General features: G+C 39.9%; 2 protein-coding genes across 5 annotated transcripts in view; one reads left to right on the top strand and one right to left on the bottom strand.

Moving 5' to 3' along the window:
• Positions 1–38625: 38625 nt before the first annotated feature.
• On the bottom strand, positions 38626–104082 carry igdcc3 (immunoglobulin superfamily, DCC subclass, member 3). The gene is made up of 14 exons (XM_023263194.3): positions 103734–104082; positions 98165–98470; positions 70437–70581; positions 70217–70347; positions 69812–69949; positions 67150–67308; positions 61618–61783; positions 52712–52959; positions 50762–50926; positions 50317–50505; positions 49908–50012; positions 48885–49020; positions 48542–48752; positions 38626–47277 (listed from the first exon to the last, which is right to left on the bottom strand). The coding sequence occupies exons 1-14, from the start codon at positions 103798–103800 to the stop codon at positions 47152–47154; spliced, it is 2292 nt and encodes a 763-aa protein (XP_023118962.2). The 5' UTR covers positions 103801–104082; the 3' UTR covers positions 38626–47151.
• Positions 104083–116516: 12434 nt separating this feature from the next.
• The window catches only part of ano5b (anoctamin 5b), a 29832-nt gene continuing 2169 nt past the window's right edge, over positions 116517–144179 (top strand). Inside the window, exons 1-22 of one of the 4 annotated variants that reach the window (XM_023263188.3) lie at positions 116517–116869; positions 122557–122601; positions 129244–129296; positions 132253–132360; positions 134570–134638; positions 134848–135132; positions 135295–135414; positions 135812–135871; positions 136000–136115; positions 136220–136354; positions 137462–137567; positions 137801–137861; positions 138339–138490; positions 138605–138679; positions 138788–139013; positions 139115–139293; positions 139426–139523; positions 141234–141364; positions 142277–142482; positions 142670–142851; positions 143917–144022; positions 144124–144179. The exon at positions 144124–144179 is cut by the window's right edge and continues 2169 nt beyond it. In XM_023263188.3, the coding sequence (XP_023118956.1) occupies positions 116794–116869; positions 122557–122601; positions 129244–129296; positions 132253–132360; positions 134570–134638; positions 134848–135132; positions 135295–135414; positions 135812–135871; positions 136000–136115; positions 136220–136354; positions 137462–137567; positions 137801–137861; positions 138339–138490; positions 138605–138679; positions 138788–139013; positions 139115–139293; positions 139426–139523; positions 141234–141364; positions 142277–142482; positions 142670–142851; positions 143917–144022; positions 144124–144179 (2645 nt within the window). In that variant the 5' untranslated portion in view covers positions 116517–116793. Of the gene's footprint in view, positions 116870–119206; positions 119257–122556; positions 122602–129243; positions 129297–132252; positions 132361–134569; positions 134639–134847; positions 135133–135294; positions 135415–135811; positions 135872–135999; positions 136116–136219; positions 136355–137461; positions 137568–137800; positions 137862–138338; positions 138491–138604; positions 138680–138787; positions 139014–139114; positions 139294–139425; positions 139524–141233; positions 141365–142276; positions 142483–142669; positions 142852–143916; positions 144023–144123 lie in introns of all 4 variants that reach the window. The other 3 variants (XM_055012418.1, XM_023263189.3, XM_023263191.3) reach the window with 3 other exon arrangements.

Below are 144179 nucleotides of genomic sequence, written 5' to 3'. Positions count from 1 at the left end.
GGGACTCAGAAACAGCCCACAGTTTAATCATTTGTTCCTTGTATGATTTCCAACTGATAAATCAGTCAGTTTGTATTAGTATCACAATCATGTGATCATCAGCAGGTAACTGACACAGTGTTCATGTCATGGTTACAGCGACCCGTGCCGGCAGCTATATCTCAATGGGAAATCCTTAACAAAGCCGTGGATCCAGACTATAAGCCGCATCACTGTGAAAATTTAATGAGGTGGTCCTTGTGTCATTTCTGACCTCCCCTGAAAATTTCATTCAAATCCCTTAGTCTCTTTTTGAGTAAGGTTTCACACAGACAGACAGACAGATTCGCAGCCAAACATACGCCGATTGTCACACAACTCCGCCGTTCCTTGGCGGAGTAAAAATGTCTTTGTATTGGTTTAAGGAATGTCATGGAAATTTGTTCTATCATTTAACTCAGAAAGCACAAGACATTTTTCTGGGTCGTTGGCAGATTTAATACCGTATACCAGGGGTGGGCAATTAATTTTCATATGGGGCCACATGAGAAACTTTGACGGCTGTTAAGGGCCGGACCAGTACACTTACAAGCTCTGCTCAATATATATCTCAATAAAAACAGTAAATGAAACAATACAGTGATACAATGAAAATGTGGAGCACAGAACACAACTATTTAATGAAAGACTTTGTTTTTTCATTTAAACTATGATTGCTGCCTATTGAGTTGTAGATATTTATTATCATAAAGACATACTTGAAATGTGAAACTGATTTCCCAAGCGCTTTAATTACTTTTCAGCAGTCACTGTTTCTACAAACGAAGTAAGTAAGCCATCGCTCAGAATTTATTTCACAACAATATGACCATCAGCTGGCAGAGATTTGAAACTTGCCTTATCATGTCAGTTTTCGTTCATCATGAACGCTATGAGGTAACTGCTACAACTTGTCTGGACTAACAGCTGCTGGATGTACAGTGACATTGCAAACATATTGTACCATTATAGTGTTGTCACTTTTTGCTAAATTTACATTAAGATGACTGTAGCATAGTGAAGCATAAAGAAAGACAACAGCTACCCACTACACTTACAGCAATGTTCAATATATCCCAATAAAAACAATAAATTACACAATACAGTGATGTACAATAATGTACAATAATTCTACAATAATAAGTTCACTGAAGTCAGGTTGAATATCTGTGCTGGATATGCGAAGAACAGCACCCAAATGATCATCACTTAGAGAGGATCCGTATCTAGACTTGCTGAACTTCATCACTGAGAATGTTTGTTCGCATATGTAAGTGGATCCAAAGAGAACCAACATCTTCTGAGCATGCCTCCTCAAGTTGGGAAAGCGCTCCTCTTTGAGAGAACAATAAAAAGTCAGCAGTGATGCTGGCTTAAAGTGCTCTGAGAATAGTTTATCAGACTGCAGATCAGTGAGTTCAAGTTGGACATCACTGGGTGCAGCATTCACACTGCAGCTGAAGGGAGAGGAAACCATGTGCATTTCACTCTCAGCTGTTTTGAAGTCTTCAAATCGTCTTGAAAATTCAGCATGCAGCACCCCCAACATGGATGAGTACCTGCGGAGGTGATCAGCTGACGGTGTGACTTCCTTCAGGGTGGGCATGTGGGTGAGAATGTTGCCCTCCAACTGGCATGAGAGAAACCTCAGTTTTCTCATAAAAGCGGTCATAAGGCTGTACATTTCATGTGTAAAGAGGCCCTTGTCTTGCAGCTTGGTATTTAGTTCATTCATTAGTACAGTCACATCAACAGCAAAAGCAAGGTCTGCCATCCAGTCTGCATCTGAGAGCTCAGTGATGTCCTGCCTTTCTTCTCACTAAACTCTTGAATCTCTGCTCTCAGATCCCAAACTCGTTTCAGCACCTTGTCCAGGCTGAGCCATCTGACAGCTGTCTGGCAAGCAAGGTCACCATGTTCACTATCATCTCCTCCAAAAAGACAACAAACTGTCTGTAATTCAATGCTCTTGCCCTGATGAAGTTAACTACTTTAGCGACATCAGTCACGTGGTTGATTTTTAGCACTGACTTACACAGCACCTCCTGATGTATAATACAATGCAAAAATATCAGTTTCTGTTCTGGGTTTATTTCAGTCACTTTATCTTGCATCCGTTTCAAAAGTCCAACATTTTCCCCTGTCAAATGTGGACAGCCATCAGTGGTAACACCAACCAAATTCTCCCATTTTAGTCCCAGCTTGTTCATGCATGTATTTACCTCAGTGAACAAATCACTCACCGTCGTGGTTCCCTTCATTGGCTGCACAGCTGACAGCTCCTCCGTCATCTCAAAGGTTTTTGTTAGTCCACGTACAAAGATGAGTAACTGGGCTGTGTCACGGGCATCGCAGCTCTCGTCCAGAGCGAAGGAGAAAACGTCAAAATCGTCCACTATGCTGTGCAGCTGAAGCTCCAGATTCTCGGCGCTGCTCTCCACCCGCCTCGTTACGGTTCGCCTCCAAAGGGCCACATTAACGAACGCTCCTTTCTTCTCCGGGCATATAAACGCCGCAGAGTCCACCAGACATTCTTTTATAACTCTCCATCAGAGAATGGCTTACTGTTTTTGGCGATTTTGTAGGATATAACAAAACTCGTCTTGACTGCTGCATCCCTTTATGTGTGAGCTTTGGTAAAAAATCCTTGCTGCTTTTGCAGTTTAGCTAGCAAACCTTCAGACATCCTCCCCGCTCTGCTTCAGTCAAATGTTTGTACTTCTCCTTCTCCACATTTAGTCTCGTAATGTCGATTCAGATTATAATCCATGAGCACCGCGATCTGTTCTCCACAAACCAGCCGACAGCTTTACCTCTGACTTCAGTGAAGAAATACCTGGAAGTCCATGCCTTGTTAAAAAAAAACTGCATTCGGAATCAAGCTTTCTTTTTTTGCCGTTAGCTGACCAACAACCCAATCAGTGCATAAACCTTATGCTAAGTATGGAAAGCACGCGCGAAAAACGTAAGGTCACACGCGAAAAAACGGTAATTTAGCAAAACTTTCAAAATAAAATCAGTGCAGGCGTATTGCTTGCATGTATTGTGATGATATATATTTGCATTGACTTTTAATATTTTTCCAGTGACCTGATACGGGCCAGTCAGGGTCATCCGGCGGGCCGGATGTGGCCCGTGGGCCGTATGATGCACAGGTCTGCCGTATACGGTATGAAGAATACAGAGTTTGTCTAGATTCTCTAAGGAGAAGTACAACTGCAACAGCTTTTATAACGAAGTCAGAAATTCCTTTTCATCGGTTAGTATACATAGATGTAAATGTAACTCTGTTTGTTCCATACCGTATAAGAACCGGAGTCCTCCTTCCCAAACCCTTTTTGGGAGTGTAACAATATCATCTTTTGCGAACCTCAGACCTTTTGACCGTCAGGCAACTCTTCCAACGACAGTGCTGACCTACCAGAAAAATACTAACAAAAACAGTTCCACAGTGTAACGTGTGGTAGTATGAGCTGAAGAGTAGTCAGCCATGAACTTGTGCTTGTGGATAGCAAAAAGAGCGAAGACTTGGAGATTTCCACAGGTTTCCATTTATTTTAGAAATAAAAATATAAAAGTCAGCGCTACCACATATTACTTTAGTGAGCACAGAGGTCCGCGTACACACGGCCGAGTCCATGACACAAGCGACAGGAAACTAGGAACCATGAAGAAGAAAAGGGAAGAAGAGTGAGCTATTAACCATACCAAATTAGCAAGGCGCCACCGTGTGGCGAGATAGCGGAATACCATAGTAATGACAATAGCAATGACTGTTACAACAGCAAGAACACGTGTACATAAATGGACACATCGAGAATAAATGAAAATCTAATAGATCATGATTGATTTTATTTTACAGAGACCTCTGTTGTTATGGTTACAAAGATAAAGATATGGCTAAGGGTTAGAAAATGATCATAGTAAACAGGTAGCTGTCTTCTGCGCCAAAGTGATAATGATGGCCACTAGAGAGCTTTGTCACTTGAATGTCAAAACATTGTATGCTGGTTTCGGTCACTTGCTGAACATACGCTGCTGTTCTGCTTTGGAGTACAGTCTCATTCACCATAACAACATTCTGGTCATACAGCTCTGGTCCTATATGTACACATCAATCAGCCACAACATGAAAACCACTGACAGGTGAAATGTAGAACATTGATCCTTTTACATTGCAATGTTCTTCTGGGAAACCTTGGTGCTGGTGCTCATGTAGATTTTACTTTGACACATACCACCCATCTAAACACTGTTGCAGATCAGGCACAACCGTCAAAAGGCAAATGTAGCTTCCAACACCAGTAGCCTCCACTAGCAGGAAAATGTGCCAAATCACACTGAAAAAACTGCTCAGGAATGGCTTGAGGAACACGACAAAGAGCCCAAAACCAGTGAACCAGCCTCTAAACTCCACAGATCCCAAGTGATTGAGGCTATTGAGAATCCACGAGATGGACTCAGACAAGTTTGATCCACAGTGGTCCTATCCCACTACCGACATCCCCCAAAGGATCTGCTGTCGATGTCACTGTACCAGACTACAGGATACCCCCAGAAGTTCTGTGTCCATGGCCTGGTAAGTCAGATCAGTTTTGGTGGCACTATGCAACATTATACATGTGGTGTTAATGTGTGTCTGTAAATAAATCAAGTAAAGAGAAGTAGGCCAAGGACAGAACCATGTGGAATCCCTGTTTTGATTTATAATTGTTAATAATTACACTAGTAAAGATTGCAGTATTAGGTGTAAAGTGTGAAACCTCAGTGTGAAATCAGAGTTATTTCCACTGAAATGTGGAAAGTCAGCATGAGACAGATGCGTGCTACTGAATGAAGACCGAAAAAGCAAAGCATGACTGAAAGAGCAAATGGAAAAAACACATATCTGTTTGGTGAAATAGGAAGCATATCCACATGGTGAAGCTTGACTGGTAGAGGTGACGACAGAGTCCGAGGGACTGAGGAGATCCCATATGTTGTTGGAAGCTTGTTACAGGCTGCGTATTGAAGTGTGGTGCCTGTCTGTCAGTGATAATAGATGAGAGAGGATGTGGAGGGCAGGAGCTGGCTTGTGGGAGGGCCAAGGTGTTCGGGGGTGAGATAGACTGGACGGGTGCACCGGTGGAGTTCAGAGGAGTGGGAGGAGAGGAGCAGGTGGCAGGCAATGGTTCACGGTCAGTCGGTCAGGGGCAGTAATGATGAAGCTCCCTGTGTCTGTCTGATCATTTCAGGCCTGACGAGATCTGGGTGGCCTCCTTTCACAAGACAGTGCAGACAACTCTGCAGTAGATGAAAGAGCTGCGGGTGTTAATCTGTACATTAAGAAGAGAGGCTAATTAAAGGAAACTCCAGCATAAAGTGTTGCAGTAAACCAGAACAGCTCCCGTGCCCCCAAGCGTGAGACTCCATTTCTGACTTATGAAACCATTCATTCATCAAACCCTCAAGCCCTGTATGAAAGCATGGGCATTCACTATGTGTCTCTATTTAGTTATTCAAGAGTTGTCTTCAATTTTTCACCCATCCATAAATGTTGTAACATTTGGAGGTTTTAAAGATGATTTTTTTTACGGTCGCATAATTCACTTTGGTTGGTTTTCCCCTCATTTTTACTGAGTAATTTAATCCTTTCAGAAATGTATCCAACAAGGCATAAACACTGAGTCTCTGATTGGTCTTTTTGTAACAAACTGGCATAATTTTTCAGACCTTTGAATTTACTCATTTGACTTGACACACCTGGAAAAGAAAATGTTTTTAGGATAGTGTTTGGCCAGATTAGACAGTTACATAGTGGCTGCATTTTTTCTCTCTTTTTTGTTTTTGTTTTCCAGAATAAAAGTACAACTGCAGTCTTTAACCTTTTTGCTGTTTTTGCATTTTATTGACAATAACTGACTATTTTTCATTTTTGACATGGCCGATTTTTGCATTACCAAGTGCAGCAAAGATAGAGAAAGAAAAGATTGGAAACAATAGAGGATTTGAAACTGAACATGAAAGACGATAGATATGAGACTAAAACTGTTGCAGTTGCATAGAAAAAAACTGAACATATTCCATAGATGCAACACAACTTTGAACTGAGTCAAAGTCTGGATAAGTTTTCACTATCGTTTACAGTAAAGTACATCTAGATAGGTAATTATTATTGATCAGTGCTCATTTGCATGGGTCCAACAGGTTTCTAAAGCTGTACTAGCGGAATGAACATACTCCTTCTTGGTGTCCAAAATTTCCCTTCTGTGTTCGGTTAAGCTCTGGTGAGTCAAGTTCTGGTAGTCAACAATGACTACAGCATTTGATTCACTTTACACCCTGACCATTCACTTGTGCCATATATGAAAATTATTTTTTTACGTATTCAGGTTTTCTGTAACTCATCCGTAAACGTGTCAGTTTCTGTTTTGTTGGTTTGAAACACCTCTCGCCTGTCTTTCTATCCTCCCTGTGGGCCGTTAGCTATGCTGCACGTCTGTCACCGTCCCAGCAGTGTGTTGCAGACACAGAGGGGAAAGAGAAGAGGCCATCTGGACTGGGTCACACTGTAGCAGCGACCACACGGGACGCAGCCACAACTCCTCTTCAAACCATAATAACCGTCCGGGTGGGAAGAATAACGACGGCGGCTATGGAAACGTTTCCTCTCTCTTTACTTACAGTTGCGCTCTTTCTTCCCGTACACCCCCCCTCCGACCTCTCTCTCTGGATCTCACTCTTTCTTCACACCTCTTGAGATAGTTCTGCTTACATGAGTTGATAAATCCTTTTTTGTGTCCCCCCGTTTATCCACGCTTTGTCTCTGCACTGCTGGCTTTGCTTCATTCAAGAGGAAAGCAGTGTATCTGCAGAGAGTGAACATTTGGGAAAGAGGCTTTTGTTGCCGATTTGAAAGAGCAGCTTCCAGTTTGACAATTGGTGGCATACCGATAGGGGACAAACAGCGGCCTGTACACATTCACTAGCACACAACTTCCTTGCAGATAAGCTGGCTGCAACACTCATCACACACACACACACACACACACACACACACACACACACACACACACTCGCTGGGAGAGATCAGCTTCACTCTGCTTAGTTTAAGTGAATGTCAGCGAGGACTACAAACCGACACAAAACCAACAATTCACCTTTTTAAAACATGCATTTCCATAACACTGGAACAGTTGCTGTTACAATAAAGTACACTTCTCTTTCCTCTCCGGCATTGTGAAGGTGTCTACCAGCAATGAATACCGTGTTGTGTTTCTTGTCTGACACTCTTGACCTGCATTTTTTGGGACCAGCATCCCTTCTGCCCCTCTTTAGAGCTCGGAGAAATTCCCCCACTGTGGCAGGGATCCCCAGTGAACACCTCTCTTGTGTCTCTTCCTCCCTCACTGTGTAAGATAATGAACTCTCATAAGGGAGTGGGTGACCCTCTTTCATAGTCTTTCCATCTATCTTTGCTGTGCGCTGGAGAGCGACAGCGTGGAGTAGAGGGAAGGATGAAGTACAGAGTGGCAGTAATATCACAGAGACAGAGATTGAAGCTCTTGGACTGCTCTGGCCTGCGCTAGTCTAGATAATGGATGAGGTTAAGTTGCAAGTGGCCCCATCTCTAGCAGATGAAGAAGGAAAATGTCTCTCTTCTGGTCCGCCTGGTGCAGCGCAGCATTGATTCACGTCTGGACAGAGCAGAAGTCTATTATCTTGGAGATTACTTTCAAAGCTTTTCATTTTGTCCTTGTGCCTGTGGATCAGCCAGCCACTATAAGGACTGATCGAGTGCCCTGCAGCCATGCAGTCACAGGTCTGACCTGAATGCAGCGTGGACATCAGCCTCAAACAGCCGCAGCCCCCAATTCTCACTTACTGTCACCCCTCTGACCCCCATTCTATCCACGTTTCATCTCCTCCAAAGAAGCCCCTTCTTCCCGCATGTTCACCTTCTGACACTGCCACCATCCTTTGGCCTCCTGCGTTTGCTGTTTTGTCTGTCCGAACTCTCTTTTCAATGAAACAGATCCTTGTTTTCTGAGATAAGTTTGTCTTTATGGTCAAACGACGTTCAGTAGAAGCCAAAGGTTCTCACATCTCTGCTTGACGCGAGGAAAAAAGCTGTTTGTAAAAAGAAAGATACCAGCAAACATCTCATTAATGCTTCATTGGGTCAATTAACTGCACGTTGTTTAGAATTTTGTCTGTACTGCTTGAAGGCAAAACATTTGGGTTGTTCAGTGCTTATGTTATCACAGTTGTACACAGGTTATTTTCATTTTTTTCTGGTAGAGTGACTTGATTGACAAGTAGAAATAAGTGAAAAATAGCTCTAGGATTTCTACGTCAGGCAGATTCTGAGTGGCTGGTTCATGCATTCATGGTTGTATTGTGTCTCTCTTTTCTGAAAAAACACAAAAAGGAGCTCCAGCTCTGTTACTCTACTACTACTGATTTCAGTGACTCATAACATTGGTAGTCTTTGTACAATTTGTTTGGCTTCATAATATATTTCTGCTCATAATCTAGTCAGACCAGTTATGTTGTGATTGTGGTTTTATAACTGTACTTTGAATTAAGTGCAGCTGATCCTGCAGAAGTTAGTCCTAATTCAATCTTAACTAATATACTATTATATTTATTATTTTAAGTAGCCATACTCTGATATAGGAGTTTAATGATTTATGAGTTGAATAAATTTTTAATGTTCTATGTCTGAAAATATTTTCATTACCACCGACTGATTTGACTAACATTAAGCTTTTCTTTTTATTATCCGCTAAGTACTTAATAGGGGACAGTCTGGCTTAATGGCGAAATGAAAATTACCATTTTTTTTGCATGAAATTGTTCAAATTAATATAAAGGATTTGTAGTTAGTGACTCTGTTAGTCATTCAGTCCATTTCTAAGCTTAGCAGGCACATTAATGCTCCCATGTTCAGCTCAGTGGTGGTTCAAACTGCTACTATCAGTTCAGTTCAGACCTTGGCCTTTATAACCCCCGTTAATAAAGTTCTAAAGCTCAGCTGCTAACTCTTTGCAAACACCATGACTGTGTCTGTGAGCATTTTCAAAGGCATCTATGTTACTAAATCCGAGTGCTCTCAATCACCAGAGATTAACATGGCTGCTTCAAGTTCACGATTCCTTCATCAGCAACAGTAACTGTGACATTTTTCTGTATTTGTCCTGAAGCATGAAGCAATTAGCACCGTTTGATACTGATATTTTAGGTGTTTTCATGTGATGTGGATCATCTGGTCAACTTTTCATGTGCCAGGAGACCAGGAACTATTTTGATGATTTACTAACAAAAGCAAAACAAAACTTTCAGGTAGGACGGCTGGTTGGCAGATGACTGTTGGGAATAACAGAAGACAAAACAGGAACCTAGACAGCATGAGAAACAATGGCAGGTCTGAGTAGGTGATTGGAGGACTGGGGACAGGTGAGGTGGGTGTGGCAGGAAGTTAACTGGAATTCAAATCAGACTCTGAGGACATCTGGTGGCTGGATGTGGTGTGACAAAAACAGGGAACGTAAAACAGGGCTCAGATTGAAACTGTGACTTTTTTTCTGTTTGCAGTCTTACAATTTATTCATCTGAATGTCTGATCCGGTGCATAACATGTTACTGTCTGCATATCTTATGTAAATAAATACATTAAGTTTCCAGTAATGAAATGTGCTGTACAGATAAAATTGCATTGCATAAATTAACCGTCTGCTCTTATTATTTTCCACCTCAACCTCACCTTGTTCCGAGGAAGGTCTTTTGACTGTCAAACATCGGCGTCAACACACACAATTTTTCCTTATTAAACTGGTTGTCAGCTGCAAGTACAACAGCGGTGATTCTGTTGACTTTGTCTCTTTGCTGTAATATCTTTTCATTGTCGCGCATTTACAACTCAAATGATTTGGAACACTTGTTTTTAGTGGCAATTTAAATGTGTGCATACCAGCAAATTAATTCCATTTTTCTTTTCTTTTGTCCTTTCTTTCTATTCCTTTCTTCTTGTTTCTTTTTCTTTCTTTCTTCATCTTTTGTTTCTCCATCTTTTCCTGTCTTTTCAGTCTTTTTGCCCCAGTTATTCAGGCCGTCTGTCCATCCATCAGCAGGACACCTCAGATAGATCTACCTCTCAGGAGGAACATAGAAGCGTATTCCTACCAGCTGTGTGGATGGATAAATCCTTCCATCATTGCAGGTGCGTCAGGCAGTCAAGTGCCACAGTCACTCAAAGACCATCCTGACCGACCTGCCGTTAGAGACGGTTATGGGAATTGAGAACATAATTAATCTTTACCTTTGTTTTTGGTGGCATTTAATTTTTCTAATTGATTTTGAGTGGGTTTTGCAACTCAGCAGATGAGGGGCCAAAATTAGTTGGTCAATTCCTGTCCTTCTCTGGTCTGGGCCAATTGATTTTATGACAAGGTTATATTCCCTGGACTGTACTGATCAATTAATCATGATGGATTTCCAATTGTCAGAGGGCACAGTTTCTCAGATCTTCCTTTATTACCTTAGGGACTGATAGAGTAACCTTTGCTGGCCTTGAAAAAACCATGTGGAATAAAGTTTTTTTTTAAATTGTCCACACACAGCCAAGACTATTTAATATGAGCGACTAAAAGTTTTATCAATTTTTAAAGATCAGAAAATTTTATTTGGAAAAGAATGAGACTGTCATTGACACTGATGGCCGTTTATATCGAGGCCCTGTGAGAGTAAGAGCAAATTTGATGTGACTGAAAAAATGATGAGTGAATGATGGGCTGTGACAGTGACAGTGTAATTGATCCCAGGCGCACTATTACAGCAGCATACATTGAAGAATATCCCTGACACCTCATTAAAAGAGCAATATTTGTGTTTCATATTCTGAGAAGTCAAATTAAATTCTCCGATGGTTTTTAGTTGATGAATGGCATTCGGGGCCTGAGCGCCTCATAAAATACACCAGATTCTGTACAGTGCTTGATGATGGGGCTCCTCCTCTTCTTTGATTAGCGTCCCAGGGGTTCGGATGAAGGGCAGGAGGTGAATTGATCCGAGCGGTGTCCTGTTCATACGCAGCAGCCTGGCGATTTGATGGAAGTCAGGAGGGGACAGTGAGTCCGTCGGCGGGGACACAGGAGGCTGAAAGACATTACTCTGAGGTGGGGGAAGGGAGAAGGAGACGGAGAGCAGATCTGTTGCTCAGCCACGTTATGACCTTCAGCAGACCTTAGACAGACAATAATAACCTGACTGCAACGCCTCCCTCTGCTCTTCAAACATTGTGTGTCTCCTTCACAGCTCCAGCTCTCACAAGCACTTAATTTCAATTACAGTTGTGACCATGGGAGAGTGTGCAAATAAATCCCAATTTCTCCCTTTGGAGACCTCAAATGGCAACCTTGTTTGCTATAAATTACATTAATTTGTAACAGCAACAATAAATGTAATGATATCTGAATTACATTAATAAAAAAAATGCAAAATGTGTTAGGAAATGTAAAAGAATAAATAAATATAAAGCAAATTTAGCCACCAGTTAGACAAACTTAGCATATAGACTCAAAACAATCTGTAAAAATGTAACAAAATCCACCTACAAGCACCTGTAGTCATGTTTTAATGCTGTGCCACAACTGCTAGAGCTGCCAGAATCACTTTCCTTTGCACAAAAAGGTAGAAAAACAATTCAGTGTCAGCCTGGCAGCATTTAAGTTTCGCTCAGAATGCATCAGCCAAAACACATGAGCTGTGCGTAAACATAATTTCAAGGATACATTGTCACTCATATTCCTCGCTGCCAGAAATGATGGAAGTGTTCAGGATGCAGGAATGGAACAATGGAGATCACAGCAACCTGAAAGAAGACAGAGAAGCGCTCGCACACACACACACACACATACTTGTTTAATTCCTCAGGCATATTCAAGTCAATGTTCAACCCAACCGTGAAGCATTAGCGCGTAATTGAAGACTTTGTAATTATGAATACTCATACATACTGAGCAGCAGCAGACAATTCCTGGATGTGTCTCCAGCTGTAGAGTCTACTCTGGTGGTTAAGTGTCTCTATTCACATCCTGAGTGAAATTCCAGAAGCCTCCCTCGTTCACTATTATTGCCATGTGCTTGACAGGCATTATCTCTCCTGAAACTACATGTGGCTCCTCGGCTATTGAAATGCAAATTTGAAAAAGACTACAGGGGTGGTAAACATCAGCATATTTCTCATATTAAAGCCGTGAGGCTGGAAGACTGTGTGATATTGTAGGTGTCTGACGAACAGTGACGTGATCTAACTCAGTGGACAACAAACCCACCTCCATAGTGCATGTGAATGCTACATGCAACTGTATTCTCTCTTTTTTTCTCACTAAAACCGTTTACACATTTCTTTAACTGCAACTGAGAGAGAAACAAGAAGCAGCACAAGAAGGAAGAACAAACACTGAAATGATGAGATCGAAGAAAACACTGTGAAATGCAGCCTTCCAGAGATAAATGAATGTTTAATTTCTGTGATTGCAAAATGCTAACTCTATAATTACCTGCACAGTTTGCTGTTACATGATTTCTGCAGAAATTACTTAAATAATTAACCATTTTTAGGGGAAAAAAAACAAGATTACTTCAGGCATTTGAATGTGGATGCAGGACCTACTGCTCTTTGTTCTTTGCTGCAGAAGCATCTGCAATTATGCACGCCGAGAATTAACAAGTAGAGCCGGCAAGCTTTGAATTCCTATTTTCTTTCTTTTCCATCTCCATATGAACACTGGTGCCAGTATTATGCATGATGAATTATTCAAGATCCTTCTGTGTGTGCATGTGTGTGTGTATGTAAATTATAGGAGATAGTTACGATAATTGAATAAAGGTGGAGGACCTTCAACGTGATTGTAACTGATGTGAGGGGAGGGACGACTGCTTTTCCTAACGCAACTCAACATATTCATATTTTCATTATTGAAATTCACTTCACTCTTTTGAATGTCCATATCAACCCTCCCAACCATGCACAAACAGGCAGTGTACGCTTAATTGCGTTTGTGCATAAATGTTTGTATATGCCGTTATTTAATTACTCACGGCAGCTGACTTCCTCAGTGCCAACAGAGGAACTGAGAAGATATCTTGTGTGACAGTGTTGCTAAACAAATCTGTGTGACAGAGAGAGGAGAGGTGAATATGTACATGAGGAAAGAAAGGCTTCTTGTTTCTGTGACATACTGATTTTAATGTTTCCAATGAGAAAACCAGGGGGGCTGTAAGAGGACGCAGTCTATTAGGAAAAGGGGAAAGGCAGGAGATCATCCAAAACTGGACAGACTGAAAGCATTGACAACCATCAGTCCAGAAAAAATGAGATATAACCATTTATATTGCCTACTTCTTTTCCTCCAAATTGTATTACTTATTTGCTTCATCCTTTATTTAAACTGTTAGTCTCATTGAGTTCAACTCCCTCTTAAAAGAAGCCCAAGATCAAGATCTTATATAGGATCAGTATGAACACACATACAAAATTCACATGTACAGAGGTTATGTTAGCAAAACTTTAGGCTGATGAGAAGGATTCTGCTTTACATATTGATAAATACAAACAAGTAAACTGACCATATTTTATTTATTTCAGTTCAGCTTTATTTATATTGCACCAATCTGAAGGAACTTCACAAACTAAGATGAAGACTTTACAAAAGATAGAGACAAACCTAAGGAAGCCAGACGATTCCCTCTCAGCACTCCCTTTGGTGACAGTCAGAAGAAAAACCTCCTCCTTAACAGGAACAAACTTCCAGCAGAACCAGGTTCAGGGAAGGCAGTCATCTGCCTCAACCAGTTGGGGTAAAGGTGGAAGAAGAAGAGAAGAGCTCCCAGATACTACTATGAAAAATGACATAATTAATGAACTCTTCTTGCTCCTTCTCCTCGTGAGCCTGCACTCTGTGCAACTTTTTTCTACTCAAGACTCAATGGGAAAGAGTGCTTATTGATTTTATAACTTTATGAAAATCTTTCTATTCAATGTGTAATTCCAGTGAGAATGAAACAAAAAACAAACAAACATGTTGATATGTACGTGGGCCATATTCGTGCATTAACTTATTGTTGTAGTTACATGTCTTGCTTGTAGTCGTTTTCCTTGATTTCAAGTGCTTTTGAGAGAGAACAAAGTAGCAGATAGGAAACAGGCAAACAATGAATAATGATTTTGCAATGCATGCAAAAATATGAGAACTGTGAACTCTGGAGAGTTTGTTGAGGCCAAAAACCGCAGATCCAAAGCATGTAGCTCAGCAGCCAAAGGTACTCGCAGAGAGAGATTTATGTGAAATATGTGTAAATAACTGAACTATTTTCACGTTTGCAACAGATTCTTGCCCAAAGGAACTATTTTGGGTTTCTAGTGATGTGCAAGGCCTATAAAATTATAAAAGACTAAGAACGTTATGTTTCATATGTAACAGTGAACATGTCATTAAAGAGTGAATTGACCTTAAGTTTAAAAAAAATTAAAACATATAGTTTTTACTTCACATTAAACAACACTGTATAGTAATATATATATATACTATATATAGTATATAATAAAGATTTTTTTCTTCACTATAACCAATTGCTGCAAGTGCCAAAACATTAAACAGTTTATAAAAATGCTTACTTGTTATGAACAAATACTATACTGCAATATCAGATTTATTTTTTTTTAGAAAACTAATTAAAGGCATTGTCAGTAAACATCTTACTGTTATGTTGAACATCATCACTTCTGAGCTGAGCTACATACATAGCTAATGAATATCATAAATCACTGATCTCCCATGCCAAAGTCATGGTGTTAGTCACTGAGCTATCCAGCTTCTATGGTTGTTATTTAACTATATTTCCTCATTATGGTTAAATAACCAGGTTATGTTTCCTTCAAAATGTATTTACTCTTGCTCATTAGTTGTATATAAACATAATTTCTAGAAGACATGGTTGCATGCTGTGAAGCTCAAATACAGAGAATTTAATTTAAAAATCATCAAGTTTCAATAAAGAGCTTGAATAAGCTGACAAAAAAAATGTGTGACTCAGCTGCTGTAGTGGGAATTAAGATGTTTTTAAAACTGCAGTCAGAGAACAAACAAGAAAACTGAACTGGAATGGATGAATACCATTAATTAGACATGTTTTCAAGGCAGAAATTACTTATTAGTGGTAATTCATAAAGAAAACAAGAAAAAGAAAAAAAGGTAATTTTCTGTCACATAGCTCATCTTCCCCTAAAGAGCAGACAGACGTCAAGATAAGTACATTCACTGATATGAACATACACATTTTCTCCTCAAATTGCACTTCTTTACATGATGCTGAATGAAAAAGTTCACCAGCTGCTCCATTCAGATCCACTTCAATTAATGAGATCACAAGGCAGTGCATCCCAAATCTAAACTGAAATTTTATCCACTGCTCAATGAGAAACCAGTGTTATGGCACACCAAAACAAACAGTACGGCATTGTTCCAAACCACATTTGGACCAAATCGATAACAACACACAATCGATTCATGGTGCAGCTCTGAAGAAAGCGTCTACAGGTTACAGGTAGAGGGGTTAAGTCAGCGGATGCAGGATGGGGGTAGGGGGATGCCAGGCAGCTTCTCGGGGGAGTGTTGACAAATCTCCAGATATTGATTGGATACAGGAGCTTCTGGACACATACATCCAAACCAATGTTCCCTCTAATTTTTCATGAGTGTGAGCAAACACACAAACTCCCTGAGCGTCCCTTGGATCACTGTGAGCAACATCAGACGTGTGCACTGTGGTCACACCAGCATCACATCCATTCAAGTTACATGGTTCATTAAAAGAATCAAATTACAGCATTTACATTTCTGTTAAAACACTTTGTCAACAGGAGCCAGTTGAAGGCTGCAGTGATTTTAGTGACACTACAATGTATAAGAGTGAAGTTATTGAATATTTGTCTCTCTTTACTGTTACAGCGGTTTTGCAAATTGCAGACGGACCCTGTTCACTCCATAGACACCAATGTTATTCCTGTAGCTTGAAAGACAGCTACTTTTGATAAAACTGGGCTTGTAGCACATTGTCTGCCTTGCAACAATGGGAAAGAGGCACCGTTTATGTTTTGACAACCTATATCTAATGAGTTATTGATGCTGGAAGTCCCAATCTGTGAATATCTTTCCAACTTTACTGAACTTGGGGCCACTACCACCTAAGGAGTGATATATTTAATTCTGAAAAAAGCATTTAGCCATACTTACAGCTTTAAGTGCTTTATTAACACAGAACTAAAAATTTTGTATTGTTTTATTATCACAGGTTCTGTCTGAAAAGAGGTGGCATCATTTTAAACAGTGAAATCAAACTAACAAAATGTAATGACCAACCAGTGAGCAATACTGGATTCTGCAAAAACATAAACAACTTTTTAAAAAATCTAAATCTTATCTTAACACAGTTAATGTATTAACTTATTTTTGTGTGTATGCATGTATTTATTGATTTATTTAGTACTGTTAACATATCAGAGTTCTGAGTGAATTTTTCTTAAGATAGGCAAAGGCCATTTATTGATCACATATAGGCTGTTAAATGTTTATGAAAAACTAGAAAGCATTTAAAAAAAACAACTTAGGCATTTATTGAATCACTAAAATACTGTAGAGTACAGACCACATCAGCATGATTATAAGCATCCTCTGGTAAATTAACAACCAGATACTGATGTCTCTCACCATATGGACTTCAGGAGATGACTGGGGGATGATAAACTGTGACCTACTGGTTGGGTTCTCTCTGTTCTCATGTTTCTTACATGTTTGTCCCCTGACAGCTGGGTCCTAATGTTTTTTGAGCAACACACCATACTATGACGTTTTTACAATGATGGTTCTACTATGAAGCCAGTTTGACATGTTCAGGTGTTCTTTGTGTGAAAACTCAGAGATTTCAGGTATCAGAAGGTGGTTTTCAACTTTCTTTATTAACTTTCTGCTTCAACTTTAAATTAAATTTCCTTCACTAAGCCAGCCCTCTGGACTCCCAGTAAGCTGTGTTCCTATTGGCTGTCCAGGTGGCTGCTTGGTGCTATCAGGAACACCTGAGCAGCTTGGTGATATCAGGAACACCTGAGCAGCTCAGTGTCTTCCTGCTTTATTTAGCTGCATTCAAACATGTCCTCTGCTTCTCTTCACCACTGAACCGGGTTTGGCTTCATTGCTTTAGTTTGTTCTTTAGGCGTTGGCTTGCAGCGTCCAGCAGTAAAATAGGCTTTAATGTGTTTCTTGGTGTATTTTAGGGCTTTGTACTGGATAGTTGTCTTGGTAAATGTGGTTCTTTAGCCACAGTTAGCACATGGTGCTAATGTGTGCAGTGATTAGTGGATTTGGTGCAGCTGAGTTGTGTCTTTATCTTGGCTGTAGTGAGTCTTCAGAGGTTTTTGGTCAGACACATTCTGTATTCTTGTTTGAGAACCAATGTTGGTTGTCCAGAAGGTAAGAGTTCCTGTCCTGATTCTCTGTTCTCAGAGGTTCTCTGGTAGGCTGCAGGAGACTTTAGCATTTGGGTTGTACTAGTTTGGTTTTTGTATGGTTTCATTTGGACGACTATCTTGAGGCCCCTCCATGTGGTTTAGTGAGGTTTTCTGCAACAGTTCTACAAAGCAACCTGCAGCAGAAGAGACTCAGAGTTTTTAGGAAGTTCTGGAGACCAGACTTTAGAGCAGCAGAAACATTTGTCAGTAGTTTGAGCAGGAGAAGGTGAGCTTCAGAGTAGAAATGAGATGGAAACCTTCTTGACCCGTGTGGTGAGGTCCTGTACCAAGAGTTTGAGCAGGTTGTGAAGAGTCTGTAGTTCTTTGGTCTGAAAGCACAAGAAGAGTCGACTCATTAAAGGAGAAAACAGGAGATATTGTTGGTTCTTCTGCAGTTTCCTTAGACTGAATATCAAGTTTATATTTTAAATGATTTCCCATGTGAGCCCAAGCAGACTTCAATAAACTCCCTCCATCCCCTGGACACAACATATTTTATTACTATGTTAAATCTTTTTTTTTTTTTTTTTTTAATGTTTTTGAGTTTTAATCATAGTTTTAGCATAGTTTTTCTCTTTGCTTGTTTAGTTTTGTCATCTGTGTGAAAGGTGCTAAACAAATAAAGTTGAATTGATAAACCGAATAATTGACTAACTCATGATTGTGACAACAGAAGTATTTTCATTGTGATTTAAGGGTTTATTTCATTTTTAAGGTTGGGGTCAAAAATCTTGATAGAAAAAGAAGATTAAAAAATAAACAACATAACAAAAAGCAATTAAATCAAAGGGAAAAATTTAATACAATAAAACTTTTAAAAAGGTTTATTATTAAAAAGTATTTTTTGAATGTTTAATTATCGAGAATATTTTATCTGTAATTTTTAATATTTGTATTTGAAAAATTTTGTTTAATTTCATAATTACATGTATTGTATCTAGTTTAATTATCTAATTCAATATTTTGTCTGTTTAATAGAATTTAATTGTATTTAATGTTTAATATAGTTAAACATTAAATACAATAAATTCTATTAAACAGACAAAATATTGAATTAGATAATTAAACTAGATACAATACATGTAATTATGAAATTAAATAAAATTGATTTTTTTTTCTTTCCCAATATTTAATTTTTCGATTAAATCTTGGTTTTTCTTTTTAAATGTTTTACCACCTTTTAATGTTTAATTTTCTTTTTAGATGCTTCATTGTATTTTCTGTTTAATTCCTATTTGAAGTTTTATTGTCTTTAAGATGTAATTTTCTAATTAAACATTTAATTTTGTAATTAAATGTTTTGTCTTTTTAAAGGTTTAAGAATCTAATTAAATGTTTTGTATTTTTTTAAATGTTTTATATTCTTCTTGTTTAATTGTATTTTTTGAATGTTTAATTATCGAAAATATTTTATCTGTAATTTGTAATATTTGTATTTGAAAAATTTTGTTTAATTTCATAGTTGCATGTATTGTATCTTGTTTAATTATTGAATTCAATATTTTGTCTGTTTAATAGAATTTAATTGTATTTAAAGTTTAACTACATTTGAAAAGACACCAGTTTAGAAGATCAAATTAAACAGAAGAGACAATAAAATGATCAAAAAGAGCAAAAACAAATAAAGATCTTAAAGCGTTTTCTAGTCTGAAACAAAAACATCAAGTTGTTTCTTCAAACATTTCCTCTTTCTATGTTCTTGGTTTGATTGTGGACAGATTTACTAAGAACTCATTTCAGAAAACTGCTTTCCAGATAAAGTCTACTAGAGGTTGAAGGCATTGATCAAACTAATGTTACCTTCTGATCTCCACAAACTTTACTGTTCAGTGAAGAGAATCAAAGTTTGTTGAGGATTCCTAAAAAACCCACAGGTGAAGGTTTGAGAAGAACTCAGATGGATGATCTAAATGTGAAATCAAGACTCATGGTCACAAGTTTTAAGGCTTCTGTTAACCAGAAAGTTCAAACTAACAGAGACGTACTGAGAAACTTTTAAAATTTCAGTCCTCAGACTGTCTGAAGGTTCAAACTAACAGAGAACTACTCAAGAACTTGTAAGATTTCAGTCCTCAGACTGTCTGAAGGTTCAAACAAACAGAGAACTACTCAGGAACTTAGAAGATATCAGTCCTTGGACTGTCTGAAAATTCAATCTAACAGAGAACTACTGTGGGACTTAGAAAATTTCAGCCCTCAGACTGTGTGAAAGCTCAGGTCCTGAGGACTCGGGAGGTCTGGAGGCTTTGGAAAGTCTTGGAACTGAGGGTTCCACCCTCCAGCACAAAGGCTGAAGTCCAACCTCCTGAGAAAAACGGTCGAGACGAGACTCGAGTTAAAAAAAAAAACTCGAAAATGACAAAAAATAGATGATAAATGCGCAAAAAAAAGAAGAATTAGTATCTGAGCAAGTAGCTCAGGGGGTTAGAAGAGAGACTACCAAGTGGAAGGTCGCAGGTTCAAGACCCGCCACTGGCAGTTTTCTTTCTTTGTCTTTGTCAGGATTTTGATAAAATTTAAGAAGTGTCTGGTCTTGAACCAGCGACCTGCAGCTCCACAGGTAAACCCTTAACTCACTGAGCTACAGATCAGATGAAAAGAAATAATTTCGTCGTCCCTTTGTCCTCGTAGTTTCCAAGTGACAACATGGGCAGAGCCAAGGCGGAGTCTGGGTGGAGTCAGGGCGGAGAGTAGGCGGGGAGTTGGGTGGCGGCCTCCACCCTCTACTCCCCCACCTCCCACCACACCTTCCCCCGCCCGACGAGTTCTTCGAGTCTCCACGAGTTCTTCAAGTCTCGACAGGTTTTCCCGAGTTTCTGGAGTTTCCACCAGGTCGGAGGCAGAACAAGCTGTCATGAAGAGGTGTTGAAGTCGGCCAGGTAGAGTGACTTTTTACAGCAACTAGAAGGAAGACGACTAGAAGAGCAGGTCTTTAACCACCATCCATAAAATCCATGGAGTCGACTCCAGAGAAATGAAAGAAGGTCAACTTTTATCAACCTCCATCCAGATGTTCAACTTGATATCTTTGAGATTTTTATCACCACAAACCTTTAGTATCACACTTTATTATCCTTTATTAGGACTTTCATGGAATCCACCAGCAGATTTAGTTTTTGTTGACAAACTTTATTCTTGTCGTCGTGGGACTGCAGTATTTAAAACTGTTCCTTCTATTTGACCTCATGTTTATTAGTTTTAGTGGAGAAAGTTTGAATTGTCAATTAGTCTCTTAAAAACTAAATAATAAATTGGATTAGCCAAGAGGTTTAAATTTCTTACTTTGTCATTTTAAATATGACAAAAAAATATAAAAATAAAGCATCTTGAGACAATTTGACCTGTAATTGGCATTATATAAATAAAATTGAATTAAAATTGTATGTATCTTGTAATATTGGAGTAATTGAGCCATACATGTTAGAAAACACATTTTCTTTGTCCATTAATCTGTCGTTTTCTCCAGTAATTCATTTCTTGTTTTGGTTTATAAAATGTCAAGCCCAAATATATTCAGTTTACGGTCATAAAAACCAAAAACATTTACATTCATGATGCAGGAATCAGGCAGTTTTTCACTTTTTATCTTAGTTTAGTCAGAAAGATAGTTGATAATGTGTGAATTGTTGCAGCTTGTGAGCCGCAGAATGTTTTAATCTTTGGGGCAGAGTGTCAAAAAACATTCAGAAACAAACATCAACAAAGCACTCAGCAAAGATTTGAACATCATTCAAGGGAAATCCAACTTTTACATGACAATGTCTAATTAAAGGACATTTATTTCCAACGTAAATGTGTGATATTCATCCTCTGGAGCTTTCTCTTCACATCGTCTTCCACCTGGACTGGTTTGGTCGGGAACATGTGCAACAAACATTTGAAAAACTGCACTTTAACATCAATGAATGACACTGAAGTTTAATGTCTACGTAAATGAGACTGAGTCTGGATGTGCTGCTCTTTCATTAACTCTTAAGTTTAGGGAAAGTTCACACAAAAGAGGACAGTTTAGATAAGACTTGAGAATGAGCTTATTTTGAACAAACATCTCAGACTTTCTGAGTTTCAGCACCTGTAGCAAGATAATTTAACAAGTAACTCAAGAGATCCAGAAGTTGGCGAGAGTTAGCTTTAGCTGAGCCAAAGAACATGTGGGATGCTAACCTAGCAAACATTTCAGACTTTTCTCTGTGAATTCTGAGAAATAATTTACTATTTAATGACAGAGCTACACATCTTAACTCAGTCTCATTAAAACAGATTCTAATTCAGTGTCATCCATCCATATTAAAGTGCAGTTACCCAAAATGTTTGTTGCATGAGCTCCAACAAAACCTGTCCAGGTAGAAGGCCACTTTGACAAACAGGAAGTGGATGATTCCAAGCAGATTTATAGAAGGGGGAACCGGACTGTACTAAGGTGGTCGAGTATAGAGGGGTGTTTTGTGGGTTTTTAAGGCTGATAATGATTATTAGTGAGACATTTGGAGTAGATATTCATTTGCAGTAAATGAAAGTATTTAAAATCTTGAGTTAAACTTAGAAGAACACAAACTCTAACAGAAAACTTTGTTGATACATTTTTGTTTTGTTTACAGATGTTAAGTTAACGGAGTTTTATTCGTGATGCATAACCAATCAAATCACTCCAGAAGACAGAGCGACCACAGTTAGATAAAGGTTCAGAGCCAAAGTAGCACCATTTTTAAATGTATTTATTACCGTAAATCAGTAAAAAATAAAATACTGATAATCAGTAAATCAGTCAGCCCACAATTACTACAATTCTACAATATATGTCTCTTTCCTTTGACTTATTATTTGTACAATATAAGATGTATATGATGGCGTTTTTTCTATACTATGATGTTTTCTAAGAGACATAAGATGCAGTGGTCCTGGACCACTGCACTCCTCCTCTGTTGTTTTCTGGATTGTACTCAGCTGCATGCCTTCGTCCACCTGGCCTCCGTTGACTCGTCCCGCCTGCCGTCTCTGGAGCTGAAGCTGGATTGGAACAGACCAAAGTACAGTCCAATCACAATGCCAGCTGCCTCTCAAAAGGCTCCTTCATCTGGCAGGTGGCACCACTTCTTCTGAAGGGAAGCTGAGCTGGCCCGGCAGAACTTTGGAGATGTGTTCCAGTGGTTGGTGGATGTGTGGGGAGATAGAGAGGGACCTTTGAATTGTTCAGAAAAGAAAACAGGAAACCCATTGGTAGTTTTAGTTTAGGATGCTACTGCGGTGTGTTTTTGGGTTTTAAGAGGTGAACAGGAAGAGTTTTTTTTTTTCGTATTGATTATCTTTTACTTTGTTCCTGGTTGGAATGCCCATCAATGTCAACATGAAGTTCACTTTTAGTTCTGTTGATTTATTTTTATTTTACTAACACCCATTTGCTTTTAACCCCCTCACATGTTGTGTTGTTGTAAACTTACTCTTTCAAATAAATTCTCATCTAACCCTCTGGAAACCAGCGTTTGGACTGTTTTTGTGTTGCTCCTCACCTACTGACAGCTGTGGACTAAAGGCTATACTGTGACGTTTTTAGAGCGACATGCTATACTATGATGTTTGTTGGGTGACACGCTATACTATAGGCTTTTTTAATTGACATATTACTGTGACTTTTTTTGTTTTAGTTTTTTTTTTTAGCAACATATAAGAATTCGAACAGTTTTAAAAGTTACTATACTTTTACTTGTGCAATGAAATTACTATTCTATGGCATTTTTTAGATGACATATTATACTCTGATGTTTTCTTGAATTACATACTATTATGACAATATACTGCACTATGAGGTTTTTTGAACCACATATCATACATGACAATTTTAGGCAACATCCTACCATTTTGCACTTTTTGAACCACATAATAATCTATGGTTTTTTTTTCTTGCCAACATGCTGTACTATGAACTACAGGCCATACTATGTTATTCTTAGTAAAGCATACTATACTTTGACATTTTCTGAACTACATCCTATACTATGGCGTTATACACAGAGTGCTTTGGTTACATGTTGATTTATAATCTAGATTTTTTTCTGTTTTGTTTTTTGACGGGATTACCACAGACCTGACTGCGAACACCGTCAACACCCACCTGAGGGAGATGCTGCCTAAGATCTCAAGGCTGCTTGGTCGTGGTCTTTCTGGCACGTACTCTTCCAAGATGAGCCGGGAAGGTTAACACTGATGGAATGACACCAGGTCTAAGCCGACAAACTTCCACCTCCGCCTCAACCCATAGTCTCTGGGAAACCTACATGGAGTAAGAAAAGTAGACAGAGAAGTAATTAAGTCTGTACACAACATATTAAAAAGAAATCATGCTAATAAATTAAGTACAAAGAACCGAATTTGCCAATATACTGGAGACCAGAGGTATTTAATTTGATAAGTATAACCTTGTTTAGTAACATTTCAATTATTTGAGAGCAGTCCTAAAGAACTGCCTGTAATCCCAATCATAAAATGGGTTTGGAGGAAGAACATAGATGGTAATCTGGATATACATGAGTTAGGCTTTATAACTACTATTGGTAGTATTGGTGGTAGTAATAGCAATATAACTTCTACTAGTAGTAGTGATAGTACACTACTGCTGCTGATACTGGCACTGCTACTACAACTTATAATACTATTACAAATGCTGATACTACTTCTACGACTCTAACAGCTGTTTATACTACTACTGCTGCTTGTACTTTTAGTATTACTACTACTGCTTGTACAACTATACTACAGCTACTATTAATCGTCTGGTATTTGGTTGTCAAGCTGCTAGCTCGCCTTAGCGTTTTGCTAGTGGCTAACTAGTTAGCTCTCATAGACTGGAAGCTCTCAACAAGATTTCATAATGAAAAAAGAGCCAAAAACTATTCTTACCTATGAAAAGTCATTCCAAGTTTCCTTGTCTCAATCGTACGACGCAGTGTGTAACTGTATGCAGCACAGTGAGACGGCATACTTGTTTCCGTTTTCACGCCGTCTACATCAACGGAATGCACTGAAACTTTGCCCCCACTAGCTTAGCCTCGCAGTAGCACGCAGCTCAAAGGGGCGTGTCCTATCTACTCATTCATATCTATGAGAACAGCGGTGGCTGTACATAAGGACGCCTGACGTTGATTAGCTGCGTAAATACCATTATATACAGTCTATGGTAAATACGTATGTGAATCGCATCATTGGCTGCAGCAGCCAGTCACCGGTCACTCTCTGACTCACATTGAAAAATAGCACAGAATGATTTGTTACGTGTTTATTTTATTTACAGTTTAGGTTGGATTTTTTTTTGTGTGTGTGTGTGCGCAGCGCAAATTTTCTGTGCGCGGAGACCGTGGCAGCAGTGCGCAATTGCGCACGCGCGCAGCTTAGAGGGAACAGTGGTCCAAACTGATCCCCTCAAAGCCCTGGTGAGACACCACAAACTACAAGCAGAAGAGGGAGCTGGAGGGGTATTAAATGCTGTGACAAAGACGTATGCACTGCGAAGAGAAAGCGTGTGTCTCTCTGACAGCCTTATTGCTACTTGGTTTACAGTACACAACAATATGCAGCACCAGATGACTGATTGCCCTGCGAAGGTTTATGGTCGTTGCCACCGGAGCATGCGTGTGTGCATGTGTGTGTGCATGTGCGCTGTCCATCTAGTCAGTGAGATACAGGTCTGTTTGTATTGACTTAGTAAAGAAACTGCACCCTCGTCAGCAATACTCAGCAAGACAGTCAATCACTGCCCTGACGACCTGGATGCTCCCTTCCTCTGGGGTTCAATACATACCAACACACACACACACACACACACACACACGCGCACACACGCGAACACATGCATGCACGCATGCATGCACATACCCCATCTGAAGGATCATATGTCTTGACTGTGTGCAAAGCTTATTTCTTGGCACACCACTGCAAAGTTTATTTAGACTTGGACTTGATGTGCTATGTTGAGAATGCCATTACTTCCTTAAGACTATATTGCTTAATCTATGAAAAATAACAATAATTATTGTAGAATTAATGCTTCCCCACCATTACATAAAGTCATATTTTACTGTTATTTTTTTTTCTTGAACATCCTTCAGCTTTATGTGAGTTTATAGTGAGTTTCAGGTCACTGTGCATGTGTCCAGTCCATATCTTTACCGTTCTGGTTTCACTTTCTCTGCTCACTCTGTGTTGATTTTAGCCAAAGGAGACAGCCATCAACACAAAAGTTCTAAAATGCACACATTTTTTAATTTAGTCTTTTTGACAGACATACTTTGAGACTCTCTAGTGGATCACACAATTCCCTCAGGAGTTGGTAGAGACTGAAAAAGAAGCTAAAATAGAGTTGATACTCTCATTCACCAGGTGGAATCCACTCTATTTTAAAATGCCTGTGGTGTCTGAGACAATAAACAAAAGTGTCAATAAAAGTAGCTTCTGAAACACGTCATGAGCTGAAAATGACATTTGTCAGCAAGTCTCTAACAATTAGATTTAGAATAAAAAATAATGTTAGGTTTGTTTTTGAGCAATTTGAAAAGGGAGCGCCTGTAGGCTTAACATTTTTTAAAGGAATATTTCATTTACTTTGCATAGTTATTGTGAAACAATTCATGACTGTGTATTGCTGGACTGGACTGTGTAAAATTGCCATAAGACCCAGCAGATATTGCATGGTTATAACTAACATGAGAAAATAGTAGACCTCGCCTATTTCAAGGTTAGGATCCCTTTATTGATTATATCAGAAAACAAAGAGACTCCGTTATACCCTCTGGAATACGGCTTGCTGCCACAACATGGATTTGGACCTGAAGGTGTTTCCTGTTTTGTCTGACACCAGAATGTTGGCAACAAATATTTTGGGTCCTGTTGGTTCTATACACTCAACTTTTGTCTTATTTCTTTGAATATACTTGTTCTTAAAGTACAACATTGCATTAGAAAGTGTACTTGGTAGGATTTGAGGTGCAGTGGCTGCCTCTGACCATTAGGTGGCAATGCTTTTCTTTCTTGTGCATTAAGAGGAATTTGTGTGTGTATGTGTGTGTGTGTGTGTTTCGTCACCCATACATTAGCAGGCATGCAGCCCAATAGCATTGTGCCTATAGGCTGAGACAACAAAGGAAAGCCTCTGTAATGGCTGCTATAATAGGACAAAGGCCAGTCAGGTGCAATGATTCTCATTAAGATGGAGCCAGAGGAATGGCCTCTTCACAAAAATGCAATTTTAAACTCTACCGGCGTCGTAAAAAAGTGATCATAAAGTACATCTGAATGTTAGCCATTAATGCGGTGTTGTTGCTGCTGTAATCTTACTCTGCCCTCTTAATATCATTATATACTGAGATTCAGTTAGTGTTGCACTCTTTATACTAATAGATCCCTCTGGTGAGCTCACTGGTATTTTATGGTCACCCATTGATCGTGCGATTAGTGGTCCAGCGGGTTCCACCCACTTCATGTCCAGTTTAGAGTAATGGTTATTGAGTGAGCTGCCAATGGTAAAGAAAGGTATTGACCAGAGGAGCACAGTGGTGATGTTGGTGGATTGGGGGTTGGGGTAGCAGCAGCCACCCTGACCTTCACCTTGCATCCACACCAGCGCACTGATTTGATAAGACAAACCAGCAGCCACAGTGACCTCCACCTGTGATCACCCATCCACTCATTTCTGCCCCTTAACCTGACTTTTGATCACATGGAGCTTGGAAATGGGCCCTCTGTTTCAGCACAGGAGCAGGTCCATCCATTAGGACGACTATCCTTCATCCTGCGGGTGATGATGCAATATGAGAGCAATGCAATCATTCCACATGATCCGATCTTGGTGAACCACAGGATTAAAGTGAACCCTCAGGCCAGGTTTTATGTTTACGCGGTTCCGTCATGAGCAAAAAGGAAGCTCAGAGTCATACTGTTATGCTTTTGGTCATAAAGCTTCAATCAAAGATCTTGTAAACATGAAACATTATCGTAGGCTAACTGTTTCTTTCGGGGCTTAACCATGACAAAAGTAGATTATAAAGAGCTCTCAGGTCACATGCTGTACCTGGCTGTGTCAATAGTAGGTACTAAACAAACAGAAGTAAAAAGAGAATTTAAAGTTGTTTGCTGTTTGCGCAATTGCCTTTAACCTATAGACCAAATTTCGGGTCAAAACACAACGTAAAGTCCAACAAAGCCAATAAATGCAGTAGCATTTGTGTAAAAGATTAAGGATCTGTATGTTGCATGCTTGCTTCACAGGATTTGCTGGAGCAGATGAAGCAGTAGAAATGAAAGCTCATGGGACTTCCTACAGGGAGAGAGGGCAGGTGAATAATGGAGGTCAGGTTTGACAGGATAATAGTGACTGCAGATGTTTGGGAAGAGAGGAAGATCAGAGCAGTGGACTCAGCAAGCCACATATTAAACCAAAAGACAAGCAATAAGATATAACGGACTTCTTTGGATTTTTTGCTTACAAGTAGCTGTGAAGAAAACAAGACAAGAAAACACCAATAAATTGTTGGAAACAAATCAGACAATTAATCTGAGTACCATGTTTAGGATGTGCCAGAGATTATAGAATTGAAATGAGACACATTAATGAACAGATTTCATCTTAAATCTGCATTAATTGACTTAGAGCCACTTGGGGGCATAACATGGCATATTATCAACTTACAGCATTTTAATGTTGGTTGAGCTGAAGATAATTTTAACCATAAATGAGAACATAATCTAAACTCAAAGGTCTTGTCAGCTTTTATTCACAGTCTCCACTCAGAGCAATCTAAAGTTAGTGTATGAACCTCACTTGAGTTTAGATTATTGTATTTCCTGGACTGTAAATGTGGAACACTAACTTTACTGAAAAAAATGTTCCCCTTTGCTCATCTGTTAACTACTTTACATCTAAGGGTAGTTTAAACCATTACCATATACCTTTTTTCATGAACAGATCTTTGCTTTTAAATGTAACATCTGCAAACTTAATTTGCAGCTATAGCTGTAAGATAAATATAGTAGAAAATATATCATATTTGACTGGAGAATTTATTGGTGTACAAAGAAATACATCTTGCAGATATGGAGCAATATTAGCATTCATTCAAAGGCATGCTTCAGGCCATGTGTAATGAATGTAAGGCCAATGATAACTCTCTTTAGCTCTGTTTTTGGTCTCCACCACCTTCTGAGAAATATATCTGGCTCTTAAGCTGCCAAATGCTCCACTGTGTGACTTGCACTGAACACACTAAGGGTTGCAGGTCCCCTATATGAGGATGTTTTAGTATCTTTTAGCTCAGTTTTGGTTTTGCAGTTGTGATTCATGGTCTCCGCTCTGTTGAGAACCATCTCCAGACAAAGCAAGGGGTGGTTTTCAACAGCAACAACAACAACAACAAAAAGCTAAAATCTGTCTGCATCCTGTCTGTCCAATAGCCCAAAGTCAAGGTCACTGTCAGATAGTTTTTATAGGAGCTGCTCAGGAAATAGCCAATGGTCACCATGTGGCCAGAAACACGACTCCAAATGAATGCTAATATCGATCTGTATCTGCTGAATGTGTAAATAAGAAACTGTTTGCTAACAAGATTGGCAAGAAGATCAGCTTTCAAAGTAATATGTCCATGTTGTGTTTACGGCATTACCAGAAATCAGTTGCTGTAGCTTTAAGAACAACAAGGCAACAATACCCAGGGTTTAAACCACCCCTGGCTGTGATTATCCATCTCTGGCAACAATAAAACTGAATTAAAAATAAAACTCGTGAATAACACATTGCATCCATGGTCACCAACCAGACCATCTCTATCTTCTTTTTCAAATGCCCAGGGGACAGCTGGGCAAACACTGACCCGTATCTACCCCTTTTCCCCACGACCCTTTAAGCCGACCTCACCCCCACCGGCTCCCCATTAGGCCCCCCTGATCCCTCGGCCGGCCCCTTGGTTCCAGCGGGCCCACCTCGCCAGCCAAGCCACTGGCCTTGATGCCCACCCAGGTCTGGGGTCCCTCAGCAGGAGCGATGTGTGAGACTCAGGAATTCAAAACAGTTAAGAGCTCAGGCAAATACAGAAGGTCACTCCACACAAGGAGCAGGGTCAGCTTCTTTAGACAGGACCAGCTAACCAGACACCACCGCTGCCATCTTTCTTTCTTTCTTTCTTTCTTTCTTTCTTTCTTTTCTCCTCTGGTTAGTGCTGTTACATGCTATCGGCCCAATGAGGGATGAATGAAACTGAACTGAACTGAGCCTTTCTCTTCACTGTCTCTTTCTCCGTCTTTTTCCTCTCGTTCTCTGACTCACAGATGCACATACATCCAACAACCCACGGCTTATTTATTCCCTGTTGAGTTCACTCTTTAACCCCTCCAAGGCTCAGGCAGCTTATATAATCTTGCAGAGAGCAGACCGACCGCTCCTATTTACGAACAGATAAAGAAATAAACGTATACATTTCAGGAGCAGACAGAGATGTCTGAGCAGTTAACGGTAAAGTGCCTCATATACTTGGCAGCAGATCAGGTAAATATATGGCTGAAAACTAAGAGCTGTGATGTTCTGGCTTTAACTTCATGGATTTATTTACATTATCTGGTGTTGTCTCTTATTATGGTGGTTAATGATATAAAAGGATTCCTCTAGTAAAAATAGAGTTACATTTTAGTATTTAACAACATGCCACCACATAGTTAACAAGGCCAATCAGTATTTTCTCACTCCAGGTTTCTGGAAAGACTTGTATATGCCATTTTGTACTCACTGTAAGGAGTTTTACAGCATATGTAATGAGTACTTTCTCATATATTAAAGTTTACAAAAACATCAGTGCAGAGTCTAAAAGTGGGAAGTATTTACCCACAGAATAACTGAAATTGTAATGACTGGAAACAATATAATTGTATGTATGCTTGCTTTTCCTTTTATGGTGAATAAATTTGACCACCATACATCAACTAAAAGATAAGACAAAAAGACAAGAAAAGACAAGACAAGATAAGATAAGATAAGGTAAGATAAGATAAGATATGTTGCGATATGATACGTTAAGATACAATATGATATGATATACGATATGATACGATACGATATGATAAGTTGCGATATGATACGATGAGATAAGATTGGGGTAATTTGCAGTGTTACACCAGCAAAGTGGATAGCGCAAATATTAAGGAATGGAATACAAAAATAAGTACTAGTTACTTGTTTTGCAGATATTGCACATATCAGTGGTATTGCAAAGACAAAAGACATAAAAGACAGTTACTCTGGGTAAAGCAAGGATGCACTGCCACTTATTTGGAATTAACAGAAAGTGTCTCAGTTGAGCTCAAATTCACTATTATTATTATTATTATTATTATTATTATTATTATTATTATTATTATTATTATTATAAATGACATTATGCTTGCCAGGAAGCTTTTCGAGCTTTGTTATTAAATTATATTACAAGGCGTCTTGGGACTAGTAAAATAAATTACCACCGAATATTAATTCATGCAACGGAAATTTGTCAGCACTTTGTAGTTTTGACTAAAGGCCAATCAGATGAAACCTGTTCTCATTATTTTAAGTTTCAGTCTCAAACCTAGAAGACCAGTGCATGTTGTAATAGCGTTATATTATTATTTGACTGCATTATTATTAGCTAAGAATGAGCATACATCCACCTGTAGAGTAAAAACAAATGGATGTGGATTCATTTTGTCAGCCTAATTTAAGTTTAAGATCCATTTACATTTCACCTTATTTACCAGTCCATGTTCTGATGCTGTTGTTCATTGTGAGTCCAGATCTGATAAAGTCTAAATAAAAAGCACCTCTATGTCACCAGCACTACCACCAGGAAAATATGTTGCTGCTTTTGCCCCACCCTCGACACACCTACCACATCTTATCCATCCTCCCAGTTTAGGCAGGTATGTCGATTTCTGCTCCCAGCATAGCAACTGGAGTCACTCCCGCCGGTCCCTGGTGTGTGGCCACGCCCTGGGGTCTAATTAATACAACACATTGTGCATCCATATGGCTCTGTGTGATTAAACAGATAGGGAGAGGAGAGAGGAGAAAGGGGGAGAGAAATGCAAGATAAATTGGGGTGCAGGCGGGGTCTACGCTTACATGTTTCCCCTCATTGATGGATAAGAACATACTGCTGCATTTGCTGTTTCCTCTTTCCTCCAACAACCACAGTTTGTTCAGGGCAATGAAACAGGAAGCCGACCTTGGCACGAAGCCGCGCGATTAGACCCTGAGAAATCAATACGTAAAATGTTTGAGTCAATCAAAGAGACAAAAAAAGAATTTTTTTTTTTTTCCATTTCATTTGCAGCAAAACAAGAGTTCCTTGAGGCCAGATGTAAGTGTTGGAACAAAGCCCTGTTAACAGACCGCAGTCCTTGAGTCGGTTTCTTCCTGAGTATGGATTAGATAGGTGAGGGCTGCAGTAATGAATGTACAAAATAATGCTGTTATAATATATTTGCTGACTTATATCCAGTGTTATCTAGACATATATGTAATTATGCATTTATCGGAGCAGGTTTCAGGTATATGTTGCTTTAGGTATTCTGCCTAAACATCTAAACAAGTCTGAAAGCCTCTCTGTAAAGCTGAATTTTATGCACAGTTGTGATCTGAGCTAAATGCTAACATGCTCATGAAGCAGATATTAAGCAGGTGTAGTCTTTACCAGTTTGACATCTTAATTATTTTAGAAAGTAAACATTTTCTAATTAGCAGCATTAAACAGAAACAACTGTAAAAAAGTATCATTTTTTTTGGCCAAATTTCATGGCAATCCATGCAATAGTTTTCAGGCTTTTACTGAAAACTACAAATGTCAACCTCATGATGACAGTAGGATAAAATGAGAACACTGAAGTCAGTAGGAGTTATCATCTCGGGACCATGCTATACCCTTTGTCAAGCCGTTTCTCTGAATCCATCTAACCACCAGCTCAACACTGCAACCCTTAGAGCCGTTCAACAGCAGTGTGTTGCTCCAGAAACAATGTTGTTGTTGCTTGAACAAACCGCAAACCTCAGTGTGAAAAGTTTATGTGGGAAACACTTTCTTCACAGAAAACCGCTCAGGCCTGTCGTGCTGTGGGATCAGCGATTGCTGCAGGGCTCACTCATGCCTCTTGGAGCTACTGCTGCACTCTTTCCTGAAGCGTTCAATTTAGTAGATTTTCTTGAGGGAATATCCCAGAATTCACTGTGTTTTAATGTTTAAAAAAATGATGGCAGGGGAAATATGCATTATGTTTCCAAGCCTGTGAGCAACTCAAAAGAAATTCCATTCGCTGCTGCAATAATATCAGCTTAAATATCTCAAAGTCATGTATGTATCTACATAGCTAGAAGCCACTAGAGATGGAAAAATATGTATCTTATAATTGGAACTTAAAGGCAGCATGTCTTTCCCTCCCTCTTTGGTTTTTACACCCTCTCACCTATTGCCACACGTTACCACTTCCCCCATCCTTCCATCTTCCTTCCTACAGTGGAGCCGCATCACACCTCCATCCTTTGCTCCCTTTGTCCCACCCTCCATCCTTTCTTTGTCCTGCTCCACACATCACTGCCGCTGTGCACACAGGGGATGCGATATCTCTGCCGCTCCCCCTCCCCCACACTTTACCCGCCTCCCCCCCATTTCTTCTTTCTTTAGGGCGCTCGGGTACATTGTACATGTTAACCAGTGAGTAGTGGTTCAAGCACTGCGTATGTGCAAGCATGCGTGTTTGAATGATAAATGAGGAGAAACTTGTCATAGATGATGACTACATAACTCTGCATGTGAGCCCTACACTTACTGCCAAAAGAAAAGGCCACCCAATTTATCTCTCAAATACATATAAATGTATTATAAGGTCAGCGATACAGCCTGCGTGGTCAGCTGCTGCAGAACGATTCCCCTGGCACACATTGCAATCACATCAGCCCTCCTTTTCTCAGAAACAGTCACTCCATTAATGCTTTCAGTGCCACGTCTCCTGTGGCCTCAGCATGTTAATGCCCACATTCTCCATCAGTCACCCTCCACCACATGACACTCCATCTTAAACCGGAGCCACAGGCAACAGCGCAGGGAAGGGAGAAGTGGCAGATATGATATTGTCTCTTTCACAGGCCTTTGCTCAAATACACCCACAACAACACAGCCTCGGTGCGTGCATATTACACCACAGGGAATTCATCTGCAGAATTTCTATACAAGACATCGTATAAAATATGGACTGCATTACTGTAAAGCTTTTATCCAAAGCACTGAACATTTTGCCTCTCATTTGCACTGTTGTTGACAAGCCACCGTGTTGTATGAGGTACCAGTGCGTCGCTGGGGGCTGAGCCTCAGTTTCTTGTTCAAAGGACACTTGAACATAACAAGAGGCAGAAAAAGTAAAGAATCAAACCACCAACCCTGAGGTCAGCATTTGACCTGTAACTATTAATGTGTTGTTAGAGATTTTACTATTCAATCTTACATAAATTCAAATTTAGTTTAAAAGTCAATTTTTTAAATTTTAAACACTAAAATGGACCATTCTATGCAGAAAAGTTTCTCTAATTACTATCTCACTATAAATATTAATGAATCAAATGACTGTGTGAAATATTTTGCTCTTCTTGATGAAGAGAAATAGCACCTGACTGTAGTTTCCCTCAGCTTGAAGTACTTCTAAGACTTTCAGCTGATCGTTTTGTTTGTATTTGCAGTTACTTCACCGCTCTATTCCACTCCCACTGCTGTTATCAGCATCGTTTTCAGTCACAGCAGGCAGCTGTTCACGAAAAATCCAATAAAGTCACTGTGCAGTACCTGCTCAGCACCCAACGGCAGACAAAGTCAGCAAGTAGCTGGTGAACTAGTGAAGCGTTGAACAAACTACAGTTGTGGAGGAAGTATTCAGATCCTTGCTCAGGTGAAAGTACCAATACGGTGATGTGGAAATACTCAAACATCCATCCATCCATTATCTATGAAGCTAGGCTGGATCCTATCCCAGCAGACTTAGAGTGAAGGCAGGGGACAACCTGGACAGGTCGCCAGTCTTGTCACAGAGTTATACATAGAGACAAACATGCACACTCACATGCACACCCACGGGCAATTTAGAATTATCAATTAACCTCAGCATGCTTTGGACTGTGGGAGGAAGCCGGAGTACCCAGGGAAAACCCACACATGCACAGGGAGAACATGCAAACTCCATGCAGAAAGATCCCAGGTCCATCCTAGCCCTTGTGTTGTCTTCAGATCCTGAGCACTTCCCTTGTCCTCAGGGTCAAAAATGACCTGAAGACCATCTCTGTACACTGTTGATGTGCACCTGTGATGAAAATATAAACAAAAACAATGTTTCACTTCTTCTAATGTTGGGGTCACTTTAGGAAAACTCATCAAATTTCAAGTTGAAAAAAGGTCATTTAGAGGGTTTTCTATGCTATTAAACATGTTTCCGGGTCAAAAATAACCCGAAGACAACACAAGGGTTAGGGATCTTTTAGCTCCAAAGCAATGGTGCTAACCACCAAATTAAACACCCAAATAAAAACATATAACTATTAGCAGCAAACTGTAGTTACAGTATTAAAGTAAAAGTCCTGGTTTGGACCCTGTGACTGACATTTTATTATTTATGACATTTTTAGATAGTCAATAATGAAGGACCAGTGTGTCAGCAGCTGCTGCTGCAGGTGAAGCTGGTTTAAACTACTGTATATGCAGTTTTGTTTCTAAGAAAAAAATCTGATAAATCTGAAGGGTTGTGAAATGATATGTCAGACAGTATAGATGAAAAAACAAAATTCTGATACACAAATCTGCTTTCACTTTTTGTAAACGTTCTCTAATCTTTGATTTTTGATGAGATATTGGATCATTCAGACATTTATAAAAGTTTTTCTATCTTAAAGATAGCAGTTTAGAGGGAAAAATCAGTATTTACTGTGTTTGGTGGAGCTGTTACTCCTTGACTATACACTGCTTTTTCTAAGATGTTAGAAGCCAGTAATTTCATCTTTAAGAATAGATCACATTTACAAAGCTTGTCAAATTATTCATTATGTGTATTATTTATAAAGGAATTAAAGCTGTCAGACAAATGTAGTGAACTAGAAACTACAGTATTTCCTTCTGACATCTAGTGGAATGGAGATAAAGTAGCATAAAATGGAAAGACTCAAGTAAAGTATCCCAAAAGTGTGCAGTACAGAAGTTGAGTATATGAACTTAGTTACTTTCCTTCTCTGAAAAGAGCCAGATGTTTCTCTCAGAAGCTGTTTGAGAAAAAGGATGAATTTTGGTCTCACTGTACGATTTCTAGTTGTGTGAATGAGAAACTGGTTGCTTAGAAGTTTGTTTTATCAAATTAAAAAGTGATAACAGGTCGGTTTTGGGTTAAGCTTCACTCAAGTGGCCAAAAATTAGGTAATGCATGTTTAAAATTAGAATCTTAAGTAGAAACAAAACAAATTCTCTTGTACACCTGAAGGCCTAAAGAGGACAATAAGAGTCTGATGATGTCACATCAAATGATCAAACATCATCTCACACTGTTGTTAAATATAAAAATACAGACCATTAAATAAAACATATAATTCAATGATTATAATTTCAAACTCATTGTGATGATAGTACTTTTGTAGGAAATGCAGACATACATAAGAATGTCTTAGCTTCACACACACGCACACACACGCACACACACACACACACACACGCACACACACACGCACACACACACACACACGTGTGCAGGTGACAGCATTTAAAAAAGAAACAGGAGCTGACAAGATGGTTTTGATTATTTGCGACGTGAGAGGAGGGATGTCACCTGGGAAGTGTGTTACGGCTGGGAAATCTGGAAACAGTAAAAAAAAAAGACGAGGGAAAAACAGGAGAAAAAAAACTGGGAACATCAGAAGTAGGCGGGTATGAAAGTTGGCTGGTGTGACCTCTGGCCTCCCTTTCTCTCGGCTGCTCCCTTTGAGCCGCTAAAAGGCGTGCGGTGTGAGGAGCCAGGAGACAGCTGCACCCCCTCATCCTCCTCTGGGCTCTCTCTGGGAAACCGAGGTCCCCTTTCTCAGCTTGCTTTAAATGCTGTGGGGTCAGGAGGAGCCGGGGCCCAGTTGAGGTGGTCCAGCCGGGGATAAAGTTTCACTACTCTATGCGGCCAGTCTGGACTGTTGTGTGTGTGTGTGTGTGTGTGTGTGTGTGTGTGTGTGTGTGTGTGTGTGTGTGTGTGTGTGTGTGTATGTGTGTCCATGAGAGCGAGAGAAAAGGAGGCCGGTTGTGGAAAAACTACTCCACTGCTGTTGTCTCTCTATTAAAGCAAACAAGAAACTCGCTGTGGTGATTGCACCCTTCGTCTTCCGCACACCTCCTCATCCCACGCAAAAACACATATTTACACAGACACACACACGCACACAAACACACACATAGGGCCACACATGCACAGCAGCTACAAGGCGAGGAGAGAAAACTTTCATGTGCAGCATTGAAGTCTGTCATGAATAACACAGTGAACACAGTAATAGGAAGCTCACGTTTTGATCTAACATTAACAGGAACCTTTACAGAAGAACTGCCTGAAGAGATTTACAGTAATTGAGCAGCAAACAGTTCATTAAAACATAGAAAAATCTACTCTGCTGTATATCCACAGGTTAGTATTTGAAATGTGGATGTCTGGTGAAGGAAAAAGAAATCCCTCTTCTGGTTTTTCTCATCGGAATAGAGGATCTAAGGGTAGAGGATGGACTGTAGCGGTTGTAAAACCCCTTGAAGCAAATTTGTGATTTATGACTTCTGGCTGTGTAAATAAAGTTGATGTGATTTAGTTGGAGAAATTTGATGCTGATATCCATCATAACAGCCACGTCTCCAAGGAAGTTATGGGTAAAAATAAGCATTTACAGGTTGTAAACAGGTCATTATGTAATGGTTCACATAATAGTCAGATTATGTAAGGCGGTTAAGTGGGAGGTAAAACTGAAAGTGAGCACACCTGAATGCTTTTTCTTGTGCAGGAAAAAAAACAACAACAAATATAATAGGTCAAAGCGGAACCAGAAACTGAGTAAACTGTGGAAATCTGAGAAAACTTTCAGTCTCAGGATTAGAAACATGAATGAAAAGTCCTTCAAATTCTCAGAATTTGAGATTTTGAGAAAACGATGTCCATCGTTCAATAAAAATTGGTCACACTCCATCTGCTAAAGAATATCGCAATGTAATGTGACTGCTCCTGTTTCTGTGGAGTGTGGAGTTTACATGTTCTGCTTGTGCAGCGTGGGTTTACTCCGGCTTCCTCCCACAGTCCAGCAGATTGCTAAGGTTAATTGGTGATTCTAAACTGTCCTTAGGTGTGAATGTGTTTGTCTCTACATGTGATAGACTGGCAACATGCCCCATGCCTTTGTCCCAGGTCGGCTGGGATAGGCTCCAGCCCCTCCATGATCCTACAGAGGATTAAGTGGTGTGTAGATAATGGATGGATGCTCCTGTATCTTGCTCCACTGGACTTCTTTATGGTGCTGTTGCTGCATTTATCAGGACAATAGTATCACTTGCAACAGGAGCTGTGGCCAAAGCATAGGAAACAAACAATCAAAAAATAACTGGAATTGTCCTTATTGGTGTCTAACCCAATAGAGATACACAGAGAGAAAACCAAAAAAAAGAGAGAGACACTGAAAGTGGAGGTTGATTCATATTGAACTCTCCCTTTGTCTCGAAGTGCAGTCATGCATTGGGATTTACAGTGATTAGAAGTCCGGCACCAACCTTCATCGACCAGGAGCTCTGGGCCTTGTGCTCAATACTCTTTGTCTGGCAAGGAGGCCACGAGTTAATGTGCTGAACAGGAGAACAGGATGGTAAAGTGGGGAGGGAGAGCAGAAGCCTCCATCAGATTGATCCGCTGCATCTCAGCGGACTGCAGGAAGCAAGCAAGCGAACACATATCCATGCTGTAAAGTATACACACATACACACACACACACACACACGCGCACAAAGAATAAAGACCAACTCTAGATGTATTCTTACTAGAGCTAGTTTATTATCACTGTTATTGTTTTTTTTCTTCAATCAGTGTTGCACAATGAACCCTAAAACAATACAAACCACTAAAAATGGTCTATTTTGCCTTTTTACACATATACATACAGTACATACAGTACATACAGTATATGTGGATATGTGTACAGATTTATAATTTATACTTGCGACACCTTGGTCTGGAGAGAGTGTAGGAACAACTTTGTGAAAACAAACATTAGTGATCCCTGACGATGCTCCGAGAACACTTATTAAATCATCTCGTGTTAACCTGAATTAAACTGTGGGAGGAAAGCAGATATCGGCAGTGACCTCAGCAGACGGACAAAGAACGACAAGACCGACAGACAGGAAAACAGACAGACAGGCAGACAGATAGAGACAGACAAGTGCGATTATGCATGATCATGGGCTAAAAATAAAGATTTGTGCTCCCTGTATGGTTTTTGGCTTCAGGTTGACACCACATTTGAACCCTGCAAGACTTAGAAAAAATAAAACTGCATAGATAAAAGATAAATTATCCTCATTTTTTATGACCTGTAGTACCAGTATAATCAACTCAGTTGAAGCAAGAACAAACTGGCAGACAGCTTTGCCTTTCTATTGAACCTTTTTGTGGTCTGCTGAAATTTCGACACAAGAAGACACCAATTTACTCACTACAAGAGTAAATAAACGGATTGTTCTATGGAAACCAACAGTAAGTAGAACATAAACAGCATTAAGATATTTATTTTCTATCTAATTTGATGCTAATCTTGAATTTTCGACAGCTGCATCAGGAGCCAACTGCTCCTGTGAATATCAGGATTACTGCTGCCCATCACCAGTTGTTACAGCCAGTTTCTATAATGTTTTTAAATATATTGTTAATATATCAACATGTAACAAAGACAACATTCTGGATTTTGCAAAACCTGAAGTACATCCAAATGTAGTAAGGGTTGCTAGATTATTTGATGAAGCTATCTTGATAAAGCAGATTAAATGAGTTTTTGACTGGTAACGTCTTAACAACCAGAGAAATTTGCTCTACACTTTATTTTTGACTGTTTCTTATTTAATCCTCAAGATTTAATGTTAAAGAGAAATACTCTTCAGGGGCTTAAATCCCAGGAGTGAAGACTTAACTTCAGCACTGGATGAGTTTCCTGTTTCTAATCAATTCTAACCACCTTCAGTGGTGACAAGTTGCGAGAAGTTTAAATCCTATAATCAATAAAGCAAAGTTCAGTTTGCAACTCTAACGATTACAACTAATCTTATCAGTTGTTCAATTTTATGCATACGGGTAAAATTCTTGCGAACCAGCAACACCGGGCGAGGTCAGGTCAAATATTCTTACGCCTACGTGTTCTATATGTCAACAATATATTGACAGAAATTCCTCTATAAGACTAAAAACTGTTTTGCCAGCAGTGCTGTGAGACTGAAGTTACTGTGTGGCGATCTATACTTGTTTTTTCCTTTTTTTTTTTTTTTTAACAATGTATGGCTCTGTTAGCAGACTTGAACAATGGAGTTTTCACCGGGAGGCTGTTATTGACTTTCATCTTTGATGCTAAATTTACAGGACAGGTGTGGGGGGTCGCTCACACCTGCAGAGCGGATTCTACCCAGGAGCTCTTACTTCAGATAAAGGATGACTGAGTGGCTTTAGCTCGTGTTGACAACGTCGATACAAAGCAGACATTCTCCTCAAGCAACGATGGTTTGTGAAGGAAAACGAAGACGACTTGTCACTTTAAAGGTAACACGACTGACAGGACCTCACCTCGAGTCACTCGTGTGAGGATGACTGGTGGCAACAGGATGAGGATGAGGTGATCATCAGGCATCAGCGAGGGCGAAGCAGACGGAGATTTGTCAATGGAAAAGGTCACTCAACCTATTTGCATCAATACACACCATCAAAACAGATTGACTGACAATGTTAGACAGGACCATCAATAGTACCATACTGAGATCACAACATTATTTTTGCCATTATTTGGCTAAATATCACAGTGTTACCATCACAAGTCCAATAAGGATTAACTAACACTTTTCAGTTGAGCTAAAATAACACGTCAGCTTTTCGTTTCTCATGCAGATCTACTGTGGGCATTTCTCTGCCTAATAGCTTTAAATACACTGGATTCAATCTGCTTTCTTTACATAAGTATGTAAAATATAATACTGATCTCAAACATTAAAGTACAGTTACATTAAATCACCATTTGACAAGAGTATAAAATCTCAAAACTCAGCATTATTTGACATCTACAGTCATCGGGGTCTCAGAGCAGAACACCGTGAAGATAAATGCATTGGAAATGTCTTCAATCCACAATCACATTAGATGGTCATTTGGTGCCACAACTATCAGTACTGCGTAATGTAAAGGACGTTTTAAGAAGGAACTAGTTGCATCAGCTGTGGGTCTCTAGAAAAACCAGAACCTCAGTACTTCAGGTCTCCTAGACGTCCTCACTACTGAGATCATCCACAGACATAATACAGCAACACAACCTTAATCCAGCCAGATGAAGCCTATCGTGACCTTCTGACTCAATCTGGCTACCTGTGATTAGTAAATGCATAATAAGAGACAGAACTACAGAGACAGATATGTAATCTGTTAGAGCCATATCCTGGCACCATATTCAATATGAATCAAACCCTGCACATGACCAGTCCAGGATACTTTCTATGTAAAACCTGAGGATACTGGAAGGAGTATGAATGAAGAACAGATGAATCTTCCTACTATGTTCTTGATTAACTGAATGATTGCTCTATAAAATGTCAGAAAATTGTGAAAAATCTACATTTTTCTCTCAAGCCAACAACTTTAAAATGCTTATTCTGTCCGACTCAAAGTCCATCCCCCAAAACCTTCATTTTGATGTACTGTAAGACAAATAAAAGCAGCTACTTTTCAATTTAGAATCTTTATATCTGAAGTGCTGTTGTGAATGTTTTTGTTGTCACAATATTATATAGACATGGTAACTCAGCGTTAATATGTGTCTCTACATGGTTATTTTCATCCAGCTTGGCTGCACTAAGGATACAGAGGAACTATTTTCTAAAGGGACAAATGACACAGTTAAATGCGTATTATCCTGCCAACATTCTGTCTTATTTACCTAAATATCCAACAAAGATGGCATCTCTTACAGCATAACTGTCTGAGCTGAGCACAAAGCAGAATTCTAGGAGGGGAATCAAGTCCAGAAGGCTAAATTTGAGGCCTGTTCAGATACATATAACACAAGGATCAGCGAGTCCCTGAGCACACACTCTCCTTGACCAGAGGTCAGGATTCTTGAACGAGGAACAAAGGAGGCCGACTAACTGACAGGAGCAGTGTTTGGTGATGGAGCACTTCCCAAGACTGTCAAATATGTACGACAAAGGCCCTTTTTTCCACAAACCATGTCAGCGAAGGAAACATCTGGCCTCCTTTGCTGATGGAGCTACAGCACCAGTCAGTCAGTGATAACAGCTTCAAGCACTCCAACAAATCGCACAAGCTCTAATATTTTACAGCAATATGACAACCTGACCTATCGAAGTCTAATCACGTAAACATGATCGTCACTGCACCACCTTCCCGGTGAATCAGGTTAAACAGCGTGGCACCGAAACCTGTCACATCCACGGGGGCGGGCAATTTCCTGCAGGAGGAGATTAACCTTAAATTACACCGAGGGACAGAGGAAGGAAGGAAGGAAGGAAAAAAAAACACATCACTCGTATCCCAAGTGAAATTACTCTCAACAGAGGTTAAAAAAAAAAAAAAAAAAACAGAGATAAAGGCTGCTGCAAGCCCAGAGAGAAAATATCACAGGAGGTTCAGAGGTTAATAAATATACAGAGGAGACATTTAGGGCGGCATTTGTTCTGCTATTTTAACAATTACATTTTTTTTCACCCACCCCAACACTTGCGACACGATATTAACACCAAAAGTGTAAGGTAAAATACAAGAAATAGATGCAAGGAGAACATCTGCACATAACAAATAAATTTAAAAGGCATTAAATTATAGATGATATATGAAATGGAAACTGTGTATGATGCTGGTTTGCATAAGAAATTAAGATGACAGCTGTGGGGACACATACAACTCTCAAGAGGATGTTGTGAACACATTTTAAAAAGCAGAGTGCATTATCTTCCAATTATCTGACTCAACTGTAATCAAATTGTCTGTTCTTTTGGATTCGTCACATGCTCTGTCACCTGTCAGTGAAGACGCAGTTGTTACGTTTGCTACAGCTTGTGTGCCGAACAGATCACACAAAACCATCTGAGGAATAATGCCGGGAAGCATTCTGGATTCAGCACCACAGACGTAAAGAAAAAGCCTGAATAAAGGTAAAGGTTAGCTTGTCACTCAAGACAGCAGGGATGTGACAAATGAACAGAGTGAATGAAGGTCAGCTCAACAGCGATTTAAACAAATTGCGTAGGACTGTAAATTTTTTGAAAAAGCGTCTGTCCGTAGCTTGTTGACGCTCCTTTTGGCAACGTGGAAAATATTATGGCTCTCAGAAATTCACATCATCACTGATTTGAAATTACAACTAGGCAGTTGTTTCCAGCCCTCTCTTGGCCAACTCATAGAAACCATCTGAACTCAGGACAGCAGAGGTACTAAGTCAGCTTCAGTCACAAAGGAAAGTCAATAAACCAATTGTGTATGTGTTGGAGTTGTAAGTGCCACCCACATTTTTTTTCTCAGTTTGCTTTATTCATGGGGGGGGAAGAAATCCACATAAAACACAAAACAAAACACAGGTGAGAAAAATTAAGTTAAAAGCTGGTAATATGGAAGAAAAAAAATCTGATAAAACCAAAGTTATACATTCACATCCACTACAAATTAAGCATGAAACTGAACAGTTTAAATAGTTAGTGCATGACATAAAGGTCCTAAAAAGTTCTCCCTCCTTTTGTGAGTGTTGTTTGTGTTTCCGTCTACTTTGTCTGTCTGTCCAGCATGTTTCGATAATTGCAACATCTACGCATTTATACTCTATTATATATATATATATGTATGTGTGTGTGTGTGTGTTTTCCTGTCCTTCATTGTTCGTACTCTGTATGTTTCCTTCATTAAGACCTGAGAGAAAGGCCAAAAACACAGTTGAGGTAGGTAACGATAATGCATCAAAGCGATTCCTGTACAGTATGTGACGACACTGAGCAGAGAGCCGGCGAGAGAAGCCCCTGTGATTGTTGTCACCCAACAACCGTCTATCCCCCCTCGACCGGCTCTCCGTCTGTAGCCGTCAGCATCCAGCGATATTGAAAGTCGGCGTTCCTGAAGCACTTGAACTAGTCAGCATTGACAGGAGGGAGAAGGCTGAGCAGCAGGGGTGGTTTTGGGAAGAGTAACAGTACACAAGCATGATCAAAAACCGTCACATCTACTGGCCATCCGGAGTGTAAAAAGGCTACTGCTTCATTTAAAAAAAGGATTCAGGTACAGTGATGTAAAACAAAAGGACTAAAAGTACTGCAGCAACATATATTCAGAGAAAGTTTAGAGATACACTGCTGTCATTTTTTTAAAAATGGAATAATTCAACATTTTGGGAAATAGTTTTACTGCTTTTTCCCCTGGAGATCTGCACCACTCTCATGTTGTGTTGTTAAAGGAAGAATTCAACATTTTGGGAAATATCTGTATTCATTTTCTGGAATTCGAGCAGTATTGTTAAAGTCACTGTCAAAGGAATTCAGAGATTTGTTCCTAAACACATTACATCTGTTAAAAACTACACTATGTTAAAACTGGAGCTCATAAACATTAGTGGGAGTTGCTACACTTACTACACTGGTGGTTTGCTAGCTAGGCATTCCTTTTACAAAGGAATTTACGAAACAGCTTGACTTCCCAATTTAAATTTCCAAAGAAGGATGACATGGATTGATTTTGTGACGAGTTACACTGGGTAGTTTTACAAACTGTCATTGGAGACAACAGGGATTGATAATTGACTACATAAAAACAGGCATGGTGAGGTTAATGATGTATAAACTTTCAGCCTTAATATAATTTAAACGGGTGAGTTACATATAAATTCACCTCCCACACTGCTATCATAAACAGAAATATTAGCTATAGAGATCAAAATAGTTTTTAGTGCCAGGCTGTAAACATGTTTACTTTAGCTGTAAAGTTGAGCATTTTAACATGAGAGCCGATGGGGATTGACTTGCTTTTAGTTGCAGCCTCAAGTGGCCATTTGAGGAATTGCAGTTTTTTTACACTTTCTGATGATCTGCTACTAGTGAATGGAGCTTGTTGTCCCACCAACATCTGTTGCTATTGTCAGCAGTACATTCTCACCAATGTGTGTAAACTGCCTTGTGTGCATAGTTTATTATAGTAGGTAACTTAGTCCAGGCTGTGGCTTCATATTTAATTTACATGCACTACCGTTCAAAAATTTGGGGTCACCCAGACAATTTCATGTATTTCATGAAAACTCACACTTTTATTCATGTGCTAACATAAGTGCATAAGTGTTTTTTAATCATCAATTAGCCTTTCAACACCATTAGCTAACATAATGTAGCATTAGAACACAGGAGTGATGGTTGCTGAAAATGAGCCTCTGTACCTCTATGGAGATATTCCATTAATAATCAGCTGTTTCCAGCTAGAATAGTCATTTACCACATTAACAATGTCTAGACTGGATTTCTGACTAATTTAATGTTATCTTCATTGATTTAAAAAAAAAAAGCTATTCTTTCAAAATTAAGGACATTTCTAAGTGACCCCAAACTTTTGAATGGTAGCGTATATGACACAACTATCAATCATCTTATTTTTCACCAGGAACAAAATAAGAAACTTTTCCAAAATGTTGTACTGAAAATGCAGGGTAGCTAATTCATAATGTCTTGAAGTCCAATCTGTTTACAGGCATTAATTTAATATATTTGTGGTTTTAGGTACAGTTGGACTGATTACCCTCCGGCTATAAGTTCATAGTTGAGACAAATCGCTCTTTTCAGATCAATGCCAGCAAGAAACGAACATTTCCCATAATGCCAAATTATTCCTTTCATCACATCAAGAATAGTAGAACAATGTTTTGGGAAATTTTGTTAACATTTGTGCTTAATTTTCTTTTATCATATATGTCATATATGCATGAAAACATTTATTCAATCACACAAACAAACACACAGGCACACACAATTCATGCCAATTTTAGATACATCTCTGGCGCCCGCAGATTATAGGGTTTTCTTCTTGTCCAGTTGAACGTTAAATATCTAATGTCATTATGACTAAACAATCCTAAAGATATCCTCAGCAATGCAGTGTATCTCTAACAGTCTTTTCATTCAACTGAAGCAACTACATGTGAAAAAAGAACAATATGATCTTTTAAAAGAAGTAAAATCTAGGGGGGAAAAAAGCTTACATTGGAGCATCATAACTTCATTCATATTCCCAACATACTGTAAATCATACAACATGTCATCAGTCTGTCAGCTTGCATGAGGTACTGACAAAGTATCTACAAACATCATATTCATCGACAGAGGGAAACCAGGACTTCACAAAGGGGAGGGAAGAGGGTTTCTCATTATGCAATAAACAGACAAACAACATCAACAACAGCGACAACATTAACATTGTTATCTTGAGGTAGAACATTAATTTCAGCATTTGGAAGTGCTTTATGTTGGATACTCATTTTTTAAGTTTTACTTCGACAAGCAGGAGAAGAGAGACGATTCTTGACATCTGAGGTAGAGCGGCACCTGATCTTGTAAATTTTCAAACCAATCAGTTCCTCCACGTGTAAAGTAATTGTGAGCACAGGGGAAGGTAAAGTCCCTAAAAGCTTCCCGCGACACATTCATTCCGGCTGAGGTAGGTTTTTGTTAAATCGTAAGGTTCACACAGCCAAGTCTAGTGCCTGTATGAAGGTCGAGAACTCATAAAAATTGTTGAGATCACTGAAACAAAGTCCTGAGACAGAATATATCGAATCCCTGGAAGAAGGCTGAAGTCTTCTGTGAACGAGAAGGTGGAATCATTGGTAGATGAGAGCAGGCAGCAGGAGTCTTTGACATCCACAGAAAAGTAGAGATAAAACCAATAACTTATAACCGCTTTGACATATAGGTGATAAAGATATATATGTATATATATATATTTATAAACTTAAAAATAAAGTCATTGTATAACAAGGACATTCTGGGGCCTCTATTCTCTGTGCTGCCCAACACCAGAAAATTAACAGAAGACCGAAAAACATTTAAGTGGCCTGCCTCACTAGAAATAGCCGGGACCAAAAAACACTCTAATATACAGTCCTAGATCCTCCAGAACTTCTTAACTTACTAATAAAAAAAAAAAAATCTTTGCACAAAAGGGAAAAAAAAAAAAACTACTTTGAAAAGAAATGCTTGTAAACCTGAGTGAGAGAAGAGTCTAAGTGGACACGGGAGTGTGTCATGTGACTTGGCCTTCATACATGATTAGCCTTGGTCCTGTCGAGCTGCTCCTGCTGCAGGAGGCTCCTGGAACTGCGTCTCTCTCTCCACCGCGAACTCGTCCAGTGGTATCGTAGACAGCTGAGTGTCGTTCAGCACGTAGGAGTCGGACTGAAAACACACGCGAACAACAGCCATTAAACATTCTGGGGATATAGCAGAGACAGACACGGAACACGGCATGACGCAGGATGACATACAACGAAAGCCTTTGGCCAGAAATCTGCAGCCACATGGCAAGTTTCACAACTTCACTTAATGGTAATGTTTGACAATTTAATCACGGTAAGGCCTTTAGTTGAGTCAGAAGCTATAACATATCTCTATAAAAAAAAAAAACATTCAAGCTTCAACCCAACTCTTACAAGGATTTTTGGAACTACTCATAGGTGTGTATTTATGACCTCAATCTCTATCGCCGAGCAAACATCAAATTCTGTGTCAGTCAGCATCCCAGGATGAGCTAACCTTCATGTCGACGATCATTACTAGTGATGAGTGGTGGATTTGTGGCTCAGATCTGGAGACCATGCAACAGTTTTCAAAGCAAATAAGCCTCCAAGTCTCCAAGACCAAAGACCAGGTCAGGAGTACACCGAGAGTGTGGTCTTGTTTTCTTGACATTCACGGGATTGTGCACCGTGAATTCGTGCTCCAGGGTCCGACTGTCAACACCGAGTTCTGCTGTACCGTCCTGAGGCGTCTGAGGGGTAACAACCTGAACTGTGGCATGATGGCATGTGGGTGCTGTAGTTGCTCTGCGTGTTAGAGCAGTGATAACACACAGGTTTTTTGACTACAACATCACAGTCTTCATTCCCACAGACACTTCATCCCAGATTTAACTGCTTGTGACTTATGCCTCTTCCCCAAAATATAATACAAGCTGAAGGGTCGCAGCTTAAAATATTCAGTGCGGATCGCAGATGGTACTTCACATGTTTACATAATGTGACTTCCAGGGAGCGTTCCAAGCTTGAAAGTAGCCCTGGCTGAATTTAAATCAGGTACTTTTTCTTTTTTTTTTTTATATTGGTGCAATGTCAGAACCTTCTGATCACACCTCAAAGCTACAGATATGTCCAATAGGGCAACAAAGACCAATGACTAACGCATTTTAAATGACCTAGACCAGATTAGCTACTATATTCGCTGTTAAATCTAAAACAAACAGCTTTTGTGATGCTAATAATCTCTTTCAAGAAAAAAATGCTGAGACTGCACAACAATTTAGTCTCCATTGACAGATTGAAGCCCTTTTGTTATACAGTATATAATCCAAGAGGTCATAAGCTGTCTTCTTCTATTAAAATAACTGTAACCATATTGTTTGTGGAAACACATATGAACCCTTGTTGTCGTCATCAGAACTCACCATGCATGTATCTTGTGAGTTGGGTTGAGTGAAAAGTCTCTGCAGCTCGTTGCTGTCGACCGCTTTCTTCCCTGCTGCGCTGCCATTGACCTCCATCTCTCTCCTGGCAGCCCCGTTGAGCCCAACGGCCCCCTGGGAAGAGGAAGAGGATTCCAGCACCGCGCTGTGTCCTGCCTGGGGGGTGGCCTGAACCGTCTTACACATCATTAACCTGGAGATTACACACACATGAAACACGTGTCGGCTGCGCGCGCTCGATAGACAATAACACAATCGCTGGCAAGTTGCTTCCATCGGCTCCATTTGCTGGTGTCATGGTTGTGCACATGGTGTTTGTTCGGACCTGCCACGGTAGCTGAAGACGAGGAAGAGCACGCAGAAGACGATGCAGGTGACTCCGATGTGGATGCCGATTATGATGCCCGTAGTGGATGTTTTGCTCTGTTCATCTTTCACACAGTCACACGAGCCGTCCAGCACTGAGGACGTACAGGAGACACAAAATGTGAGCAAAATATGATGCATCAGACACAGTGGGAAGCATTAAATTTTCATGACTGTAGGTGATACACTCTGTAAAAAATTGATCTTTGTTAAAAATTAATGTGTGCGTAAGGTATTAGCTGTACTTTTTGCACTCTTTACTGTTATTTTAACAGATTTTCAAAGTTTTGTTAACCCTTGGATGTGCAACATGGGTCAAAAGTGACCCATATTCAATGGAATATGGGTATCTTTTGTCCCACTTTGTGCATCAAAGGGTTAAATTACTGGGGATATCTGGTGAAATCACTGATAAAGTACTGATTTATCTGTTGACTGTAAAAACACACACAAAAAATAACAGACCAAAGCCAGGAAGGTAAATATATAAATAATATCCTGATGAAAAATCGGTATTTTTGTAAATGGCAATTTCATCTTTTACAATGTTTACAATTTTTACTATATTAAATGACAAATTATTTTACAGATATTTGCTGTTATTTAAAAGGCAAAAATATCTACACAAAGAATTGAAAAATGGTAAATCGTTTTTAACTGTTATTTTCTAGATTTTCGGTGTTTGGTTTAATAAAAAGATCATATTTTTCTGGACAATCACAGAAAAAAGTATGAATTAACATGCTAACTGTTTTTATTTTTACAATGAGTAATTCATTATTTTACAATGTGTATACAATGTGACTGTAAAATGACACTGTTTTACTGTATTTAAACCAGCTTCAACATGATTTGTTACAGATATTTGCTGTTTATTTCACAGTTTTTGTAGTTTTTGAACATTTTTTTTAACGCATTTTTTGCTGGGACCCCTGCTGCTAGATTTTCATTGCTGTGGGTCTGTAACTGTGTCAACAATCACCGGATTTTTCCACTGCCTCTCGAAGTGAAACAAATCGCATGGTGGCGTTTCCATCTCCGTGCTGGTTGTATGCAAGCAGCTTTATCTCATAGACCAGTGAGGAATCTGGAGAGAAAAGGAAACAGAAACAAATCCAGTTTATCAAGCATTCTAAGTTGGAAATTTGTCTGAAAGTGTTCCTATTTTGCTGATATGTAAGACCACAGTCCTTTTTCTTGCTGTTAAGACAAGATGCTCCATTAAAAGGTCTTTGTGAAGTTGGAGTGTTTTTAGTCTATGATGAATCTTTATCACATCCCCAAGCTGGGACTCTGACATGCTTGATTATTTACATGATTACGTTTATAGAAATAGCCGGTTAATGAGAAAACACAAGTTTTCTGTGGGACACTCAGACTATGTGTCTCACCCAGCTGAGTGATGTTGTATTGGGTGACATTGCGAGGGAAAGTGATGGGACCAGTGAACATCGGTGAGTGCGCTCGTCTGTAATACAGTCTGAAGCCTTGATGCTGGCCCATCTTGGATGAAGGCTCCCACGATGCCAGTACAACACTGCTGTTTACCACCTTTGTGTAGAGGGAAGGAGGAGCTGGAACTGCAACACAGAACAGAAAGTCAGCCATAGTTTAATCAGGTTTTGGCAAAAATGACCAGAAGAAAACTTAGCTTGATCAAATACCACCATAAAACAAGTTCAGGGGATTAAAGTATCAATGGCAGGGTTTAAAGGATGGTCTTCTGTTTTTGAGATTGAAATCTTTGGTTTTCACTCAAAGTAAGCACCAAAAACCTTCCACGCATCTTGATATGGATGGGAGATATGATCTATGTGTGCTCTGCTCACAACTCACCCTCCCCATGAGTGCTCTCAGTGACACTGTCCGATGGTTTGCTGGCCCCGTGGGATGTGTAGGCCTTGACGTAGAAGTTGTAGCTGGTGGAGGGCTCCAGGTCCCGGATGATCTGCTGCAGCGTCACCTTACTGACGGCCTCCTCATACTCCATCTCCACTGGGTCTGAAGGAAGTACAATATAAGGTGAATGAGAGGAGGAACAGAAAAAGGAAGCAAGGTTTGAAAAGAATCAGAAACAAGAAAGGCATAAATGGGAAAGAAGGCATGGGTGGGGCAGTGAGGGTGGGGACAAGCATTAACATAATGGAAAATCATGTGAAGAGGGAAAACAATAAATACAGTCTGTTTCTGTCATCGTTTGTGGTTATTGCCCATTTTACTGATTTTATCAAAGCTGCTCTGTTAGTTAATAGCTAATCTAGTTTGGCCCAGGGAGCCTGGAAAACAATGGCTGGGTGAATTGCAGGGGCGGAGTGAGGAAATGAAGGGGTAAACGGGGGAGTTCTACAGGATGTGTTAAAGCATTTTATTGCTTTTAATTCAGAGACACCCAGCCATAACCACGATCTACCTCCAGCACTCGATCCATTGGGTCATTCCATCTAGGAAGGGTAATTACAGCAGATCCTATTGGTTGGCCCTCAGGGCCTTTAATTATCCCTCCAATAGAACTACTGAGGAGAACATCAGCTGGCGCTATGAGACTCTCACCACACACAAAATCACACACACATAGTTGCCCAAAGCTGTAAACAAAGTCACTGCATGTGCATAAACAGGCATGAACACACACACAGGGCAGCATAGCAATAATCCACACATATGGGACCCAGAAATCAGAAATTTCGTCATTTTTATATGCCCCTGTAGAGTGGCATGTCGGGACTTGTACTGTAAGAATGAACATGCTTTTAATCGTTTACAGGGAAGAATGCACCTCCAGTTCCTGTTGATATACATCTTTTTGTTCCTGTAGAGTTTAAATGCACTTATGTAGGTAGTTGATGAATAAAAGCTGTTCCAAATGAGCATAGTGCAAGTACCAAAACAGTGCAGTTTCTATATTCTCTAACTGAGCAGTCTGTAGAACTCAGATACAAAAGACAAACATTTTCTGAAAGGGGATCTGTGTGTAAGCAGTGCTTGCAAACAACTTTTTAAAAAATGCAACAAACACACAAACCCTGTGGGTCAGTTGCAGCGACGAGGGGGGAAGAGCCACATTAAATATAGAAATTTAAAGGCTGCTACTCTGTGTTACATCTGAACAACAGCGACACATTGGCCTAAAGCTCCACTCTATGAGTAATATTCATGTACGTCCCCAAACCGTCCCAAAATAGCGTAGCTGATAAATAACTGCAAGGTCAGATGTGCAACTCTGTGACTGGGTCTGTGGCTGGCTGTAGGCTGTTCGCCCCAAAGCACTAATGGTACAGTCAACCATAAGGGCAAAAAAAAAAAAAGAAAAGGAAATTTTGTATATTTTCTATTTTTGTTTGAAAATCAAATTCTGAAGCAGCAACCCAGAGGATGAGAAACAATTACAGTTTAAACTGAGCATCATCCAAAATGTATCATTAACGTTTCAAACCTATTTGACTCATTTTGATGGTGCAAACTGCACAAAGAACTGCAAAGGATTCCACAGTATAGGATATTTATATTAATGCTCCCTGATCTGCTGTAGTTTGTAGTTGGAGTATGCAAATACTTTTACATATTTCATATAAACATTTAGGTGCAGTCAAATATGTTTACATATTTGGCAATTATTAATGAAAAGGTCTTGGGCGTCAAATAGGACTTACTAACATGAAAGAGACTGAGGTTTCATTTGCTATAGTTATCTATTACTTATTTAATAGCTTTACTGTAACATATTCTTATGAATTATGCAATGTACTGCATTGCATTCAACCATCTGACTTTCTAACGCCGTTCTACCTGAGGTCCTGCGGATGTGGAGCACGTAGCCGATGATGTCCTGAGTATTCTGATCGGGCTCCTTCCAGGACACCTGGATGGTGGTGGGTGAGAGGGCGTCAGCCTGAACGTGGGTGGGAACACCAGGAAGTCCATCGGCCCAGAGCACGGTGAGTCGGGCACTGGCCTGAGTGGAGCCGGCGCTGTTCTCAGCGATACACTGGTAGATGGCCTCGTCGTCCTGGCTGATGCCGTATATCGTCAGTGTGCTGAGAGAGACAAGGTGCAAGTAAAGAAGAAGCGGGAAAGAACAAACAGAAAGGGGCAAGTTTAGTTTCTCTGACCATCATGTAGAACATAAGAGCTAAATGTGATGTAGTTCCTCATTTAAACTGCCTTGTGTCTGAGCAGAGAAAAATTCTGCCTTATGTGTCTGAGGAGTTTTTTCAGTGTGTAACTATAAAGCTGCACAATAACAGGGTACGGATTTTAATAACTTTAACTGTGCTGTAGTTGGCTGAGAGCGACCATGATTTTTGAAGGTTATGTAACCCCGTAGGGAGACACGTGTGCAAACTTTCAAGTGAGTCAGAATCACAACCGCTGAGGTATGACCATTTAAATCTATCAAGTTGATGTAGTGCCACCTTCGGCAGAAATGCCATCTAACCTTGTGGGATCACTCACAGTTGACGTGTGTGTTAGAGTTATGGCAGTTTATGTCAAATAGGCCACACTCACTAGAATTTGTCACAAAATCGAGGGGGGAAAAAACAGTTCTGAGGGTTTTTTTATCATCTAAATGTGTTAGACATCTATTTCACAGATTGGAAATCTGAAGGTGGAAGTGGCCTATACTGTCAAAAGCCTGCTTGATGTAAATATACTATCTACTGCTGGTCAAGCATCACATTTTATTATCAAGGCTTGCGAAGTATTGTGTGATTTCAGCCTTCAGATGTCAGAATGTAAAAAGTGCTGGTTTTTTTTTTATAACTAAAAACAGGAAATCTCTATAAGTAAAGCACATTTGCTTGAGTAAATGCACTTAATGTAGATACTCCATAGCTTTGATAAGAACTGCATGCAGCACAAAAGATGAATGTGACATGTCAAGGTACCGTATTCAGCTGTGTGAGAGCGGAGAGATTTGTGGAGCGCATCACACACGGCAGACAGCGGCGGTACGTATAGAAGAGCCTCACTCATGCAAAGCACATACTTTCAGACTGATTCGTCTTCTGCTGCAACTCCCGTTGGAGTCGATAAGTCTATTTCAGTGTTTCAAAAAATGTAATTTGCCTACATCAGTGAAACCTTTCATCTGTCCATGTGCACACATGAACTCACAAATCTCTGGACACACACACGCACACGCACACGCACACGCACACGCACACGCACACGCACACGCACACGCACACACACACACACACACACACACACACACACACACACACACACTCGCTCGTCTCTATCTGCCATTCTGCCCTTTGTCCTCATCTTTCTATCTCGGCTCCTTTCTCTTCTCTCCTACCTGTCCTGTCTGCTGTTATGGAAAAAATATAAGGCAGCACTGTGTGTGTAAGTGTGCATGTTGAGTAGGTGTTTTTAGACAAGAATACATAATCCCCTCCACAGAGTTTGCTTGTCTTCAGGCGAAAGGAAAAATAAAACACTGAGCATACTATGGAGCCGGGGCCCCTGTGGTGTAAAACATTTCTTCATTCCATTATTATGCCAAGGCCATTTCAGCTGTATTTACAGTGTAATACATGCTTCAGAAAGCTGACAACACACAAATAACATATACCTTGGGAATGAAAAAAAAAGCAGTTTGAGTTGCAACTTTGTCCACCTGAATATGGTGTACCCCTCGGTCATGACAGTTAAAGATATCGGAAACATTTTTCAAATAAAGATAGGAACACCGCACGGCTTCTGCTTCTCATGCTGTGTTTTAAGTTTAAATTGGAGAATTGAATGCCACAGGAGCTCAATATATCCTACAGCATCCAGCTCATCTGTCACCTGCAGTTTGTAAGAGCCTGCTGAGCAGAATATCTTCTTCATTTGATGGACAGGAGGCATCCTGAGTGTATTAAATCAAAATTTATTAAGAAATGCCGTGGTGATCCGCCGAGGAATTGTAAGCAATTTATTGAAAGGCCGGCACCCACATTTGGCCTGTACACAGGTTGTTGTTGGACACCTTCTGGACCTGTGAAATGGGACATGAGGAAAGTGGCATTTCAACTGTCAACAGTGCTGACCTCATACCAGCCTCAGCATGGTTCGTTAGGATGGATTTGTAAGGGCGGGAGAGGCGCGCTCCTCTGGGTCAGCAGGTAGGACGGAGAATTGAATCATTCTATTTCCTTTTTCCAGATTGATGTGCTGGGATGCGCTTACTGTACGTCTCTCATCCGGGTTAGAATAGGCTGCGAGGTGGAAGAGTCATTATTCTCTCCAGCCGGCCAGGTGGATTCAATCTGTATAATTATCGGGTCAAAGAGGCCCTCTGTATTTCACCCTTTCTGAGCCAATCTCACCTCTGACCCCCGAGGTGGCAGCAGTCACCAGCCCTCAGCTCGCTACTCAACCATCACATTTCTGACAGCCTTTCATATCAGCGATGGATGGAGTGTTTGCAGACAAGCAGCCTGACCAGACGCCACAGACAGCAGCAAAGAGGCCCCCAGGGATGCACTACTCAATGCCACCGGGGCTGGATGGGCCCCCAGAGCGTGTGAAGGGAAGGCAGGGAAATTTCACAAGGCGCTGCTTGTTTGAGAAGGTACACACACTTGCATGAACGCAGACATACAGTATATATGTCGCACACACATGGACTGACCTTGTGGACAAATTCCACACCTACTGCCAAAACATCCTCTACAACTTCCACGAGAAAAGCTTTAGTAGTTTTGACATATTAATGCACGTGAATATACGAAAGGGCAGATTTATGTCTCCTAAATGAGCTGATATTCATATTCATGCATACTTGCTTTGTGTCTTTGTGATGACTGCAGAAGTTTTTGCTTAATTGTTGGCAGTTCCTTCATTAAAAGACCACAAAATTCCGCACTATTTGCATTATCTTTGACAGATTCTTTTCATGGGTCAATCATTTGGCAAATGAGGATCACTGTGTCTTTCTTTGAAGTAGGTGTTGCTGTTTTCAACGTTGCTGCAACAGCTGGAAATGTAAACCACATTCCTTCTTGTACCAGGATATTAGTCAGGAAATACCTGACAGATGCTGGATGTTTAGATAAATTGGTTATTGGGCTGAATCACAGTTGCGTTCAAACACCAAGAGGAACAAAAACATACATTTATTCAGGAAAATCCTTTGGATTATCAAGCAAAATTAGGTTTTATTTAAGTGAAGTTCTCTGTAAAGTTGAATGCTGTATTAATAAAGTCCTTTCTAGAGGTCAGAGAGATGTTGAAAAGACAAAGCTTTCTCATTTATGGTGCACATTTTTTTGTGAAAAAGATTATAAAAATGACAGACTTTTCCTCTTTTAAAAGACTTGTTCAATCAGACAGCTTTAGCAGAGTTCAGTCTGCATTAATATGCAGCAGCAGACTAAAGATCTATACAATGTGTGGGGAAAAGAAAAAGTCTGAGTGGCAGAGAAGCAAAGATGTGGTAGGTATGTGGCCTGAATTTGGGCTATTTTCTTGTCTTACATGGGCTCCAAATCCGAGCTCTCCTGTCCTGACAGGCTGACACCATCATTTACTCATCAGTTCAAGGTCATTTCACAGATTGACGGGTAAGGCCGAGAGCCAGGGGAACGGCTGACAGCGGGGCTTTGGGTCTGTTGTTCAGCTGCTGAGGCTGTGTTTACTCTCCGTTGTCTCTGAGCAGCACCCCATCAAAAGCCAGCATGGCCATTCTGGATTCAGCGAGAGGGAGAAGGGGGAGAAGAAAAAAAGACATGGGGACAAAGAGAGAACAGGAGGAAGAGGTGGGGAAGGGGGTAGGGGAGGAGCGATGAGCTGTCTGTGGCCTGAGAGGAGGGAAGGGCCCAGGGATATGACTGATTACAGGCAGGGTCAGAGTTCAAGGCCAATGCCCAGGCCCCAGCTCTCTGTAATGGGGGCAGGAAGGGGGGATGTGGGGCACAGAGAGGGGCCGCAAACAAGAAAGGCAGGTCCTGGTGAAAGAAAGTGGGGAAAAAAAAAGAAAAGCGAAGAAAAGAGAAAAAAAAAGTACTTTGAAAGGATTCTGCTACAAAATGCACAGGTTTGTGTTGTAGCCTGGTCCTTCAGATGTTGGCCATTAATTATAAAACACACCACGGCGCTCACACACGCTTGAAACGCACCATTACTTCATATACAACTTGAATTCTGTGCACATAACTGTAAAATGACCTGAAATTGATCTAAATGATACAAACTTAATGGTTTTCCTTCGCCACAGGGGGAACATTAGATCTTTGTCATCAGTTTTAGGGGCCACTTTTACAAAATGGGCCAGTGAATAAATCCAGAAATAGCATTTATCAGATTAAAAGAATGAACATTTAAAGGTCAAAACTAATTTACCTGTTAAATGATCTATTTTCTAACTAGCTGAGTAACAGTCAAGGGACATTACTGAACATCTGCTATATAAACAGACGAGAATAATTTGCAGTTTATTTTCACTGTGAATAAGAAAATGGTTGGCGGGCCAGCTGGCGACTGGCCGTGGACCTGTTTGGGCTGCGTGCCATAAGATGAGCATCACCCAAGATACAGGATCACAGATTGGCTTTCAACCTCATGATTATTACACTGTCTGATGTGATATCGCAGCTCCTATATGTCGGCTGATCACACATGTCAGCTGTGGAGACTTAAGAACGAGGCGAGCTCTTCTACATAATTAGCAGCGGCTCTAAAACGGGCATCAAATAGCCACGATAGCATGTTTCACAGCAGCCTGGTCAGCAAAGGCTGATAATGAATGGACTAACAATAACGCTGGCAGAGTGTGTGTTCGTGTCGTGTAGGCAGGTGTGTGTATCAAGATCTGTGGCAGAAGGAGGACACACACACACACACACACACACACACACACACACACACACACACACACACACACACACACACACACACACACACACACACACACACACACACACACACACACACACACACACACACACAGCTTTTCTCTTTGCAGTGATGCCCGTTTACAGAAGCAGCCAATCAGCTTCAGCTTGACATCACCGCATCTCACACCGCATTTGGCGTTGCTACGTTGTCTGTGTGTGTTTGGTGTGTAAAGTGTGCAGGGAGTAAAGGGCAACGCACTGGTGAATTTTCATGTTTGATTATGCGTGTGCACAAAATGAATGATGGCATGCACCACGGGGCTATTTGTGCACATACAGACTCACTTGCTTTTTGATTAATGTGTGTGCATGCGTGTGTGTGAATGAAATGTACAATCGATTCCCCTTCCCTTCCTTGTCCGATTTGCTCTTGAAGGTCAGCTTCATGAGAGATGGCTGAGAGGAGAAACCGCTCTGTGTTTGTGTATATCTCCACACAAACACACACAGCCACGGCAAGTAACACACATTAATTAAAACCTCTCTGCAAGGTATATTTCACTGTATGTCCACGCTTTCCCTATCAGATTGAATATGAATGTATATATAAGAATGGAATAATTGTGATGCCCGGGGCTGCTGAATTCATTTGCATATCATTAGTTTTGTTTAGGCTCGGTTCAGGACGTAAATTGTGCCCTAGAATGTTCCCTGCTTTCAGGACCTTCACTAGATGCATCACATGGCTTTTTGGTGCTTCAGCGTTCGATTTAACTCTGTATTGCTGAACTAATGCATATAAAACTAAAATGTACAGGAAGGAAACTGCTCAGTGGGAGAGCAACATGTGGCTTCTCCAATGTATGTAAATGAGATGCAAGCAATGTAAAGGACAACTGGACAAAAGCACCGGGTGTGTAAACATATTCTAATGCAGCTAAACAACAGCAAGAAATTAGCTGGGAATTTAGCAGGAAATCAAGTCTGATTTTGCTTATTTATCTGCAGATTGAGCAAATGTTTTACAGTGAATGAATCTGACAACTGACCGAGTAAAATGTACTCACTCTTAACTATAATTTATGCATCTGATCCTGCAAACTAAAGCATGATTAATATTATGTTTTGGCCACTAAAAAGAATGGATTACACTCAGTGAACGGGTGAAGCTTTGGTTAGACGTTGATATGGTCAGAGCATCAACTCCGTCAATATTTGAGCCAAGCTTTCTCCTAACTTCATTTAAATTTGTCAGTTTAATTTTACCCACCCACAACAAACAACACAAGGGACAGTGGAAATGAATTCTGCCTTCTAATGATCAAGTCCTGTGCTTTTTTTTGGTTGTTTCCCTGTCACACTTTCTAGATTTGAAAAAAAAAAAACAACGTTGCAAGCTGAAACAACCTGCTCATTCATTCATCAGAAAACTCTGATTTCATATTTGAATAGTTTTTACAGCAAAACCACCAAAGTGACCCTGGTACTAGCTTTGAATATGATTTTCACTGTACTTGCACTACAGCAAACCTATTTATTTTTTTAATTCTATTTTCTTGAAAACATGCCTGGAAAAAACACAATTAGCAGTACATAAACATATTTCACAGGAGACACGATCAACTGTCTGTCAGTTTGCTTTTCACATTCAGATAATCAGTAATATTACACCTCAGACTGTGATAATGGACGGCATTGTAATGCGTTTTAGTGCAAATTCTTAAAATGCACATCAAGCTGCTCTGTTCTCTAAATGGCTGACTGCATTTCCTGGTCAACTAGCCGAGTTTATGAGCTAATTAGCTAATGGTAGATCTCAAGCTGAGGCCTGCCTCCTTAACCAATCACAGCGCAGGGTTGGTGATGCATGAGATTCATATTACAGCAGGTCATACAGTAATAGTGGCAAGTGGAAACGCTGTGATGCTCTGACCACCCGCTCCATCTTCCTCTCGCTCTCCTCATTTATCCCTCCAGCCGACTCATCACTTCTCTTTTGACCACCCGCTCATTTCTCCCCTTTTTAATTCTACATCCAAGTGTGGCCTCTCATTTATTTCCTCCCGCTCTTGGTTCCTCCTTTGTTAGTCCCTCGTTCCATCTCTCTGACTAATATAGACCAGCGGAGACAAGTGGGAGTGGAGCAGTGTATGTGAGCGATGGAGGTGTCTGCTCCCTTCACTCACTGCAATGGAGTGTAAGTATTGATTTTTTTTGGTATATGTTTAATATATTAACTTCATATTTCTTTTTTTTAATGAATAATAATAACATACACGAATGATTGGCTGCCAGGGTCAACTTGGAAAATTGAACTTTGCGTGTGCAGCAGTGCGTGACAGAATTTACTCAAAACACACATCTGCTGGATGCAGAATAACAGTTTACAATCATCCATCCGGCAGTAAGTAATGCTTTTCCACATGTACATTTTGAAGAATACCTTGAATCCGTGTGCAGAAAAACACTTGAAGACAGTCGGCCGTGGACTGTTATCAGCCATTATTCTATAAAACTCAGCATCTCTGAGATATTATATGGTATTCATCAGCTTTTCCCTGAAAAGTGTGAGTGGGAAACACTCGGAAAAGGCCACACTCTTAAATAATAACAGAACCACAGAAAAAAATATGTGGTTAATGTGTTACACGCACACACACATACACACACACACATACACACACATAGACACAATAGCTACAAGATGCATCTCTAATGCAACAGACTGTACTGTAACACAATGAAACAGGTCCTCTAACATGTGACCTTTACAGTGGGAGTGAATGTGGCATCTAACTGAGCTGCTTCCTCCTCCTGCTCATGACATTCCTGAAGACTGCCATGGGAAAGTGTCCAGTATCCAGTCAATACGCTGCTCACAAACAAAGGCACAAATAAATTGAGGCTCATGTCTTGGCAGGCATGAGTTCCAGGCAGCTGCAGTGTTAGAAGCAACAGAAATGCAGAGAAATTGAACATCTGATGATGCCAACGGTCAGATCAAGGCAGCGGTGATTAATACTGACAACCATGTTACTTCTGTCCAGCTTCACGAAGCTACTCTGATGGCTGGGAAAGAAATCTGGCCTGTGATAATAGCAGCCGGCACTCTACATGGTGGCTTTCAGATGATTTCAGCTTAAAATTTAATAATAAAATCACGGTACCACTTTGTAGATCAGTTATAAAGCGTTAATAGGAGCAGCTTTTGAGTTGATAGGTTGTGTTTATGGTTTTTATCTGCAGTAATAATGCAGTTATAAATGCTGGCGATTTATCAGTACTTGTGGATTTCACACTTTCTGATAACCAAAGGAACTCTTTGCACATCTATTCCATGAGGCAGATACACAGGGGAGAGATGAGCGAAACATTTAATCAGACACACCGTTTAACATGTATAGATACATTTATTGGCACAACGCATCAGGCAATAGTTATTTAAATAGCTACTATTTGCTTGACGGATGCTTGGGGTGGCACTTTCCTATCAGCCATTATATGTTAATTAGCTTTAAAGAAATGATTTTTGCTCTAGTTGCAGATTTTTCCAGATTAGTCATTCTACTGGTGTTTCATATGAAAGCAAATGCACTTGACATGTTTTTTGGGCCTCAAGGATACAGATAAACAGAGTTTTCATCAGTAAAACAGACTGAAGATAAACAAAAAGGGGCACTTTTACCAGCACTACAAATGATGCTGTCAAAAAAAGACCTATTTGTAGAGGCAGTATCTCTGAATAAATCCACAGAGTTCGATTTACTCCAGGGCTACTGTTTTCCTTGACTATCTCTTCCACCACTCCCATGAATCCATGCGTGTATGAATAAATTTACACATGAATTCAAGTTGCTGTTATTTTACCTGTTGTTGTTCCTGAGTTTGACGTGCCCCCCAGGCTCCAGAATCTGGCCGTTCTTCAGCCAGGTGAGCTGCGGCTCAGGTTCGCCCTGCGCCTGGCAGGTGAAGATGGCCGTGGTGCCGACAGGCCGGGCGATGGACTGCGGAGGTTGAACAAACTCCGCCGGGGCTGAAAGAGAAGGGAAACGGAGAATCAGATAAGGTGACCTCATTCGCACTTCCAAGCAACAAGCCTGGATACATCAGCGGCAAAGAGAGAGAAGGAAAAAAAAGGGGTTTAACAGGATCCGGAGGTGTAAAAACAGAAAGAGGCAAGACAGCGAGGATGAGGGAGGAAAAATATGAGAGCCTAGGGTATAGGTGTATGGTATAAATACTGTTGTAAATCTATAATTCAGGGTCAATTAGCAGGATTATGAGAGACACCAGATCGATTGCAGATAGAGAGAAATAAAAGAGAGAGACAAGCAGGAAAATGGAAGAAAAAAGCAAGACAACGTGAGGTCTGTTTGAAAATGGCACTATCTGTGATGAATGTGCTTTAAAACAGCAACATATTTATGTGAAAACAGAGACTAGTTTAGATTTTTATCATAGGCAGCCTCAGCTTACATTATTTCAGCTATGGTCAGGTATTCACAGAAAGTGTCTCTTAGCAGACCTGTAAGACCTATTAGTAATAATAATAATAATACAAGAAGAAGAAGAAGAAGAAGTTTCCAAAACACGTTACAAAGTGCTTCACATCAGCAGCAAATTTATATAAACGACAACTGAGGACACAAACAGTCAAAAGACATAATAAATAAAAGACCGTTAAAGAAAATGAAAACTCATGTAAAATCAGGAAAGACATACCCATAAAAGCATGTTTTAAGAAGGGATTTAAAAGACATCACTTATTACCACTATTAACATTACACCTGTTGGAGTTTTTTCTTTTGGTTTCATAATCTGGATAATTTACGTTTTATAATCACTCAGGTGAAAACCTGGACATTAGACGTATAATATTAACTGTTGTAAAAGCCCTCCACTGTCCCAGTTATTTACCTGAGTCAAACAAAATACCAGCTTAAACACTGATGTTGTTCGACAGAAGAGGCTGAATCAGTGGGTATATCTTTTGTTGCACCTCTAGTACTACTAGTACTTCATATTTCTATTTCTTATCAATGAAGAATTGCATTAAAAAGACCACAACACACAATGCGTGTAAAGACGCCTGTTGACTGCAAGACTGGCGGGAAGTTTTGATCTCTATCTGTGTCAGTCTGGATGATTTTAGCTCTGTGGCTTGTCAGGTGGTGTCGTTCAAAACTGACAACAGTTTCATATTACAGCAAAGCAACACACAATGTTTGGTTATAGAGCTGACACTTTTCAAGTAACTTCATATTTTGAAGCCAGAGAACTTAGTGCAACATGAATTTTGTAAAGTGAACATGCTTTCAACAGTAACTTCCCAGTATATTCTGCATGACAGATTCTGATTAATTCTGTCACATTATAATCAAAACTTGGACGTTGCCTTTCTCTTTAGTCACTGTAAAGCTAAATTACCTGTCAGTACAATCTAAAACCTTCTTATATATATATATAAATATATAAAGATTTCACCACATATCTCACAGCTGTCAGCCTTCTCCCAGGTTTTAAGGGGCCTTTAGTCCATCTCTCAATAGTATCCGACTTCCCTACCTGTAGAGAAGCGTCCATTCATACCCACTGAGGACTTAAATCTCCGAGGTCACAGCTGCGCTTCAAAAACTCAAAGTAATTTCAGCTGCCCATTGTAGTTTCTAGCAAAGCTTCTTCTCAAACGGGACTAAAATGGGAATTAGGGAATTAGTTTGGACTATTTTCAGTTGTGGATTAATACAGATTTAGTGCCTTAGTGAGTATTTATAGCTCCAGTGTTCGCCGGATTGACTCAAAATAAATTGCAGTGTCCATGTTCACTGTAATGAAGAAGCATGTTACCAACAATAATCCTGGACAACAATGGAGACAGAGAGGAGCAGTTGTATCGACAATTGGCTACACAGAAAATACCTCTCAGGACTGATTTATTGTCAGCTTTGGTCTTTTGAGGGGATTTGTATACAATAATGCAACTATTGAATAATACCACCGTTATCCTTGAAAAAAAAGCCAGATTTTTAGCCATTCATATCATATATCTTTTGTCCATTGTTTTTCTGATAGTTTGCTTTGTGTCCAGTCTAACTCTGGTTTCTATTCGTTTTGCACATTCCTGCTCCATCCTCCTTCGTGTTCCCACCCTAATAGACAAAATGTTGCCTGACACTTTTTCAATGTAAGCATTTCCATTTTCCCATTGGAGAAAGCTAAGGGGCCCTTAGGCACCTCAATGAAGGCAGCTGACAGCATGAGATGGTCTTTTCATTTATCTCTCTCGTTTCCAGCTTCATTGTCACTGGCTGTGTTGTTTGAGGGCTGACATAAAGGTGAAGGTCAGAAGGAGCTCGGGAAGATATTGATTTGCACCTGTAAGGGTGTGGGTTAGATCATCAGCGCCACCCATCCATCTTGCTCTTGTTTTTCCCTTTTGGCTCATCCAATTCAACTCCTGCTTCTGTCTTTGTTCCTCTGCTCTCTTTTTATACCCCAAAGGAGCAAAAGTTAATCTAAATTATTTGGTGTAAAAGTGCATTTGTTAATTAGTGCTCATGTCTAAATTAATTTAGACTTGGAATTCCTGACCCTTGTATTCCTTTTTTGAATTGACAGCCACTGAAACCCTCTCGTATTCATAGATTTGTCAAGTGGCTTATTTCTGTAGACTAATTCCTGAAGGACATGTAGTAAAACATTTTTTCCTCATAATAACACAGGCAAAACACACATATTTAGTTGGAGTTAACCATACACCTTTGTTTCCACAAATCAATAACAAAAACCAAAAGACATTGACACATAATTAACATCCCCGGCTTTTCGTCTTTGTCCCTGCTACGGTAGGGGCTTGTCTCAGCCCTGACAGGCAGATGAAATGAAATATTGATTAGGATCAATACTGCTACGGGCTGAAGCAAAGTGTGGTCCATTTGATCAATACGGGAGTGAGGCAGACGCTGGATGGTTCCTGCTTGGTGACAATTAATGCAGGCGGCCACCCACACCTGGCCTTTTCCTTTTGGTCCAAACCACCCATCTCTCAAAGCAAACATCAAACATTTCACTGGTTATGGATCACGACACTGCAAGGAATGAATAAAGAATAATAGAACAGAACAAAGTAGAACAAAAATTGATTAAAAAGGTACTTTTAGAGGTCAATTTGAGTCGTAGCACCATAGCACAATGACAGATTACTGACCCTTAAATCTAATATCAAAATGTCCCATATTCTTATACAAAAGATTGATATGACTTTGTTAAAGCCACATAGTGGATATTGGAGTTGCTTGTGTAAGCTGCTTTGTCTTGTTTTGACAGTGATTTCGTATACGGTTATGTTGAATGTACAGTTGGCCTTGTTGAAGGTGTACAATAGGAAAGAAAACGTTAGAGTATTTTCTATCTCTTTCACAAACCAATCTATGACTTTGCACTGTGAAAACAACAAACTGTTATTTCACATATTTTCCTTGTTCTGTGAAAATACAGATAATAATTTCTATATTCACAGAAAAAATAATTATCTGATACATTTATTAGTGTTAACTGTAAAAAAAATCAAATCAAATATCTGTGTAATAGTAAATGGTAATCAGTTCTTAAATTATTCTCACTGTATTTAAATTGGAAAAAAATATTATTTTGTCATTATTTGCTCGAAAAATTATGTATATTAAGAACTGAAAAATGGTAAATACTTTTTAAAACAGATTATTTCTATAGCTCTACAAATATTAAGATGTTCATCTGCATCTTCAGACATCACACTGTTTAACTGCTTATAAATCAGCTAAAATTATCATCATTTTATCAATATTTGCTGTTATTTTCACAGATTTTATTGTTTTTTCATATTACAAAATGAACCTTTTTTAAACACCTTTACACTCTCAAAGAGAAAGAGACTGTCAGTCTTGACCACAAGAATAGAAAAAAGTTTGCTTTGAGAAACAACAGCACCACTATGGACTTAACACTTGCACTACATTTCCATTTATTGATTATATTGTTTGTATATTCTTGGCCTTTGAGTTTCAAATGTGATAGACAAATCAAAACCTGCAACTTACTGCTAATTTTAAATGCAGACAACTGTTATTTATTTCTTTATGTATTTTAAAGTTGGACATATGTGTCATTCGAGAGGGGAGATACTTGTAACTTCCACACTGAAGAGGCTGATAAAAATACTCTGCTGCTGTAGAAGAAAACTTGAAAGGGAGGTTTCTGCTGAGGTGAGAGCATCCCCTGGGTTCAAAGTGCCAGCACAAAAACACAATAAATCAATGTCTAGCCTTTTAACCAACAACACTAACAAGAAAATGATATCTTTTTACTTTAGCTGCACAGATTTAACAAAAAAGTGCAATTATATTCATATCTCATCTTCCGATTCACATTTGAAGGGTCACATTTCCAGGATTCCCCAGATCTGTCTTCCACATCCAGCCTGTATTACAATCCAACCTGGTCTCAAAACCTTTTCAGTCTTATCTTTAACCATCGTCAAGCTTCCGAGTGGACACTGTGTCCAATTCCTGCAAATGAAAACCAATCTTTGTTCATCCTATCTGCCATGAGATGCAATCACATGTGCCTCCACAAATGTAACACTGGACATGATAACTTGGCTGTGCTCGCAGACCAGCACTGGTAAAAGCTCTGAAACAGCATTTTATTGACAACTTCACAGAAATGGCAACCTTTTAATGTGATCCAGAAGATTGGCTTTGCTCTGTGCTCACCAATATTAATGGCTTGGGGGATGATGCTGTTACATTAATTTGGCCATTTATATCTTCATCTCTGCCTGAGTGCTATTGTTGGGGATTACAATCATGAAACTATCATTTGGTTAGCTGGAGTCATTGGCGTTGTGCTCAGCTGTGTTGGGGGTCACAGTACTTTATCCTGTGCTACTGCTCACAAGCTTGACCATAGAGGTATATCCGTAGTCCAAAATAACAAGCAGAGGCATTTAGTTGTCTTGACGGAGGTATGAAGAAGCGAAAGTGAAAGTATGCCTGGCACACTAGAAACAACCAGTAGGTGCTGCTTGGCAGATAGAATCAATTAATCTAAAACAATATGTAGCTTAAAATTAAGACTTTTAATTAAAAATTACTGCATAAAGTACACTAGTCGCATGAAGGCAAAACACTTTTTTTTTTTTTTTTTATCATGGCAGCTACTGGTTCAGCTTGAAGCAAACCGTCTCCACTCATGTTACAGTAATCATGTTTTGTCCAGAGTGACTTCTAAGATTTACCTTATCACCTAACTGTAGCTTTTTTTTTTTTTTAAAGATTTTTTTATTTATTTTTTTTAGTTTCCCTAGTGTCCACACAACTTATTTCAAAAAACGGCACATTCCTCTTATCCAGAACTCACCTTGGACTACCAGGCGTCCTTGAGCAGTCCTGCGGACACGGGTCCCTGGTTTGTTAGCGGCACACACATAGACCCCCGAGTGCTGCACACCAACATCTGAGATCATCAGGTTCCCCGTGCCGAGTACCTGAATTCCCTCCACCCCGATGGGACGGCCATCTAATCAGGGAAAAAAAGAAAAGGAGAGCAGTTGAGAAGGATGGGAAAGAATTTATATAGGGCAGGAGGAAAAGAAAAAAGGTACCAGGTGTGCACATGTACAAGTGTGTGCTCATGTTAGATGTGGGGTTAACGGGTGTGTGTGCCGCACTAAAGATCAGAGTGGGCTTAAATCACAAGCAAGAAAAGCTAATTAAACTTAATGCAAGTTTACAGCCACGAGCTGACAGAGGCTGTGCTATTTCTGTCCCTAAAGGATGCAGCTTTCACAGTGTGTGATCCTCAGAGTGATGAAGCTGCCACTTTGTGTTTGCCATCTGAATCGTACACATGCTGCAATTTTTTTGACTTAATTGGGAGCTTGCGATGGTTGTCAGTGTCACCCTAAAGGGTTTGGATCTCTTTATAAAGAATCATCAGACATTACAATGAATCAGTACTTTTTTTTGTTTATTCTAAGTGCAGTTTCTTCATATTACATTGTTCAGTTAATTAAAACTTTTACACTTGAGCGGAAATATTCTTCATGCCTTTGTGGTGAAGCTTTGGAGTACATTTCATTTGAACGGGGTTCACTTTTTAACCCTGGCGATGTTTCATCTGCCACTCTGGGACCACAGACTCTAACTGCAACTTCTAATCTGCTATCTCCTTACACAATCCATAGCTGACTCCTCTCCCCTCTTTCTGTGCTTACATGATAAGCTCGCACTTTCCTGCACTCTCTATCTGCAGCATCAACCCCAACAATAACTTCGGTCTGCCTCAGATATTAGCTGTGGGGCCAAGGGGGCATTTTAATCCCATCTATGGCTTCCATCTGCAGCCTGTAAGCCTGTATGGTCCAGATTTGATGTGTTAAAAGGCCAGAGAGACGGGGACCATGCTGGACACATGCAGAGGCAGGAGCTGCAGCCACAGATACAAACCATAGGGGAGATAGCAGGCAGTGTATATGATGGGGGTGCTTTCATATCTTTAAAGTTTAGACAAAGCAAGTTTTATTAGTTTGTAATCAAATGTGCATGAAAAAGACACATTATGGGACAAGATAAAACAAAAAATATTGAAATACATTTCTTAATGACAAGCCAGGAGGCTGAATTTGTCAAAAAAATGACAAGAACATAATAAAACAGTCGAAAGCTAATGCAAAAGAATGAGTTTTACTTTATCATCAAATACGATCAATATTTCTATGCAGCAAAAAGCAATAATTACTACAAATGCACATTCCTTTTAAGATTTTTCTAACCAGATGAATAAAAAAAAATCCCTGTTTGAAGACTACAGCTCTAATTAGATGTGAAATTTATCACAAGTTCTTCATAATTTTTTTAAAAATTGGTTTAAATCTTTACTAGCAGCCAATGCATTGAAGCTCGACAGTCTTAGTAAGAAAGCTTCATGTAGACAATATGTAATTTTTCTGGTCATGTACTATGAAGACAATATATGCAATTAATCATGACAACTTATTGAGATCAAATAACTCACTCCAACTTGCGTGCCAACTGCTTTTGTCGTGCAGCTGCCATTATGATGTGTTTTATTGCTATTTCTGCATTTTCCCATTATCCCTAACTCGCCGAGAAGTAACAGCCCAGTGGGCTTTTGTCTCAACAGAAGCAGTCTTGTTCTTTTTTTGCCTTTTTCTACAATATTCTTTTCTCTCTCTGTTGCCCCCTTCATCAGTTTCTCTCTGTCAGCCACTAATTAACTTAGTGTCAGAAAAGAAAGAGCACAAGCTAGCAGGCTGTGGTGCTATTCAATGAATAGCAGCAAACTAACTCTGGCATTAAGGAGTGACTGATGTGAAACTATCAGATTCATTATGCAGCTTATTCCAGCCTCCCTGCCGTAATCTAATACATACAAATCCCATCGTGTTACCATTTCATTCTGGCAACACTGTGTAAGGCAATACCCTCAATCTGATTATGCCCGGCTGCTTGGGAGGGGCAGCAATTTACATTTGGAACAGCAAATCAGATTGGATAATAGGTAAAGAAAACAGATACGAGATTGAAAAATTGGTCACGACAGACTTTGAGTGATAGTCAAGAAAAAAATGCACACGGAGGGGGGAAGAAAAACTAATCGTATCTGTCTCAGGACCTCATAGCAATTACTCAAGAGGCTCTCCAGTGCGTCTAAGGAGGCTCAACTTTATGAGGAGATGAAGCATGCATTTATCAACACATACTGAAAAGTAATGTTTAGCCCTAAGACCTAATGTTAAATCCCATTGCCTCATGTATACACAATATATGTACTGTATTAAATCCATTCTGCACACACATGTATATTACACATCAAACATAAAACAGCCTCCCAGGACTCACACGCAGCACACGGCTTCACAAATGCATGCTGTGATTCGACTTTGGCTCTGTGACACCCAATTCATCAAAGGCTCTCACACACGGACACAGCATGAAAAATTCAAACTACATGCAGCTTCTGGGGCCTTTCCTTTGATCCGATCAGGAATTTTTCTCACCTAGCCTGCTCCAGGACACGATGGGCCGAGGGTATCCAGTAGCAACACACTCCAGGATGGCAGTTTGGTGAACAGTGAGGGTGAGGTTTTCTGGACCGACCAGGATCATGGGTTCTTTGTAAACAGATGACTGAGAGCCTGAAAGAAGAACGGAAAAGGGGGAATTTGAAGATGGGGAATGAGCATGATGGATGGCATCCTTTAATTGGATTTCTCCGGAGTGCATTTGCTCAATATGGTGTATCTCTCAGATCAGGCGGAAGGACAAAAGGTTTGGAAAGTGAGGCGATTGTATTCGAGCAGTGATAGAGAGAACAAAAGGATCTGTACGAAGAGCGCAGATTAAAACTTAATCTACTCATTGAGAGCTTGCTTGAAGATGCGAATTTTATGAAACACAACTACCTGAAACAGTCAGGAGCGCCTCAGCACTGTATTTCACTCCTGCACTGTTATGGGCCACACAGCAGAACTTTCCACTGTCCTCCTCACGCACGCCTGTGATCTGCAGAACACCTGTAGGCAGCAGAGTGTACCTACAAAACAAAACACAACAAGGTAAACTTTTCAAAAAGCATTGCTCTTTCTAAAAAAAGAGTCAGGTCATGCTGCAGTTTGGTCCAACCTCTCGTCCTTGGTGTCCACCGGACGGCTGTCTTTTTCCCAGCTGATGACGGGCTCTGGCAGACCGTGGATCTGGCACTGGAATCTGGCCACACCAGACTCCTCAGCGTGGACCGACTCTGGCTGGACGTGGAAGTCTGCCATGGCTGTGGAGGGAGGGAGAGTGGAATATTAGGTCATAACATCACAGAGCAGCTACACGGCAACAAGCCAGGCTGTAAGGAACGAGGAGTCCTGCAACAGATGGTATGGCCCCCACGGAACGCAACATCCCAGAGTCAGTCGGGGATTACTCAAAGAGACGGAAGCAGCCGAGGCAGCCTAAATTCTCTAAGATGCTCGAAGCAACCCGCCCGTACACCGGCTGAACAAGGAGATTTAATTTGTGAGCATCGCAAAATTACCATAGCATTTGTTTTAATGTGTTGCTTTAATCCAAATAAAATGTCATGAAATTGCAATTTTTCAAGAAAACCCACACATGTTGCATGTTTTAGAGACATTTTAAAACCATTGTTTGCTACTAGTTACTTTTTCACAGAAGCCAGTTGTGAGAGATGCAAAGTATATTTCCTACAAAGAGATGTATGCATACATATTGTATAAGTTCTATTTTAAAAGGAATATGTGATTAATGCAGTCTTGGTCTGAATACTGTGGAAGTGCTGTTCCCGCACCCACATTCATTTCAAAAGACCTTAAAACCTAAGCTTCGGATAAAAACTCCACTGCAAATGTCACCATGAAGAAACACATTCAAGTTCTAGGAGCACATGTGCTGCTAAAACAATTGAAAAGGATGAGCCCTTTGAATTGGCCCTGTTGCTCCAGAGAACAAGGTCTACAGCAGTTGTACCACAGTCATCAGCTGCAGAAGGCAATCTCAACATGTAAAATATGAGGCCGGCATGTGCATTCCCTGACATATGTTAACATTTAATATGTAGGTCAGGTACGTTTTTCAAAGTGCATACTAATAAAGACAAATACATCATAGTGCCATACAGGACAGAAAAACTGGTATCAATGTCCTGAACAGAAGAACCTCATTCAGTTGCACTTCACATATCTACTCCCTGCAGAACAAAGGCGGCATCGAAGGTGGAGCCAGCGACAAACTCAATTAGAGGGAGGCCCTCTTCTTCCACAGTTCTTCCACCTTCTCCAACAGAAGTGTACTCATTTAAATGTCAACCATAATTAACTTGGACGAATGACGACTTATCTGAACACTGTTAGCATAACAACAGGGACGGATGTCTTATTATTTCATAACCTCTGACTCCCGAATGTAGCCTGCATTAATTCATTACGTAAATTATGAGCAAGAAGTAAGCAGCACTGTTTAGAAAGCTTATTTATGCCTGAGACATCCGTGGCTGCTGCCTGTTTGTCTTTGCACTGACGTCTCCAAGTGTTTGTTTCCCGGTTATCTTTATCTTGCACTGTGAATAGTGAGTTGACTTTGTTTACTGACGTGTCTACTGTTTCTATATTGAGTCAGTTCCACTGACACATTCATTTCATTCTATTGTGCAAAGCTGGATTAGACATATAGTTTAAAATGCCTGTATTTAAATGAAACCAAAAGAGCAAACATAAATGTTAGTAGTCCAGTAGGAGATGGAGAAACCAAGAGTGAGATAGATTCATCATATAGAGTGGCAGTACTTTATTCGAGTGTTGCTGCAGCTCTGCAGTGTGTCTAACACTGTGATTATTCCATTTCAGAGCTTAATGAGAATCGGCATTCTCCAACATGACTTGACCTTAGATCTCTGAATGGCTGCATGGAGCTCTAATGAAAATTAAACCATGCTAATTTAGTATTCTTCCTGTAGTGACAGCTCACTCTTAAGCCACTCGTAAGCCTGGAGTTCTCTGTAAGAAGAGATAGCTCTCCGTGACGTGTAATATTTTGTCTCAAGATAAGATCTGACAGTTCTCAGCTTGACAGATTTCTCCAGCTCATATTTTTTATTTTGCCTCTCTGCTACAAGGCCACACTTAAACAGCTGTACATTTTATTGGGGTAATTCAGCCTAAGTGCCTATCTCGGGGGCCCAACTGCTATTTTTTCCACCTGGGACTCACAACCTTCTGCCCATAAAATATTTTAGGCCAACTTCACGGTGAATCGTAGATGGCTTAAACGTCACAGAGAAAATCAGTAATATTTTATCACCAAACCACTACTAAAGCACATATTCATTTCCTTTCATGCTCTTCCTTTTACCACACTGGACATTTGGATTTACTATCCCTATAAAACCATGAAAATCACTGGAAACTTGTCAGAAGTTATCATTTTCTATTTCAAATCAGTATTGGCCCATAAGAACACTTTTATGAGGGCTCACTTCGTTTCTAGACAGAGTATTGACAAAAGCAATCGGCAATACTTTCCATCTTGGCCTGCTGTAAAACAGAGCCTCCGGCAGAGAGTATAGCACAGGATTAAAGCCCTGAAGGTGCTATCATAGGCGATGGGGAAAAGGTAGTTGTAGAGAAGCAGCTAGAAATTCTTCAAAAAGAACAATACACAAAAAACGAGGAGTAACATCAAACAGGGAGGAAAACACTCTCAAATTAAGACACATCTATGCACGCACTCTGCTGTGTGTACTGTCCATGTGTGCTGGGAACACTGGGGACACGGAGAAGGAAACAAAATTGCACTTGAATGCTGAAGAACAAAGGAGGACCAGTGCCTATAGGAGCTTTCTTGTGCATCTCTGCCAAGTAGTCATGGTGTCCGCTGATCTGGCTGTTGTGTGTGTCCACTGACACAACCCCCTAACGGGCCCCACCCTTGGCCCTCATGCATAAAACATGGCTTCTCCAAGAGGCCTACGTCGCTTAAAAAACCCTCGCAAAAATCTGACACAATTGCGAAAACCACAATGGGTGCGCACACAGAGATAAACGTATACAGCAGAGAAACACATTGATGTAATCTGCATTCTGAATATGCCTTTTATTGTTGGAGGTTTGCCGAGTCAATCTAGCCCAGTTTATTTAAGGAATAAAACATACATATAAATAAATGCAAAGAGCTGCTTCAACAGAAACACTTTATTGATTTCCCCACTACACTGTAAGAAAAGACAGACGGCCATGAGGCAATGAGTCACTCAACCAAGCAGACCTGTTCCGCCATTGTTTCTCACTCTTCCTTTGCTAAGTGTTGACAGACACTCACACGTGATTAAAGACTGTCCACTACCAGCATGACGCTGCTGGCTTAAATGGAGCAGGCCTAATTACTGCAATAACGGAGAGAATGGTTGGGGTGCATGCTAAAAAGAAATCCATACACAAGCGTACCGGGAGCAGAGCGCTTCTTGAACATATGTTTGACAGTTTCTTGCAGACAGCCACAAAAGACAAATGACTGAGGGAGTAATATGAGCATAGCTAAGCTGCAAATCAGGTCTTGTCAAAAGTGAGTGGCACCGTTTGCTGCATGTTTCGCAAATTACTGTTGAGTGGCCCTTAAAGGAGACAATCAGTCAGAAATTATCATGAAAAAAATGCTTGAAACTGCATCCGCCTATCAGGGATTCTTGCAAAGACACACAAAGGGATGAAATATGAATGCAAGTGCAGATGTACTATTGCTGATTATCGGATTTGAGGGCCAATGACGAGCTAAAAGGGCAGTCGATACCGATGATTTTCCCCTAACCTTCGATTCCACACTGTGGCTCTTGTACAACAGAATTTTTAAACTAGGATTTACAGGCTTTTTCATGAGGGCATCTCACATCTATCTAATGAAGAAATGTAGATTAAAAGGTGATTATTTGAATGACCCCTTGGTGAATTGCTTTTTTGCCTAATGGTCCCAAGTAATGATCCATTTCTTTATTACTCACACACACACACACACACACACACACACACACACACACACACACACACACACACACACACACACACACACACACACACACACACACACACACACGCATAAATACTCAACAGACAATAATTAACAAGGTGATTAAAAGCCAAACTGTGCCATTATCTGCAACAACTCCTACTGCAGTCATCAAATCAACCAATCAGATGAGACATTTCCATGTTTTTTTACAGACTTGTGGTCACACGTGGATGTTTTTTTTTCTTGCGCTGTGGATAATTCATTGATATGACAGAGGTAATGATGCCAGTAGAGGGACTGACATCCTGCAGAACCATTCAAACCTGCAGCTATGGCGTAAAGCTTCACTGAGCCCCCGTGTTATAATGTCACAGCCCTCCCTTCCCTTTGCCTCCAGCCACCCCCAACCCTCCATCGTACGTTTCTAGCATTTGCTCGGGCTCTTCAATCGCTGCCCCTCACCCCGCCCCCTGCGAGTCCTCTCAAGCCTGTGACATCATTAAGCACATGTTGTTCAAGCAGCGGCGATGACTACCGCGCCCACCCCCACCCCCACCTCGGTAAACCAGTAAAATAGAGATGAGGCCCATAAATAATGGAGATGGTGCACGGTGTCATTCCAGCATGGAGAGCCCGCACTTCAACAGCCTTTAAATAGGCATCCCTGAAATAGCAGCCCCCTGTGCTGGGACCCTAGAGATGGCATTTTAATGCAGATGTGATATTTTATTGGCTCCCTGCCCCACTCAGCACCCCTCTCCTCCTCTCCCACCTCCTCTTCTTCCTCACCAACCCTGCACCCAGGCTTGGGCACTGCTGTGATCAATCTGCTGGTTCGTGGTGTGCGATGCTTATCACCTCCAAAATGAAGGGTTACACATGCGTGGGCTCTGTCTTCCTCTGACATACACTCATTCTCTTCCTTTAATGCTTTGTCACAGCGACACCTTCCTGTGTCAGAACCTGCACGAGCAGAAGCGTCAGTTGAGCCGCACATCTGCCACCTGAGCCCGAGCGGCAGATGTTCGCATGTAGACGAGGATATTAGGGCTCAGGAACCAAACCGAGTTATATTAAAAGCACTCCAGCCGATATACCTATTATAGGACTTATAGCACTGGACCTTACAAGCACCTGTTCCTCATGTGAGATTTTATTCTGGGAAATCCAGCTTTCCATTTTCCTTTTTGTACTACATCATGATTAGAAAAATTGGAAGCACCAAGGGTACCATGAGTGTCTGTAGAAAGTTTAATCTTAATCCATTCAATATGAAATATTTGAGTTGGACGCATCAGCCAGCAGACTAAGAATCCTCAGATGCACACTGCTGGCATGGCTAAAAACTACCTGCACTATCACATAAAAGGATTAAAAAATATAAATAGTATACAGTGTGGTCGAGTAACAGCCTCACAATTCAATCAAACATCAATACATAAGCTTTGCTATTTCCACAAATGTCAAAAATACACGGATCAGCTAAACGTCATATACACTGTACGTTTTGTCCGCTTCAATTTTCAAACTACTTTTTCATTTTCTACACTCACAGCGTAGCATGTGAATTTCCCCCCCTCTCACATTACAAAATAGTTTTGACGTGAATATAATTGCCCTTTTCTGCTTGTGTTGCAGGCTTGTTGGCATTAGGCTTTCCAGTGGTGTGACTGTCTGCAGTTTGTTGTGTTGATCAATAGTGTGGAGCTTGTGTGCACTAAGTTAAATATATTAAGATGGATGGCTGCTATTAGGAGTCCCTGTAGGAGGGGAAGAGAGCAGCAATGCTACAATAGTTATCACTCACAAAAACGCCTTCATTTAACCATGGAGGCTAATGACAAAACATGCCAGCAAGGGAAATAGAGACCTCAGTGCATTGTAATGCAATCTGACATAACAACAATAATCCCAGAGGAGCTTAAAGTCATGACATTTTCAACATCAACAACTTGGCAATGGAGCAAAGTCAGTCTGCTCATGATCACAGAGGAAAACACACTCAAACAAGTAAATGGACTTTGAGTTGAAATTGTTTTGACAGTTACATTTGTAAAGCTCAAATCTTACGCTAGTTTAACTGCTGCTGGCGGGTTTGAAAAGCATGTCGACTTTTTTACGAATCACCAAAATTACGCCATTTATCAAAGCCAGAAACTCGTGTGGCTCGTGTGATTTTCAGTTTCATCGGCCAGAAGCTGCTTATGTGCTGCAGTCAGTTAATCAACCGATTTTAATTATTCAGTAAGTATTTTGATCATTGATTGATTGCTATGATTTTCAAATTAAAAATGATGCTAGATTGGCATTTTTTTTTTTTGAATTGCTGTTTGGACACAGAAAACAATCAGATTATTGGATTTTTAGTGTTTTTAATATGGAATAATCAATGATCTAATACAGCAAGAAAATAGAGTAGATGCCATTGTCAAGATTGAAAATAAATATTGCTTTTTTTAAATTTATTGTTTTGTCATGTTCAATATTAATTACACATAGCAGTAAAATATTATACAATGACGCTACAATAAACCTTTTGCGATCTCAATAAATTAGCATCTTTTTCTATATTTATTATGGTCATAATAAACACTATCCCTGACTGTTTTTATGGTCAGTGCTGAACAAACACTTCAGCAGCACATTTGTGCAGTCTGAATACACAGACAGTGATCCCTCCCTCCGCATTACCTATTAGCAGCACAGAAACTGCAGATAAAAGCTTTGTTGCTGCACAAAGACAGTATGATGGGAAAAGCACATTTCTCACTGTCTAGTTGTGTTGCCCCCCCTTCATCCATCCACCCACCCTCCCTCCATCACAACCCCACAGACAAAGCCGGGGCCTCCCCTGGTGCCCTGCGCTGTGCCACACCCCTCCGTCCTGCACCACCTTAACACCCCCTCCATCCTCCAGCCTCTGCTCCTCCCACTGCAGCACCCCCCCGGCCTCCCCTCCCATCCTGCCCGGTGTCGCCCCGAGTCTCCGCACTTAGCCTCCTCCACTCACTTCAGCATTGCACAGCCTAATTAAAGAGAGACCCATTAAAGCACAACAGATGCTGAAAATTAAGGGATTATTCAAATGATTCTCAGTCACAGCTTGGGTAAGATTAGAGACAAGCGAGGGAGAGAAAAGGGGGAGAGTGAGAGGGCTGAGGGAGGAGGGCTAAAACCACAGACAGCCGCCGACATGAAAAGTGTGATTGATTTGAAGTACGATTGATTTGAAATCAGCTGCAAGTGTTTCTACTTGTTGCTGTCAACGTCGTTAGTGTTGTTTCATTTTTTAATTAAAAAAGTAACAAGTGTTTAATAAGCACGTGTGAATGCAGAGTCTCACAAGGCAATTAAGAAGAGATCTGATGAGTGAGAACAAAAAACTGCAGAGCCTTTTGTATCATTTAAGGACAAACTGGGCGTAAAACTGCGTACTCATTAAACAACTTCCAACATTCTCGTGAGAATCAGAGAGAGATTGCTTCAGCGGGCTCCAAAATTGCTTCTGCTTTCCAAACACAGAAGCTAGATTTGGTGTGTTTTCCACAGTTCCCATCACATAGTCTTATTTACTCTAGATCACAGCTGTGTCTCTTTCAACACGCAGGTGCACAGCTCCATGCCTTTTTTATGCGCACATGTCCAGTTTCAGCAGCATCTAAGGTCTCACTGGGATTTATCTTGTGTGCACGGTGCATCCTCTTAGACACAGTGCAGCTCTTAATGAGAACTTTCTTCCTGATCACCTGATGCAGAACAGAGACCTGACCCTTGTGTCCTTCCCTTGTGTGCGTTTGATAAGCGTTTGTGCATCCTCCCTTCCTCCCAGGTCTTCACGGTGGAGTGCTGAGTTAAGAACAGGTTGCTGCGTCCCCACTGTGTCATATTTCGGGGGGTGACATCCACCTGCCGCTTCTGCACAGCATTAATGCCACTATACTCCACAGTGAAGTAGAGCTCAGCTTCACAGATCACTCCTGAGCAGACACATGTTGTTTGTGTTGTCTGTCTCTTTCCAGGTCTTCACAGCACAGAGGAGGTTGTGTCGCTCAGGAGCTATTTGTGTTGTGGCGTCTGGAAGCTGCTTGATGTCTTCCCGGATCTACTGTTTATACTGTCCATCTAAATCCGCTGTCGGTCTATTCTATAGGTCCTAAATGGAAAAGGAGATTTCTCATGTTGCTCTTTCTAAGGTTAAGATGTCTGAGGATATGAGGTTTCATGTGGCAAATATAATGTAAACCCCCCAGGGCTAAACTGAAAATTTATGGTATGAAACTACATATGAATACAATTTCAAGCCTTGACTTGAGGATTGTGTCTTTTTATATACTATCTACCTATCACGAGAATTATGTTTATTAGATTTAGGTAAACAACGCCTCTATTTAAAACAACAGTCTATAATTTCCCATCTCTGTTTCTTGGTTGTACGCTGGGGACAGAATTCACTTCTACTCAGTGCTAAGAAAAAAGCAGAGGGATAAAGAGGATTTGAGGACACAGACAGCTCAGTGAATGAGCAGATTCTCCTCTCATTGGAGCCTAGAATCCTCTGCCTGATAGAATTTGATCTCCTCCTAACCTGACCATCTTAGTTTGTCCCTCAACCAGACTACCGTCTTATTAAGGTCAGGCTACTCACTTGTCCACTAACCTCTGCCACATTCAAAGCTAACTTTGTTCAGCCGAGTTCAGGTAGCTTGTCTTACCTCTGATGAGTTTTGACATGACACCTAAAGCCCTTTCAGATATGTGCTCTTTTCCTTTAATGTGACAGCATACCAACATGGCAGTTTTATGTCTAAATGAGCACCCTGGTCACTCTTCTGTAAAAGTCACGAGTTCAGTGTTACTATGTCAGAGTTTGCAACTACAAATCTGAGCCGCACGCTGTCATATTGATGGATAGGTACGCACAAGCGACGGTACTTGGAGCTATGCAAAAGGGATTTAGAAAAAGCTTTTCTCGCATTTCAGAACCAAAGACATAGTTTGTGTACTGAAGTTACCAATGGCACCTAACACCTTTCTCATTTACTTTGCTCTACAATTTTGTGTTTACTACAAAGTAATGTCTATAAAAGCAAAACTTTACTGTGATAAAGACAGTCTGTAACATGTCTGACTCCCCAACAACTCATGTAATCCTAGTTTTGACAAAACATCAACAAGAGCTAAAGTTTAGTTTGTTGCTTCCAGTTGTTTGTAGGAGTCTTTCCTCTGAGTTTATTAAATATCTGCAGCATCAAACAGCAGAAGCATCCATATGAACATCTCCAAAACCAGAGAACTGTATGCTTTATGCAGTCGCTTCTTTATACAGGATCAGTCACTTATTACACGGTGGCAGCCATCGGGTTGAATCCAGATTCCCATCACGCCATTTTATATTACTGTTAGTAAAGTAGCAGTCAGATAATCATCATAAATGGATGGAATCTTCCATTTTAAGACATCATAAACACACTTGGCTGTTGAGCTATGTGGACAGTTTGGTAAGTGTACTCTTAGCTTAGATTTAGATTTTCATTTACTGTGGAATATTATGTATGATATCTCACTTGATGCACTGTCTAGTCTTGCCAAAATACCGCAAACATCATGTTTATGACAGAGCATTAACGTAAAAGTGACCTCTGGTTGAATGATAGAATACCATCACATTACCAAACTGTTGAAGAGACCAATGTTATGCATCACATGTCTGAAAAGAGCTTAAGACTGATGGGAACTGTAGCTGATGAATGCTTAAGCGGATATCTTGTCCGTGCAGTTACACAATCAGACAACATTTTAAAGTACACTAAGAAATGTAAAAAAATAAAAATAAAGTAGGAAAATAGAATGTACAAATGTAACCTATGAAAAGCTTTTTGTTGCAGGAACAGTTTATTTGGTGTATTAAGAACTATAAACACAGTAAATGATGTTGTACTTGTTGATATTGCACATTGGTAAATATATACAAAAATGTTATGACTTAAACCTTTAGATCGTTTGGACAGAAACCAAACAACAATAAAAATAAAAATAACCTGAGTAGAACAGATTCCAGCCCTAAGTGGGTCAGGATTTGGGCTGCTCATTTCTTAGCTTCCCTCTTTTCCTTTAACTTGCTGAGCGGCTGGAAGTAGATCTTTTAATGTAATGAAATTCTTCTCTCTTAAGCAATTCACAGAGCAATAAGCTTTGCTTAAGAGTGCTCAACTTGATTTAGTGGTAGCAGGAAAAAAGTCACATGCTTAACTTACACTGGCTCTCACGCTCATCCAGTACAATGCATAGGACAGCAGCGAGTCTTATGCACTGTAATATTTTTCATGTTATTGTCAACGCTGAAGGGAAGTTCTTTTTTCAAAACCATTATTCTTCAAGCATTTATTGCTGAGAGTAATTCACCTTAAAAAGATGTTGACACTTTTCTTTTCCACACCTGATTATTGCTGGAAAGAGGCTATGCGATCTCAGTGCCATTCTCTACTTGCCCAGAGGCCACATATCTAATTAATATCACCAATACCTCAGCATGCAACTGCCTGCTTTAGAATTCAAATGAGATGCCTCTCCCATCATCCTTCCAGCATGCGAGAGCTCATATCCATGTGAATTATGTGCTGTCATTCATTCAGCTCATTCACTGTACTGTTGTCTGCACAAAAGCAAAACCCCATAAAGCTAAATCCCTGTCTTGTCTTGTCGTTTGTTCGTATAAGAGAGTTTGAAATATTTTTAAGCGTTAGGGGACATCTGGGGTTAAATAACATTTATATTCACATGGAAATGCCATTAAATTCTTCTTCGGACGGTCAACGCCTCTTGTTTTGTGCAGCCAGAAATAAGCGAGGCCCACAGACAGCAGAGGCTCTGAATAACAACCTGGATGGACATTTGGCATCACAATTCTCCTCAGTCTAACACTCATTACTTCCCCCTCATTAGAGGACAACTGTTGGCCGCTCTGGGGAGGCCGGGATGAATCTCTCCTGAAAAGTCTTTTCTTTGTGCTGCTGTGTTGTGATTTCACATTGCTGGTGGGAAAAAAAATATGAGTCTACCAAAATTTCTGAGTTTTATACACCTTGACTAGTGTGTGTGTGTGTGTGTGTGTGTGTGTGTGTGTGTGTGTGTGTGTGTTGCTTTCTGAGAGTGCAGCATGCAGTGTTAACTATGCATCTGACAGTGACTTTGAGGGGGGTTGGTCTGAACCCAGGGGTAGATGGATGACCCCACATCTGGCACTCCCACGGGAAATCTGAAAGACGCAGGGCGGGACCGACCCATGCGCTCCACTGCATCTCACAGCACCCTGAAAACCGGCCTCTCCAAACGGCTGAAATGGTTGTGTAAATCTCAGCCCTTCATCACTTCATCCCACACACAAGAGAAGCTCTTAGTGTTTATAACAGAGAGGTCTGCTGGGCCTCAACGGTGTGGTCCCCACTGGGCATTTATCTGTCTCCCTGTCCGGCCTGGTTTGCAAACCCTCACATCAGGGCTTCCAAAAATGCAATCCTATCAAAACCCGCAGAAACAAATCCATCATCAGAGCGACAACTCCGCGTCCAAAGTGTTGAGCTGCCTATTTACCATAAATTTGCATTCTAGGGGTGACGAGAATAACCCCCTTTTTGTAATTTCACAAAATCACTGACTGCACAAAATCTTGCTTTGTACTTTGACATGCATTTAGGAAATACAATTGAAGGAAGGGCCAGATTTAAGAATTGCTTTGATTTCAGCATGCTTTCTATTGATGGTGCCCAAGAAACTGTGGGAAAATCCAAATTATACACAAATCCTGTGCTCAGTCAGTGCTATGTCAACTGTGTCTGGAATGGGAAGGCAACAAACTGTGACTGTAGACTTGGTGCACCTCAGGACATTAACTGACACAACGGTATAGCTCAACCTGTAGATAGTTGCTGTTCTTTGATGCAAAGTTCCTGTAATTATATAACTTAAAGTCAGAGGCAGCCTTTTAGAGATATCCATCTGTGCATTCAATGTGAGGAGCAAGTGCATGTTTACATTGCAGACCATCACCTAACCTAAAATTGTAATGTGAATGGGACTGCAGATGCCTCATTATCCACACTGGTCAATAACTTTGTATTATTAATAAAGTCCATCAGTGCCATCACTATTTGCAGAACCTTCTTTTTTATAGTGTATAATTTAATTCCTGTCTTACATGTTGATTTGGTAAAAATAGTTTTTTGACAAAGAGCATGAAATTGCATTTACTAATGAAACATTTAGTAACAGTCATATCTTAATGTTGTATACGTTTTACAAAAAAGCAAGCAATCATTGTATGTATTTGTTAGCGCTGTAACGTTAGTTTATGCGACCCAAACATTCAGTTTGGTATAAATTTCCTCAATTCGGTACAAATTGTGAGCAAATTTCGCTCTAGCTGCTGTCCATCAGCGACATCAGTGCATCAGCAGGTTTAGCTGGGCAGATGAGGGTCAGTAACAAAACCTCAGTCACTTTGTCCACTGACAAATCCAAGGAAGGTGTTTCAAAGAAGATGGCGTTGATGACAAAAACAGAGCAAGGCAGCATTACTCTATGCAATTAATAAAGCTAAAAGGGCTGCTGGCTTTGATGGCTAATTTAAGCTCATTACGAATATGTTGCACTTGCCTTAATGGATTTAGTTTTTATTTTATACTTGAGAGTAAACAGTTCCTGCTGTTTTTTTGTTAGCAGAATGTAGCATTTGATAGCCTTAGCTGTTACAGTAAGAATTACGGGCATTTGTCAATCTTTTCATTTTAAAAAAGACTTTAAAGCAGAGGTCCAAACCATGAATGTTATATACTGACACACCTCTATCTCCCAGTCCTGGTTCTAATTTCTTCAGCAAAGAAATAACCTGAGCTTTGTGGCTAATTTCCATATGTGAAATGTTATGCGTATGTGCGCAGATCTTCATATTGGCACCATTTGTGGTGTCCATGAATGTAGATAACAATCTCTCGGTAAATGGCACACGTCTTTGCTTATCCATTTTGTGCAGACTTACCCTCATTTTAGACACCATTTCTCCTTTTTTCCTCCTCGCTTTGCTCTTTCATTGCCATGCCACCTACTCATAAATAAGAATGGACAGCTAATTATAGTTTTTAAAACGAAAACCTTTCCATTATTTGACCAGAACGTGCATTACCATAGTCCTAATAGGTTGCAATATCCCACCCACCTGCTATATTTGCCTTACCACAGATAAGAGGAATTTATGTGTGAATGCAGAGTGGGAATGTACAGAAGAAGACCAACAGGAATGCCTTCCAAATATATGTAACATACAGTAAAGTGGAATGACTGTGGTCGTAAAGCAGCATGGTGAGCTCGGGTTGTCCATTAAAGACCTGAAGTTGGAGTGTTTGCTGGAGAGGCTCATTAATTTCTGAGAAATTATCCACGTTACTTGGATACCAGCCCTGGGACACACTGTCACTTTTACACTCGGCTTAAACCACGTGGACACGCTTATTCACGCATGATGGCTTATAGACGAAAAAAAGGTGAAGAGACATACATGCACTTACTGACAAGCACAGACATTAGTTTCTTTCTGTGCACACACACAGACACACACACACACACGATCACTCACACTCGTCCCTGCTCCGTCAGCTCAACTGACAGCAGTAATGAGTTTCTTCTCTGCGTAAGCCAACTGGCACCCACTCAGGGGAATTTTTCAGGCTGAATTGCGGCCATTAATCACAATCCCGGGCAACACAGTGCCATCACGTGTGTGGCAAACAGAGATGCGCTGGTGGGGGGCATGACTACAAGATAGCGAAGGAGGAGCTAGCGATTGTGTCAGAGACGGAGGGAGTGGACTGATGAGGAAGGAACGACAACAAAATTATCATAGTGTTGGTTTGGTTACGAAGAAGCTTCTACAGAGGGCAAGTTTGTGCCTAAAAGGAAGCTATAAAGACGGGAGGCAGCAAACGATCAGATGCCCTGCTCTGCAAATATCAGCTCAATTACTGAGAAAAGAGATGCTGTAACATCCATCATGTTCAACAAGACAGGTGGGAGATATTTCTGCCAACCACTTCACACCCTCAGGAACTTTTAACAGCAATGCCGAAACATGCACATGTAAACAGAGGGGAAGAAATGTGTTAAAGACTGATAGCTGTTGCATAACAAAGAGAGGCATAGATGGAATAATTTCAGAGGAGCCTCAGTGACAGCAGCGCTTTAAGAGCATTTGAGATAATGACCAGGAGAGCAGCAGCTGCTAACGTATGAAAAACCACCACCAGCTCATTTTGTGATGTCAAGATATTGTCACCACCACATCCTGTAGTTGAGACAGCTGGAAACTCAAAGTCTGCCTCCTATTCTTCTGGTTCTCTCCCTCGTTCTCGCCATTCAGGCTGCCAGCTGACTGCGGTCACCGGGGATATTGCTGCACCTTGCACACTCTAAGGAACCCAGCCCCCCACTCGCCTAATCCCGATGAATTCACGGTAATATGCAGTCAGTAACCCCCAGCTCCTTTTGTACACACATGTGCGACTCCCCCCACCACGCCCACCGCATGGAGCTGAGCTCACACCGAATCACGAGAAAAAATAAACCACAGAGGAAGAGGAGCTGGAGATAGGAAAGGCAAGTGGAGGCCTTGTCATAACCACTTAGTGTTACAAGACAGTGGGTGAGAAATGAAAGCCCTTTGTCTCTGCTGCTACCTATAGTGTGTGCAAACAAAGACTGTGCAGATACTATATTTGTTACAATGATGTATCTGTTCCATCAGATAATGAAATACCATTTTCTGGGCTTGAATAAACAAAGAGCAGCCCTGGATTTACATAAATTGAGAGAAATATTTTTTTTCGGGGGAAAAAAAAATCCCAAGGCTATGGCCATATATGAACAATGAAATTAAAAACAGGCTTTGTCTTTACCGTGTTTCTTTACTGTAAATCAAATTCCTCAGTCAATCAGGATTAAACTCACTAATTGTGCTTCCAGGCAGCTTAAAGCATTAAATTTTGGTAACTTCTTTATGTAAATTTTCATTAGGTGAAATAGTCTGTTGAGACTGTATGAGAGCTGCAGCTAATGATTATTTTCATTGTCAAAAAAATCCACTCACAGGAACATAGACTGCATATAAAAGACAGACAAACATTGGTTTGTAGGCTCCTGTTTCGAAGCATCAACTTTGGAATTTTGCCATCGCCTTCTTGGTTTACTGAAATTGGATGTGACAAGTGAGGTCAGGTCAAGTCAAGTCAGTTTATTTATACAGCGTGTTTAAGCACAGCAAAACACTGACCAAAATGTCGTGTAACAACAGACAAATTAAATCATTAGAGCAAACAAAAAAAGAAATCAGTCAATTAAAAACCATTAAACAATTATCCATTCCAACAACAGTAATCCCAATTAATGCATGATAAATTACAAGGGCAGTCATTAGGACTGTCTAACCCCCACCACCACCACCAAAAAAACAAACAAACAAAAAGCCACCAAGCCAACTTAACAACTACAGTTTTTAATTGGAATCTAAAAACTTAAAAACTAGTAGTAAAATTGTAAACATAATCTTGGAGCTGTGACTTATGGCTCTGATTGAGACACTGAAGACACTATGGATGCCAATAAGGTAGCAATTTGTTAATCATCATGCAGTCCCGCTCTAAAACATACTCTGTTTTACTGAATATTTTAATCTAAATGGGACAATAATTTAAAACATAAAAATCATGCTGTATTGATCACAACTTCAAACTAGCATTTGACACCATAAACTCATGAGGAAAACATTTATTGGGATAATAAATCAAAGTCAGAAATGGAGCCATTATTTCATAGTCTTCATTTCAACAGGACTTGTTTTTGCAACTGGAAGAGTCGCCCCCTGTTGGCCAGTAGAAAGACTGCAGGTTTAAGGCATTTCTGCAATTACTTTACTCTTTGGAAGCCATGTTCAACTTTAATATACAGTCAATGCACTGAAACCAAGAAATATTTGACATTATCGCTAAATGTAATTAATTACGATTATTTGATTTAAAATAGCTTACAGAGTAATATATTTCTGTATTCCTACAGTTGAAATGTATAATCAGTTAATGTGTTTTTCTGATTGCTTTTTTTCCCCCTATTGGCACGTCATTTTAAAACAAAAAATATTGTGACATAGAGCATAAGTGTTAAACTAACTGAATGTCAACCTCTGTGGTGTGTCTGATTTGCCGTTCACTTACATCTCAGTGCTCTGCCATTAGATATAGTGCAAATAATAGGCACAAAGAACACTGTAAGCAACCTGTAGCAGTGGCTCTCCGCCCGTCACGCTCTCACCTCGTCTATTCCTTGCAGTAGATGGGAGGTGCACCTCCATAAGCTGTCAAACATGAGCACATATCACCGGCTCGTCCAGCCCGCCATCAGCCCTCTAAAGCTGTCTTCCCACTCACAAATAATGCCTATGCTGGAAAATGGAGAGGGCGATTACACCGCTAGTATCATGTTTCATCTTTTCACACTGAGGCAATGAAATGGTCCGCCTTACGACTTACTAACACACGACATGACACTACTTCTGTAAAGAGAAAAAAAATGGAGATAGATTCATAAAAATGATTAAAGACCGCAGCTGGACAGAAGATACAAATTCTTTATATGATTTGAAAATAAACATCTCATCCTTTGATCATCTACTGAAAGAAAGCTGTTTGAAACATCTCATATGATGGATCTTAAGGTTGCTACTCCATCACTCGATGATGGAATGAAATTAAATGTTTCAGTGGCGCTTTCGAAAAGAAATAAAGGTGTCAGTATAACGTCTGTGCTGCTGTTTCGAGCACTGGAAGCAGGTTAATGTATGGTATGTACAGTCACTGACCACGAGCCTGTGCACGTGTTCATGTCAGTGCATTTATTTGATGTTAAGTCTAGGTAATGTGCACGTTACAGAGTTGAATTACGAGCCTGAGGTCAGGGGAGCAGTTTTCCCGGCATGTTCTAACGGGAGAGGCGTGCTTCTTCAAGCTAAGCAAGCCTGCTGCTGTTGCTTTGCATCCCTGCTGCCTGTCGAAAGCTGCCCTGGAAACAAAGCTGTCGGGGTCAGGAGGTCATGGCACAGCATCGGAATGGAATGTTCCTTCCTGGTTCAAGGTCCAGCCTCAAGAGCCAAAGGGGCCTAGAGATCATTTGAGACCACCGACATATACTCAATTTATTTTACTCCCTCCCTCTCGCCACTTTCATGTAGCCCTGCTTGGTTTTCAGTGTAATTTATTTTGCTCTGTCCTTCTATCGAAGATTCTTTTCTTGATTAATCTACCTGTTTCTTTTACGTCATTTTAAAGAATTGGATTACATATTCCCAAAGCCCAAGGTGACATCCCCCATGGCCTGGTTTTGCACAACCAACAGCCCCAAACCCAAAAATAAATCAGTTAACAGAAGACTAAGAAAACAGAACATAACACAATGGCGCTTCACTGCAGATGTTTTGCTCTGACTATTACAACCTGCACTGTTAATCTTATGAGAAAACTGCTCTAAATATGAAAAAGTCTTAAGTCTTAAATGTTATAAATTCACAGTGCTGTATATTTTCTGAATTTGTACTGATAAATGGAAACATAGGCCTCTCTATTCCCAAGAGTGATACATGCTAACAAAGCTAGAGACACTGCAAACAGGTTGTCAGGAGGAAATTGGTCATCCCAGAAATCTTTCATCCTATGCCAGCAGTAACCTCTTCTAATTGGTTCCTGTGGAATTCATTTTATCCCCGATGACCAGCTCGGCGCACACTAGAGCCTGACAAGCTTTTAACCCCAAACAATTCATGAGCTTCGTCCCTGTGTGACAAATATGGAAGAAAGAGAGTAAAGACCGTGGATCTCAATGAGTTCATGTTGTTATAATAATCCCTTATTTCAGAAATTGACTGAAAAAAACAAGAACTCATCTTCCTCCATTATTCACTGCACAAAAATATCAGCTGGCCTGCATCAATAGTGAAAAATAAATGACTTCCAACAGCTAATCTGTCTTATTTAGATCTTATATTGACAGCTAGCAAGGAAGTCATTGATATTTCTAAGAACTGCCTGTGTTTTTTACATCATGACGTGCAAAGTTGGCGAATTTACTTTGAGTCGAGGACTTATGAGATGTGCAGCCACTTGGCTCTGTCAACATACAGCAAGTAATAGCTTTAATGCAGTATGTAATCATTAAAGTTGCGTGAAGAAAGTGAATTGTTACCACGCATTTCCTAAAGCCAACATCAATCAATCCTCCAGTCACGCATTGTATGAAACATGTCTGAAAATAACTAGTCCAAGAGATAAAGAATGCTATTGTTATTCAGAGATGACTTTTATTCACAGAGACAAATGGTTAAGCCTTCTTGGGAAAACTGAAAACACATGACAGAGACAAATAAATGTCCTTTCTGAGTGAGAGAAAATGTGCTTATTTTGCTCTTGTTCTTCCAGGTTGCTGCGTTGCCTGTTTGGGAAAGGGCAGGGTTAGAGCCGTGGTGCTGTGGCAGGTTTGGGCCACTTCATTTCACAGCCGAAGCCAAGGTCACTGCCACTGCCCTGGGGCCATCAGACAGGGGGATGGGTCCCCACTGGGGAATGAGCAGGAGGCCGAGCATTGGAGGAGGGGAAACGTAATGGGAGGAGAATAAAAAAAAAAGGGAGGGGTATTCTGCCCTAGTGCACACAGAAAGGTCACGGTTTCCCAGATAAACCCCCCTCTCCATCGTCCAGCCCCTCATGACCTCCGACCCCTCTATTTCTAAGTCAATGCTGAAACAGAGGGAGAAGAAAGAGGCGGGGAGGGGGGGCGCAAGGGGAAACACACCCACCCAGAGTCAGCAGTGACAAAAGGGGGCCTCAGCCGCGGCTAGCTGAGTCGGTCAGGAGAACAAACGCCCGGGCCACCGTCACAAAGCAGAGCCACCAGAGGCTGAACATCTCCACAGCCTCTGTCTGTTCCCAGCCACTCCGCTGCCCTGCTTTTAGCGACCGACAATAGGTGCTGCTCCGCTCCGAGAGGTTCCCCAACGCACACAAACACACCCCTCCACAGGCTGCAGAGGGGTGAGGTGGCTGAGGCCCAGAGGAAAGCTGCTGCCTGCCCATCACCGACTGGCCTTTGTCTCAGAGTCTTCTGCTTATTGGCAGGAAGATTTCCTGATCCCTGCTTAAACAAAATGGGAAACCGGACTGAGGGGCCCCGTGTGTGTGTGTGTGTGTGTGTGTGTTTCTGTGAGTGAGAGGTGATAATAATATTCACCACTGGCTCCACCTCTTGTCTGTCTTTGTGCTTATGACACATTTTCACACATGCAAAACAAAATGTATGGCTAAGAGAAGACAGGAAGAGGGTGTTTTGGTGGATTTATTGGTGGATGGTGCAGACCCTGTAAAGACCTTTAACTGCACAATCTGGCTATAAAGGCTCTGTTAAGTGTAGTGAAGCGCGGTGACGGGGCAGTAGCTAGAGCTAACCAAACCTCTAGTCACGCCTGGAATCATAGTAACACCAACACACAAACACAAAACTAACCTACACATCCTTTTGTTTCCATCTTTAGGAGGAACCTCTGTTCATAGAATTGATTTCCCATTACAATAACCCTACCTTTATCATCACACGATGGTTCAAACCCTAAAATACAAACTTCAGGAAGAAGCAAACGCCACATTTAGAGGCTGGTCCCCCTCATCCGACCTTTGGCCTGGCCTCTGCTCTCTCTCCTTCCACCTTTCACCTCTATTACTTAGGAATTCCTCCCATGAGCCTTGAAAGCAGCTAGAAGGAATTTTAGGCCCCCTTTTCATTTGTTTGTTTGAGAATAACTAGGGTGGTCTACAGATATCTGGAGACCAACACCGACTTCATTAACAAAGTCCCCACAAGCAAAGCAGATGCAGAAACACAGACACACACAGTGCAACAACAAACACTGAACTTGAATTTCAAGAAAGTCCTGCGATGATATTGGTGTTTTGTTGGATTTGTATTACACATTTTTTTTAATCTCACTGACAGAGAACACAGCCACTCAGTTTCAATACAATCACTTGTTACGTCAGTTTTTTTCTATACGTGACCTTTGTATACTCATATTTGTTACTTTAAATGCAATGATTAGTTATTAGTGTAACTGAATGAATGCATTCTGTGAATACGTCAGAGGAAAAGACACAGGGAACTAAGAATGTCATTGGACTGATGAGTTGCTATTGCTGCATATGACAATAAGGCCTTTCAATCCTTTCAATTCTTGTTAGCATTGTGAGAATCTACCCAGTAATAAAGCTATTTCTGATTCCAGTCAATCCGAGGAAGTTGTTTTACAAATCTAATACTGCTTTGTGTAGCAACAGGAGGAAAATTAGTTTTCTGAATGGACATGAACTGATGGTCAGCTTCAGTGTGTAGTTCAGTTTGTACATATCTGTGATACTTGTTAAACATAATGTCTAATGTATACATTTCATTCTTGCATAAGAAGGACAGATCTGTTTAAAAGCACTACTTGAACATTCATACAACATAATCCCATTTGTTATTCTATCACCATGAAAAAGACACAGGATTAAAACCATGTCACAACTGAAGAGCACCTGGATGAACAAGTGTAATACTTGTTTGAGAGGTTAAATATTTCAGTCGCCCAGCTGTTTCTGTTCCCCTGCTCAGTGGTTTCATTTGCCAAGTGATGCTGTTTACACAGGCAGATATTTTTAGAGCTTAAGGGTGCCTGTGCTGCTCCACACCGTTGCTCATCCTTCACATTTTGAAGCAGCTTACAGAAGATGGTTACAGCTTTCCATACAAATCTGTGCTTTGTACACGGCTAAAGTCTCGTCAGCGTGGCCTAAGATTTGTGCACAATAGCAACCATTGTGTTCTCGGTTGGTTCATTCCTGAAAAAGGAAATAGAAGGAATGCAATTGATGTAATTTTGCAATTTGGGGGGTACATGCCCTTTTAGTCTCCAATCAAGCAGCGTTATGAATACTGTAATAAAATTTAAATAATAATGAATGTTTTTATTAATATTTGATGAGCAATTAACTGACTAAAGTGGCAAAATCTTAGTGGCTTGGAAATCTTCCTGAAGCTCAATCTCACACTGCATCTCATTGTTCTCCATTACATTACGACATATAAACTAAGACAATAAGGTGCGCTATGAACAGTGTGGAATCCCTCGGTGATTTTCCACTGCTTCAAGGTCAATGATGTGTCATCTTTAGAAATAATAGAGATTCACCCTGCCTGTTCCCCCACAGGAGAGTTGGACAAGTTCAAGCATTTGTCAATGTAAATATCCAGCGTTGTCATTAGGGATTTTCAGTATTGCTATTTATTCAGCTCCCTGACAACAAAACAACCCATAGAGGACAAACCGTGTCTTTTCAGGTGGTAAACAGAGAGCGAAGGAGACAGTTGCTTACCCTTGCCTTACCTTGGAAAAAACCATGCCAGAGTAGAAAATGGATCTGCTTAGGAGCAATTCTGGAGAACAGATTGCTATTCTAAAGTAAGTAATACAATCTCTTCATTGTTGCCATTTCTAAATCAACTCAAAGGGAGCATGCGTAATCAGGCAATGAGATCTGAGAATGTATTCTGCAGGTGTACTGTAATAACCGGTTTCTAGTGTAATTACACAGTAGAGGTCAAAGCTCTCATCCCTTTAGCCTGCCTTGTCAGAAGAGGAAAGAAGAAAAAAAAGCTCTTTCTTCCTCAGTCCTTCTGACATGCTGCCAGGACAGATGGCGGGCGCTGACCACACAGCAGGAGGGAGCATTTTAGGTTAACATCAGCCCACATACCTGCCCAAAGCAAGAAAAGGGGCACTCACGGGCCACGTCCATATGCACTAATACTTTGTGATGTTTTCAGGACAGGAATTTCAGTCAGAGGAACGATGAGGAATGTAACAACGACTCTTTTATATCTGTGACTTTGTGGCAGAAAACAGCAAAGCCACATGGCCTTTGCTCAGGAACCACAAAACATGAAGTCAGTAAGTCAAACATGCAGTAAATTATTTTCACCGACTAAATTTCATTTCGCCAGGATGAAAAGAAAATAGGCTTCATGTTGAAATGTCAAAACTACACATGACTAATCAATATGACATGAGAGAGATGACTTGCTTCGTGGCAAAGCGAGCAGAGGGGAGGTCGAGGTGGTGGTGGTGGAGGGACAGATCGAGGGCGGGGTTTGGCTCGCAGACAAAGGGAGCTGCAAGGAGATGTAGGGATGGAGCTTCAGCATTCACCCAGACAGGAGGCCATGAAAGGGGTGGGGACGGGAAGGTCGGCATGTGATGGAGAGCCACCGTCCAAACACAAGTGCGCGCACACGTACAAACACTCCCATGCAGGCTAACACGAGCTCATAAATCACTCTCTCCGAGCACCGTCTGAAGGCGAGTAGTTGCACACGGCAAGACGCAGTTTTCAAAAGTAGCAACTGTGCATCTTCTGCCACAGTGTAGTTTCTATTACTCCTTTGCATTTATTTCCCAGTGAGGAATTACATTCGCACAAACGAGAGGCAAGGGTATAAAGTGAGCCACTTTTACAGGCATCCTCTGTCTTCTCAGATTTCATCCTTTACAGCCCCCTGGGTGCTTCTTTTTCATTAAAGTCTCATTCAGAAGCCTGCCATTATAGCAGCAGAACAATTCACTGGGACGATTTCTGAATCAAACAAGGCTGAAATGATGTACACTGAAGCACTCTATAAAATAAATACCAGTTATTATGCTCACGTTTATTGTGCTTTTTACCATTTGTGTTTTTCCCTCTCGTCATGTTTGCACTGACTTTGCATTTTCTCACTTTGTGTTGTGTTTGCAAATCTTTTCATATGGTCCCCCCCCCCCCCCCCGCCCCCCCCCGCCCCCCCCCGAGGTCAACTGCAGCCCCCCAATATGAATGGGACAGGAGGGAGAAAAAATATATTTCCTAATGAAGCTTCAACTCTTTCCAATTAATTCCACACAAACAGACAAAAGCAAGTCATTGCAATTGATCCTAAAAGCTATGTTTTTTTTCTAACAGGGATCTTTTGTGGTGTGTTGCCTGGTGACGCGGGGTGTGTGGTGGGGGGAGGGGCTGGGAGCCCTGGCCCGGTCCACTGTACCAGGCTTGTCATTCATCCAAATGATGAAAAGCTTCCTGAACATAAGCTAATGAGGAGGTCCTAGAGAAAGTGAGGAAAGAGAGAGGGAGAAACCAACCATCAAAGAGATAACATTTGGGTGGTAAAAAGTGTTTCCTGAACCGACTGCCGATTTAGAAGGGCGACGGGGAGTCCGTCCTACACCAGCCCCCGACAGTGAGCTCACACAAATGGTTGTCAAGCAAATAAAAAGTGAAATTTATGGAGGGTGGTAGTGTGGAGGGTAAGATGGAGGCTTTATCCACTGGGAGGGCTATAAAGAGGCTTCAGTAATCACACCACCCATTGCATCACAGTGGTACAAGTCAGAGCTCTGTTGTGAGAGGAACTATAACACAGCAAATTACCTCAAAAACACAAAAAGAGCATCAACATTAGCAAACACTTGGAACAGAAAAAGAAACAAACATTAGTCAGTGACCCTTGTAAGCAGAGCATTTACTTGTTTCGGGCCATTTCTCTTCATAAACAAAATGAAAACACTTTGTCCTAAGTAATTTATTCCCGCTACAGAGCTCTGGTGGGCCTGGAGAGGATCAAATAGACAACCGGCTGTCCAAACCCCCATAGTATAGAGTTAATCTCAAATATTAGGCTAATTTAAGACTTTATATTAAAGACCTAAAACGTAATAGTCCATCATATTAAAACATCAACAGGGGAACACTTCTGGACTGAACAGGCGCCTGCAGCTACATGAAGTCTGAGGAGCGCCAGAAGTCAGGCCAATGAATTTACGCTCCAAAATAAAGCTCATGTAAAAAGCCACAGATAGAAAGCCATTATGCCTAATTATACACAGCGAATTTTATGATTTTGCTTCATGTGACACAACAGGGAAAACACAAGGCCTCTAGGTCAGACTGGAAGTCAGTTACCACAACAAAGCCATGAAAGCCCCTTTAATCTGACTTGTAAAAGAACTGGGGCATTTTTCCTACATTAAAAAACAATAAAGACATTGGCAAAACCACAGTGTAAAAACCTAAATATTCTCTATTCCAAAATACAGGAGACGTTGGGAAACAATGAATAACACTGTGACACTTTACAGCTAGAAATTCTTGTCTTGTGAGTCACTTTGATGGAAAACTGCTTCTAGCTTCTTGTTGTGACGGGGGACAAGGTATCATTATAACGCTTTCCTCATTCAACACCTTTGCCGAAAGACTGCTCAACACAAACAAAGAGGTCAGAGGTCGGGGGTCAGAATGTGACTTTGTAATCCGCCGCTCCCTTCCTGATCAATACGAGTTGAAAGAAAATAGCTGGAAAAGGTCTGCAGAAGAGCAAAGCAAAGCAACAGGAAGGTAATTCAACCATGAATGGTTTTGAACTTGAGCCACCAAGTCCAAGGTGTGCTACAGGTTGTGTTCATTCATTAAATCTGTATTCATTCATTGAATTTTGCAGAGTGAGAGAGAGGATTGTGCTGAACTTGCACAATTCTTAATTTTCCACGCTAAAGGATTCCAAAAATTAATTTGTGAATCACAGTGTGGCATTACTTTACAACCCCTTAAAAACCAATGTCATTATTATATATTTTGCAACCATTACAACAAATTTCAATTACTGGCAGAGCAGATTAATGAGTGAGAGTGTTGCGTGGTTTGAATGTGAAGGAAAAATAAACCTGAATGCATGATAACTCCACTGTATCATAACTCTAAGGAACTCTTATTTATATCGATATATTCAACAAATTTATTTTCAAAAATCGAACACTAACACTGTGAGTTTATGCATTACTCTCAGTAAAATATACTTAAATTTCCTAGAAACACATTAATAAACTTTACTTGACGCCGTGTGTATTCCAGCTAAATTGCTTGTTTACAAAATGTCAACATTAAATTCTAGATGTACACCAACTATCCACTGCACCTAAAACCACATGCTGATCTATCAGACATTCAAACTGATTCCCTGACTCACAATTTTTCATCACAGATTTCAAGAAATACTAAACTTTCTACCAGATATGAAGTGTTACATAATATACTGTACACTGATAAAACATAAGTGATAATTCATTTGCTTTTCTCTGCAAACATCTTCAGGCGATGAATGTTGTATTGCTAAATCTACAGATTTTCATTTCCCACATGCTTTCTTACCACTATGTCTGTAAAAACAAAACAAAAATAACACAGGGGCATCATAATGTTGACTTTTACCTAATCTAGAACAAAAAAATGCGTCACAAAAGAAGATTCAATTGCAACCTTTGAGAAGAAAGACCCTTTCGGGAGGCCTTAAAAGGTTGTGTGTGCTTGACAGTGCCAGCCACTGAGCAGAAGTGACTTTTCCCTTCGGCCAGTGAGACGTCCATGCTAACCTCCCCACCCCACTGAGTGGAAAAGCTGGATTGGCCACAACAGCACAGCGGTGTCCTGTCTACACATAGCCTGGGAATCAACAGGCTTCTGTGAGCCTTTGTCTATCTCTGTGTTAAAGAATATACATAACAGTACCTTCAAAGAGCCTTAACTCAGCTCAGTGTGCAGCGGTATAGTGTCACTAAAGTGTCTGGAGGAGTGTGCATCCTTGACGCCTTTGATTTCAAGTAAGTTGAGACAAGCACGGTGTGAGACAAAAGACAAGAGAGGAGGACAGAGAATAAGACTGTCTCGCCGTGATATGATGGAAAAAAAGCAGTAAAAATGAACCATGGTAACAATGCTGGGGCCTTAATGTTTGACTAGAATGACTTCAAATTAAAGACCTGGTAGTCTAGCCAGATAAAATGTATCCTGATGCCTCGACCAGTGAGTGGGTTGCTGGGTTGCTTCGAGCTTACTGCACTTTTACAAAGCAGCTTGGAGACTCTCAGCATGAGCGCTTGTTAATGCTAAATTCAAAGGCTTCCATTTCTAAGCAGCACTGTAGATGACCATCAGAAAGTTCATTACACTCAAAGAATAATATTAAAATATTCAAATGACTCAACAGCCGGGGACGCTAAGTACATTTACTTGCACAGCAGTACACCGACTGGACTAAAAAGTGATTACTTGTCACAATATTTCAATTACAATGTTTACATCTGTGAAGAACAAAGATCCCAACTTAATCAAATTTGAAAAAGTGGTTGTGATTTCGCTTTTGTTGTGTTGTTCAGTCCTGATTTCTATACATTCTGGTAACACAATCCGGCTCAGAGAAACGAATACATTAGCAACTCAAGGTAAGATCTTGTAGGACGTAGGAAAGTGGAATTTCAAGCTTACAATGAAGAACAACAAAGATCGCAATCATAGCCATGGCCAATCAATTCAGACTGATGTGTGTCATGTTAGTTGTATGTACACTCAGCAACATGAGTTCCAGAGCCTTCAGCTGTTCTGTACAACGACTCTGGAACTCATTACTGGTGAACATCCGTCAGATGGACTCTATTGAACAGTTCAAAACACATTTGTTTAGATGACAATACTATTATGATTTGACTGTAATCAGGTCATTCAATGTATGTCATATCCAATACAAGAAAAGCACTCAGAGCACAGTACTCCGCCAAGGCTGCTCAGTTGACGTATCATTTCCGACGGATGAAATCTTTAATAAAAAATGACCTTGTGCTGAGCACAAGCATGTGTTATGCATGTGCACATTATGTATTTATACTAAATTGTGTGTAAATGACTCTTACAAAGGTCTGTTGATCAGTTCATCAATTTTGGCAAGCCTTTGTTTTGCAAGTGTTAAAATAACCGTTCCCTCCAGGCTTTTATTTTGAAGGCGTACTTTTAATGCTACAGGCTTTTATTTTGTCACCATTCCAGTGGTACAGGAAGTGTTTATCTAAGAAGCGGTTTCTTGACATGACAAAGACGCTGTCGAAAAGTCCGAAAATTCACCCAAAGACGCTGTTGCTGTCTAGCAAAGGATGTGTCTAAACTTAGAAGCACCTTGCTGGAATGGGGACAAGCTCTTCCAGTGTTTCCTGAAGAAAGGAGTGAAGGACAGAAAGGTGGATTTGTGTTCAAAATAAGGCTGATGGTAAATAAAGGCTTTGTGAAACATCAGGAGCTTCACCATTGTCTGGCTGGGGTTTGCTACATACATGACCTAAATATGTAGCGGGACTCAGAAACACCCCACAGTTTAATCATTTGTTCCTTGTAGGATTTCCAACTGATAAATCAGTCAATTTGTAGTAGGATTGCAATCATGTGATCGTCAGCAGGTAACTAACACAGTGTTCACGTCATGGTTATAGCAACACCGTGCTGGCAGCTATATCTTGCAATGGGAAATCCTCAACAAAGCCGTGGATCCAGACTATAAGCCGCATCACTGCCCAAATCTAATCATTTGGTCCTTGTGTCATTTCTGACTTTCCCTGAAAATGTCATCCAAATCCGTTTGTCTGTTTTTGAGTAATGTTTCACACAGACCGACAGATTCACAGATTCACAGACAAACGTACGCCGATCGTCACATAACTCCGCTGTTCCTTGGCGGAGTAATGATTTAACTTAAAGTGCCCTAAGGAGTTTTGAAAGGCACCAACAAATGAAATTTATGTTTCATAAACTTTTTGAGTCTTCCTGTAAACCAAACACAGCCCTCAAAATACACAAGCCAAAATCAAAGGAGAGACTTACTGGCTGCCTGAATGCGGGCCTTGCGGCTCACCACCAGCCCAAAGGAATTCTGGGCCATGCACTCATAGTCACCCTCGTCAGATGAGCCGTCGGATTTGGTCTTCTGGAAGTGAGCAATCAGGAGCGAGCCGTTGATGAAGGTGGTGTGATGCTGGTCCTGAGTTAAGAGGAGGCCATTGTACCTCCACTGTGTTGTAATTGGGGGGATGCCAACCACCTGGCAGTGGAGCATGAGGGGCTGTTCCTGCACAGCGATGATGTCGTTGGGCTCCAGGGTGAAGGAGAGCTCAGCTTCACACATCACACCTGAAGAAACACACACAAACACACAGTAGAAACTTTAGTTTTCCTCAGCAGATGGAGTTTGCTCAGTTGTCATGGTTAAACTCAAGTAAAGAAAAAGCTAATGAGTGGACTCTGAGTTACGATTGTGAGAAACAGCTACAAAGAGATGCTCTCATTGTTTGCAGGTTCATATGCTGACTAGAAACGACAACGTCCTCAGTTTGAGTCCGACTTCTATTGTTCAACTCTCTTTCTCTTCCTTTTCTGTCATCTGTCTCCAGTGACATAAAGTAAACCAAAAATAGCTATATAAAGACAACTATATATATCAGCCTCCAACATTTACATACTACAGTATACCCTTCTCTCCTGAGACATCTCACAGCATTTAGCATAACATTTCGCTTAAATACCAAATTATGCTACATTTCAATAACTTTATGCTGCCCAGACTGCAAACAGACTCTGTCACTATGTCACACTGATTATTTCTTAAGCCAGAGAGACAGTCATGGACACGATTTTCCAGGCTGCTGCTACACTATACTGTGCTCTCATCCTCACATCCTAGAATCAACTGAAGGCCAATTCAAAGAAATTCATAAAGGGGTGATGTGATCTCTTCATATCTTCAGACTCTCAGAGCAGCGTTATGTAGAAGTTGAAAAGTGGAGTCGGCTTTGCGACTCAGGCAGGCAATCAAAAGGTGAAAATGATTCAATCTTTCAAAGAATTGTGCAGTTTATTATTTTGTTTTCATTTCTCCTGCTATGTTCTGACAAGTTACTTATCTCTATATACACTTACCCATTCAGTCATTTCAGTATCTACTTATTACCCTCCAGGGTCATAAGCGACTGCGGTTAATGTTATAATTTTCACATCAACAAACGAAACAAACAAGAAGAACTTTCCTCATCTTATAGCCTGATAGCTGCTCACCAGGCTTTGCACCTCATGAATAAAAAGCCTTGAGTGAGCCACCTCCAGGCTACAATCACAAGGGAATTCATAGTCTATAGGCCGAATGCACCCAGACCATGTGTACTGATCTACGACAAATACGCATGGCCTTGTACGGCTCTACCTGTAACTTTGTCACCGTGACATTCGCTTTTTTCTTTTCCACCCACGAACACAAAGTGACACTGACTAAAGCCTCCAAATAGGTTGTATTTATGAGTGGTGATGCTCATCACTATATAATGATGTGAGAAGATCTGATTTTCAGTATTTGTGGTTTCTGAGGGTAAAGGGGGGGAAATGGGAGAACAATAAATAAAGGATGTAAACAGCCTGACCTGACTTGGTACTATAAAAGAGGAGCTTAGCGAGCGCTCTTGGTATCATGTTTCAGCTGCTGATGGACTAAGCACTACCAGTCCCTGCCCCAGGGCCTGGAATCTGGTGGGAGGGGGCTCAGGGAGGGCAGCGGAGGGGGGCAAAGCACAAGGGTCAAAACAGAGAACCTCCGGCTTCATCCCTCAAATTCCACGAAAGAAATTCTTCCCCCCTTAGGAACAGACCAGGAATTTTACTGACACACTTCAGCATGAAGATCACATATGAAGTCTAATGCAAAGAAACAATTCCTCTCGCTCTGTGTCCTCCCTTCTTACCCCTCCTCTCCTTTTTTACACTCAACGAGCATGGTAAGTAAAACGGCCATGAGACCAAAGAGACATCAGTGCTACCACTTGTGAAAAACAAGGGGGTGGTGTTGTAGAAATATTTAACCCTTAGCTGGCAGACGGTGAACCCGCTGCCTGAGCTGCTGCTCTCCAAAATGATGCCGGCCACAGAGCTCAGGCTCCTTTGATCCAGCAGAGATCAAGGTTTCACACAGGCAGCAGCCAGACAACCAGACATTCAAACTTCAGGTTTTGCTCCAATCATTGAAATTCTCAGGGAATTACATACCAAGCAAAATTCTTCTCTAAAAAAAATGAAGATGTAAAAGCTTAAGTGCTTTACGCTCAACCATCCTTTATACAGATAGACTGAAGTAATCGGGCTTTTTATTTTCAGCTTTCAGAGCTAACAAATGACATTAGTCAATGTTATCAAGCCTTGCAGCAAACAGGATAATAACAGTTCAGTGTTTAGTGTGTCATTGATTAGGAGTGGAATAAACAACTTTAATGATTTCGTGTTCAGGTAATCAGAGTTGCTTCCATTAGGTAGACCAATGTGAACGTCTTGGGCTTTTTCTTTCCTAATGAATAAAGCATGTTGCCAGATTGACTGGTTAATGCAATTCAGAGCTCTGGAAGGTTGCAAACAACAGTGTAAGAACGGCAAGGTGAAATAATTTCGAACAGAACAACAGCTTGTAAAACAGATAAATCTGATAAGACAACAACGAAACGAGGAGGCTTTGCATTTGCTGCGATTCAGGTTGAGGTGATGTGAGAACACCGAGCATCCAGGGGTGTGCAGGAGGAGAGCACAGCTGTAGAAAGCAGTGCCAACAGAACAAGCCTATCCACAGAAACACATGTTCACAGACATGAATCTATACAGGCGTGGATTGTCATGGTTAGATAAGGAGACACACATGCACACACACATTTCTCTGCTTGTTTCATGCAGAGGAAACAGACACTGGCTGGTAGGATTACCCCGTAAGACTAGAGACAAGTGTCGGCTAAGTGTGGCTCATGCTCTGGCTTACCAACTATTGACAGATAAGTGTGGCGAGCTGGCACAAAGGTTTACTGCTGCAACAGTAAACTGGGGATGACACACCAGCTTCGGACAGACAGATGTAGTTAGCAGGCATGAGCGCCAATGACAGAGCTAAGTGAGCTTAGGACACACCACAGGCTTCTTCCAGGCAGTGGGTGAAGATATAATGGGCTACTGACACAAGTACTTTGCATCATACCACATGATAGTGATATAATGGCAAGGTATAGGAGCTGATTACACTGAGTAGTCATAGAAGTTCAATGGGATGCATTGAAATAAGACACTGCTGAAGGGAAGGTATGGAATTAAACAGTTAAGGCAGTCTTTATTGCTTTGTAACTTACTTTCTCTTCTCACTCTCTTATTTGTTGCAGTTCTTTGGCTGATTCACTATTACAATAACTACATACTAACATATTTTAAAAAACTAAGACATTTCCGCAGAATTACGTAAGGCTTGTTCAAAATGTGCAATAACTTTTTTCAAATTCTGTGCAGGGATTGTGTGTTCATCCTCTAATTTCTCACTGCACTGAGCTGCAGGTGGAAAGCTGAAGCAGCATTTCCACTTCAAACCAAAGGATGCATGCGACCTTTGTGAAGTGGTGAGTATTATACAGGAACAGACATAAGAAAAATATCAGTGTTCCTTTAAGACAGTCTCTCAGCATGCATAGCAAAAGTCCTATATTTGCACTTTGATCAAGTGTATATGCAAACACCAGAGAGCCCTCTGTGTAAATAAGCCATTAAAACGGGCAGCCACAGAAAGAACAGCTCAATTCTTTTTTCTTTTTTTATTATAAAGTCTATAGTTTCTGACTAAAAAAGCAATATTTATTCTATTTCCAGGGGGAGGACTATGTATGCATCATCGATACTTGCATTCCCTGCTATAGGGTACTGCTTGATAAATTATTAATCAATACTCTTGTTTTCCAGCTACCTTAATGCTCATGCTCATTAATGAGAATGCAGTTTAAAGTGTTCTGGTATTTACTATTGCATAGAAACTCAGTCGTGATTATACTGAGCTGGCAGCAGCCTAATACCTGTTGTAGGAGTAAAAAAAAAAAGAAAAGTATGCTGAGACACAGTCCATGAGTTGGGATGAATGTAAGGAAGCTGTTGCACAGTGTAGCTCTCTCAGCCATTGACCAGCAACTGTAGCAGTCCTAATCCTGAAAAGGCAAATGCACTTTAACATAAATGAGCTTACAGAGGCAGAAACCTAAACAGTTATGAAGTTAAGTCAAAGTCCTCAGCACTTTTCTCTTTCATGCTTTGACTTCACATTGACCTTTTCTCCCAAAGTTTCAAAGACAATCTGAGACAATCCATTCAAAGCAAACTACTACCCTTTGATTAAGTAAAATTTTCTTATCCTGAGGTTTTCCAAATGATCTCTTTTGGCTCAGACTCTGAGCTCTCTGGTCCACCAGAGACGCAAGGCAGATATTCATCTTAATCCTTTTTTCTCTCTTATCAATACTGCTTAAAATGTCATAAAAAGCACCTTTATCGAAACTCAATCTAATCTCTGATGCAGACATGCACTTGAAAGAGCTGCGTTTCTTTAATGTGATGGGATAGATTGGAATTACAACTACAGAGCTGTGTTTTTGGATGTTACCAACCATCGGACTGAACATGTTATGAACCACTGTGTAGTAGCCTTTCTGATTCCAGTGGGGCCTTTGTGGGTCCCTGTGTGGTATGCTTTGCAAATACTCAATACTCTCTCCTGCCTTTGAATTAAGGGGCCCCACATAGAGAGAGAAACTGTCTGTCACCGTGAACAAAGGGATGTAAAAGAAATTTTGAAAAGTAGGAGAGAGACAGCCTTGACATTTAATCTGTACAAATATTCTCCCCAGCAGGCAATAAGCACAGTCTTTTAATCTATCCTCAGGGCAATAACCACTGTCATTGCACCCAGCCATAGTGGTGGTGTGCTCTGGAAAAGCACTGACCATCCAAAGAAGTCCACCTGCTACGAACCCAAACTCCATCTAAGTCACATTTAAAGAAGAAGAGTTAGCTCCTGGATGCTCATAAACAAATGTGTGCGTTTTTCATGCGTAAATCTGCAGCTATTGCGGTGCAAAAACACATTTCTCACAGCACCAACCTTTCACTAGAGCATTCTTCACATTCTTCTAATCGGGATCTTATCAAAACAGTTGGGAAAACAATCCAGAAACGCTGCTGACTACACTGCACGTGGTTTCCATGTATTATTACAGCGCTGCCTGGACGTCCAGTGGAGCTTATGCGCTATTTGGATCTGAACTTGGTGCGCATGTGAAGTTTGAACTTTCTACAGAATGCACGAGATGGAACTTTGATCAAACTCTACAGGAAATGCACAAAGATCCAGCTCTTGTCTTTGAGGGTAGATAACCAAACGGTGACCGAGGAGAGGGGGCCAAGTTCAGGGTTAGTGGCCAGTAACGCCGCTGGCTGCAGCTCTCCGGAGTGTGGTGCATGCTGCAGCCAGGCGGGCGTTCAGGCTGTTTCCTCCACAAAGACACCGCAGCCTGCAGCCCCTGCTCCTCCACTGCACTCCGCTAATAACATTAATGCCACTTACCGATTAAAGCATTTACGAGTATTCCCAAAAAGCACGGAACAAGGCGGCGGCGCCTTGTGGATGCCATTTAAAAACACCGAAAACACGTCCAGCACTTGCTTTGATAGAGAACAACGTGAGGTGAAGAAGAGACAGCGCTTTAGAAAAAATGAAAAAAAAAAAAAACAACAGAGAGAGGAAACACACAGAGAGATATCCAGCTTCTTCAGCTACTACATGTTCCGACCTACAGTGCTACAGTTTGGTGGCTCTCTGGGGTCGAACCAGCTTTCGCCATTTTAACCATCTATCAGGAGTCTGTCAGCATCCCGCACTCTCTCTCCTCCTCACTCACTCTGCTGTATCCTAAAGACTGCCTCCCTCCCTCTCTCTCTCTCTCTCTCTCTCTCTGACACACACACACACACACACACACACACACACACACACACACACAGAATCTGCTCTCGGAACAAAAGAGGCCGACTGCTGACTGTTTCCCTCTGAACGCATGAGAAACTTGCACAAACTGCACGATTTCTGCATGTCAGTGAAAAACACCCTCCACTACTTCTACAGGTAACGACAATCACTGTAAATAACAGTAAAATAATAAAATAAAGCCACATTACTGACCATAACACAACTATCAGAGAATAATAAGCTCATGTTTCAGCTGAAAACCTCATTTTTCTGCCACTGGTTGGCACAGAAGTAGATAAAATGCAAAAGAAAACAAAAGAAAAACAGCATCTATAATAGATTTATTTTTTATACTAAACACATGTTTTTAAAGGCTCACTTTCACAAACACAATATGAAACACTAAATTGTTAAATAGTGTCAGCTGGGTGTGATTTAGTTAAAGCTGATGGTTCAGCACAAGTGAACCTGATGTGATAAATAAACAAGAGGGACCTCTAACACCCAATTATAACAAAGCAGCGGTAGTTTGGCTGTACTCCAACTCCCCCTAGTGGACAAAATACACACTTAGGCTGTCAATTATTTCATTATTGCAGGAGGCGGTGTAACCTATGAGGTAATGTGTCCTCTGTTCTCTGTTATTAATGTTTCATCATCATTCATCATCAATTAATCTGCCAGTTCTTTTTTTACCTTAATGGACTCTTTTTTAGTCCATCAAATATCATAAATACAGGAGAAACTGTCAATCCCAGTTTCTGAGAGTCCACGCTGACATCTTTAAATGTGTTGTTTTGGCTGAGCAAATCTCTACACCTTGAGATATTATTGCACTATGATATAAAACATAGAAAATGAGTAAATATTCACACACGAGAAGCTGAAAATAGAAAGCGGTCAGCATTTCTTTACAATATTTTAAATGGGCCTATAATGATATAAAATATATAGAATAGTTGCTAATTTTATTTAACGACTGATATTCTGAGTTCACGAGTTGCAACAAACTATGTGATCAAACAGAAGATAAAATCAGGAATAGACTAGGCTCACAAACATAAATTTTAAACTTAAAAAATTATGCAACTGAGCAACAAGCTGTTTTCTCACACCTTCACATACTCTGGGTGATAGTTTAAAAGTCAAAGCTTGCATCAAATGTGTCTTTTTTGGAGTACAACAACACTGTTATATGTTCTAAATATTAGTTAATCTTCTATCAAAGAAGCTTTTTTAAAGATGACAAAATAGAAATAATAAATTATTAGGCTGTATTAAGAGAGAAAATGTAGAAATGGCTTGATTTAAAGGTAACTGTTGAGTGGAAGTGAAAGTGTCATGATAAACAGACAAGGTAAAACTATCATTCTGAAGTGTTGTGTTCGTTTAGTTGTACTCGAGCTCCCCCAAGTGGACCACGCATTTATTTCAGGTCCGCAAAACCAAAACAAAAAGAGAAAAGTCACAAATATCACCTGTTTTATAGTGAGCATTGTCCAGTATCATAAAAGTTAAATCAGTTGGGGTTGTTCTAAGGCTAACATATCATCAGTGAAAGGCTCCTCGGTGCCTTTTAACTCGATTCGACTCCTTTCATAAAAGTAAAACTGCTGCTTGTCAACACACATTGACACAAAATAATACATAACACTCCAGTGTTAAAAATCTGATTTTGAAAGTATATTGTCTTTCTCTCTTATCTCCATTCTCAGTATCCTGCATCACACAAACACAACTGTCAAGCCAAGTGCCAACATTCACTTGTGGCTTCCACTGGGATTCAAACTCCCAAATCCTGAGCTAAAGCTCTCAGTCTAAAGACTTGATTTTACTCTCTTGAAGACACGCACAAAGACTGCATGAGATGACATACTCAAAGATATGGAAAATCTAACACTGAATTAACCCATTACACCACTACATCTTGATCTCAACATAGACTTTGCTGCTTTTATACTTTCTCACCTAATCAGTGAAAAGCTGTGATTGGCTAAAATTTGCTGTCACCTGCTAGATTTCCTAAAACCTGAAAACAGAGCCAGGAGGAGGTGCCGATATCTACCTTTCTCTTAAACGCTTTTTATTACAGTATCCTGAAATGTTAGTAGAAAATGTTGGCACAGTGGCGAAAAACTAATTAAGTTAAATGCAAAAAGAAATGTGAAAGCTGTGTGTTTGAAATGAAAACTAAGAATCTTGTTTGTTGCTAAAAATACATTTAAAATGAGCAAAGAGAGCTATGTACGGTGGGCCTGAGGTTTAATCCACTGCAGCTTCAGCAAACTAAGAAAACATCTTTACCAGTTTTACATTCAGGGGAAAAAAGCTACATGGAGACAAGACATGAGCTAAAGTTGAAATGTGCTGCGAAAACAGAGAAGACAATACTGGAGATACAAAGAACTCTGAAAAGTCAATAAACTTTATTGTACCCTCTATGTAATGTGGGTACACTTTAGGGACGAGCAACATACCAATGCTAACAGTCGACATGTAGCTTAGCATACTAGTTGGCATTCAGTGTGTGTAGCACTAAGTGGCAACATAATTGCTTTTCTTTATAGGGACAAAAGAAAATGTTTTTAAATTCCATTTTCTCAAGGGAGCTTTGCAATATGTGTATCTCAGCTCTCAGCACCGAGCTCTGCAACAACTATTCTAACCCACTACAGATAGTTATGATGTTGGCATGCAGGAAAACAATAATCTCATTGTTGATCAAAGTATTGATCAGACTGAGTGATTGATGGATGATACAAAAGGACAGAATTCATGAAGTGCACCATAAATAAGCTACAGAGGAAGATCTGGTGGTGGAGAATGTGTTACACTCTATGGTATCAGGTTTACCTCAGGGAATAAAGCACCTTTTGGAGCTTACACAACCCCCTGAAAATATTTTTTTTTTCTTTTAAATAAATATCTTAATATTACAAGATAAGCCTGGGTGCAATGAAGTGAGAAGCTGAAGAAGGTTTGACCTTTTGTCTTGGAGTGGAGAAGTGCTTTCAGGAGCAAAAGCCGGGACAGTTGTACTAGAAATGGGTAAGATAAACATACATTTTTTACAAGCTTAAATTTGGGGCAGCATACATTAGATTTACTGGCCTGACTGGGGAAGGTGTTTACTCTATGTTGAAGATGTGTTTTGTTTATTTGGGGTTTTTTTTTTTGGTATTTTATTTCATTTTAACTTGGTTTTCGGATTTTATTTTGTGCAGATACATTTTTCCACTAGTAGGTGTGAACTTACAGAGCTGCACCAGCCTATGTAAGCATATGAAGTGTTACAACTTCACATTATTAGGATTTACACAAGCTTTGTTTCCAAAAACTACAGCCTATGCTTGTTACCTACAGTGAATTTATTAGACATTGTGTGATGTAAACTATGAAAGCAATGACTATCATCATTATGATGCCTGATATTTTTGGAGAGCAATTGATAAATATTGTTTCCCCGAAAAAAAAAAATCATGTCGTAGAGGGTTCAGTAGCCTACATCTCCTCAAGTCCTGTATTCAAGTGCAGTTGTAAGGTACTTTACTTAGTTAGTTTTATGACACTGTATATTTCAGATGGATATTTTACACAGTATTTTTGCTTTTAATTTCTAAATTTTACTTTTAAAACACTGGAGAAATGCACTGCAGTGGTGAATAATTGGAATGATTAAATATTTTACAACTAGGTAAAAAACAAAGATTAATACAAAGTAATAATAATGAATACCATTTTGGGTTGCAGATTTGTTTTTCTTTCCTCACTAATTAATCACCTCACAACCTTCAGGGTTTATTTTGTGACCCACTGGAGGGTAACCCGCTGCTATTGGTGGGGAGCTAACCGGAATAAATTAATTAGTAGAAAGTAATTAAAACAAGCTCTGCCTCATTAAGAATGAAATGCAGCCTATACACTGATAAATATATTGAACAGCAATGCCTCAGGGTACACTCCAAGAAATCTCTATTTGTTCACAGCTGTATGACAGTATTTTAACTGAAATTGTCCGTAGTTTGTGATTCACCAATGGAATTCAGTGTATTTACATTTTATATTGCGTTATATATTGATCTCTGCTGCTTTTGGCAGCCACTGGCATAAGGTACACAGAAGAAACTTTATTCAGTAGAAACTAATTCAGCTCTGCATTTCAGTGGTAAATAACTGAATTCATAAATTGCAAAGTTGCAGTTTATTGGCACTATTAATAGCTTTATATATTACATAATGGATTTCATATCTAACATATAGTTGTGAGTCATTGTTCCAATGTGATCGTGTTAATTAATGTAATGAGCTGGTGTCTTCAATGTCTTTATTGTCAGTAATTAACCAGTACTTAGTCTGGAAGATTAAAGATCAGACTTTAATCATCAGAAGTTCACAAAATGAACAGTGTTGTATGAGAACATTATTGTATTATTATTATTATTATTATTAGGCCAGCAGCTTTTGAGACTAATCCTGTCTCAGATACAGCTTTTTTTCCCCCTCTTGTCCTTGACAAATAAAATGAATGATATAATGTTGTATAAGACACAGCAGTCCACCTGCAGCTGAAGGAAAAGGGACACTATGAAGACAGCAGTGCTCACATTCTGGACAGAAAAGACTGATTGTTTAAGAAAGGAGTGAAGGAAGCCATCTATGTTCAGCTGGACCAGCATCTCTAAACAGAGGAGGGGGTCTACAACACCACTTATCAGGTGCTTGTAATTGTGGTTCTGAGATCCCCGGACAGTTTCACCACCATTAACACCCTGGACGGCCTCGTGTGCTGCCGTGGCTCAGGTGGTGGAGCGGGTTGTCCACTAATCGTAAGGTTGGTGATTAGATCCGCGACTCCTCCATATGTTTAAGTGTCCTTTGGCAAGACACTGAATGCCAAGTTGTTCCCAATGGTGAGCAAACTCCAATAAGAAGATGCCTTTTTACAAAAGTACTTAGGGGTAATTGCTGCTACAACAGCCACCAATTATTGTCTGGACAGTTCCAAATCCTCAAAGGACCTACTGCAACTTAATGTCCTCATCCACCTTCAGCTCAAAATATGTCTGGATTTCTAGACATATTACATGACTAGACATCCAGACATGTGTAGATGTTTAGCCATGATTAAATGTATGCATAATGATCATGCATAATAATGCCAAAGATAAATAATGAGAACAATACTATTGCCTCATTTCACTGACTCAGTATTCATACACCTTGCATGATATTTTAGAATATAAACTCAGAAGCTGCTTGCTTTGGAAGATGAACAACAGATAAAAGAAGAACAGCAACATCATAGATTAAGATGATGTCTAACTGAAAATTAATTTTGCGGTGGCCTTTAAAAGTCACCACCTGATTCTGACATGTTAGACATCATCAAAATACCCAGTGAGAGAATATTGTTTGGAAGAACGATGTTCTGGAAGCCTCCACACGCTCCAAAGACACTTTATGTTGCTTTGAGTCAGCCACGCTGTTTTACTGTGGGATATTACAAGTATGCTACTAAATTGTTTGTGTGCTGCTGTGATTAAAGGGAAGTAATAAGTTAATCGCAAACAACTAACAAAGCAAAGGTATAAATTAAAACCATTAAATAAACCTTTTTTTTAATCACAAAGCAGGCTTTTCAAATCAGCAGTTTTACTTGTTCTTGCAAATGGCTTAATTTACTTGTTTTTTATGGATGTTTTGGCCCTTTAATTGCATCCAATAAACAGTAAACAGTATCATTGGCTTTCCAGAGGTCACAGCAGAAAGTAACTGGTTGGAACTAGATATTTATGGCTGAGGCCTGACAAAGTCATTGTTGTGTCATTTTTAATGAAACAATTATTAAATAGTTCAACAGTAAAACACAAACTGAAAAAAATACCATGAAATGACATGCTTATTTGCATATCATTTAGTTTAATTAATGTGAATTGCACCAGGATGGTGGCAGTGAATTCTGTGGGTTGCAGGGTGGGACCTACAGTACCTCGATCAGGCTTATCCTGGTACATCCCACAGATTCTCAGTGAGATTTGGATCTGGGGCGTGTGGAGCCCAAGTGAACACCTTAGCTCTGTTTTGTTTCCTGGGTCACTCCTGAGCAGTTTTTGCAGTGTGTCTGGGTGCATTGTCCTGCTGAGGGTGGCTACTGGCATCAAAGACTGTTGGATTGGGGGGTTGCTTGACCTGCAATGTTTAGGTAGGTGGTACATGTCAAACATCCACATGAATGTCAGGACTCAAGGTTTCCCAGCAGAACATTGCATTATAACAAGATGATCAATGTTAATCACTTCACCTGTCAGTGGTCATAATGTAGCTGATCGGTGTACATCAGTAATAATGTCCATTTACATCACCGCATTGGTAACCTACTATCAGTTAAGTTGAGGATCTGTGTGCTGCCTTCATCCCCGACACGGAGTCTTGAAAGCAATAGTGGGGATCTGACATGCTTTTTGCAATAGTTTTGCTACCGGCTTATTTATTATTCAGGGAGTCTGGGATTTGTGGCCTGGGCCTCCATTAAGCCGTAAAGAGAGCTCCAGTATCAAGTGAAAATAGCAGCTGTGATTTTGGTAGAAGACAGTACAGCAATTACAGTCACCACTGGTATTTGTTTAATCTGCTGAGTGGAACATCTCAAATCAGGCCATGCAGCCCATTAGCCTGCTGCAACCTAATTGATGCCGTGTGGTTTGTGAGTTCTGCAGCTGTACTGAAAGAGATTAACCTGAAGCTGATAATGGAGATTTTTTTTTTTTAAAGGATCTTTTGAGATGTTGTGAGTAAACTGTAATCTATAATTTGTTGTTGAAGTGTCATAAAACACATAACATGAAGGTCTAATAAATCATTTATTGTTATCCTTTATTGATCAGTTACATGCCATTAACAAGTATAGCAATGCTCACCAGTTTTAATTAAGACACCATTTCTGTGATGTAAAGGTTAAGTCCTTAATGAAAGCTAGAAACTATTTATTCTACACTTACATACAATTATGAAGCCATTAGTAGAGAGCAACTTTGATTTTATTGTAAGTATAAACATTTTTTTGCCATCTGCATGCGATTACTGCATAAATGTTAAATAAAAAGTGCAGGAAATAAACGGTTTGCTGTGATGATGCTCTGCAATAATCACCTTTATCTGAACATCAAAGGTCAAATGTTCCATTCAAGGACCTATGAACTGATGCATGCCATTTATTTGCACCATTTTGCCAAAAAAGACACCCTCTGCCAAATGTTTTATTATCATTATCATTATTTTTATTACTCTTTCCACTGTTACTCTTTCATAATTACTCCACCAAGAAACGCAGCAGAGTTATGTAACGGTCGACGTACATTTGTCCATCTGTCTGCTAGCAACATTACTCAAAAACAGAATAATGGATTTAGATGCAATTTTCAGGGAAGGTCAGAAAGGACAGAAGGACGAAGTAATTAGATTTTGGCAGTGGTGTGGCTTATAGTGTGGATCCACGGATTTGTTAAAGGTTTCTGTCTCATTGCGAGATAGCGGCAGGCTAACAAGTGAACGCTACGTCAGCTGCCTGCTGACAAATGATTGCAATCCTACTAAAAATTGACTGCTGAGGACTTATTGGGACTTATCTGTCGGAAATGATACAAGAAACAATTGATTAAATTGTCGGGGTTTTTCCAAGTCCCATCAATACCTGCTGACCGCTACATATTTAGGTCATGCGATTCAGTATCCGTAAATACATACACATGCATAACACACGACTGTGCTTAGCACAAGGTCATTTTTTAAAAAGATTTCATTCGTTGGAAAGGTTACAACAACTGAGAAGCCTTGACAGAGTACTACGGTCTCTGAGTGCTTTTCCTGTTATATTTATTTTAATATGTGATTTTTAAAGTCTGTTTTGTTGAATCAGGAATCTGCTTAGTTGTTTCTGGTTTCATCCTGCTGCAGGACAGATTTTCCATGCAGAACAACAAGACTGACCTGAACTTAAAATACAAACCGAAAAAATGTTCAGTAGTAGGAAGATGAACACAAGCTAGAGATTTTTCACAATCCGGCAACCCTGAATATTGTCTTTAATAATAGTTTATACTTATCTATGGGGCATCAGTTAAACCTCTTCTGAAAATTAAGTCTTTCTTTTCCATATGGTGTCTTTATATCAACTCCCATGTCTGCAGACGGCTTTTTTCCTTTTTCTTTTCTTTTTTTTTTTTTTTTTTTACCTTGAAACGACAGTGTACTGATGACAGTGTCAAAAACACACATTCTGACTTCCAAGTTTCATACATGACCAGCCTAAAGAACCAGTGTCATTAATGGGACTTATGGGACTGACTGCTCATCACATTCGTTACTCTTCTTCAGAATTGGTTTGTGCTTTGAACACATACGGCTGAAGTACTTTGGTATTACAACTTGCCATTGTGTATTGTAGAGTCATTTAACAGTGTTTGAGCAGAGTCACAGATGAAGCTGGTGTGCTCCAGTTGCAGTGAGCAGTTGGTGGTGAGACAGTGTAAACTTCATAGATTTGCATATTTTAAAGGAAGCAGTGACAGAACTGAATCGAAGCCATTTTATAGGAGAGTGATCAGTTTCAAGGGAAAAAAAATAAAAATGTGTAACTTTTGATACACAAAGATGAGTTTCTATAGGTTCAATCAAAGCGTATAGAGTGACTGATAATTTTGCAACAATTAATAAAATCATAATGCAATTTATAAATCATTGCTTTTCAGAAGCAGTTTTTATCACCAAGCAGAATTTCACAAACAATTAATTTGATCTATTTTAGCACATAATAGTAAGCAAAAGTGTTGCATGACAGTAGAGAATAGTGTTAAAAGACAAATAAGAAGCAAGTGTTACCAGTCAAATTAGCTGCAAGCGTAATCAACGCATCACGAGTCATAAAACTTAATAGATATACTTCCAATGTGCAAATCAATTGCCTGAGAATGTGCAAGGTTTACTGGAAAGTGGCACCAAATTTCTGCTTTGAAATTTATACATAAAGTGTTTGCTTTCTTTTCACACTGACAGTGCGTCAGGATTGGAAACATCACTACAACGACACTTTTAATGAACACTGTCAACCCTTGGAAACCTGGTTATGAGGCTGTAAAACAACACTCACTATCAAGCAGACAAAGGTGACAGTGAACCTGAGGAAGAAGAGGAGTCATCAACACCATGACTCTGTGTCTGTTAGTGGGTCTGAGGAGGAGTGAGTCAGCACTTTCAAGATGCTCAGTGTCAGTGAGGATTTCACCTCCACGTCACCCAGCTGACCAGGAAGCACAGCAGAGGTTAAACTTCCTGAGGAGGCTGAGGAAATTTCAACTGCCACCATCACCCCTCTGCATTGCACACTTTGAAAACATTTATAACTGTACTTTACTGTTATTTTACAGATTTTCCTTCGGTATTCTTTTAAATTAGATAAAATAACATAAAAATTCTCAAGTTATTAATTTACATGTTAATTATTTTTTTTAAAGAAAGAAAAAAAGGGCAAATTGTAAATAATGTCAACAATTAATTTCTACTTCATAAGTTTAACTGGTATTTATTGCAAACTTTACCACCATTTCCATATTAAAGGGATTGTATCATGTTAAATTATAGATTTTTTAAAATTTAAATATATTTATGGTATTTTTATGTTATTCTTCAGGTGGCAATCTGTAAATGTGCATTATATGCCTGTCATTTAAAGCTGGCTACCATTGTATATTGTATAATATTTTTCATGTTTTTTTAAATATTTATTTTCATTTAATTACAATAATTAGGTAGGAAAGAGCTCTAACTCGTAAACAACAGCTAAATACTGTATTCAATGTTATTTATTTTACATTTCTATAGAAATGTATGTTAATGTTATTAAAGGCTTTGCACCTCTGCTTCTCCTGGTGGCACTACTGATAGCATTCTGACTCGTGGCATCACATTGTGGAGCAGGAACTCAACACAAGTGGACCATAAGCGTCTGCACAGGGTGATCAAGTCAGCCCAACATATTACAGGTCCAATCCTCTCATCTCTACAGGACATTTAGCAGCAGAGAGTCTTCAGAAGTGTCAATAACAACAACAACAACACACCCGCAGCACCACATCTTCACACTCCTGCTGTCTAACAGATACTACACTGCTAGTCTGAGATGCAGAACCTCAAGATTCAAGGACGGTTTCCACCTCCAAGTAAAAACAGGGATGAACAATTCCAGTACACTTTTGTTTTTATTTGTTAATATTTGTTACCTCACTGTGTATGAGTAGATGCAAGTGATAAGTGTGTCTGAATCAACGTAGGTTAGGTTAATAGGTTGATTATAGCTCTAAGCAGAGACATGGAGAATTAATAATGCCATTGCACTCATAACTTGTCATTGCTGCATTTGACAATAAAGCCTTTGAATCTAGAAGGCTATAAAACAGAACATACCCAAAGATTAAGTGCGCTTGTGAAATGCTGGAAATGGCCACAAGATGTCCTCATCATGCAGAAGAATTTAGTCTGGTCAAGTGTTTCCCTTTATATTTTCAGATCCAGTGATCATATAGGTAACCTGCTCCACTTGAGTGAAAATGTAACTTACCACTAGACTATTTCAGTCAACTGACTCAGCAAAGCAACGTGACTCACAAACCTTTCTCTGGGATGCATATTCCCTCTCTTTGTATCTGTCTGTCTCTCTCTCAATTCAGTTTGCAAATTTCAATTTCAGTTTGCTTTATTGGCATGTAAATATGCAAATCAGGTGGACAACAAGTGGCAAAGCATAAAGGATGATGTAATTCAATGAACTGAGAAAAATAAAAGGAAAAAATACAGCTTCTTAAGTAGAATTAGAAATTGACTAAGAAAAAGACCAACTTCAGACCAACACTCCTCTTCAGACATCAATCAGAAAAAACAGAATTTTTACATTAATAAAGAAGCTTATATGGGACATTGTAAAACCAAAACAGAGAACAAACTTCAATGCTATCTGGCCTGAAACCATGAATATAAATTGGCAGAATATCTCTCTGCTGTCAGAGATGCAAAACAGAGAACGATCCTGATCAAATACAGACTCAGTGACCACAGAGAAAGGACAGCACAAGATACCAGCAGAAGAAGGAGTCACTGCATGACAGGTGAGTTAGACTGACACAGCTCCTCTTAAAATCTGTCAACACAATAATATAATACAAGAAAACTTTAAAAAATTTGATTTGTTAATCGCAAACTTTATAGAACTCGATGACAGTGTAAAGGAACAGATTATATTAGAAGAGGACACAATATGCGATAATATGTCATAAGCGGAGGGAGATATAATTAAAACATATTTATACCAGAATATTATAATTATCTTGACATAGTATAATATACATATAGCACATACACACAAACACACACACACACACACACACACACACACACACACACACACACACACACACACACACACACACACACACACACACACACACACACACACACACACACACACAAAGACATTTTTATGTGTTTTTTTCCTTTTTTTCCCCCCAAGATTCTCTTGTTGTTTGATCTTCTTCTCAGGTGCAGTATTTCAGTTTCAGGTGCAAAATTGAAGTTTTATTGGGCAAAATTTCATTAATCTTTATGATTTTACTCTACTACCTCAGAATCATTGCAGTATTATTTTTTACTTTTCTATACTAGTCTTTAGCTTACTTATTTGTATTTATCATAATGTATCATACTTATATTATATTCCTTTTCTATTAGGTACTGAATTTATTCTCATGTTATTGTTATTATTCTGATGTTGTTGTTGTTGTCATTATTAACCCCCAGAGCATTCTCTGGCACAATGTATTTTTTCCTTCTTTAACTCTGTAAAATCTGCTGTTGCAAAAATATAACCAGTTTTATTTTTTAATGTTATTTTATATATGTAATTTATTTATAAATTAAATTTTAAAAAATTATTTAATCTTATTACCCTACTTAATAAACTGTTATTTATTTATTGCAGTATTGCTCATCTAATATCCATGCCAATAAATCATATTGAATTGAATCGGACGTCTAGTCTCTCTCTCTCTCTCTCTCTCTCTCTCTCTCTCTCTCTCTCTCTCTCTCTCTCTCTCTCTCTCTCTCTCTCTCTCTCTCTCTCCCTCTCTCTCTCTCTCTCTCTCTCTCTCTCTCTCTCTCTCTCTCTGTCAATTCACTTAATTTCTTTAGAGTTCAAATTGCTTATTGGCATATTGCCAAAGCACGGAAATACATTCTGTTTAATGTAATATATAACGCAAGCTGTTTCTCTCTCTCTTTCCCTCTCTATGACCGTCTCTTTCACGCACACTCATTGTGCCGACTAAAAAGCGCTGCCACTCCCCTTTATGGTGCCTGCTCTGCTCGGGTTGTGTCAGGGAGCCCAGCAGGGTACAGTTTCACTGGAAATTGGCTATAATGTAAAATACAATCCATCTGCCATAAACTGATCGGACTCATTGATTCTAGTTTGTGATCGGCGGATGCTCGGATGTTGGATCGTTGCTCGACAGCACAGCAGACAGACACACAGACAGACAGACAGACAGACAGACAGACAGACAGGCATCCTCACTGAGAAGGTGAAGCCTTTAGAATAACACCGCCCGCCGCTATGAGACGGATCACCGGGAAGGCGAAGGATGAAACTTTGATCGAGCTGCAGAATGCCTCAGACTCACAGGTCACAGGTATGTTTGGCCAAATTGGACTATTTGCCACAAATCTGCCACATTTGTCGTTATTCCTCCTACAAGGTGGTACTATACGTGGTGGTAGCTGCTCTGGCAAAGTAGCCCACTGCAGGTTTAAGTGTAATCCTGATCCCTCTGAGCTGGTAACACAATTAAAAACAGGCTTCTGTGAGCGTCCTCCTGCAAAATGCTGCTAATGCAATTAAAAATCACACTTAGGCTGCAATTAATTAATAACCTGCAATTTATCCTCATGGCAACATTAAACATAAACACATTAAGGTTAATGAGGCTGACAAAGTGTAAATCCTTGTATCAAAATTTCATTCTCATAGTTATTTTAGTGCTTGGAGCAAAACAGGCTTTCACTCTGCTTCATATAATTTAGTTGCTTGTTATGTGGTCTGTCTCAAGTCCAGTTCGTGATCCCATGACAAGCCAGCAGGCAAGTAGATCACAGCAGATACGCTGGATCTTGGAGGGCTGTTAGGGTTGTTGTTGTTGTCTGCTTTGCATCACAGGAAGGCCCCTAAAAAGTGGTACTGACGAAGTCATTTAGGTCACACTGGCATAGAATTACTCTCTATTAGTGATTGTTTTCTTAGATCTTGCTTAATTAGAGCAACACCTACAAATATTGTCACTGTAGCAGATGATCCTACATGAAGCCGAGGCAGCATCTTCATCTCAAGGTTAGCTTCAATGTGAATTAAAGGGGGGAAAAAAGGTCATACATGATACATCTGTGTAAACAAATACGTGTCAGGCTCAGCGTCTGTGTCTATATCTTATGGGATTGACTCCTCTGAGATAGTCAGGCTTCAGCGACTCTGCTAAACAATAAACCACTTTCAAGTGAGTGTTCAGGCGAGCTCATGAGATGTTATCTGGATGGTTTTGGTTTTGGATTCACTTTCAGACTTAAGCATGATTTAATTACATTGGTTTACTATTATTTGTTGTTTCTATGTACAGTAATGTCTGAGGACACTAGAAAGAAGGAAAGATGATTGGTTTCAATGCCACCAAGCTCCATATGTTGTAATAGTGGTTGTGTTATGACTTTACTCAGGTGGTATTCAAGATTGCACAGAAATCAGTTGAAAGTATATTTGACTTGTAAGACAGACAAGTCAGTCTCATCAGTGAACAGCCTGTTTTGTTCGTAATAGACAACAAAGAAGTGACTGTGTTCTCCAAAATAGTTGAAATTTCATCAATCTAGAGTCAAATAGAAAGGAAACTGAAAAAGGACAAATGGAAAAGAGCGCTTTCTGTGGTTAGAGCGTTTTCTCTTAGATCTAATTAATAATGCATGAAGCAAAAATCGTGTTTTTTCACCAATTTCCAGAGCAGCAGATTAGTCTGATAGTCTGAGTAATGAGGTGTGCAGCTGGAGACAATGTGCTTGAATCGTGATGTAATAAAGAGTCGCATTCAAGTTTGCATAATCCATGTGTCACTTGCTAACAACTAAAACTCCTCATTTTCACCTGTCTTATTCCCTTACTGACATTTAAACTGAATACTCGAACGAGCAGAGGTAAACTTTTCATTATTTTTACAACCAATTGAGGCACAGAAGAAGTTCAGTAACTATTAAATTATCAGGAGGCATTCTGGTTTCCAAGAGGGACCCTAATCCATAACATGAAAAGCAAAGTACACGTAGACAATACTCTCAGATGCATTATGACATATATTGACTGACCACATCTTTTGACCTCTGCTTGTCAGAACACAAGATGACTGAAATGCAAATAAAGAAAAAGTCTGACGCTTCTGTGATAAGAGCAGTGCTGCATTTTAAAGAAGACGCCTCAGAGAAGGAGAGACAAAAGTTTGTGTTTAGTCTTGACAATGAAATATCCTTGGACAGTTTTATGCTTGGGTCAATGTATAATTGAGGGACTTTTGAAGTCCATGGGATATATCTTGCATACATCTTTATTAAAAGTTAAAAAAAAAAAAACAAAAAAACTAATGTTGTTTATGCTCATTATGATCATGTCTTTACAAATTCAATAATTATTTATTATGGAAACAATCACTTATTAATAAAAATGACTGGATATCACTGAAATGTCATCTAAATAACCATCTAAATTTAATAACCACTTTCTAATTAGCTAAACAATAATAAAATGAGCTTATTCAAAAATTGTTTTATTGTGTTCTTTTTATTAAGTTTAGACAATCAAGACAGATATTTCTTTTTTGACAATATATCAAACTTTAGATGGAAAATAACAAATTGTATCTGTGTCCAAGAAATCACTTTCAACTAAGTTCCCCATTACAAAAACACCTCTCCAGGAAGTGTGTTAATTCCAGATCACATGACCTGCTCCACATGATGTCATTTCCTCCTGAAGAAAAGACTGGTAAGACTCCAAGGCTTTCTGAGTTATTTAATATAAAGTTGTGTGTGAGTCAAATGTGGATTTATGGCATGTCAACAGGTTTACTACAATATCTTTATAAAGAACTTTCAATTTCAATTTTACTCAATTGTATATATAATATTTAGAAGAATCTTTGTCTAAAAATGTCATGTGGTGTTTGGTTATAGGCGGCAATGTTGATTTTAGACCTGAAAACAGCAAAAATGTCAACTATGTTACAAAAAGTCCTGCAATTATATATTGACCCACTTAATTTTGAGGTAATATTATAAGAACATATCAGAACTTTCCAAACAATTGATATGTTAAAATGTAGTTGCATCACTGTTATGAATTTGATCTCACATTTTATAGTGACATTATATAAGTAGGAAAAGTTTTCCTGGTTTCTGTATGAAAAGTCACTAGTATTACTCACCAATGTGGAATTATTCATCTGTGCCTTTTCTTTTAAAGCACTAAAACATCCAAGAGCCTTAAAAATGAGCTTTTATGATCATTTTTTCCTTATCTTTGGAAACGCAATTGAGAATATGATTTATTTTTAAAGAATCATTTAGTATTTTGAACAGATGCAAAACTGAAAGTAAAATCTGTATTAATGTGTATCATAATAATAAACAGGCTCCAGCTCACTTACATCGTAGTCCTACATCCTGCATGTTTACCCAACACGACACTGCATCGCTGAATGCTCAATAAAGGAAAATGTATTCCCCCAGTGTTCAGGTTGAATCAAAGCGATGTGAGTGGCCACAATTACATCTAAATCAAACCCTTTTTCCGTTAGTGCGACCACACTCTTTATTGTGTTAATTAGTGGTTTAATAAAGAGACCTGCTGGTTATCTAGGGTGAGCTGCAGATTAAAGGACTGTTCTTGCTCTACAAAGGCTTTGTTCAGGCTGTTATCAGGACGAACCGTCGACCACGTGTGAAAGAGAAAACAGAAAGCAGAGGACAGGCTCCGTCCTCACCTTCATCTATGTGTGTTTCTAGTGTGTTACCTCATTAACAGCTGTCCAAACACCGATTTATAGACACTTATGACTCACGTCCCACTACTGTGCAAACACCAGACACACTCAGATATTAATATTAATTGGTACCATCCTCATTCTGTAAATCTTTTTAACTAGACTTAAATGTTTTCAGTTTATTTCTGGCCTCAACTAAAGCACAGCCAGGAAAATTAATCTTATCGTCTTTTAAGTTCCCTTAATAGCGATTATTCATTATTTATAGCGATTTGCCTCCTTTTAAGGTGATCTCACTTTGCCCCTAGTTGTCCGGCCGATGAAGTCATCTTCCCGTCAGAGGTGAAGCAGAGCCAAAGAGTTGCTATGGCAACAGGCTATGTAATTGTATTACCTCTTTTGATGGAGGCATGATACTAAATCAGACATGGAGAGCAAGCAGGATTTTCTCTCAGCAAACTAGAAAACAGCTAGAGTAAAGCTGCCAGAGCTGCCAGGACAAGTTTCAGATTTTATTTTGTTGGATTAAAACACAATTTCTGGTCTAAGTTTAGATCACAGCTGCCATAAGCCTCCCCTCTGCTATGACCCGTTTACCTTTAAGTATACTGACATGAGACTCGCAGATTAAAGTAAACACTCGTTCTTGATTAAATTCTGTTTTATGGATGGGTTTTTTTTTATAGGACAGCTGAGCCTGCAGTAACTGTATTTGTTGTATCTCTTGGTAAATGTTGCCTTTATGATTATGGAACATCTTGTGTGAACAATATCAAAACCAAACATCCAGTCCAGAGGCTGCACGACATGCACAGCAAAAAATAGCTGCTTTCTGCGTCCTAATCTGCATTGACCAGTATTCCTTAAAAACTTTATTTCTTCCTCAACCATGCCTTCCTCAACAGATAATGCATGATCCCCGTTGTCATGTGCATGACCTCCTCTGTTTGTGGTATATTGGCACAGTCGGAGCTTTCCGGGGGTTGTCAGGAAATGTCCCCTTTAGGTCAACAATATCCTGATGATATTCCTGAGAAAAGAAATATTTATTTCTAACAACACAAGCCTGCTTACTTAGAAGAAAAGTGGATATCTTTGCTACTACATCAGTGATGTTCTCTCCTTAATATTCATAGTCCATGGAACTGATACCACCATTAGCAGGTATTGTTTGCATAACATTGTTTGCATATTTAGTTTAATTTTCAGTGTATGTCTGATACGTTACATTTTCACTCTAGAGCTTCAATAACAAAATTTATATTAGACTGGATTTTTTTTGTTGTTGTTTTTTTGAATATAATAAGCTGACTTGACAGGAAATGTGGGGTGAAAGATAGAAAGGATGTTTTGTCATAGAGGACCTGAGGCCCGGATCGAGCTCAGGATGTTGTGGTTTCATTGTAACACGCTGCGCACCATGATGCTCCGCTTTCAGGACTCAGCGGTGTTTTGGTATTAAAATTTGAAAGTTCAGTTTAGTGCTCTACCATTTTACACGTGAGTCCCTGCTGCACTCACCTACTAATGCAACTATCAGGACAGACTTTTGGCTCGTCGGATACTTTATAGTGGTTGACTTTTAGCGTGAGCTACTACATATAAATATTTATCTCATTAATATTTCATATTCATCTCCATACATTCAGACAGGCTTTTTTTTTCCTCATAAATCTGGCACAAGGAAAACTCCTGCCTAGAGAGAAACAGTAACAAATCTGTGACATGTTTGTATCATTTCCCTTGGGAGAAGGTTCGTATTGTCGTAATGCGGCGCTGCGGTTAGTTAGTCTGCATTTGCTGAAGTGCAAGACTCTCTGAGGAGTTCATAATCAAGTGAAAAATAGATATAGTTGTTTGAGTGGGGTAAACAGGGCAGTCTAGCTGTGTGAAAGCCTTGTGGGAGAGCTACACAAGAGCTGTTACGGTTGCTGCTTCGAACAGTACACACCCACACAGCGCGCTTGAGTCATAGTAAAAAAACTATTTGGTTGTTACTGAATCAAAGGTACACAACACGCTGCGTTCTTTTCAAGTTGGCAGCAGCGCTTGTGTATGTTCCATAACAGATAAAGGAACTGCTCTGATTGCAACCAGTGATAAAATGCTCTGTAGACCTTTCATGTTGTTTATTTCCTCTATTAGCTGTTTCCAAGTAGGCCCTGGGTCCTACTGCACAAGTAACACCCTGATGGATTTTGTATCTCAGTACTCAATAACCCTGCATGCTTATTTCCCCTGATCTACAGTTTAATACCACCTCCTAACCTTTATCTGTCTGTATGTCTGTCTGTCCTTTAAAGATGGTCCTGCTGTGTTGACCGCGTTCAAGATTAACCTGCACTCAGGTACGGGCAGATCTGAGGCTTTATGTGATGCCTGTCTGTCCGTCCGTTTGCCATAACCTGCTGCTGTATCTCGTTTCATCCACATGCTGAGCTCTCCGAAATAGGGAATCACATTTCTGTTTCTGTTAATGTACAGCTGCCTTCTGATTCATCTGCTCAGTTCAAAATGTCTGTACGTCTCAATCAACCTCCATCTCAGCTTCTGGTGGCTTCTGCTTTACTACCTGGCTCCTGGTAGTTAAACGTGCCGCATCCTGTGTTCATGGCTGATGTGTCAAATCTGCACTGATGCATGCATTTAAATGCTGCAGTGAGGAATGTGCATATGGTGTCTCAACCAGGGCTCAGTGATGTTAACATTTATACCACGACGAGCGATTTCATTAATATCTCTGGCTGTATTACACCACTGTTAACCGATAAGGACTGCAGTTTTCTATCTGTACTTCAGAACAGTTTTGCATAATTATGATAAAGTATCTTGATCTGTAATGTAGTCAGTGTTATGGATTTGCAAACAATATCAGTATACAAATATAAAAAACAGCCCAATGCAAGTATAAGTCTAGCATCCATAACTGTAGTAGTATAATAAAAATGCACGTTAAGAAGAGACAGTTAAAGTAGAATGATCAGAGTTGTATATCAGAATGTAGTGTTTAGCAGGTAAAGAGTAATTTGATCTATAACTGTATTTGAATTTGATATAAGATGATAAGTTCTTAGTAAAAAGTACAATATTCCTTTCTCAGATTATTTGGATTAAAATATAAGTACTAAAATAGAAGTAAAATATAAGCTCTTTAATTGTATTTACATAGAATAACTGAGTAAATCCCTCATTGACATTCCACCACTGCAGCTGTATATGTCCCATGTACATGCATAAGTGCATGACGTGTCAATTAGGTTGCAAGTTTGTGGTTGTTTCTTGCTATTGAAAAACATCTGTTATGTATTGTGCTTGTGTGTGGGTAAGTGGAAGGCTGACATATTCTTTCACATCCTCTTGTCACACAAATACTAAACCCTGTATGTTGAGTCATACTGAGAAATCCAGGTTATATTTCATAATATGCATTGACTCTGGGACACACTGAAAGGGGTCACTGCCTGACAGTCATACATGCTGCTGTACAAAGTGAAACCACGGAGTGCTAAATGTGCAGCTCATCTGCTCCAGCAGTACAGAAATTAGAGGCAGATTTCCTGTCCAGAGGCGATCATTGTCGCAGGGAATGGAAAAATTCACCAGGCTGGAGTGAGTTAGATTTTGGCGTGAATCAGCTGGGGAGCAGCGGATTTGCTCATTGCCTCTGCTGTTTTTTCATCTCTACTTTGTCAGCAAATTGATATGCTGGCACAAGTGACCTCCTCTTCCGACTGTATAATTCCTCCTCTGATTTCTTTAATCACTCAGAGTGGTGGAAAATTGTCCGACCCTAATGCTGATCACTCCTACCCAGCCTTCAGTGCTCTTCCTGGTGGAGATGACGCAGCAATCGAGGACTAATTTTCTTGGAAACATGGGCAAATATTTCACCAGGATCTGACCTGTGAATGTTCTGAGTAGTAAACTGTTGCAATATCACTAAGTTTCCTCCAACAGGTTCTTGACTTCAAGGGAAGATTTGAGGTGAAGTGGGGTGAAATGCTGAAAATGCTTTTCCACCGTTTGGTAACGGTAGCGATGAAAAGTCAATGCACAGCAACTTGAGTGAAACACACGCAAAGAGCCAAAAGACATGGAAATGAAAAAAAATGGCTAAAACCATTTAACAACATGTGCAACAGATGGAAGAAAACACTGCAAATACAAAAAAACAACCAAATACAGGAAAGAACTGCAAATACACCGAATGCAGAAATGCTGTAAATCGCACAAACTACAATAGAAATGTTTCCAGGGGGCATTAAAAGTGATGGACACAAGTGTTGTCACCATGGTGATGCACCTAGTTGACTATGTGTCAGTGCGGTTGAAAAATTTGCAGCTAGTTTCTGTATTTGGGCCTCAGGGCCACCGTAGTTGGTTAACGGCGTGTCTTCTACAGAACTTTTTACAGGAGATGCACTTGACAGTTGTTTCTGGCTGACAGGTTGATGTTAAAGTGAAAAGTGTTGGTTTTTGTGGTCTAAATAAGACAATGTGTATTTCACACTAATACAAGGAAACACTATTATTATCTGTTTTTAAAGTCTATTTGTACTTTGTTCTGAAGGTTCCCTTAAGCCATTTCTTTGAACCAACTGAACAAATACACGTAAGTTGCAGTTTTTCAGTACAGTCTTGTTATTGGCACAGTGGAAACAGCAATATTTACTGTCTGTGCACCTTGTGTATGTTCAGTTTCCCTCAGAGAATTTGGCCTTGCAGTCTGTAGCCATGAGTGTGTCCCTGGTTACAGACAGTTCTACAGTCAGTTTAGTCCAAATCTGAAAGAACGACACAAGAAAAACCATCAGATATGTCACCTGTGACCAGGAGGTCTAAAATTGTTGATAAAAGCTTGTGTTGTGGTCCAGTGACTTAAAAGGATTTAGTTCTAATAAAGACGAGAAGACAAACAAGTTGCATTATTAGAAATGCAGGATCCAGGATTTTTGTAAATTGACCTGCAGCAGAGATTGAAAATCTGTTTCTCAGCCAGCAATGGCTAAATATGCATGTGTTTCACATTTGTCTATGGATAGAATTGGGGAATTATGGAAAAAAGACCACTTGATTGTGTCCTTGACTGAGTCCCACATGAGTAAACTTACTGCCTCACCATTGGCTTTGCAAGGGTTTACTCTACTCTAGCTTTGGTCTTGAGGCAGCTCTTGTACAGCAGCTTGAGTACTCTACAAGTGTTACCAATTGTGTTAAAGTTTCTTTCTGGTTGTGGATTTAACTCCTAATAACTCATCTCTGTGTATCAGAGTTACATATTTAGCATTGTTTTTCCCCCCAAAAGGATCCCTTCTTGCCTGTTAATGGCCTAGATATAACTCTAAATTATTGCTTCCTCTAGATGTATGAAGTCCTCACCTGTTTCTCCTAAAAATATCAATGAAAATCATTTAAAAAACATGTCAGAGTCTGTCTTTTTGGTAAATGATGCAACATGCATTAGTTTATAGATCACTGAGTGGACCATTTGACCTCTGACCTTCTGGAAATGCTGAGAGTTGCAGGTCATCAGGACAACAACCCTTTTATTAACTTTTTTTGCAGACTTTATAGTTGTTCAATGAGACCCAGTCAAGAAGTTGATTGCTTTTTTGCTGATTACATATCTTCCACCATATAATGAAAGTGTTGTCTATCTCCCACAATAGGACATTACATCAAAACTGATGAGAGAAAAGGTGCATCTACCCATAAAATGAGGGTTTTGAAATGGAGCAATGCTCGGGACACTAAAAAGGCAGTGGTTAAATTTGTCTCACTGACTTGTGGTTATTGGATTTTTTTTCAGTAAGCTGGCACTCGACGGGTGTTCACAGGAGAGTTTCTCTGCTACTGTAAATAGACAGCAGCAGTAGTGTAATTTGGTGGAAAGTGGGTTAGAAAGTCAAAAGTCACATTTACAGAGTCAATTTCAAATGAATGAATGATGTGATTTAAATATACAGTAGTTATTCCGAGTGAATGAACATTTACGGCCATCTGTGCCACTCGGTGTGTCTGTACTGTGGCCGATCGTTGCTGCTGAGCTTCACAGAAGGAGAGCTACTCCGTGAGTTCTCCGGTTATTTGTGTCTCTGTGGAAGTGGATCTAACACACTGCTGGCCCTTTGCTCTGTTTGCTCAAGCCAGGCTCTGATAACTGGCTGTGCACAGTTGGAGCACGCCCAAAAAAGTGAGACAAATAAAAAGGAAAGAGGGAAGAAAGCTGCCAAGAAGAAAGAAAAATTCAGCTGCGCGGTCAACTGTGCTTCCCACGAGGCTAATGGAAAAATCACGGTGCCATTTGCCCTCTGTGTACCTCAGGGATTCCTATGGCCTAAGTCATGGCTTATTTCCATTCCTTGGCAGTGAGTATCATCGCGCTTCCACATGGAGACACCACAGGGCCTCCCTCATTGGCTCACGCTGCTGTCTGTCACATTATCGAGCCTAATCAGCACTGGCTGGCTGAAGCTGAAGGAGGCTGGAGATCTTTGTGTTCTTTGTGTGCCGCGTGCGTTTCTTCTAAGCGGAGTTTGGACGCCTGGTACCACAGCGACCTCCAGCCTCCAGCTCCTCCCCCAGACACCAGTGCCTTCACATGCAGCCTCCCCCACAGGAAGTGCAGCGTTCCCACATTCAGGAATAATGAATGTGGGAGCAGGCAGCGAGCGGAGCAGTGCTGCTACACGAGCACATTCCCGCTGCCGGAGTCGGCCACGCAGGGAGAAAGAGGCACTGCAGGAATGTTGTGTGTCATTGTATAAGTGTGTGTGTGTGTGTGTGTGCAGCAGCCTTTGTGTTCCTCATCTCTCTGTCAGCTCAGCGCCTACCAGTGTGGTGAAAATCTATCTGCTGCTCTAACCAGGAGCCTCGAGGTTTTTTTATTGGGCCCTTGGTAAATTGAGGCTGTCTGAGATGCATGTGCGGCCATAACTGTTATTGCCTGCTGGCTGATGGCTCTTAAAGGGATGGACTGGTTTTCAGTGAGCATTATGATTATCCTGAACACCACGTATCTTGCATAGATATAAATGGAGCTTAATGTAGCTCAGTTAAATTACTGCATGTGAGTGGGAAAAGTAGATAGTATTATGACATTATTTTTGGAACTATTGTTTCCCCTCACTGGGTGGGTTCATGTAAACAGGGAAGTGGAAGAGGTCTTTGAAAAGTCAGCTTTGTCAATACAAACATCATTATATATAGCTCAGATTGACCAGTAATGAATCTATGGGCCTCCTGTATTTACCCTTGTTTCAGTTCAGATCCTGTTGATGCTACAGCCACCCTGGGACACCTTTGTTGACACAGTTTAAATGTAAAATCAACCACAGAAATCTAAACTACTTCTCCTGAGACCCAGCCCATTCATTTATGTCCTCTGTACTGGACATTTGTTTTTGTTCTATATCTTTTGACTCATTTGAGCTACCCTGCTAAAACCTGATGTGTTCAATAGAGGACATCCTGGCCTTTCCAATGATTTCTCGTGATTGGGTGGGAAAATGGGAACTTTGTTTTCATGCTCAGACAAAATGGAGACTGCAGCAAAACTGTAATGGACATGAGAATGATTTAATATATTTTCTATGTAAAGTAATTTTATGTAATAAATAGTTGTTAACAACTATGTTTATGTCTTAAATTTTACACTGTTGTTATTTAGTTTAGTTTCTTATAGTTTAAATAGAAAATGGATTGACGTGTTTTCTTGTCAGCCTGTTTTGATTTCAGTGTGTCTGTTATTTTTTACAGTAAAAGCATTCTGTCGTCTACTACAGTGGATATGCTGTAAAATCTAAAAGAAAAATATTTTCATAAAATTCTAAATTGTGAGTTGTTTTACCTCTAAAAAGGGAGGAAATAACAAAAAAAGTTAAATTTTGAAAGATGCTTTTTTTCCTCGTTTCTCAGGAGGATCAAAGACATGCATGCAGGATATGTATTTTTTAGGGCTGATAATTATATAGGCTATTAGTTGTTAAGGAGCTCAATAATATTTTCAGATACAGTACATGTGCAGTAAAAATAAAAATCATGTCATCAATTTACATTAACACAAAATCCATTGGAAAACTTTTACATATGCTTAACTCAAAAGAGAGTTTTTCAACATTTATTCTTCAGTGTTTATAGGCTGTTAGTTGTAATGGGTAACCAGTCTGATAGTGCTGTAGATGAGACCATCGAGTGGTGACTACAGATAGTGAGAGTCAATTGCATTAAAGTCAGGGTAGTGCATTTTAAAGTTATTTTTAGGGATGCCCGATATCAGCATAAAAATGTAATATCGGTCAATATCAATATTTTTTAGCCTATCATGAAAACCGATAAAATAATACCTGGATTTCGCCTGCATTTACCGGCGTGCAAATGATGACATAAACAAACTGTGTCGGGAAGTGTGTAAACAAGTGTGGCTGCGCTAACAAGCTTGCTATGCCTGACTAACAATATGTCTGTGGTTTGGAATTATAAATTAGTTAAATAGCCCACATATATCGGTGTCGGTATGGCTATCGGTTGATATCGGAATCAAAAATCGAATGTTGGACAATATCAGCATGTCGGTTATTGGCAAGAAAAGCCAATATCTGACATCCCTAGTTATTTTTTAATGCAATAAACATACAGATAATCTGACAAATGCCAAATACTGCAGTTTATAATTTGTCAGACCCCTACAACACACACAGACACTTACAGTTCAAAATCACTTAATATCCGTAAGTTTTAAGACTATTTAAAAATTGCATTTATAACAATAATTGCATCAAAACATGTTGTTATATACAAATAATACATAACTAATTCCACACTCTAGAGTGAATTTTGAACCACAAACCGTTACTACACTCAGTTGTATGAAACGTATTTATCCCTCTACACAAAGTTCAACTTTTCAATATATACTCTATTTTCTACCTACTTCTATACATTTGAGTGTTACATGTTTGATTTATTTCGTTTATTTAACTATTTTGCAGATGAAAGCAGTGGAAATGGTCTGAAAGAAGCTCCACTGCCTGGACATACAGAAGTAAGTTCTGATGTATCTGTGGGGCCTTTTAAGACATTCATAAACTGTTCAGGAAAAAGTGTGACATTTTATCAAGAGAAGGTATTTTTGTGAAGATCTGCCTGAGAAGATTGATACCATTCATCTGTCTGTACATTACGTATGAAGCTGCAGCGAGCGGCTTGGTAGGTTAGTTTAGTAGGAAGGAGGCACCTCGTCAACAGGTAAGGAAATCTGTCAGCCAGCACCAACTCTCAGGTTGTTTGTTTAATGCATAGAAAAGCAGGTGTTTTATGGAGGGCATCATCATTTTTGGCTGGGTGCAACTTTAAGAGTTGTTTCCAGTCTTTGTGATAAGCTAAGATAATGGGACGGTGGTTGTAGCTTCATATTTACTGTATCAAACTCTCTGCAAGGCCAGGAGGTCAAAAAGCACATTTCTCAAAGCATTCTTTGACTTGTTAAATTGTTAAATAATGTTCTTTAAAAAAAAACAAAAAAAAAACCAATCTCAGTTTGATCACGTTATACTTCCAAAGCCGGTGTTATTGTCTTTGTAGCCCACAGATTGTTTATATCAGTGTTTACTGCATGTTTGTGTGATTTTACAGACTTAGATGACTGACCTTTTGTTGACTCACCGCTCCGATTACCGAGTCACAAGACTTCTGTGTCTCAAAGAGCTCCTCTCATTCCTCTAAGAGTGAAACAGAAATAAACTGTGGCTGCTCAAACAGGAGTCTGTTTGGTTTTCACTGAAATAATGAGGTCAAGTAGCAGATGGATGATTCATCTTAATCGATAACCCGGACTATATTTCTGTCAAATATGTCTCGAGGTTTTAGTGCAAGAACTGAGCACTTTGTTATCAGGGTAAATCTACCAAACATTAGTATTTTTTAAAAAAGTTCCATTAAGTCAGACCATGGTTGAATAACACTGTAAGGAGCAGTGAGCAGTGTTTACGCCCCTGATACAGGAAAGTCTGTTAGTGGATGTGAGGCTCTGATAAACAACCTGGGTGGAGCTCAGTAAACTGCTCAACATACTGGGTGCTCTGAACCGAGTGTTTACAGTATCGTTCTTTAAGTATGTTTTGTCTCAATTGCTAAACCAGATGAGCCTTGTGAATAATGAAGAATATCACCACTCAAAAATAACAATACCGGAAAAAAATACACACATCATAACTCCCACTAGTAAAAATATAAGTGGGCCTTTTTAATGTCATGTAAAAGTCAGCTACTGATATGAATAATTAAATTAAACATATTTTCAAGAATACACAAATTGTCATATTTCTTAAATGAAATTTGATATTGTACTTGAATACATCTGTCATTAACATATGTTGAATTAAGAGTAGATTAACAACAATGTGCTATCTTAGAACCATTTGTATTGCAATGTAAAGAAGAAGAACAATTATAAATAGCCAGAAATAGGCAATTTAACAGTGTAGTTACAAGTGAAGACTGAAGTTTTATAATACAATAAATTCCATTGTGGTTCAAGGTTATGAGATCTATTAATATACTGACTGACATTATTATAGCAGCATTACATATAAAGACACATACTGTGTATTGTAGACACTAGTGCACTTGTAGACAGTATATCACATACTGTAGATCACTTGATCTTGTATCCTTTTTCGTAATTCTATCACTTCCAGTTAAGTGCTGTTTCCGAGAGATAAAAATAATAGTTATTGTCTTAGAGGAGCTTGATGCTGTAACCAACAGGAATTTGTAGTGTCAACACAACACATTTTGACAGTAATGGAAGAAACTTCTTGCATGAACTTATTTGAAGGTTTAGGAGTTAAGACAATGACTGAAATATAAAAGCTGAAAAAAACATGTAGAACACATTTCTCTTCCATAGTCGACTATTTTTGTGTAATGAAAGGCTGTGACTGTACAGTCTCCAAAACTCTCTGTTTCATGTGGTTTTCTACAGTCATCATGGTCGCCCTCTAAACATGACTAATATAAAAAAAGTTGCTTGAAATACTTTGCAGTGCTGTCCCGACAAGGGAACGCTGAGTTTACCCTTTGAACCCCAAAAAACCTGCCAGCATGTTTGAACGGTGTGTCTGTTATTTAAAAAATCAGAAAAATACACCCGAAATAATCATTAGAATTTAAAACATTCCAGTGGTCCTTGAATTACTCATCGCTGTTCTAACAGAAAAATTAACTAAATCTAAGATGGAAATCAAGATTTCTCATCTAAATCTCTTTATTCTACATGTCTCATTTTAAAAATTGGCAAAGGACGCTGTTTGTTCTAACCAGATTCTTTAAAAAACAAAAAAATCTGCACTTCCCAGTGCAACCTTGAAGACTGACTCAGTTGAAACCAACTGTCGTGTGACAAAATTAAGTTTTCGGCTAAATTTGGCCAAACTATAGTCTGTCTTTACACAGAATAGGGGGGAGACAAGTGTGTACATTTACTAGAATGGTTGTATGTGTTGATTCCAGGTTTTTTTTTTTTAATTTTTGGAAAATAATCCAAAAAAATTCAAATTTCATTTTCTTTTTTTTTTTTCTGATCAATGCCATTATAACTGTGTCACGCAGCACAGAAGATAGTTCTGAGTTATTTTGTACTTCCAGTCATGGTTGTGCCATTTCCAGAGGTGCAGGACTTTTTACTGCAGTGAAAAATGACCCTACAGTCTGTAAAAATGTGACAACAGTAAAAAATGCTAAGAAAACTTTTGGGGTTCTGAAGGTTGATGCCCCTGTAGTCAGTAGTCTACAATAAATTAGATGTATTATTCTACTGCAATCTTCCATATATGTAATACTTTATATCTACTAGTATAAGTCTGTTTTTTATGTCTGTCATCAATGTTCTCTCAGTTTACTCGTTTCTCTGTCATTGTCTGTTGTGCTGCATGTCAGTCTGCTTCTACTTCCCACTCTGTGAGAAAACTAAAAGCACTTTGTGATCGTTTCTTCTCAAGACAGACAAGCTACATTCCAACAAAGACACCGTGTTCTTCAGGGACGGCGTACGCAGAATAGACTTTGTTCTGTCTTACGTCGATGACAAAGATGGAGAAAAGAAGCAGGTACGTTTAACAGAAAAACTGTCATTACTCGACTACTCAGCATTTTATAGTGTCACCACTGTCTGACTGTGGTGCAGCTGACAATGTTATGCAATTTAATACCAGAACAGGAATGTGTGGTGCTGCAAAGAGGAAGCGAAATTCAGCAGATTTTCTGTTGACATAACATACGTCATCTGGCACAATTACTGAAATGATCAGATTTTTAAGTATATTCTGTGTTGGGTGATAGCAGGAAAAATGAGATCTGCTGTCTGTAGACTTAACAAGGATGCAGATTTATGTGTCACTTATGTCACATGACCAACTGTAGTGTGTATATATAGTATAAGTATAAATCATGTGATTATTGGTCAGATGTAGGGGAGGACTGAAGGAAGAAGTCGTTTCATACAGTTCAGCCATGCTGGTATCCTGTCTGTCAATAGCTTAGTCAGGAATAAACTGAGATTTCAGACATTAATCATCATTTTGCATCACTGCTCACAACTGTAGAGTCACCCAGCTGCTGTGTCAGGAGGTTGTTAGCAGAAAGTAGTACACATGGACACTACTTTTTGTTTAGGGCACTATTAAATGGATCCTAGACATTCACATAAACCAATGGATAATAACTATAGTGGCCTATATTGCAAAAAGAGAGTCATTTTGGACACAGACACTAGATAGTGAAGCTCGTGAAGCACTTAGCAGCTTAAGAGTCAGACACTGGTGACTCATAATAATAAAACCACTTGTCTAATATTGTGTAGCTCCCCTTTATGGTGCCAAAGCTGCTGTGACCGGTCAAGGCAGGGACATGGGACCCTGGGGAGTTAGTAGTGGGTCCTTTGGAATAGTTTTTACAGTATATCAGGTCACATTGTCCTACTGGGAGAGGCTGCTGCTGTCAGGAATTGTTTCTGCTGTGGGGGTGTGTGCTTGGTCTGTCACAATGTTTAGCAGTTAAGCAGAACATTGCATTATATTGAAATGATCTATGTTATATTCACAGTTAATTTCCAAATTACTCACAGCATATCAAACTTTGATTTATATCAAACATTTATTTAACCAAGAGGTTTCCTACTGGTTGTATATCAATATAAAGTTAAAGATGAGGATGTATCAATGCTGTTTTCATTTTATTCCTTCTTCTCCCTTTAAGCTTTATTTTTAAGAAAGGGACAATGTGCATTAATCAACGTTTTAACAAATGTAAATGCACCCGAGTTAGCAGAAAAGCCACTTTCCATCAGTAGTCCCTCCACCTGTTATTAATTGGCATCCTAAAATAAAACGACAACAATAAGAAAAACAGTGTATAATACAAGTTAAAACATATTACGAATCCGTCAATCAATGTTCACATCTTTGGCTATTACCAAGCCATTTCTTGGCATTATACATCCCAAGTTTTCCTCAGAAAAATATTTCAAACAGAAGTTTAGGCAGAAGTTCATAAATTAGTTATTCTCCAGCTGGTTCACTGGAGATCAGGTGATGTGCACTTTGTCATGATTGCACCTGAAATTGGACCCAAGTCTGTCAGGGTTTCTGTCCTGCACTAACATCCAACATGACCATCCAACAGCTGTAGTCTTTTAGATTCTTAGTTATTTCTTTACTCAGCAATTTTACTGCAGTTTGTGTCTGTGTATGCATTGTTTTATTTTAATTAGTAGTTAGACTTTTATGGATTGAAAGTACATTCAAATGCCACTTTGCGTGAGGAAAGTAGAAGGTTTTTATTAACCTTGCCTTACAATGTGGCCTGTTCTCTCTATATCTGTTATCCAGGGTCACTTCAGTGCCAGTTTTTGGTAAAAATTTGCAGGTTAAATACTAAAATATAAACGTGCCCCCTGATGCCCCTGTCGTATTTGACTGATGCTGAGGTTTTCCTTCTCCTTGTGTCTGTAGTTAGAAGTTTTAACTGTGTCCTGAATCCAAATTGGCACTTTTCAAAGTATTTTTGTCAGAATCCCGCCCACTTTTACACCCCCTTCATGCCTCTGGCCAGTTTCCAGAGCACACTTGAAGAAAATCCATTTACAAGAGTTTAAGCTGTAAACTTGACAAACGAATCGTCAGATGGAATGAACTGCAAAACTTATCGGATGAGGATTTTGTTAAATTTCTCCAAGATTAATAAGTAAAGGAGAATACAAGGTGAGATTGTGTGAGTTTGTGTGACTTCAGTGTTTGTGGTTTGTGTGTTTATCCACAGGAAAGGAGGAGAGAGTTTGAGGCCAACCTTGAGAAAGCAGGACTGGAGCTGGAGACGGAGGACAAATCAGTAAGAAACGCATCCACGGAGAACCTGCTCCACCTAGTGGCCAGTTTGCTGAGGCACAACAAGTGACAGAAAAATGTCTTAAAGGGATGGTTCCTCCTCACAGACATCAAACTGCCACCAAGTACCTGAAGGAAATAAAAGAATCCTCTCAAATGGGTAACAATAGAGTTTAAAGTATATTTGTTCACTTCTGTTCATTCTTCTATCAGGACTCCAAAGACCAGAAGACGTACTTCTTGAAGATCCATGCTCCGTGGGATGTGCTGGCCACCTACGCTGATGTCTTAAAGATTAAAGTTCCCTTCAAGGAGAGCGATATTCCTCATGGTCAGGATGTCCCGCTGGAGTGGCTCTCGCATCCTTTCCGACTGCCGGATCATGTCATGCATCCACAGCCGGACTACTTCACTTACCCATTCGACAAGACAAAGACTGACTTCTTCCTTATCAGTGACAAAGACACCTTCTTCCCGCCATCCACAAGAAACAGAATTGTAAGTATTTGAGAGACAAATGGTTTTGGTATAGTGACAATATCTCTTAAAGATTTGCTACTAATGAATGGAGATGCATGTGGTACAATAGAAGACTTTGTAGAGGTGATTGTTTATTTTAGCATTGTGTAATCTTTTGGTAAAATCCTTTCTTTTGGTTAGGTGTTCTACATCCTGGCTCGCTGTCCGTACTACAAAGAGGGTCGAAAAGACAGAGGCAAGACGGGCATCAAGCGATTACTCAGCAATGGCACCTACACAGCAGCCTTCCCACTTCATGATGTAAGACACATTCAAGTAAACAACAGCTTTTAGATACTGGAACTCAACTCTATGAGAATTTTTCCTTTATTCAGCTGCTACTTTTATCTACGCTTCCTTGAAGATTAAGATTCAATATGCAAGATTTATGATGTGATGCACAGAGTTCAAGTCACCCAGTTCCATATTAAGTACTAAGAATTTATACTTCTTGGAGGACACACAATATTAAAATGCTGCTTATGCTGTATTTTAACACATGGCAGATTAAACAGGAGCAATTCTGTAAAATATGTACATAGTGTTGTTGCTACTGTGACCTTTATTTTAAAAAGTGGTTCATTGTTGAATTCAAGACTCCAAAACTCACTTCAGTTCTATTTCTATCATTTTTTCTTTGTGCATGTGCCTGTTCCAGAGCCATAAACTGTTTCCACTTGGAGGAAAATGTGGTGAAACTATTCTAAAAATGTTCACAGTAAGACAGGGTTAATGGAACATTTTGACACTTTATGAAACACACCTATTCACAGATTTTTTTTTGTTTATAATTTCCAAAGATGTTTTGCTAAGCAGCTTGTATGACGTCGGCCCTTTCGCTTTCAGTGTCGGTACTGGAAAAAGGCAAGAAACGCTGAGTGTGAGAGTGAACGCTACAACTTGTACGAACACTGGGCCAGATTCCTCTGCTTTTACAAAGAGCAGCCTCTGAACCTCATCAGGTGAACAAACAGCACACTCAGGACTTTACATTTATCACGATTCTGACATTAAATTTCAAATTTTCTGAGTGTGTCGTGACATTGAAGTGGCTCATTTTTTGCAGGAAGTACTATGGGGAGAAGATTGGGATCTATTTTGCCTGGCTGGGCTTCTACACAGAGATGCTGTTCTTTGCAGCCGTCATGGGCCTTATATGTTTCACCTACGGAGTGCTCAGTTATGATGACAACATATCAAGGTTGGTACCAGCAGACGGCTTCATGGAGCTCATCCTGTTGAAACTATGCGGACACCAAAACATTATATCTACAGTCAACTGTTAGTTTGTTAGTTGCACAGAGCTAAAAAACAAACAAACTGCAGTTTAATACAGCAATCCTGCAATAAGTCCTTACTTCATGTTCAGTTTACGTGGAAAACTGCTGATTAAACTTTATGATCACTATAGAAGATGTAGTTGGTGGTGCTATTGAGTATGTATTTTGTTGTCCATCCCATTTATGTCAGTGAAAGTAGGATAAATAAGAGAAAAAAACATCTGTATAAGGTAATACAGTTTATCAAGCACCAACAACTGCAGCTTCCAAAGTCATCATAAAGTTTAATCAGCAGCTTTTAAAAGCAATTTCATTTAAATCTCAACATTAGAGCATCCATAAATGTTGGATTTATTGCAGGACTGTTGTATTGAACCGCATTATTTTAAATAAGTGTGGCCAATAAACTGAAGTGTATGAGTGACACATGGTGGTGGCAGCATCATGATGTGATTTGATTCCAAAGCTAGCATTCATACTCTGTTCTAAGAGCCTCCATACTTCGGGAAAGGCCTTACAGTATACAAGATTTTAAGCTGCAGATATTTCCCCCCATTTGGGTACAAGGGCACTGGTGAAGTAAGATACATTCCAACTGCTGGGTGGTAAGATCTGGCTCATGGTCATGAAAGTTCAATTACACCTCAAAGGTGCTCGATATAGTTAATATCAGGGTTGTTGTGTTGAAACAGGAAACTGGAATAAGGGACAGAAGCTATACAAATGGCACCAAATTAAAAATGGTCTGATCATGTGTTTTTGTCCATTTAATGTACATTTTCAGGGGGTATTTAGCAGTCTTCCCCTTTTCCCACCACAAACCATGAACTGAATAAAGGATGCATTTCTATTATGCTTAAAAGTCTAATATGGACATTCAGAGACTTGAAGAATGCCTGTTGATTGAGAACTTCATTCCAGATGGATACAATTTTATTTTAAAAAACATTTTTAATTTACATGCCTATGTATACATTTGATTGTATGTATATTCATGTATTTCTATTCTTTTTGTTTGTTTGTTTTAGCCAAGAAATATGTCATCCTAAAATCGGGGGAAGAATTGTGATGTGTCCTCTTTGTGATAAAAAGTGCCCTTTCTGGAAGCTCAACTCCACTTGTCTCTCATCCTGGGTAATAATTTCACTTGATATATTAGCAAAGTCAAATTTAAAACTCTTAGAAAATGGTTCTGTTTATGTCTTATGATGACTGAATATTTTTTGGCTAGAGCACATTTATGATACCAGATACATGAAATAAATAGTATCCTGCTGAGTAACCAGTATGTCGCCCTGTTTATGCCCAGCATGCCACTTCCTCTTCCTCTCTAAGGTACTTATTCTTCTCCATATTCTCTCTTCCAGCAATCCCATCTGTTTGATAATGAGGGAACGGTATTCTTTGCCATATTTATGGGGATTTGGGGTAAGTGTCAGTCTGTGCTGCTTTTACTGTGTTTAACTTGTGTCAAAGATCCAATGAAAGCCCCCTCCTGTCGGACAGATTTTCACAGTTAAAGCCTTTTCACACCGAAGCACCGACCTTGACCCAAACTCTGCTCCAAACCAGAACAACTTGCCAGCACAATTATGTTGTTATGTACAAGCGGCAGGATAGTTTGCCAGCACGCTGAGGGCCTGAAAACCGGTGTCTAGCTCAGTGGTTAGCCAAGAAGTCATGAGAGTCACGGCACAGCTGAAACACATTACACTTCAAAAAGCCAACACAGGAATGTTGGGTTTGAAGTTGGAGCTACGGCTTGATTAAGATCTGAAAAAATTAATGGACACAAACACACTAACATCATAAAGCCAAGTTCTTATACAGCAAAATCTATTTGGTAGATGTGATTGTCAGGCATAGGTGTTATAAATAGTCTTTTTTCTCTAACTATTTTTCCAGTAACTCTGTTTCTGGAGTTCTGGAAGCGGCGTCAGGCCCGGCTCGAGTACGAGTGGGACTTGGTGGACTTTGAGGAGGAGCAGCAACAGCTTCAAATACGGCCAGAATTTGAGATCCGATGCACCAACAGGAGACTCAACAAGATCACAAAGGTGCTTTAGAGCCTTCTTTCAAACAAGACAGTAAACATAACATTCATCATGCACTCTCTAGCTTGCAAATAGACAAGTTTCAAGACAATAAAGTAATAAGAATTTATTTCCTAGGAAATGGAGCCATACCTCCCCGTCACCAGCAAGTGCGCTCGCTTCTGCCTCTCTGCAGCAACTGTCATATTCTGGGTAGCTGGATATTCACCTTATTTGTGTGCACAATTTATATGGTGCAAAGCAGGTAATTCAGTGCCTCGTCACATATTGCCATTGACTTTATGCATGTACTCTCCACAGATTTCTCTCATCGTGGCCTGTATTATTGGGGTCATAGCATACAGGCTGGCTGTTTATGCAGCCTTTGCAAGTATCATCAAAGACCCTATGAGGAAGATCCAGCTGGTGGGCAGATTCATCACTCCACAGTTAGCGACTTCTGTCACTGCTTCCTGCATCAACTTTGTCATCATCATGATCCTGAACTTTTTTTATGAGCGGGTGGCCATCTGGATCACCGATTTGGGTGAGGAGATTTCATCAGAAATACAAAGAATGAGAGAAAAGAGGTCATTTTTTACACTTATCTACTATCTAGTGTTGACTGTAACTGTTTGCTTCTTGCAGAAATCCCCAAAACCCACCTGGAATATGAGAACAGGCTGACCATGAAGATGTTTCTGTTCCAGTTTGTCAACTACTACTCATCATGCTTCTACGTGGCCTTCTTCAAGGGTAAATTTGTAGGTTACCCTGGCGACTACTCATACATGTTTGGCAATTGGAGCAATCTGAGAAATGAGGAGGTGAGTTTTTGTGGCTCTTCATTCAAAAGAAAATACAAGTTTCTTTGTGCTCTGAACTTGAGATTTCTGGTGCAGGAAGTAATGAAGTAAAAGTATGTTATGTAAAATTTAAAAAGCCTTTTTCTGTCCTAGTGTGACCCTGGAGGCTGTCTGATAGAGCTGACCACGCAGCTGGTGATCGTCATGACGGGGAAGCAGCTATGTGGGAACATTCAGGAAGCCCTGCTGCCGTGAGTCCTTGACTGTCAACTCATTCGTCAGTGTAGAGAAAGCAGTAAACTGCAAAGAGATAATACTTTTGTGCATCTGTTTCATGTCATAAAATATCCTGAAGCTTCCAAAAACTGTAGATTTTTATGTAGTTTGTCATTATATGCAGATATCCACCACAAATTTAAAAACAAAATTACCCACATGAGGGTCGATACAGATTTACCAAGTCATTGACTTGTTTCATGATCATTATTAATGTAGTGTAGAGATATCACTGATATTCAACATAGAGTTGGGATACTAGACAGGGAAATACACATGATCTGCCACCTATCACTTTAAAATAATACTTTCATAAGCAAATTAGAGCGGTAGACCATCCTCGCTATCAAAACACACAAGTTAAAAGGAAAACACACTATTAATTCAGTTTCTTTGTTTAAGTCTGGTGATATATTACCCAAATAACAATCAAACACAAAAGCATTTTACCCACATTAAATCAGCAGAAACCAAATACAAAATCAGAGACCAAATATCAACAGAAAGCCACATTCTGCATCCTGAAAAGAGAAATTGAATGCTCCTGAATTAACTACGTAAGACAAAGCCTTCAGATGATTAAGATTCCAGAAATGACAACTGAGATGGTGTTTGTATAAAGAAATGTGTTTAGGGGAGGTGATCAGTCTGTTAGGCCTTTAGAAGGATTTCATTCCAGTTTAGATCAGTTCTGAGAAGTATGGCTGTGTTTGTGAGGGGCAAAACAGGGTAGAAGAGGAGAGCAGGAGGGATAGAAGACACTAAATTAAGACAATAGAAGGGGACAAGCCTGGAGATTTGCAAAACAAAGAAGACCTACCTTAACAAGGGTCCAACAAAGACGCAGACGTCCACCGCTGCAGGTCAAAGAGCGAGCTGAACAGTTATATCCAACCCTGCTGCTGGGATCAGCTCATAGTCAGCAGTTCCTTATTCCTCAGGAAACATCCTCAAATGTTTGGATCCAAAGTCACTCCATTTTCCTTTTATGCGTCACAACTGTAAAGCAAAGATGACCACAAACAGGATTAGTCTTCCAAAGATCTCCTGTTTTATTAACTCACTCCTCACTCTCCTCCTGCTGCCTCTGTTAGCTTTTTTTAGCTACCAGGTGTGTCACTTCCTGCACAGGTGGGAAAAAAGGACCATACAGTGCATTTTCTTTCTTTCTGCCACACTCTGCCCTGGTCTGGAGAAAATATCCGTTTAGATAAAACGGCCAAGAAAAAACTTTAAAGGTTAAATTCAGAATCCATTGTTAGCTATGTCCTGAGTGTTTGGTGCATAGATGGCAATGACTTCACAGAAGACAGTGTTTGTAAAAAGCCCCAAATCACACCTTTTACATCAAGTTTAAATCTTCTGATGTGTGTAAATAAGCGGTGTAGTAAAGTCTGAAGGAAAGTCATTTAGCCAGATGCATATAAAACAAACAGTGAAACTTTTTGAAACTTTTAATAAAAGAATCGGAAGTGCTGAGATGATTTCCTAAACTTTAGTTCACATAATAATGAATGCCTATTTGTTGGATTTGGCCAAACATGACAGAGAATAAATTTAGTTGCCATCTAATCATTTCACCATCATGACTCCCTTCGTGCAAAGAGAAGTCTGAATTTACCCCCATTTTTTAAAAAATAACTGCCAGTTCAACAGACAATTGTTTTCCATGCAATTGTTGATAGGTTGATACGGAACTGGTGGAGTGGCAGACGAGGACGTCACAATCCTGAGAACCATTACAGCCGCTGGGAGCAGGATCACGTTCTGCAGAACTTCAGCCAGCTGGGCTTGTTCTATGAATACCTGGAGATGGGTGAGAAGCTTGACTGATCTGGATATGTCCATCCATCCTTTAGCTACACACAGCTCAATCCTAACTAGTGCCGCAGGTGGTGCTGCATATACAATCACACTCACATTCACACAATTTAGACAGTTTAGAGATACCAATTAACCTCAACATGTTTTTGGACTGTGAGAGGAGAGGAAGCTGGAGAACCTGGAGAAAACCCACACATGCACAGAATGAACATGCAGACTCCTTGCAGAAAGATCCCAGGAAGGCTGGGATGCAAACCTCGAGCTGCAAGGCGAGGATGCTAACCACCAAGCCACCATGCAGCCTGATCCTGATATGTTTTATATGAAATAATGAATTATACAGTCTTGAATAAAAACTTACATATGCTTATACATACCATGTATATCATGACTGAAACACGTGTCATTGTCACAAAAAAAAATTCTGCATTTTGGTTCTTTCATAGATGTATTATAGGTCTTCTGGAAAAATGACAAAATGAACAACAGTAAGGCCATGATTTCATGCAATTAAGAAAATTTGCTAAACACAGCTTTCTATATCACCAAAAGTGATAATTCGTGTAGCTGTGTGTATATTTTTGACCCAGCAGGTGATTTTTACAGAAGATCTATAATAAATCTATGAAAGAACCAAAATACATGATGCACAAAATGCACAAAAGACAAATGTGCATCAATGATTCCATCACAATAAATTCAGAGTTATAAAAGTCATTGGAAACTCAAGACGGCCATGATATATATGATCTTTACAAGTGTATGTAAACTTCTGCTCACAACTGTAAGTGACACATCTCTAAAGACTTATCAGGAAATGCCTACTAACAACTAGTGCTTTGTCTTGTATTTGTCTTTCTTTTCCATCATTCTCTGACTGTGGCTGTCCTTGCTGTCATTTCAGTGGTCCAGTTTGGCTTCATCACTCTGTTTGTGGCCTCCTTCCCCTTGGCTCCCCTCCTGGCCCTGTTCAACAACATCCTGGAAATCAGAGTGGACGCCTGGAAGTTCACCACCCAGTTCAAGCGGCCAATGGCTTCCAAGGCCCGAAACATCGGAGCGTGGCAGGAGATCCTCAACGCTGTGGCCATTTTGTCTGTTGTTACCAATGTGAGTTTTTCCCTCTCAGTAATGTAAAAAAACACTCACACTGACTGAGCACCTTTACTCTACAGTCCTTTCTGCATTTCCGTGTACGATAAATTATTCATTGTAGCGCTGTTTTTCATAGTTTTAGCGGCATTTTACTTCAGCAGCAACATTTGACTGACAACATTTTTTGCTTCCTTTTTTCCAGGCTTTCATCATGGCATTCACCTCAGACATGATCCCCCGCATGGTGTACCTGTACGCCTACAGTAAAGAGTCCAGCATGAGGGGCTACGTCAACAACAGCCTGTCGATATACGACATCTCACAGATTCCAGAGCGCAACATGCCAGAGGACAACTGGTTTGATAACGCCACCAGCACCTGCAGGTATTAGAGCTTAGAGAGCATGATTGGCATCTATATCCAAGTTGTTTTTACAGTTTTAGCAACTTTACAGCTGCACTAGTCAATACTGGTCTATAAACAAAAGGTCAAAAGACAATACTGTATTTGATGTGGCAGGAGTCACTTGTAGTGGCAAACCCACAGAATTTTTCCAGACTCTGTAGTTCCTCATGTTTTAATATGTTTCAACTCATTGCTTTGATTTTATAGCCTGCAACACTGTTGTTTTGATTCCTGCTTCCAGCTGCAGCAGGTGGCATTTTTCTGTAACAAGCTTTATTAAACGCACTGTGAACTGACAAACAATCAAAGACAGGGCTTATGAAAACCCAAAAATAAAAACGAGCTAAATTAAGGTTAAAAGTTGAAAACTGGCCTAAAACATGACTCTAAATGTGCACTAGTGTTCAAACAGGCAAATGTTTGCTCACATTTTTATTATATATATTTGATACGATTATACTATGTCAGTGGTTAAAAAGGACAGCTGTATGCTTGAGGCATTTTCTAAAGGTTTTGTTTATCAGTTTGTTAGACACTGTTGGCCAGAAAGGTGCAACATCTGAATAAATACATTAAAATTTTTGAATTTCAAATGTTTATATGTGTTATTGGAGCTATTTGATAGGTTTACTGATGTGCACTGGTAACTCTGACTCTAACCCACACATTTTATTTTAGATCGGACAATGGGCTACACAGTGGCTCGGTGGTTAGCACCGTTGCCTTGCAGCTAGAAGATCCCCAGTTTGCGTCCCTGCATGTTTGCAAGTTTGCATGCTCTCCCTGTGCATCCCTCCCACAGTCCTAAAACATGCTGAGGTTAATTGATAATTCTAAATTGCCCGTAGGTGTGAATGTGTGCTTGTTGGTCTCTATGTGGAGGCCTGTTATAGACTGGTGACCTGTCCAGGGTGTCCTCAGCCATCGCTCAGACTCAGCTGGGATGGACTCCAGCCCCCACAACCATAATAAGGATTAAGCTGTGTATAGATAATAGATGCATGGATGACTGTACAATGCTCTCCTGCTTGTTATTTTGTACAGATACCGAGACTACCGTTATCCTCCGGGCCACCAGAGGGAGTACACTCACACCATGCAGTTCTGGCACATCCTGGCAGCCAAAATGGCCTTTATTATTATCATGGAAGTAAGACAACAGCTTTTTCCCACTACTTACTCTCAGAATTATCCTCAGAATCAGTGTAGACTAAATATTTCCCATGTGATAACTCTCCTCCCTGCCTGCAGCATGTGGTGTTTGTGGTGAAGTTCTTCGTGGCCTGGATGATCCCGGACGTCCCTTC

This window comes from Amphiprion ocellaris, chromosome 1 (assembly GCF_022539595.1).
Source record: "Amphiprion ocellaris isolate individual 3 ecotype Okinawa chromosome 1, ASM2253959v1, whole genome shotgun sequence".
NCBI classification, from domain to species: Eukaryota; Metazoa; Chordata; class Actinopteri; family Pomacentridae; genus Amphiprion; species Amphiprion ocellaris.
The sequence above is the reverse complement of the archived record's forward strand: the minus strand, read 5'-3'. Positions and strand labels throughout refer to the sequence as shown.

Excerpts from the sequence above, each read along its gene's own strand:
- igdcc3 (XM_023263194.3), bottom strand. The coding sequence starts at position 103,800 with ATGGCATCCACAAGGCGCCGCCGCCTTGTTCCGTGCTTTTTGGGAATA. Across the intron at positions 98,471-103,733 it reads ACTCGTAAATGCTTTAATCG|GTGTGATGTGTGAAGCTGAG; the intron begins GTAAGTGGCATT and ends GTGTTTCTTCAG. Across the intron at positions 61,784-67,149 it reads AGGACGCCTGGTAGTCCAAG|CCCCGGCGGAGTTTGTTCAA; the intron begins GTGAGTTCTGGA and ends CTTCTCTTTCAG.